This window comes from Lepidochelys kempii, chromosome 27 (genome assembly GCF_965140285.1).
Source record: "Lepidochelys kempii isolate rLepKem1 chromosome 27, rLepKem1.hap1, whole genome shotgun sequence".
Taxonomy (NCBI): Eukaryota; Metazoa; Chordata; order Testudines; family Cheloniidae; genus Lepidochelys; species Lepidochelys kempii.
The window spans coordinates 2,346,353-2,490,531 of NC_136406.1; the positions used below are offsets into that span (position 1 = coordinate 2,346,353).

A 144,179-nucleotide genomic window follows, 5' to 3' on the forward strand; every position below is an offset into this window, starting at 1 on the left:
TACAATATTTGCTGCAAATGTATAACAGTGGTTGCAATAATGATCTATACAGTCACAGTTTATGTCAAAAATATCACACCAGATCTAAGTGCTTCAGCTCTGTCTCCGCTTCTAAGTGCTTCACCTCCAAGCACTTTATCTCTCTCCTCTCCTCTGCCTCCAAGCGCTTCATCTCTAGGAAGAAATTCCTGTCTTCCGCAGTTAGAACTTGGTCTGGGTTAAGAGCATCCCTCCATCTTGGTACCTGGATCTCGGGTTCGGGAGGGGTAACCATTCCGTCCAGGAAAATCTCCGGTCCCCCATCCCCTCCCTGCATTTCTGTCATGGTGCTGGATGTCTGGGCTTGATCTGGGTTTGTCTTCTTGGCGTGCCGCTTTGGGAAGACTGGTTGGTCTAGGGTTTCAGTGCACGACCACAACCTCATGCACAGGGCTGCCCTACTCTAGCCTAGCTATTTTGTTGCCACAAAGCTACAAAAGAAAATGAATTGCTTGTTGGACTCCCTGGCTTTGCAGGCTGAACCCTTTGCGTCCCGGTTCCCCCTCAGGCAGCAAAGAAAAGATAAGAAAAGAAAAGAAAAATCCCTGGCTTTGCAGGCTGCCAAAAGGAAAAATGTGTCCTTTTAAAATCCTGAGGCCTGTACCTCTGGTTCAAAATGATCCTACTGCTCTGCCACCATGTCAAGGCTGATTCCTCACTCTGGCACTTTGAGTGCAGAAGGTGGGGGCCCACAAGGACTCTAAAAATTAATACTTGCCACTCCAGGCTTGTATTAAACTCCCAAGGTTACAGCTTTTCTCTGACCTTGGATTGGTAGATGCTGCCACCACCCAAGTGCAAAAACCCCTTTGGGCTCACTTGGGAATTCCTTCCTGTGGGGTACCCTCAAGCCCTTTCACCCCCGCTCTGGGGAAGAGCTGGGAAAGAAAAAAAAAGAAATCAGCTGTTGCCACCAGCTAGTTTAAAAAAAAACATGCACAGACCTCTTAAGACACAAAACTCCAATTCTGTTCTTAAAAAAGGTAAATTTTATTTTTTTTAAAAAAAGGAAGAAAATACATCTGGTAACTCAGGCTATTGCTAAATTTCAAAAGAGAAAATACACAGATTAAGAACCAAGAATAGCATTCTTAAAGTCCAGCTTAAAGGTTACAAGCAAAACAAAAGCATCTGGGGTTAGCAGAGAGGAATCCACAAGCCATACAGAAATAAAAGAGATAAACCTAATCACGTCGTCTTATACATTTCCTGATCTACTTACATATCTGGGGTTTCAAATTAGTAGTTTCTAGGTATGATACTGACGGTTTTTCATACTTGGCCCAAGATTCTTAAAGCATAGCTCTGCCCTGTCCACCTCTCCCCAGGAGAACAACAACAAACAGACAAAAGGGGAGTCGTTTCAATTTTAAAAAGTTCTAGCCTTCCCACTGGCTCTTTTGGCCAGGTGCCCACTCACTTCCTTTTACCTGTGCATAGCAGTGAGACTTTTTAACCCTTTACAGGTAGAGCAATTAGAGAATAGCTACTAAGAGGGATTTTATAGCTATTGGCTGGATGGGTGTCCATAAAAGGGAGCTACCCCTCCCCGCCTTCATTTATCACACCCACGTGTCATCGTTTTCCGGGAGAGGGTGAAATGGTTGGATTTGATGGCTGGCTCCCTGTGGGGCAGGTCAGTGGGGAAGCAGGCAAAGTGGCTTGCTGACACCATCTCCTGGGGAGTGTGGGGCACAGCCAGGAGCTGAAGCCAGATCTGCTGAGTCCCAGGACAAGGACTTGGCCCCAAGGCCAGCTCCTACTTCCTGTCCCTGCCTTACTGCCCTACCAGCCAGCCTTACACCCTTACACCATGCGGTACACACAGTCAGCGGGCTCCGGATGGAGGAAGATACCACTCAGAGGAAAGGTGTCAAAATCTGGCCCTAAACACCTATTCCCCATTTTATACCCTGCTGACTGTCCTGTCTGCTTCAGGGCTAGCACTGGCATATCTGCCCACCCCCCTCCTTTGTACCTACCCAGCTGTCACTAAATTCGCCACCCTAATCTGAACTTCTGATCTCTCTACTGGTTGGCAGCTCTGTAAGTTTGGGCTCCTCTGTGCTATTAATCCATGTGGCATTTATACTGCTTTCCAGATCATTAATTGAGACATACAGGTCCCAGCGTGATCCCTGTGAGCCCCCACTTACTGCCTCCCCCACATTTCAGAGCTGCACCATTAATAATTACTCATAGTTTGCTGCATGACAGCCCATTTCCTCCTCCTACTCCCCTCAGCACTCATTCGGGGATTTCTATTCAAACAGGTGACTCCTACTGCCTCAGAGCTTTGCATGAAGCCTGGCTTAGTGCCCTGGATCCATTGTGCTCTGCCTTTTGTTCACCAGGCCTGTAGGTATGCCAGGGCGTCCTGCACTGTGTGACACACTCACCATTGTAAGGGTCCCACATGTTACTCAGAACGCATGGTTCTTCCCTCTGGTGTTTGCCTCAATTCCTGTATTGTCCATTCTGAGATCTCATCTGGGCTTGGAGTCAGCCAGGCTGATTATCTGCTTAATAACATTCCCTTCAGAACCAGGAAAAGCACCTGAATGAGAAGTCGTGGCTAAAGGTATTTTAATAGAAATAAAAGGAGAGGACTTCATGTTTCTAAAATTAAACTGGCCACAGAGAGAACAGAGAGAATTGCCCCTGCCTGCTCCCTGACCCTAGGATGCTGCATCCCACGAGCCGGTGGCTGCTCCTTGACCCCAGGACACCACATCCCACAGTCCTATGGCCGCTCCCTGACCACCAGGACGCTGTATCCCATGGGCCCCTGGCTGCTCCCTGACCTGGGACGCCGCTTCCCACAGGCTGCTGGCCGCTGCCTGACCCTGGACGCTGTGTCCCATGGGCCCCAAATCTCTCCCCCACACAGGGACTAGGCACAGAGTTGGGGGTGCCCTGCTAGGGAGCCCAGAAGTTTCCCTGTGAAGATCCTGCTCTTTCAGCTCAGCCCTGATGAGTCTCACTTGCTAAATTTCTGGCTCCCTCCCCCAGCTGTTAAAGACTGCTCCCAGCTGGGCACCATGTGTCTGCATGATGGGCCATTGCAAATGAGGGAGGGGTGTGGCAGGTGCCTTGAGCACAGAGCTCATCTACCAGGCAGCAGCCCCAGTGAGCCACTTACTTTAAACCTGGAATCTGGGGGCAGGGTGCAATGGAACAGCCAGGGCTGACAGTCCGTGGGTAGATGGGTGGTAGGCAGGCAGTGGGGATGGGGAGGGCAGAGCCAGTGAATCATCAAAGGCTTTCTTACCTGGAAAGTGTTTCCATGGATCTGCCTCCCAGCCACCCTGGGGACGCAAAGAGCAGCTAAAAAGTCTCAGGAGTGACTAATAGCTAGAGGGGAGAGGAAGGGGGGCAGGGGAGGCATTTGGGTGCTGTTGCAGCATTATGCGGGCTCATGATTTTATTGTGAGTCTCACCGTTTTGGGTATTTTTCTGAAAGCCTCAGCTCCCAGAGTCCTGTGATCATGTGAGACTCTGAGCTTCATTTCAATTAGTTTGTAGCCATTGTGCTCATGGAGAAAAGCTTGGAGAGGCAGCCCCTCAGGGATCCAAACCACAAGACCCTGACAGAGGGGCAGAACAGTGTCTCTGGAGCCAGGAGAGGACAGGTGCTGGAGGCCCATGTGGGGAGTGACATAAGAAAGTAAGAGCGACCATACTGGGTCAGACCAAAGGTCCATCAAGCCCAGAATCCTGTCCTCTGACAGTGTCCAATGGCAGGTGCCCCAAAATGAACGAACAGACAGGTTATCATCAAATGATCCATGCCCTGTCACCCAATCCCAGCTTCTGGCAAACAGAGGCTAGGGACACCATTCCTGCCCATCCTGGCTAACAGTCATTGATGGATCTATCTTCCATGAACCTATCTAGCTCCCTTTTGAACCCCGTTATAATATCAGCCTTCACAACACCCTCTAGCAGGAATTCCAGAGGTTAACAGTGCGTTGCATGAAAAAATACTTTCTTGTGTTTGTTTTAAACCTGCTACCTATTAATCTCATTTTGTGGCCCCTTGTTCTTATATTATGAGGAGTAAATAATACTTCCTTATTTACTTTCTCTATGCCACTCATGATTTTATAGACTTCTATCATATTCCCCCTTAGTCGCCTCTTTTCCAAGCTGAAATGTCCCAGTTTTATTAATCTTTCCTCATACGGAAGCCATTCTATATCCCTAATCATTTTTGTTGCCCTTCTCTGAACCTTTTCCAATTCCAGTCTATCTTTTTTGAGATGGGGCAACCACATCTGCACACAGTATTCAAGGTGTGGGCGTACCATGGATTTATAAAGAGGCAATATGATATTTTCTGTCTTATTATCTATCCCTTTCTTGATTATTCCCAACATTCTGTTCAATTTTTTGACTGCTGCTGCACATTGAGTGGATGATTTCAGAGAACTATCCACAATGACTCCAAGATCTCTTTCTTGAGTGTTAACAGCTAATTTAGACCCCATCATTGTACATGTATAATTAGGATTATGTTTTCCAATGTGCATTACTTTGCATTTATCAACATTAAATTTCATCTGCCATTTTGTTGCCCAGTCACACAGTTTTGTGAGATACTTTTGTAGCTCTTCACAATCTGCCTGGGACTTAACTGTCTTGAGTAGTTTTGTATCATCTGCAAATTTTGCCACCTCACTATTTATCCCTTTTTCCAAATTGTTTATGAATATGTTAAATAGTTCTGGGCCTGGTTCAGATCCCTGGGGGACACCATTATTTACCTGTGAAGGCTCGAGAAGGAAGAAGGAAGCAGAAGCAAGTGCGGGGGGCGAGGGGGACCTTTCTGCTCCCAGCAGCACAGACACACCAGCTCTCATCCTGCATTACAGAACATTATCTCAATGCTATGGCAATTCGATGCACAGCTGCTCAGGTGGTGACAGAGCTCAGGCCTTCGCTGGCGAGAGCTGCTAATGAGCCATGTGAAGTCAGTGGAGAGCTGAGGGGAAGAAGGTACAGTGAAGACAATGGATGGCCTCCATTGCAATGCAAGGCCTGCACAGTCCTGGCAGACAGCTTCCCAGGGCAAAGCACAGACCATGGGGCAGAGGGGAGAGGCAGGCTTGGGAACAGTGCAAGTGACAAAGAAACACAGGGGTAATGCCACATAAGAACCCTGCACTGCAATAATGACAGCTGGCTTTTCTAGTCTTGTAGAGTATGCCGGGGTGCAGCCCCTCCCCAAGCCATTACTGCATTATTTGTGATAATTCTCCCTTTTTCATCTAGTAATGGCCCAGTACCATTGTTAGTGTTCTTTTTGTTCCTAGTATACTTTAAAAGCTTCTTATTGTCCTTAACTCTGCTGTCTATAGATTTCTCTTTGTGCCCCTTTGCTTCACTTATCAATTTTCTACAAGTCCTAGCTTCAGATTTATATTTATTACTATTAACTTCCCCTTTCTTCCATTTGTTATTATATTATATTTTCATAGATTCATAGATATCAAGGTCAGAAGGGACCATTATGATCATCTAGTTTGACCTCCTGCACAATGCAGGCCACAGAATCTCACCCATCTCCTCCTGCAATAAACCTCTCACCTATGTCAGAGCTATTGAAGTCCTCAAATCATGGTTTAAAGACGTCAAGGTGCAGAGAATCCTCCAGCAAGTGACCCGTGCCCCATGCTACAGAGGAAGGCAAAAAAACCCCAGGGCCTCTTCCAATCTGCCCTGGAGGAAAATTTCTTCCCGACCCCAAATATGGCGATCAGCTGAACCCTGAGCACATGGGCAAGATTCACCAGCCAGATACCCAGGAAAGAATTCTCAGTAGTAACTCAGATCCCACCCCATCTAACATCCCATCACAGACCATTGGGACTATTTACCATGAGTAGTTAAAGATCAATTAATTGCCAAAATCACGTTATCCCATCATACCATCTCCTTGATAAACTTATCGAGTTTAATCTTGAAGCCAGATAGGTCTTTTGCCCCCACTGCTTCCCTTGGAAGTCTATTCCAGAACTTCACTCCTCTGATGGTTAGAAACCTTTGTCTAATTTCAAGTCTAAACTTCCCGATGGTCAGTTTATATCCATTTGTTCTTGTGTCCACATTGGTACTGAGTTTAAATAATTCCTCTCCCTCTCCGGTATTTATCCCTCTGATATATTTATAGAGAGCAATCATATCTCCCCTCAACCTTCTTTTAGTTAGGCTAAACAAGCCAAGCTCCTTGAGTCTCCTTTCATAAGACAGGTTTTCCATTCCTCGGATCATCCTAGTAGCCCTTCTCTGTCTTTTCTTCCCCTCTAAGCTAGGTCAGTTTTTTAACCAATATGGACTTCTTCAGTTATGGGATTGTGGCTTTGTGCATCTAGCAAAGTGTTCTTCAACAATTCCCAATTATCATTCATATTTTTCTAATTAAATTCTTCCTCCCAGCTGATTTGGCTAATATGTATATATATAACAGGTCTGGACTTTATTCTGTTTGCACATTATAAATGTGATCAAGTTATGATCATTTGTACCTAAACTACCATTAATTTTTAGTTCTTTGATTAATTCGCCTTTATCTCTTGAGATTAGGTCTAATATAGAATGCCTCCATGTTTGATGCAATGCTTTCTGAGTTAGGAAATTGTCATCTATATTATTTCCAAGGATGTTTTAGTGCTGGAAGCATGAGACTGATGGGATTACTTTTCAAATTAGGTTCAAGTCTGTAACTGGCCTCAATCTTTTGACTCTGGGAAGCTCAAATCTGAATATAGCCATTTTCTTCCCATCTGAGAAACACATAAGGGAGTTTTGGGGCCACAGTCAATTCCACGTAAAGAAAACAAACAACCCAAGCAATGACCCAGCTGCTGGACACCCAGGTCCCTGGGCACACACTAGGTTAAAGCTAGCTCGGGTACGCCTACGTACTCTGCAACCTTCATTTGCAGTGTAGATGTAGCCTAATACACTTGGATTTGAATACGGGCTTTGCACCAACCTTCAGCAGAAGAACTGACCTGTCGATCAATCACCATCAGCTGTCAGGAGAGGCAGCTGAGCAGGGAAATGAGCCATGAAGCTAGCTAGCACGTTACCATTCCTGGAGTTGCATTTGTGGGGGAAGGTGCGGTTTTCAAGGGCAGATACTAACATGGAGAAAATGGTGCTGTTTCTTTCTTAGCCTTGGGGCTAAGATCAGATGGGGTGTCTTATCAGCTGCTTAATGCAGCGGCTTTGACTCTTTTCCCTGAAGGGACAGGGGACATGACTCTTTTTGAATGTGCCTCATTGAGCCTGATTATTGCACATATACCCGGAGCAGCAAGCACTGTTGTGGAGGCATTTTCCTTCCCTGATTCCCACAATGAGACTCTGGGCCTTCCTTGACATGTGTCCTAGCTAGGTTCTCCACACTCTGAGAGCAGTTTTATGGTTTTCAAGTGCTAGGTCTCCCCTCCTTCCTCTTACTTCACCTGCAAGTAGTTATTTTTGGGGGGATCAGTACAGAGGAGCTGAATGGCTATATGGGAGCTTGAATCCCCACTTACAGTCAGCTTCACTCAGGGAATCATGGAAATGTGGTGCTGGAAGGGATGTCGAGAGGTCAGCTAGTCCAGCCCCCTTTGCTGAGGCAGGACCACATAGACCTAGACCATCCTTGACAGAGGTTTGCTCAACCTGTTCTTAAACACCTCCAGTGAAGGGGATTCCAAACCACCCTAGGTAACCTGGTCCGGAGCTTAACTGTCCTTAGAGTGAGAAAGTGTTTCTTAATATCTAACCTAAGGCTCCCTGACTGCAAACTAAACTAATTGCTTCTTCTCCTACCCTTGGTGGACAGAGAACAATTGATCACCAGCCCCCTGCAGCCTTCTCTTCTCTAGACTAAACATGCCCATTTCTTTGCACCTTTTCTCATAGGTCATGTTTTCTAAACCTCTGTAACAAATGGATGGAGGCAGTGGTGTTTGTATCTGTCTGTACCACTTTGGAGCTGGGGATGATTTTATTATATTATATCATGAAATCACAGTTTCCTGGAATGCCTCTAGGTGTGGGGATCCCCCGTGAGTTAGCAGGTTTGTGTCACATCTCTGCCAGGCCAGAGACAACCTGGGAACAGCAGGTTTGCTCCATCTGGGAGAAGACACTTCCTCCTCTTCTCTGCGGGAAGTAATGGAAAATTACCAACAGGTGGGACAAAGGAGCTGGTGACCCCAGCAGGCCTCTGTACAGGAGCTCACAGGAGGGGACTGGGAGAAAGAGCCAGATGAAGGTGAGGGAGGCTGCTGCAGGGGCAGGGTAAGTAATGGGGTGGAGGGCCCCCCTACCTGCCTGAGAAAACACAGAGGATCCCCTAAGGACTCCCAAGGGAAGGGTGAGCTAACAAGGGACATGGTGTTTAGGGTATTCAGTGTGACCTGTATGCTCCTGGGCTTTACATGGAAAGTTCAAAGTATGTGTGTGCGCTGACGGCTTCACAGCTGGAGCTCTGGCAGAGGGGTGTGTTAAAGTACCAGGGAGTCTGAAGGGTCAGCACTGCACCCAGAGGGGCTAGGTGGCTGGACACTGGGTTCCAACATTTCCCTAAGAAGAGCATCATAGAGCAGGGAAGAGGGGAAAAACCAAGCACTGGGAAGTTAAACAAAATCCAGCTGTTGCATGAAGGATGATTAAGCGAAGAACCAGGCTCTAGACCCAGGGAGGCCCAGAGAGAGTCCAAGGTCAGTGGAGATAATAGCAGCTCTCGCCTGGAGCAGAGAGGGAGCCAGAGGTTAAATGGATTCTACAGCAGCTTGGCTGGGTAGATCCATGATGTTGGTGTGACAGTCTGTACTCCTATGTTCATCCTTTTTCCAAGACTTTGATACATTTTGTACAAAGTATGCCTTGTGAGGTATCATTTGAAAACTCATAATCCACTGAACATTATTGTCCTGGTAAAATATGTGTGGCAATATTGTATGCAAAGTTATCAGATTCTACTGCATGACTTTACTAGGACACGCTCTAAGTTTACAAAAACAGGCACAAACAAATCCCTCAGAGACAAAAGGCAAACTGACACCTCAGACAGGTTTCAACATAATCAAATGGACTATCACTTCGTTAAGCGACCATTCTTTGGAAAGAAAAAGGGTGTGAGAAATTTACATGCTGGCAAAGAAACAGCTTGAAATTCCCACCCCACAGACTTTCTGTCTGCTGGACCCCAGCTGGAGATGATTCTCAAAGAGGAGGAAAAGATATATAAAAATGGGGTATAAACTCTCCAGATGATCTGTCCATTCATTTCTACTCATGCCATAGACAACATTTGAACAAGAAAGGAAACAACTTTGGGCTGGGGAGAGATCTGGCTGAAAGATTCAGCCAGCAAGACTGCTAGAACATGTGGTGAGAGAGACTTTCGCTTGGAATTCACTTAGCTTGTTAAGTTAGGTATTAGCAGTAGCGGATTTACAATGGTGCTAATGGCACCATGGGCCCAGGCCCACATTCAGAAGGGGCCCCGGTGCCAAGACAGTGCCTGCCCTCCATCCGCCTGCTCTCCACCCCCAAGCCCCGCCCCTACTTGGCTTCTTCCCCCCAAGACCCTATGCCCTTCTCGCTCCTCTCCACCCCCACCATCCCTCTCCCCCAGCTCATTCCTCTCCACCCACTTCCCCCCTTGTGTAAGCAGCAGGCAGGGCCTCGGGGGGAAGAGGCCAAGCGGGGATAGGACCAAGGTCCAGGCACTGGGGCCCACAAAATATTAATCTAGCCCGGGGTATTAGTTTGCTTTTTACGTTTTATTTCTTTGTAACCAATTCTGACTTTTATGACTCATTACTTGTAATCACTTAAAATCTCTCTTTCTGTATTGTTTTATTGTTTTATCTAAGCCAGTGTGTTTGGATTGAAGTGTTTGGGAGCTTCCATTTGAGATAACAGGATTTGTGCATATCATTTTCTATTAATGAAATGACAGGCTTTCTATGAGCTCTCATTGTCAAGGAGGGTGCTGGGCAGTACAAGATGCACATTTCTGGGGGGAAGTCTGGGACTGGGGTTTACATTCTGGACGTTGTTTGTTAGCAGACCAGGAGTGGTAGCTTTCACAGCGAAGCGTGTGAAAAGCACCCCAGATTGGAGAATTGAGGAGGCACAGCCGCTCATCTATCCAGATTATACTGTGGGGAATGTCACAGTTGGCCTGTCTGAACTCAGTCTTCTTACCTTTGCTCCTCTCTGCTAATCCAAGGACCTCCCAAGGCTGCACTCCAGCTGGCTAATAAACCCTAGTCTGTTTGAAAAGGTGGCCTGGCATCACTGCAAATATTGGCTAAGGTGTACTGATCCCCGAAGGGGGCCCAAAGCCTCTAACCAGGGCTCTGTCTCAGCTGGACTTGTTGGGCAGAGCTCATTGTGAGAAACAGGAGGGCTGGAGCCTAGGGGCTCAGTCTCGGAGGTGCCGAGGCTGCGTGGCCCTCCCATCCGGAAGAGTGGCACTCCCAGGGGTTCTGGCACTCTGAAGGCAGTGGCAGATTAACACACGGGCCTACTGGGCCTGTGACCAGAGGCCCTGGCCAATTTGGGAGCCTCCACAGGAGCACCGGAACTGTGGCCCCACCCCCCGCTCCTCCTCCACAGATCCTTTGGTGCCGTGACAGCTGCTCATCTATATTGGAGACTCTCCCATGTGTTCACATCTTTCTTGAAGTGTGGTGAATAACTGGGTAGAATCACATCTCAGTAGATATATGGGGCCAGATTTTCCAAAGAGTTCAGCTCCCATTCAGGCACCTAAAGAAGGGCTAGCTGGAGTGTCCAAGGTGCCCAGCCCCCAGGAGCTCCCATGTGACACTAATGGGCCATTTTCAAAAGGGCTCATCAGCACCACATGCACACCCAGACTGTTGAGCCCTCTTGAAACCGTGGCCACTTGTTCTGGTATCGAAATGGGAGTTAAGCTCAGAGATTCATAGAGTTTAAGGCCAGCAGGGACCATTAGATCATCTAGTCTGACCTTTTGCCTAGCACAGACCGATCATTTTCACCCAGTTATCCCTGTATTAAATCCTGTCCCTTATGCTTGTGTCAAGCTAAAGCATCTTCCAGAAAGGCCTCCAATCTGTTTGTTACAGTAGTTACTCATCCACACTGGTAAATGTTTGTGCCTGATTGCTCATTGTAACTTGTCTTGCTTCTGCTTCTAGCCATTGGCTCTTTGCAGCAATCTCTGAACTCACCAGCAGTTTGCAGGGCAGGGATTCTACTGAAAATCACATAGCATACAAATTATCGGGACAAAGGAATGCTGGGATTTTCTGTGAAGTGTAACAGACTGTTCTAAAAACCTTGTGTTGATTATAGTTTTTATCATACTGAATCTCTTCATCACTTGGGCTCTCAGAAGTGTTTTGCACCAGACTTAAAAGAAAGAGCTGTTCACAAGGTCGGTCCCCATAACCTATTGAAAGAGGCAGCTTAAGGGGTGGGGGAATGAGCTATTGATTGCTGTGTGGTAATGAAGATTGTAGGGGTTGAGGTTTGTTAGTTAAGTGCAGTAAAAGCTGTGTGGTTTTTTTGTTACTGTTTAGTTACTATTACATCATATTTTGCTTCCTTATGTTATCCAAAGGAAAAGATATAATAATCTTCTCTTGGTTTCCTCAGGACTAGACTGATGATATTCCTAGGTATAAGCATCTAGTGTTCTCAGCGCCAGGGTCTGTGGGAAGGGATCTAGCAATCCTGCTGCACAAATAGACTTTAGAGAGGGGCTGCAGGTTGCTACAGGTCCTGCAGCTGAGAGCTGCAAGTAGGGCAGGGAGCCAGGATGGGAGACTGGGCTGGCACAAAGGAAATTCTCTGTCAAGTTCGCTGGCATAAATATTGCCCCTGGTGGCCTCTCTTCGTAAATTGAGGGAATCTTGCCAGACCATGGGAGACAGCTGGAGAAACTGCCCCCAGCCAAGGATTCAAGTGGCCGCCAGAGCCCACACAAGCATCTTATCTGCCCTTTGTGCCCTGCCGCCCCACAGAACAAGGAGCGGTGAACCCTCTGGGAAGGTGACAGGGCTGCTGGGGATGTTGCTGGAAGATTGTGGCTATGGAAGCACCTTGCTTTCACATCTTGTCCCAGACCCTTACATCCTGGCTGTAGGGCTGGTAAAATGAATTCAGGGGAATAAACTGCTGCTTTAAATGCATTGCTCGGTGCAGTAATTACAAAGTCACGGCCAGCACCTCCTTAATATAGGTGTCTTCCCTACATCCGATGAAGTGAGCTGTAGCTCACGAAAGCTTATGCTCAAATAAATTAGTTAGTCTCTAAGGTGCCACTAGTACTCCTTTTCTTTTTCCCTACCTCTGGAAACTCTAGGGCCAGTCAGCATGGGAAATCACCACTAAGGGGCACTAAATGCCCTGAAACTTGCAGAAAGCTGGTAGAGGCAGTTCTAAAGACAGTGTATTGCATATTTATTCCAGGGGGAATTCTGCACCAAAAAATTAAACATTCTGTGAATGATATTTTAAAATTCTGCATATTGTATTTGTCACAATAACACAACATAATCACACGACTTTCAATTAGTTTGGTAATTTATTTCAAAATACCTGTCAGCAAGTATGTCTATAACAATACAGACAACAAAAAAGATTCAGGAAATATTTTTTGACAAAGTTTCTTACTAGGCACATTGATACAGAATTCTGAGTAATAATTCATTTAAACCACAGTACAGAAATGTATTTTCCGCAGCCCTCAGAAGCAGTACAAAGGCTTGGAGGAGTCATGGGTAATGGAGGAGCTGAGGGAGAGAGAACTGATTGCTGGGAAGCAGCCTTGGTGTGAACTTGGAGGGTTGTTGGGTGTGAGTGCGAAAAGTATGGAACAAGGGTTTTTTTGGGGGGTGGGAGGGATTGTTAGGAAGCCTTCCCCATACAGACCCTGGCTGATCCCTAGCCTCTCTTATTCAGTCAGGCACATCTGCCCCTGTCCCCATGTGTCCCTGCATCCCCTATTCAGCCACCCCTCATCCCCCTGCCCCTATGTGTCCCTGCATTGCCACTCAACCACTCCCTCCCCTGTCCCCATATGGCTCAGCACCCCCATTCCCATTCAGACCCCACCCTAGTTTGTCCACAAGCTTTTCTGAACCCCAGTCTGTGACCCCTCAGCAGCTCCAAGTGCCCCACACTGTCTGTCCCCCTAAACCCCACGCCTCCAAGAGATGGTTGAGTTCAGGATCCTGACACAAGGAAGAAAGGAGAGCAGCAGAATACAGACCCTGGACTTCAGAAAAGCAGACTTTGACTCCCTCAGGGAACTGATGATCACGATCTCTTGGGAGACTAACATGAGGGGGAAAGGAGTCCAGGAGAGCTGGCGTATTTTAAAGAATCCTTATTGAGATTACAGGAACAAACCATCCCGATGTGGAGAAAGAATAGTAAATATGGCAGGCGACCAGCTTGACTTAACAATGAAATCCTTGCTGATCTTAAACACAAAAAAGAAGCTTACAAGAAGTGGAAGATTGGACAAATGACCAGGGAGGAGTATAAAAATATTGCTCAGGAATGCAGGAGTGAAATCAGGAAGGCCAAATCACACTTGGAGTTGCAGCTAGCAAGAGATGTTAAGAGTAACAAGAAGGGTTTCTTCAGGTATTTTAGCAACAAGAAGGTTTCAGAGTAGCAGCTGTGTTAGTCTGTATTTGCAAAAAGAAAAGGAGTACTTGTGGCACCTTAGAGACTAACCAATTTATTTCAGCATAATGCATCCGATGAAGTGAGCTGTAGCTCATGAAAGCTTATGCTCAAATAAATTGGTTAGTCTCTAAGGTGCCACAAGTACTCCTTTCCTTTTAGCAACAAGAAGAAAGTCAAGGAAAGTGTGAGCCTCTTACTGAATGAGGGAGGCAACCTAGTGACAGAGGATGTGGAAAAAGCTAATGTACTCAGTGCTTTTTTTGCCTCTGTCTTCACGAACAAGGTCAGTTCCCAGACTACTGCACTGGGCAGCACAGCATGGGGAGGAGGTGACCAGCCCTCTGTGGAGAAAGAAGTGGTTCAGGACTATTTAGAAAATCTGGACGAGCACAAGTCCATGGGGCCAGATGTGCTGCATCCGAGAGTGCTACAGGAGTTGACAGATGTGATTGCAGAGCCATTGGCCATTATCTTTGAAAACTCATGGCGATTGAGGGAGGTCCTGGACGACTGGAAAAAGGCTAATGTAGTGCCCAGTGATGAGCTGCCAAAATCTTAACAACCGGTTCCCTCCTCACCCCACGAGGGGGTCGTGGCCCACCCCTGCCCCTGGGACTCCTGCCCTATCCAACCCCTCACGTTCCTTGATGCCCCCCCGGGACCCCTGCCCCATCCACCCCCTCCCCTGTCTCCTGACTGCCCCCAGAACCGGGCAGGAGGGTCTCATGGACCACTGTAGTGGGTACCCACCCCGCCCCTAAGAGCCAGAGGGACCTGCTGGGGGGCGACGTGGGGAGTCCCGGCTGTGCTTACCTGGGGCAGCTCCCAGGAAGCATCCGGCAGGTCCCTCTGGCTCCCAGGGGCAGGGTAGTGTAGCTAGGGGGGGAGTGGCTGCTCCCCCCACTGATCACATCAAAAGCCACGCCTTAGGCACCGACTCCATGGGTGCTCCAGGGCTGGAGCACCCACAGGGAAAATTTGGTGGGTGCAGAGCACCCACCGACAGATCCCCACCCTGCCCCACGCTTGGCCCCAGCTCACCTCTGCTCCGCCTCCGCCTCCTTCCCTGAACGTGCTGCCCCGTTCTGCTTCTCCCCCCCAGCCCCGCTTCCCGCAAATCAGCTGTTCGCACGGGAAGCCGGGGAGGGCTGAGAAGCAGGCGGCGGCTTCGCGTTTAGGCCCAGGGAGGCGGAGGTGAGCTGGGGCAGGGAATGGTTCCCCTGCACCCCCCCCATTACCTGCTGCAGCACGTGCGGCCCTCCTCATGCCCCCCCGCCCCCACCCCAGCTCACCTCCACTTCGCCTCCGACTCCTTGGGCCTGAGCGCAAAGCTACCGCTTGCTTCTCAGCCCTCCCAGGCTTCCTGCGCGAACAGCTGATTTGCGGGAAACCGGGGGGCAGAGAAGCAGAGCGGGGTGGCGCGTTCAGGGGAGAAGGCGGAGGCGGAGCGGAGGTGAGCTGGGGCTGGGTACGGGGCAGGGAGCTGCCAGTGGGTGCTCTGCACCCACCAAATTTTCCCCATGGGTGCTCCAGCCCCGGAGCACCCATGGAGTCGGTACCTAAGGCAGCACTTTTGGCCAGTTGTTAAATTTAGAAGCCCTTTTAGTTCTAAATTTAACAACCGCCTCCAGCTCTCCACTGGTAGTGCCCATCTTTAATAAAGGGAAAAAGGAGGATCTGGGGAACTACAAGCCAGTCAGCCTCACCTCAGTCCCTGGAAAAATCATGGAGCAGGTCCTCAAGGAATCAATTCTGAAGCACTTAGAGGAGAGGAAAGTGATCAGGAACAGTCAGCATGGATTCATCAAGAACAAGTCATGCCTGACTAGTCTAATTGCCTTCTATGAGGAGATAACTGGCTCTGGATGTGTTATTTCTTGACTTTAGCAAAGCTTTTGATACTGTCTCCCACGGTATTCTTGCCAGCAAGTTAAGGAAGTATGGGCTGGATGAATGCACTATAAGGTGGATAAAAAGCTGGCTAGATCGTCGGGCTCAATGGGTAGTGATCAATGGCTCCATGTCTAGTTGGCAGCCGGTATCAAGTGGAGTACCCCAAGGGTCGGTCCTGGGGCTGTTTTTGTTCAATATCTTCATTAATGATCTGGAGGATGGCGTGGACTGCACCCTCAGCAAGTTTGCAGATGACACTAAACTGGGAGGAATGGTAGATACACTGGAGGGTAGGGATAGGATACAGAGGGACCTAGACAAATTAGAGGATTGGGCCAAAAGAAATCTGATGAGGTTCATCAAGGACAAGTGCAGAATCCTGCACTTAAGACGGAAGAATCCCATGCACCGCTCCAGACTAGGGACCGAATGGCTCGGCAGCAGTTCTGCAGAAAAGGACCTAGGGGTTACAGTGGACGAGAAGCTGGATATGAGTCAACAGTGTGCCCTTGTTGCCAAGAAGGCTAACGGCATTTTGGGATGTGTAAGTAGGGGCATTGCCAACAGATCGAGGGACGTGATCGTTCTCCTCTATTCAACATTGGTGAGGCCTCATCTGCAATACTGTGTCCAGTTTTGGGCCCCACACTACAAGAAGGACGTGGAAAAATTGGATAACGTCCAGCGGAGGGCAACAAAAATGATTAGGGGAGTGGAACACATGACTTATGAGGAGAGGCTGAGGGAGCTGGGATTGTTTAGCCTGCGGAAGAGAAGAATGAGGGGCGATTTGATAGCTGCTTTCAACTACCTGAAAGGGGGGTCCAAAGAATGGATTTAGACTGTTCTCAGTGGTAGCAGATGACAGAACAAGGAGTAATGGTCTCAAGTTGCAGTGGGGGAGGTTTAGGTTGGATATTAGGAAAAGCTTTTTCACTAGGAGGGTGGTGAAGCACTGGAATGCGTTACCTAGGGAGGTGGTGGAATCTCCTTCCTTTGAGGTTTTTAAGGTCCGGCTTGACAAAGCCCTGGCTGGGATGATTTAGTTGGGGATTGGCCCTGCTTTGAGCAGGGGGTTGGACTAGATGACCTCCTGAGGTCCCTTCCAATCCTGATATTCTATGATTCTATGATTCTCCTGACCTGACCCCATGGGCAGGGTGCTGTCCACAGCTTCTCTGTTCTGGCACCCCAGCGGCCCTTGGTGGGAGAAAGGCATAACTGAAGCACTTCTCTGCACCACACATGAATTCTGCACAAGTGCAGTGGTACAGAATTCCCCAGGAGTACATATTGCTTTGAACATGTTACTATGGTTACATTCCCAATATGGGGGGCTCTAGATTTTTTTCTGCACCACCTTGGGATGGGGAGGGGTGGGAAGAGGGAGAACTGAACTACAAGTCAGTCACCATAATTGTGGTCATAGGCACTTTAAGGGATCACTGAGCTACTGAGAGTCTAATTTAATCCAGGTGTGTTGTAATGTAGGTAGGTCTGAAGTGGTTGTTGTTTAACAAGGCTAAGGTCTCTATTCTGCTGGTTATAGTAACGCTACTCAATGGTGACACAAAAGTATGAGTGCCAACCTCAGGGCAGACTGCTAAAAACCAAGGTACAAACCCCTCACTGGTTGTGAGTTTTAACTTCTATTTCACCAACCAACTGCCCCAAGTGCCAACTCCTTAGGCACTATAACCGCCTTAAAACGGAGTCACAGACAGTCCCCTTGGGCACTCGGGACTCTCTGGCCACCCAGATGAGTGTAGCTCTGCGATAGATGGGTGCTTACAACAAGAGTTACAGCAATATTCAGGTTACTCCTGATCCTAAAGGACCAGTCACTTACCCCAGGTCAACTGTGCTTTAGGTCTCACAGCAGACACAACACTTTTAGCCAATCCTATTATAAATTATATGAAGATTTATTAAATAGGAAAAGAAAATTAGAGAGTTATTTACAAGGTTAAAGCAAACATAGAACCATGAATGAGTTACAGTCTCAGGTTTCAAAAGGTAATACAGGTTCTATAATCAGCAAACTCTATTTGACCTTTAGGGCTAAGCAGTGGGGAATCTCTTGCTTATACCTAGAAACAACTCCTCCCCACTGCCCTCCCCTCCCCCCAGATCCCAAGCAGCATAGAGATACCCAGTTCCTTTGGTTTGGAGGTTTTATCCTGTCAGGTTCTTTGAACTGCAAACTCAGCTGATAGACAGAGTCCATTGGCATAGCTCCTCTTCATGGGGAGGAGAGCAGAACAATAAGAGTCTTTAGTCCTTTCATTGGCAGTTTCTCAATCCAGATGTGGGGAGTTTCCAGTTGTAAGATCCACCCAGAACCCGTCTGGTATGAACGGGTCTCCTTTTTCGGGAGGGGCATAACAATTTCTGTAAAAGAGCAGCTCCTCACACTAGTTAATGTCCCTCTCCTGTATGGCGATTCCTTTCGTCCCAGAGGCTCATAATATAACCAGTCAAATATTACAGCACAACATGGAACCCAGGTATTAGAAGTGAGATTAACTCCTGGGAGTTGCAGGTAGCAACTCCCAGGCACAATAAAGGCTAAACACTAAACCTTTCTAATACCTGTTTTGTCAATATTAACCCACAAGTGAGCCAGACTGATTCCAGCTACATACCGGGTAGTGTTCAGTTGGGAAATGGGGACCTTGGTGTGAGCCGGCCCCTGGTCTGCCACCGTAACAGGTATTATTAACAGAGTATCGTAGAATCATAGAAATGTCGGGCTGGAAGTGACTTCAAGAAGTCATCAAGTCCAGCCCCCCGGCCGCGTTGAGGCAGGCCTATGTAAACCTATCCATTTCTGGCAGATATTTGTGTATCGATTGGTTTTTTGAACAGTGTCCGATACTATACACTACTGAACAGTATTTTTGGGAAATGAAAAGATTGAAGACCCTGATGCTGTACTTGCATTTGTGTAGGAAGACTCTGGAAATCAGTGGGTTTCTGCCTGGGCCAAAGAACTCCCGGGTGTAAATATAAGTGCAGGATCAGTATTTTGAATATTTAGGCAAATTAAAAGGATGTCAGAGATTTGTAATAATGTCATATGAAATGCTAGGAAACCATTTTGTATTTGAGTGATTGATTTACATAGTAATTTGTATTGAAGTAGCTGAATTACAAAGTAAAAGTAATGTTAAGTGATTCATTGACTTACTATTTAATCACCAGGATGAAATTTAATCACTGTTCCTGAAGAAACAGACAACATCATTTGCTACTTTATTAAGAAATTGTAATTAGTCAGATTAATGGCTTGGAGACATTATTTATTTTTAAGCCATGTCTGTACGTACAGCGTTGCAGTGCGTGGGGTGAAGACACTCTACGTGATGGGAGAGAGCTCTCCCAGCATAAAAAACCCACCTCTATGAGCGACAGAGGCTATGTTGGCGGGAGAAGCTCTCCTGCCAACATAGCGCTGTGCACACGAACGCTTATGTCGGTGTAACTTATGTCACTCAGGGGTGCGTGTGGAATATTTATACCCTGGAGTGACATACATTTTGCCGACATCATAGAAGATTAGGGTTGAAAGAGACCTCAAGTGGTCATCTAGTCCAACCCCCTGCTCAAAGCAGGACCAACCCCAACTAAATCATCCCAGACAGGGCATTCTCAAGCTGGGCCTTAAAAACCTCTAAGAATGGAGATTCCACCACCTCCCTAGTTAACCCATTCCAGTGCTTCACCACCCTCCCAGTGAAATAGTTTTTCCTAATATCCAATCTAGACCTCCCCCACTGTCATCTGCCACCACTGAGAACAGCCTAGCTCCATCCTCTTTGGAACCCCCCCTTCAGGTAGTTGAAGACTCCTATCAAATCCCTCCCGCACTCTTCTCTTCTGCAGACTAAATAAGCCCAGTTCCCTCAGCCTCTCCTCATCAGTCATGTGCCCCAGCCCCCTGATCATTTTCACTGCCCTCTGCTGGACTCTCTCCAATTTGTCCACATCCTTTCATAGAATCATAGAATCATAGAATATCAGGGTTGGAAGGGACCCCTGAAGGTCATCTAGTCCAACCCCCTGCTCGAAGCAGGACCAATTCCCAGTTAAATCATCCCAGCCAGGGCTTTGTCAAGCCTGACCTTAAAAACCTCTAAGGAAGGAGATTCTACCACCTCCCTAGGTAACGCATTCCAGTGTTTCACCACCCTCTTAGTGAAAAAGTTTTTCCTAATATCCAATCTAAACCTCCCCCACTGCAACTTGAGACCATTACTCCTCGTTCTGTCATCTGCTACCATTGAGAACGGTGTAGAGCCATCCTCTTTGGAACCCCTTTCAGGTAGTTGAAAGCAGCTATCAAATCCCCCCTCATTCTTCTCTTCTGCAGGCTAAACAATCCCAGCTCCCTCAGCCTCTCCTCATAAGTCATGTGTTCTAGACCCCTAATCATTTTTGTTGCCCTTCGCTGGACTCTCTCCAATTTATCCACATCCTTCTTGAAGTGTGGGGCCCAAAACTGGACACAGTACTCCAGATGAGGCCTCACCAATGTCGAATAGAGGGGAACGATCACGTCCCTCGATCTGCTCACTATGCCCCTACTTATACATCCCAAAATGCCATTGGCCTTCTTGGCAACAAGGGCACACTGCTGACTCATATCCAGCTTCTCGTCCACTGTCACCCCTAGGTCCTTTTCCGCAGAACTGCTGCCTAGCCATTCGGTCCCTAGTCTGTAGCGGTTCATTGGATTCTTCCATCCTAAGTGCAGGACCCTGCACTTATCCTTATTGAACCTCATCAGATTTCTTTTGGCCCAATCCTCCAATTTGTCTAGGTCCTTCTGTATCCTATCCCTCCCCTCCAGCGTATCTACCACTCCTCCTAGTTTAGTATCATCCGCAAATTTGCTGAGAGTGCAATCCACACCATCCTCCAGATCATTTATGAAGATCCGTAAATGAGAGTGCAATCCACATCATCCTCTAGATCATTTATGAAGATTCCATAGTGGGGGGCCCAAAACTGGACACAGTACTCCAGATATTGTCACACCCCAATGGCCCCCTCTCTCAGGGGGTCCCCTGGGAGAGGCAGATCAGCATTGTATATTGCTAATGCTGTTGCAAGCTTTGCAAGGCATTTTGGGAAGGGTCAAAGGTGTAAGTGTGGAGTGAAAAATTCCTTTGCAGGCTGTGAGAGGCTAAAGGGGGAAGGAGGAAGAGAGCAGAGAACGGGTTAACTCAACACTGCAGCTAGCAGGCTCAGTCCAAAGTTAAGATGCTGGCCCCAGTTCTAGGTCATGGAGCCCAAGAAAAGACTGCCTCTGTATTCATATCTTAGCCAACCCCAGCCAGCCGTAAGAAAAGGAGAACTAAGATGAGCAGGACTGCAAAAATTACAAAAATGAACAAGATGGTGAAGGCCAGTAGAAGGGGTTGGGGGGAAACAAAGTTTCACTTTCCTGGAGCCAATGTGTTTTGGGAAAGCTGAGGAGACCACAGAGACCCAGTTTGGACTGGTACAAGGAGCACAGGGAACAGAGGTTGCTGAACAAAACACCCGCAAAAGAATCCAGGACTTAAAAACTCTTCTAAGAGCCAAGGCAAATCGGAGATCAACAGCAGATCCTGGACGACCTGTGCACACAGAACAGAACTCCCATCCACTCCTCCCCCTCTTCTTCTTACATTACACCCAAGCCTGGCCAGCCTCGGGTAGTGCGGGTGTGAGTATGAAAGTAGGTTAGGGCTTGAGGCACTCACGCTTTCTTCCTTGCTCTGAGTGACGTGGGGAATGCCCCCACCAGCACTCTCCACTGTTATTTTATTATTTTATTAATAAAGCTTTAAAACTTAGACACTTGGTGTGTTCTGTCATCTCCTCCACCAACGATCCCGTGGCCTCAGCCTGATCACCTGACGCCTCAGGCAGATTAGTAACAGAAATCTGTCACAATATGTCCTCACCAGTGCCAAATAGAGGGAAATAATCACTTCTCTCGAACTTCTGGCAGTGGTCCTACTAATGAAGCCCAATATGCCATTAGCCTTCTCCCTCAGCACCCTCGGATGCATGGACTTGTGCATGTCCAGTTTTTCTAAATAGTCCTTAACCTGTTCTTTCACCACTAAGGGCTGCTCACCTCCTCCCCATACTGTGCTGCCCCGTGCAGCAGTCTGGAAACTGACCTTGTCTGTAAAAAGAAAAGGAGTACTTGTGGCACCTTAGAGACTAACCAATTTATTAGAGCATCAGCTTTCGTGAGCTACAGCTCACTTCATCAGATGCATATCGTGGAAACTGCAGCAGACTTTATATATACACAGAGAATATGAACCAATACCTTGTCTGTGAAGACTGAGGGAAAAAAAGCATTGAGTACTTCAACTTTTTCCACATCATCTGTCACTAGGTTGCCTCCCCCATTCAGTAAGGGTCCCACACTTTCCCTGACCTTCTTCTTGTTGCTAACATACCTGTAAAAATCCTTCTTGTTCCCCTCACATCCCGTGCTAGCTGCAACTCCAGTTGTGCTTTGGCCTTCCTGATTACACCCCTCCATGCTCGAGCAATATATTTATACTCCTCCCTAGTCATCTGTCCAAGTTTCCACTTCTTGTAAGCTTCCTTTTTGTGTTTAAGCTCACCGAAGATTTCGCTGTTAAGCCAAGCTGGTTGCCTGCCATATTTGCTATTCTTTCTGCACATTGGGATGGTTTGCATTCTCTGACATTGACTGTAGTGTAGACAAGGCCTTAGACAGATCTATAGAACCAGCTACCAAAGACAGCTTTACAATACGCTCTCATTTAGTAGCCAGCCTATATACTGTTAGGAGAACAGAAGTGGTTCTTCCGCTAATCCTGGTGCAAAACCCTTCTAGAATCCAACCCCCTCGATCTAACAATGTTAATAAAATGTTATTACAATCTCAAGCAAAGGAAGAGAGAGCTTTCCTGTCAGTGTAGTTAATCTACCTGCACGAGAGGCAGTAACTCTGTTGGTGGAAGAAGCCCTCCCACTGACATAGGGCTGTTTACATTGGCGCTTTGGTCGGTAGAACTGCGTTGCTTGTGGGTGTAGATTTCCCTGAGTGACATACTTATACTGAAATAATTCTGTAGTGTAGACCAGGGCCAAGTGTTCTTTGCTAACCTCTCAAAAGACACCCCTAATCTATCTGATTGGCTTAGCATTGATAGATTTTTTTTTAGTCTCACTTTTATAGTAAATGTAAGGGAGTTGTGAAAATCTAAGACTTCTAGTAAGGGGTCGCCCCCTTGACAAGGCTGAAAACCACTGGGCGAGAAGCACAGTTCAAACACGGAGTCTGAAGACCTGATCCATACAGGGATTTCTAAGAAGTGAGTCCAGACTGCGAGTAGTAGTAGAAGAGAGATCCACATTTCCACCTGCTTATCTAAGCATTGCCCTGTCATCCATTATGTGAGACAGACTTCAGGTAGAAGAGTCATTGCCATTTGATGCCAGCTGGTTCCCATGAATAGTTCTGCCAGTTACAGGCCGGTCTGTGCTACACAGTTAGGTTGGCTTAAGTGCATGGTGCAGGGATGAGAAACATTTCAAGTCCTGTGCAATGTAGTTAAACCAACCTAAGCCCTAGTGTAGATGCAGCTAGTGTTGGTAGAAGAAGTCTGTCATCCTAGCTATCCCCTCTCAGAGAGGTGGATTTACTCTGCTGATGGAAGAACCACTTCCATCACGGTAGTGTCCACACTAGTGCTGCAGCTGTGCTGCTGTAGCATTTCTAGTGTAGACACAGGCCAGGTCTACACTTTGATATAACTACGCCGCTCAGGGGTGTGAAAAATCCACGCTGCTGAGTGACCTAGCTATACCGAGCTTACCCCTCTGAGTTGACAGTGCCATGTTGGAGGGAGAGTTTCTCCCACCAATATACACACAGCCTCTCACGGAGGTGGAGTAACTAAGCCGATGGGAGAGCTCTCTCCCATCAGCTTAGAGCATCTTCATCAAAGCGCACAGCTGTATCAGCTGCCCATAGCCTCAGGCTCACTCAGCCTTGGTCATTTCACGGAATCAGAGACTTAAAGATCTGTTAGCTCATCTCACTCCCCACTGGGCCTGGGCAGAACTGGCCCTGGAGGACATTTGCTGGTGCTGTTCTTGGAGGATTGGATCATTTCATTCCAAGTGCATCTTTCTCCAGATTTGATATCGCCCCTCCAGATCCCTGTGCACTATTTCTCTGGACTCGCTGGCATTCTCAACACCTCCCAATTTAGTATTGTCTATGAATTTCATTAACGTGCTATTTATTTTCTTTTCCACATCATTTATGTAGATGCTAAATAAGACTGAACAGAACACCGGTCCCTACAAAGCCCTCCCACTACATCTAGACATGGACATACATCAGAACCCTTTGTTTGCGCTCCTTCAAATGGTTTTTCAATCCATATCCTCTTTGCCAAGCCAAACTGAATTATTTTTGTGAGTAAGATTTCATGCGAAACTGTTTCCCATGCTTTGCCGTAATCCAAATAGATTACCTCTCCAGCATTTCCTCCATTGAATTTTCAGCTCTGTGCAATCAAATCCATTTGGCAGAATGTGTTCTTTATTGCTCCACATTTGGATAAGGTTGCCTGACACTTTGCATAATAGGGCCCTGTTTTCAGTCACTTATAACTACCAAATTGTAACCATTTGGGCTGAAATTGTCCATACCAGGTGTCAGCCTTCAGCTGAATGTTTCTGGAAAGTTTCAGCTCAAGTGGTTTAGCCATTTCCAAACATGAGGTTAGGGAAAGAACACATTGTTTTGCCCATGGTAAAAAAAATACTCACAACTGTTGCCGGCACCCAGTGCTGAGAGGCTGAACAAGAGCTTGAGTGGTTCATTACCCGGTGTGCTACACCCAATAATCACAACGGGGTGGAGAAGCAGAAAAGTTTATTTGAAGCTTCAAATAGGTACAGGGAGATTTGAATCTCATATCCTGTACACAGAGCAGGAAGTTACACAGGCTTTTATACATCCTTTTTCCCAGCATACTTATCCAATAGCAAGCTGCCCCAAGTATCCTTATAGCCAGCCAATCCAGTTCCCAGCTAGTTCCCTGGTTCTCTGTATCATTTATTAAACTATACATAAAGCTGCTTTATTCAGCATTGTTCTTCCATATCTGTCCTGTGTGGCCTTGCTTAGTTTCAGGCAGTCTGACTCTGCAACATATTGTTGCAGATTCTCAGCATAACTGCTGTGTGTGCCTCCAGGCGGGGGGGGCCAAGGACACTTGGGCCTAGTACGCAGAGCTGCTGCGAGTGCATCCAGGCGGGAGGGGGGGCCAAGGACACCTGGGCCTAGTGCGAGGGGGCTTCTTCGACACTCGTGGTCTTCCATCCCCTCGAGTTACCTAGTGGCCATGCCCCAGTGTCCCCAACACAACTGTTTTATCGATAAGCTCTAGTGCCTCCATGTTTTAGAGCAAGAACTTGAAATTTGGCAGGAGGGGTCTGCATGGGCAACCTTAATTCTGGCATTTCCTAACTTTTGGGTGCCGGACTTTGCAGACTTAAGGTTATTTTCACACATGTTTTGTGGGTGTAAGAGATCCTTATGCTGTGTATTGTGGGGCACTGCAGAGACACAACTCTGGTTGAAGAGCTGGCTGTCTAATGTCCATGGTACCATCATCTTGGAGAGTTTTAGTGATTTGATTTTTACTGTTTATCCCACTATTTTACTAGGGATAGAAATTTGCCTTAAGTGATTGCTAGGATCACCATGTGTTCTCTTCTTGAGGAGCAGCTCCCTTTCTGCTTCTTTCCACGCTTCTAACACATCCCCACTTCTACAAGACTTTTCAGAAACCAGTCAGAAAGTCAGTAAATCAATTGTTTAATCGCTTTAATAGGCTCCAATACACTGAGGGGATCCAGTGGCTAATGAGCTGGTCTAGGATTCAGGTTCTAGTCCTGGCTGTGGGCAAGTCACTTTGCCTCTGGGTGTTTGTTTTCCCTTTGACTTGCGTCTGTTTAGACTGGAAGCTCTGTGGGGCAGGGACTGAACCTTTGCAGTATTCAGCACAATGGGCCTTGATCTGCATCAGGCTCTCTTGGTGCCAGCTAATAATGGTATGTATGTCAATTAGCCTGCGGCTGATTCACCTATGCCCAAAGGTTCCCTGCCCTTCATTAACAGCTGTTCTGACAAGGTCTCCATACCTCCGAATCCTCCAGCTCCGTTTTTAGCTGGCTCAGTGAGCTCGGGTAGCTAGACTCGCTCTAGTTCCGCTCAGGCTAGTGTGCTACATGTAGCAGGGTGGATGTTAGGGCACAGGTAGCAGCTCAGGCTAGTCATGCAAGTCCGAGCCCACCTGACACTCTGGTCAGACCTTGACTGGCTAGCCCAAGCCACCATCCCTGCTGCACCATCCACACTGTTATTTTTAGCAGGCTGGCTTGAGCGGAGCAAGTGTGTGTCCATGGGCAGCGGGTATAATAGGCCAGGGGAGGCTAAGCCTCAAACAGCTAGGCCATGGCCCTGCCCAGGCTCCGCCCCGAGGCCCTGCTCCCACATCCTGCTCTTCCCCCATGGCCCCGCCCACACTGCTTCTCTTCCCACCCTTGCTCCGCCTCTCCCCTGAAGCCAGCAGGGGCTCGGGGCTTGGGCTAGCCAGCAGGGTGGTGGCAGCCGGCAGACTGGGATTTGGAGATGCTGGGGCGGGTGGGCAGGCCGACGCTCAGGCCAACTGGTGGGCTGGGGCTTGGGCCGGCTGGCAGGCCAGGACTTGGGGCGTTTCAGGGGTGTGTGTGTGTGTGTGACCCAGGACTCGGAGGAGCCCTGGCTTTGCTGCCCTAACTGCAGTGGGGGGCTTGGGGCTCCTCTGGCTCCAGGAGGTGAAGGTGGGTGTGGAAGGGGTGGGGTAGAGGCAGGGCAGGGGGCTAGGTGGTTTCGGTGCCGCCCATGTGTGTATCTTTCTACCCAGGCTGGGAGGCATGCTCCCAGCTGCAGTGTAGGCATAAAAGCGGCAAAGAGTCCTGTGGCACCTTATAGACTAACAGACGTATTGGAGCATAAGCTTTTGTGGGTGAATACCCACTTCATCAGATGCATGTAGTGGAAATTTCCAGAGGCAGGTATAAATATGCAAGCAAGAATCAGGCTAGGGCAAACAGGAGGTTAGCTCAATCAGGGAGGATGAGGCCCTCTTCTAGCAGTTGAGGTGTGAACATCAAGGGAGGAGAAACTGCTTTTGTAGTGGGCTAGCCATTCACAGTCTTTGTTTAATCCTGATGTAAGTGGGGGAATAGTACCGTTATTGTGGGGAACTTTCCTGGCTTCTGCACTACCCCAGTGAAGTGGGCTAGCGAAAGGATCTGAGTCGTCACTCCCACTTCCTTTACCCAGTGGCCTCCCTGTCCTTGAGGACTCCCCTTCCACTCTCCTGTCTGGCAGAATTCTCGTAACCCCAACAAGGCTGGGCCCAGGATTCCTGGGGGGCTCGACCTCCAACCCTGCTGTGGTCACCTAGGACAGGGGCTCGGGTGTCCCCACTCTGGGGTACTCTCTCTGCCCTGGGCACTTCTCTGACCCCATGACCATTACATACAAGTTAAAGCAAATGTAAGTTATTTAATCAACAATTAATTTTAAAAAGAATAAGGGGAAATGGGAAAGGTTAAAGGAAACACATCAACCCACTCTGTGGCAGGGAACATCACAAACAGAGTCTCTGAAACGTCAGAGCAGTTCATAGTCTGTTCCTTGTAAGTCCCAGGCCCCTTCTCAGGCCCTGGCTGTACTGCAGGGATGCTGTGTGTTGGACACTTGCTCTGTTGGTGGCCACCCGCTCTCAGGCTCTAAGTGGTAGGACCCTTCTTCCCAGTGTTGCCCCCGCCCTGTCGGGGTTATGATCCAAACCTGGCCTGCAGAGCCTCTTGGCTGAGGCATCTCCCTGTGCTGGGCCCACTGCCCAGGGTCCCCCTCGCTCTCCCCAGCTGCTCACCGCACCCAGCTCTGGACTGCTCCGGCTCCACCACTCTGTCTCAGCGCTGCTGCTGCTCTGCCTCCAGCTCCCTGGGCTGCTTCTTTGGCCCCTCTGCCTCTGGTTGCTGCAGCTCTGCTCCCAGGACAGGTCTGCTTTGAAGGCTGCTTCTGTGACTCTGCTCCCAGCACTGACCTGCTTCCTGGGCTGCTTTTCTGGCCCCTCTGGCTCTGGTTGCTGCAGCTCTGCTCCTAGGACAAGTCTGCTCTCTCTGTGTCTTTGGCTTTGGGGCGGCAGCTCTGCTCCCAGGACAGGGTCTGCTCTCTCTGGGCTGCTTTTCTGGTCCCTCGGGATCTGGCACAGCTCTGCTCCCCAGCTCAGCTTGGGCCCCTGCTTTCTCCTTAGCTCGGCCCCACTCTGTCTGACCCAGGCAAAACCAGCTCACACGGAGGACAGGACCTCCCTGGCCTCCTGACTCCCTGATTAGCCTGCCCGCCCTGTCATTCAGGCTGACCTGGAGCATTGGCCTCTCCCCATTGTTCCTGGGGACTGTCAGTCTCAGGGTCCTGATTCCCCATCGACCCTTCCCCATTTTAATACTGGGAGCTAGCAACTAAAACACTCCCCCTGAATGTTAGTAAGGGGGCAACAGTCCCCTTACACGGAGCTGATGGGGTCAAATTTGCAAATGAACTGAAGCTCAACAGTTTCTCTTTGAAGTCTGGCCCTGAAGTTTTTTTGCTGCAGGATGGCTACCTTTAAATCTGCTATTGTGTGTCCAGCGAGGTTGAAGTGTTCTCCTACAGGTTTTTGTATATTGCCATTCCTAATATCTGAAGGTGGTGATTTGTGTCCATTTATCCTTTTATGTAGGGACTGTCCAGTTTGGCTGATGTACATAGCAGAGGGGCATTGCTGGCACATGATGGCATATATTACATTGGTGGACGTGCAGGTGAATGAACCGGTGATGGTGTGGCTGATCTGGTTAGGTCCTGTGATGGTGTTGCTTGTGTAGATATGTGGGCAGAGTTGGCACCGTGGTTTGTTGCATGGATTGATTCCTGAGTTAGAGTTACTATGGTGTAGTGTGTTGTTGCTGGTGAGAATATGTTTCAGGCTGGCGAATTGTCTGTGGGTGAGGACTGGCCTGCCTCCCAAGGCCTGTGAAAGTGAGGAATCATTGTCCAGGATGGGTTGTAGATCACTGATGATGTAAACATACTCAGAGTGCCCCATTGCCTCATCACCCACCCACAAACACACACACCTTCCAAACATTTGGGGGAGGCAGAGTGGCTGGAGTCTCTGCATCTCTGGTAGCTGGGCTGGAAGACTCTTGTGGTGGGGACTGGGAAGTTGAAAAATTCTCTTTTGAGCCCCCTGCAATGGGAACTTCTCTTGAATCCCTTTCCATAAAACATGTGGCACTTCTGAAGTTTCATCCTGGATTTGGATCTCAAAAATTTTTTAAAAAAAGAAGAAAAAGTTTTGCAGAAAAAGATTTTCATTTTCCAGCCAGGTCTAGTGCTATCGAAGCCATTAGCCCTTGGATTCTGGCTGGGAAACTGCACCTCTCAGTGGCTCTGCAGGTCCCCATCTTTCTCTGACTCCTTCTGCTTCTAGGCCTTAGGGTGGTGAAAAACCCCAGCACTGACCACCCCCCACTGCCCCAGCCTGGGAGAGGGGAAGATTTACTGCAAAACATACCGTGTCCTGGCATGGGGCCCCCCCAACGACAGGGGGCCCCAAGGCTGGGCACTCAGGCAGCCCGCTCTGCAGGGGGGGATTAGGGGGCAGAAGCTGTGGCGGCAGGAGAGCAGGGAGGGAAGCTCACCTGCAGCCTCAGGGGACCAGGCGGGAGGTATGGATGGCAGCGAGTGCTGTGAATGTGGGCCAGAAGATGCAGGAGGCACACAGGGTGGCTGCACAGCCGGCTGGAGAGAAGCAGTGCTTTGAAGGGGAAACTTTTGTGCCATGGCTGGGCACAGCCCATGGTGGGGCCGGCGGGCAGGGGGGGCCAGCTGGGGGATGGGACTGGCCACAGGAGCCTGCGCAAAGTCCGCAGGCGGAGGGGCTAGCCAGGGGAGGTGAGCAGAGACGAGCACACAGAGGCAGCAGGGCGCTAAGGTGACCACTGATGGAACCGTGCCCGCCTCTCACCTTCAGGTGGGTGTTCAGTACTGTTCTCATTCACCCCTGCCAGGGCAGCCCAAGAGAGCAGAATGCAATTCTTCATGCAGTCAAATGTCTGAACGTAAGAAAATACCTAATGTGGAAAGGACACAACAAAAGTAATTGATTCCATGCTTAGCAGTGCAGAACAGGGGCTGCTTGCCCCACAGCCTGACCTATGTGGAGTTTCTCCAGAGAACAGAGTGCATCCTTCCTATGAGTAAACTGATTGTCTTAGTGCTTGTCTACACGGGCACTTTACAGCGCTGCAACTTTCTCGCTCAGGGTGTGAAACCTCCCCTCCCCCGAGCACAGCAAGTTTCAGCGCTGTAAAGCGCCAGTCTAGACAGCACACCAGCACTGGTAGCTACGCCACTCGTGAAGGTGGTTTTTTCCGTGCACTGGGAGCTCTCCCAGCGCTCTGCCATGACTACACAAGCTGTGGATTCGCTAGATACAATTGAAAGTGCCTCTTTTCAAAATATTACTTATGATGACTTAACTGATGATTGTTGTAAGAAAAAGTATAAAAATAATTTTTTTTCAAATTGAATAAGTTTCTTCAGAGGAAGTTAACTTTTATTTTTCCATTCATGCATCATCTATACTTTTTATTTTTACACATTTTTCATGTTAGCATAATGCAAATACAAGCTTTAATCTAGACCAGAAGTTCTTAAACTGTGGTCTGAGAACTCCATTCAGGTGGACCGTGGAAAGGTCATGATGATTTTTTTATAAAGCGCTCTTATCTTTACAATAGTTAGCTAACGGTACAAACAATATTTGGAAAGATCATTAAGTGGTCTGCCAAGATCCTCAGCACTTTTCAAGTGGTCTGTGAAAAAAAAGACTACAAAAACAATCAAGGTGCCTCACTTTATTTTCATTACTTATAAAATAGGAGGAGGATGAAGAAAAAAAGAATGAAAAATAGGGGGTGGGGGAGATAAGAGAGAATGTTCTTTTTCTTGGCTGGGTCCCGGGGCGGGGGGGGGAATGAAGCTGAGCACAGGGCCCCACTAACTCTAAATTTGCTGCTGCCTGGGAAGGGGGTGAAGAGGTTCCCCTGGAGCTGCCCCCTGATGTAGGAGAGGCAGTTGAAAAAGGACAGGCAGAGCAGCAGGAGCAGAATTGGTCCTCTTGCATGGGGAAGATGATGGCTGTTGCAGGTGAAATACCAAAAGGACACCACCACAGCTAAGAGATTCCATCAGCCACGTCTCCTGGGCATAGTCAGGATTTGAGAAAAACAGGCTGGTACCCCAGATCTGACATGGGATACATAGGGCACTGGGGTGTGAGGCAGTGTTAAGGTTGTTGAGGGAATCTGCACTTTACATGACCAGCTTGTCTTTTCTCCTGGCTTCCAGGCATAGTGGGATCAGATGGGAACTCCTTGGGGGCAGGGATGGTCTTTTCGCTACATATAACCAGGAAACTGCCCCTGTCCCAAAGCACTTACAATGCAACCTCTGCCCCCTTGAAAGCCTGGGGATGGATAAGCATTAACGGACCTGGATGTGGTATGTCCTGGTCTGCCAAACAACTGGTGTGGGCAGGTGTTGGTTTGTGGGTGGGGCTTGGAAGAGTCCGCCTGCTCCCCCTACAGGTCAATTCCTGCATGTGTGTACAGCACCTGGCATAATGTGGTGGGGGGTCGATCTTGAGGGGAGCTATTGCAATACAATTAATAATGATCACACCCCAGTGTTCCTCCCCTGTGTTATTCCAGTTCTGGGCCAGTGTCAGTCAGGGAAACAGGTGAGGTTCTCCAAGGGTAACGCAGTGGAATCTGGCCCTGCATTTGCCCCTGGTGTTATTGAGATGCACTCTGAAGCATGAATTCCTTAACGGACTAAGGGTGTATCTCTACTGCCCTCAGCGGTGCGACTGCAGCTCAGAGAGACACACATGCACCAGAGTGGTGAGGCTGCAGATGCAGTGCTCTTAGGGTGACCACAGCTGTTAGATGGAAACAAGGGAAAAGCACACAAAACAGAAGAGACAAAGCTTTTATTTGAAGGGAAACTCCCTTTCCCATAGCATTTGACTCTCTAGCCTGGGGTTCTCCTGCCCTCTGCCATACAATGCAATTACCATGAGCTTCAATAAAAAGAACAGGAGGACTTGTGGCACCTTAGAGACTAACCAATTTATTTGAGCATGAGCTTTCGTGAGCTACAGCTCACTTCATCGGATGCATGCCGTGGAAACTGTAGCAGACTTTATATATACACAGAGAATATGAAACAATACCTCCTCCCACCCCACTGTCCTGCTGGTAATAGCTTATCTAAAGTGATCATCAGGTTGGGCCATTTCCAGCACAAATCCAGGTTTTCTCACCCTCCACCCCCCCCACACAAATTCACTCTCCTGCTGGTGATAGCCCATCCAAAGTGACAACTCTTTGCACAATGTGCATGATAATCAAGTTGGGCCATTTCCTGCACAAATCCAGGTTCTCTCACCCCCTCACCCCCCTCCCAAAAACCACACACACAAACTCACTATCCTGCTGGTAATAGCTCATCCAAAGTGACCATTCTCCCTACAATGTGCATGATAATCAAGGTGGGCCATTTCCAGCACAAATCCAGGTTTTCTCACACACACCCCCCCACCCCCATACACATACAAACTCACTCTCCTGCTGGTAATAGCTCATCCAAACTGACCACTCTCCAAGTTTAAATCCAAGTTAAACCAGAACATCTGGGGGGGGGGGGGGGGTAGGAAAAAACAAGGGGAAATAGGCTACCTTGCATAATGACTTAGCCACTCCCAGTCTCTATTTAAGCCTAAATTAATAGTATCCAATTTGCAAATGAATTCCAATTCAGCAGTTTCTCGCTGGAGTCTGGATTTGAAGTTTTTTTGTTTTAAGATAGGTCGAAACAGCAGACTGGACTTCTACATAGAGTGCTTCCGCTGACGTGCACGGGCTGAAATTGTGGAAAAGCAGCGTCACTTGCCCCATAACCTCAGCCATGCGGAACGCAATGCCATCCACAGCCTCAGAAACAACTCTGACATCATAATCAAAAAGGCTGACAAAGGAGGTGCTGTCGTCATCATGAATAGGTCGGAATATGAACAAGAGGCTGCTCGGCAGCTCTCCAACACGAGTTTCTACAAGCCATTACCCTGTGATCCCACTGAGAGTTACCAAAAGCAACTACAGCATTTGCTCAAGAAACTTCCTGAAAAAGCACAAGATTAAATCCGCACAGACACACCCCTGGAACCCCGACCTGGGATATTCTATCTACTACCCAAGATCCATAAACCTGGAAATCCTGGGCGCCCCATCATCTCAGGCATTGGCACCCTGACAGCAGGATTGTCTGGCTATGTAGACTCCCTCCTCAGGCCCTACGCTACCAGCACTCCCAGCTACCTTTGAGACACCACTGACTTCCTGAGGAAACTTCAATCCATCGGTGATCTTCCTGATAACACCATCCTGGCCACTATGGATGTAGAAGCCCTCTACACCAACATTCCACACAAAGATGGACTACAAGCCGTCAGGAACACTATCCCCGATAATGTCACGGCTAACCTGGTGGCTGAACTTTGTGACTTTGTCCTTACCCATAACTATTTCACATTTGGGAACAATGTATACCTTCAGATCAGCGGCACTGCTATGGGTACCCGCATGGCCCCACAGTATGCCAACATTTTTATGGCTGATTTAGAACAACGCTTCCTCAGCTCTCGTCCCCTAAAGCCCCTACTCTACTTGCGCTATATTGATGACATCTTCATCATCTGGACCCATGGAAAAGAAGCCCTTGAGGAATTCCACCATGATTTCAACAATTTCCATCCCACCACCAACCTCAGCCTGGTCCAGTCCACACAAGAGATCCACTTCCTGGACACTACAGTGCTAATAAACAATGGTCACATAAACACCACCCTATACCGGAAACCTACTGACCGCTATTCCTACCTGCATGCCTCCAGCTTTCACCCTGACCACACCACATGATCCATCGTCTACAGCCAAGCTCTGCGATACAACCGCATTTGCTCCAACCCCTCAGACAGAGACAAACACCTACAAGATCTCTGTCAAGCTTTCTTACAACTACAGTACCCACCTGCAGAAGTAAAGAAACAGATTGATAGAGCCAGAAGAGTTCCCAGAAGTTACCTACTACAGGACAGGCCTAACAAAGAAAATAACAGAACACCACTAGCCGTCACCTTCAGCCCCCAACTAAAACCCCTCCAACGCATTATTAAGGATCTACAACCTATCCTAAAGGATGACCCAACACTCTCACAAATCTTGGGAGACAGGCCAGTCCTTGCCTACAGACAGCCCCGCAACCTGAAGCAAATACTCACCAACAACCACATACCACACAACAGAACCACTAACCCAGGAACTTATCCTTGCAACAAAGCCCATTGCCAATTGTGCCCACATATCTATTCAGGGGACACCATCACAGGGCCTAATAACATCAGCCACACTATCAGAGGCTCGTTCACCTGCACATCCACCAATGTGATATATGCCATCATGTGCCAGCAATGCCCCTCTGCCATGTACATTGGTCAAACTGGACAGTCTCTACGTAAAAGAATAAATGGACACAAATCAGATGTCAAGAATTATAACATTCATAAACCAGTCGGAGAACACTTCAATCTCTCTGATCACGCAATCACAGACATGAAGGTCGCTATCTTAAAACAAAAAAACTTCAAATCCAGACTCCAGCGAGAAACTGCTGAATTGGAATTCATTTGCTCAGTGGTTTGAGCATTGGCCTGCTAAACCCAGGGTTGTGAGTTCAATCCTTGAGGGGGCCATTTAGGGATCTGGGGCAAAAATTGGGGATTGGTCCTGCTTTAAGCAGGGGGTTGGACTAGATGACCTCCTGAGGTCCCTTCCAACCCTGATATTCTGTGATTTGCAAATTGGATACTATTAATTTAGGCTTAAATAGAGACTGGGAGTGGCTAAGTCATTATGCAAGGTAGCCTATTTCCCCTTGTTTTTTCCTACCCCCCCCCCCAGATGTTCTGGTTTAACTTGGATTTAAACTTGGAGAGTGGTCAGTTTGGATGAGCTATTACCAGCAGGAGAGTGAGTTTGTGTGTGTATGGGGGTGGGGGTGTGTGTGAGAAAACCTGGATTTGTGCTGGAAATGGCCCACCTTGATTATCATGCACATTGTAGGGAGAGTGGTCACTTTGGATGAGCTATTACCAGCAGGAGAGTGAGTTTGTGTGTGTGGTTTTTGGGAGGGGGGTGAGGGGGTGAGAGAACCTGGATTTGTGCAGGAAATGGCCCAACTTGATTATCATGCACATTGTGCAAAGAGTTGTCACTTTGGATGGGCTATCACCAGCAGGAGAGTGAATTTGTGTGGGGGGGTGGAGGGTGAGAAAACCTGGATTTGTGCTGGAAATGGCCCAACCTGATGATCACTTTAGATAAGCTATTACCAGCAGGACAGTGGGGTGGGAGGAGGTATTGTTTCATATTCTCTGTGTGTATATAAAGTCTGCTGCAGTTTCCACGGTATGCATCCGATGAAGTGAGCTGTAGCTCTCGAAAGCTCATGCTCAAATAAATTGGTTAGTCTCTAAGGTGCCACAAGTCCTCCTTTTCTTATTGCGAAGACAGACTAACACGGCTGTTACTCTGAAACCTGTAATGAGCTTCAATGTAATCTTTAAACTGGCACTTAGTATCAGTTGTAATCCATTTCAATGCACCTTGACATAAGGGACGGGTGGTCACCCTAAGTGCTCTTCTCCTCCTGCTCCCATCAGCAATCCACCCCATCCTTACAGGAGGGGAGGAGGAGCAGAAAGAGCCTGGTAACTCAGGGCAACCCGGCCCCCTCCTCCCCTCCTGTGTGCTGAGGATGACTCCTTTGCTCCCCCCCCCCCCGCAACAGCTTGGCTGGGGGGGAGGGTGAAGAGCCTGTGTAGCTGGCCCCCCTTGCCTGGAGGGGGCAAAGGGGACCCCGCTGCATCCCTTCAGGTCTGGGAATGGGGGGTGAAGAGCCCCTGGAGGAGCAGAGTTGGGGTTGGGGGCAGTGAGCTGATTGTGGTGGGGGCTGGGTGGAGGCAGGGTTAATTGCTGGGCAGGGGCCAGGCAGATGTGGGGGGGGGGTGAGAGCTCCTGCAGCAGGGGCCATAACCCCCCCACCCAGTATGTTTGGGAACAAGGGCAGCACTAGTCGTCGGGCCAGGGTGTTCAGTGAGCAAAAGACACACAAAACCCCATGAGACAGTCTTACCCCTCCGCCCCTCAGTCTCATGATGTTTTTTGCCAATCTCCTGATTCTTTTGCTCTGATTCATGATTTTTGCTCATTTGAGGCTGGCAATGCTGTATGTTCCTCGGTGCCCCAGGCAGCCCCCTCACCAGGGCTGTACGGCTTCCAAGCTGCACTAGCGGCTGGCTGGGGTCCCCCTCCCTATGGCTTCTGACCAATGAGGCGCACAAGAAAGCCCCACGCCTGGTGATGCAGAGGGGCTCCCTGTCCCTGTGTGGGCCTGGGGTAGCTCAGCTTGGAACCCCTAGATCACCAGGGAAAGCTTAGAGTGCCGGGGAAGGACTCATGCCTTGTGGGGGGCAGCAGTGGGGGCAGGCCCTGGATTGCACTGGGTAGCGCCCAGCTTGGGAATCCCCCAATCCCTGCACTTTCCATCTAGCCTCCTGCGTGGGGAGGAGGGTGGAGCCTGTCATTCTACCAGATACAGGAGCTGTCACATGCAGTTTCTGGGAGAGAGACCGGCTGGAGCTGGGCAGGGAAGGGGAGCCGGGGCCAGGGCCCAGGGAAGGAGCAAAGGGGCAGGTGGGAGCTGGGTGAACAGCCGGAGCCAGGTGTGTGGGGCAGGCACGGGGGCTCGGCTGGAGCAGAGTACAGAGGAAGGAACTGGCAGAAGACTGTGGGGCGAGAAGGGAGGAAGTGGGAGACAGTGTCAGGGCTCAACAGGACCTGAGGGACTAGGCTGATCTGGTGCACAGGGAGGGCGCAGGGGGAGCTGGGCGTGCAGGGGGAGCTGGGAGCGCAGAGGGAGCTGAGCGTGCAGAGGGATCTGCGTGCCAGGGCCATCACTGAGGCCAGGTGCCTTGATTACACTTGGTGGATCCCATCAGAGAAGGAGCAGAGGCAGGGACATAAAAGAGGAGCTGGACTGATCCCCTGTCCTCCGTGGACTGACCCCCAGAAGCAGGGGGAGAAGCAGCTCCCTGCTCCAGAGATGCGGAGAACATGGCAGCCCTTTGGGGTCTGGCGGCTGCTGCTCCTGCTGGTAGCGATCCCACTCACACCGGTAAGTGCAGTGCCAAGGCCGCAAAATCTCCCTCCTGCTCCCACCCCAGGCCAGTGCTCCCGGCCGAGGATCCTGGCCGCAGGAGGCAGGGGAGGGCCTGTGATGGGTGGGAGGGGCAGCACCTACGCTGGCAGACGGAGTTGCGTTAGCCACCCACTCTCAGCACTGAGTGGTGTGGTGCCACAGGGCAGCCAGTGCCAGATTGGCTTCCATTTCTGTGCCTACCAGTCCCCAGGGCTTAATTTGTGCCAGGGCCTGGCAGTTCATAGCCCCAGCACCTCTGGGCCTGGCAGTTCAGAGCCCTGGCACCCCTTTCAGTCCCTCTTGCTGTCCCACAGGGGTTCTTCAGGCTGTTTCCTCCCCAGAGCAGCACTTAAAAGTGGATGAGCAAGGAGAGCAGGGCTCGCCCTGGGGCTCCCCAGTGGGATGGGAGAGGTCTGCATGCCCTGGGGCAGTTCCCCAAGAGCCCTCTGCCAGGCGGGGCCTGCCCCGCTCTCTGATTCAGTTGCCCACTGTCCCCTCCCTGGGCATTCTGGAGCAGGTTGCAGTGATGGGCTAGCTGGGAAGTCTCTGAAATACCAGCTCAGCAGCAGGTTTGGAGCCGGACAGGCAAAGAGACACTTTCAGTTTCGCCCTGCAGTGCGCAGAGAGTCTTCTCTTTCAAGGAACAAAAGACTTCCCCCTCCCCTGCCCCACCCCACTAGAGAGGTGATGAGCCCGGAGCTGGGCTTGCCAGGGCTAGGTGCGCGCCGGGGGCTCTGAGCCAAGGCTGCCCCTTTGTGCGCTGGCTAATGTGATGATGGTGAAGTGAGGCGGAATTCACTGGATGGAAACAAACCTACCGCTAACGTCTCAGGCAGGGGCTGCCAGCAACGTCCCAGTGAGCTCGGGAGCCGCTGGCCCCTGGGCCCAAGGGAGGGGGTGGAAGGAGTGGGGCAGTGAGTAGCAGCTGGCACTGCCAGGCTCCTACAGAAAGCCTGTACTGGCAGCTGCTTCTGCCCTCTCTGGAGGCAAGCCCTCTGCTCCTGCCTGAATTACTCCTGACCCTCCCCAGGGACTTCGGGAGTCATAACTTGAGACTCCTTTGACCCCATCTCTCATCTGATCCCCATCCTGGAAGTACCTGGGCATCTTGTAGACTGTAATGTATTTAGCCTCACCCTCCCATCCCCACCCCGGGGGCCAGCAAGGGTGTTCTCCCCATTGCATAGATGGGAACTAAGGCCCAGAGACACCAAAGCAGGTAGGCTCTGAACTCCCACCTAATTAGGCACCTAATTACCTTTGGCTCTGGGCCAGAGTGACTTGGCCAAGGTCATGCAGGGAGTCTGTTGCAGAGTGGGAAACTGAACACGGGTCTCCTGAGCCCTAGGCTAGCAGCGAAATCCCAGCTTCTTCTGTCCTGTCTGTCCCTGCCTCCCTCCCAGGCAGAGGTACTTGAGTTCACCTGAGCAAAGGACAGCCTCTCCTGTCTCACCCCCCAACCCCGTCAACCTCCATAGCCCTGCCTGGAGGAGGAGCAAACTGGGAGGAGAAGGTTCAGCACAGGCATCCTGCACACCAGAGGGGCGCTGGATGACCGGCTCCACATCAGCCCAGCTCTGCCTGCCAACCCTCCCCACTTCGCCCTTTGGGATGGCCCCCAGGCAGCACCTGCCCGCCCTCCCCCATAGGGGCACAGGATGGGGAAGCACCATGGACCCCCATCCTGCTGGCAGCATCCACCCAGGTCCAGCGCAAAGGACACTACGATTCCAGGGCTGGCCAGGAGAGGGGGATGCTGCAGCAACGGGCATGACTAGCTCTCTATTCTCAGCTTGGTTTGGGCTCCTCAGGCCTTGGGCAGACTCCCCTGGGAGCCAGGACCTGCTTTACTTTTCACACAGTCCCCCTGCTCCTGGGGCCAAGTCCCCCTTGGCCTAAAGCCCCTGCAAGCTGCTGTGGTGGTGGAGAGAGGAACGCCCCTGGGCGAGGGGGGTCCCCCACCTTCCTGTCCCCACCTACTCCCAGGCCCCAGCGCAGGGGGCTGTCAGAGTGGATGGAGCAGGGTAGGAAGAGGGCGTGGGGAGACACACTGCAATCCGGAGAGTCTCTGCTCCTCAGTGTCCATTGGGGCCCTGGGAAGCAGCACATCAGCAAGAGCTGCCCTGACATGCTCTAATGGCACCAGAGCCCGCGTTAGACCCCAAAGGGGCGGCATGAAGGTGCCCCCTTAGCCTCCTCCCCAGACGCCCTGTGAACTGGGGCCCCTGCGTGTGTCAGCACCACAGCTGCCTGCTTTAGGCACAGCCTCACGGTAACCGTGCTGAGCCGAACCATGCTGTAGCCCAGCCCAGCCAGTGCTAATGGGCAGGGTTGTTACCTGCAGGGCCAGGTCTGGAGACCATGGGCCACCTGGAATCTCTGTTACAGGGGCCAACGTGTGGAGCAGGAAGGGCCTTTCTTGGCTCCTGGCTCTGCCTGGCTATTGCTGCTGCTTCATTCCTCAGCGCTGACCCCGACTCTCACGGTGTCCCCATCCCGGAGCCCATAAGGGAGGGCAGGGTCCCAGGCTGGGAACACAGTCAGGTGGTGTGTTGAACGTCTGAACCCTAACCCTGAACCTAGTGCCCCTGGCAACCAGGGACTCCCCTGCCCCCAATTCCCTGGTGCTTCGCCTGCACATTCATCCCCCCAGGGAGCAGACCCTGCCCATCACACTGTAGTGAAGCTGTCTGTGGGGTGCAGATGGGCTCCAGGGGCAGACTGCACCCCCACCCCTTGCCTAGAGATACAGGCACTGCCAAGGGGGGGCCTGGAGTGGAATGGAAGAGGGGGAGAGGAGAGCACTGAATGGAGCCTGCTGTCTCCAAATGGGGCAGATTCTGCAGTGGGGTCAGTGTCTGAATGTGGGGCTCAGGTGTCCTATCTGGGTGCCTGGCGCAGCAGCTAGGAGACCAAACAGCCTGATGGGGCTGTCCCATGTGCCGCTGCAGAGGTGCTCCCTGGCAACCCCATGTGCCTGCTGTGCCCCTTTAGAGCAGGTGGGGAGGAGTGCGGGGGCAGAATCATGGCTCCCCCCCAGCTATGCCAGTCAGCACAGCTGTGGTGTTCTGCTTCGCTGCAACTCTATGTCCCCAGCACACAACTAACACCAGAAGGAAGGCACAGGGAGGGAGCCATGCCATGGAGGCCTGTCTCTGAGGTGCAGTGTCTTACCCATCATGCTTTGCTCAGGGCTGTGACTAAAGGCCCAAGCTAGCTCTTGGGTACCCAAGGCCACTAGACCTGAAAGCAGTCTCTGAGTTCAGGAAAGTCCAATGTGAAGTGCTGTCAGGTCCTCTTAACCCTAACCGTGAAACCTAAGGTCTCTTTGACTCCAACACTAATCCAGCTGGAGTTACTTTAAAATGACCCGAACCCGAACTTTCTCAGTAACCGTAACTCTGCCTCCAGCCAATAACTCTGCTGCCATCCTCACCCTGACCTTTATGTTTTAGTAACAGAGCTGCAGAGGTGACTCACAGTTATGCATGGCTGATGCTGAGAGCTGGGATCACCTCTCTTAGGGTGATTCCCCTGCTCTCCTTTGGCGAGAGAGAATTCAGCCCCTATGCCAAACTATCGCTGTCAGGATGAGGAACCCCAGGAGCAATCACAACAGCGGTTGCTGCCAGCCCTGAGAAATGTGTGCTTGCAACAGCCGCATGTCTAGACTGCACAGCAGAACACGGAGAGCACTAACACATTCCTGGAGGGAGGGCAGTTGTATTGCATTTGCAAATTCCAGCTTGGTTTCCGCACCTGACAATCCCAGCATTAGAGACAGAGAATGTCGCCCCCCCCCCCCCCCACCGCAAAGGGACACTTGCTGAATTACCCCAGGGCAAACTCAGCAGCAGCTCCTTCCCGGAAATGACAGTTGAGAGCAATTGCTAATAGAAAGAGAGAACAATCTTCCGAAGCAAGGCCACTGGGTGCTCGCTGCCTCTAAGACTTGGAGCAGTCGCAGCAGGACGTGTGCATGTAGGTCAAGCAGATGCCATGGTGCTGTACAATGTGGGGAGTCCTTCTAGGGCTGGATCCCACGGGGTGCTCAGCAGCCCCTGGCGGTGCTGAGAAGTCTCAGCTCCCATTGGTTTAGGTGCAAACTGCGGGAGCTCAGCACTGTGCAGGATCAGGCCCGCGATAAGGAAGACCCCCACCTGACTTTCCCCCTCTCTGGAGTCTCTGCACAGCTGGGTTGAGATGAGATCAGAGTGACAGCTCAGCCCAAGCCCCATAGGTCACGTTGTGAGAGCCTGTCGGCTGTCTGCTCAACGTGCTGACACAGGGCTCTGAGCAGGCTCTGAAGCTCTGGAGACAACTTCCATCCCCATGAACAGAGATGGAAAATGCTGAGCTAGTGAAGGATCCAGCCACATATTTTGAACACACCCATCACCATGATGTCTGGGAGCAAACAATTTCACCTGTGCAAACCTCCCAGAAGTCCACAGGGCTTAACTTAATTCTTTATAAGCAAGGCTGGGTTACCTTCCTGATCACTGTAGTCTAATCCCAAAGGACACGTTGCAAGGTGTGGTTCAGCATGATTCAGAGGATCATTGAACTCAACCATTTCCCCTGCCCCCCAAACATTAAACCATGGTTGAGGTTCCATGAACCAGTCCAGCCTCCCGTTCACACATGCAGACCACTGAACCTGAGCATTCACCCACTAGCATACAAAGACCCTGTGACCAAAAGATAGCTATCCACTGCGACTAAACTGTAGCTTCCTCTCAGAACCATGCGCAAGCACTTTATGCCAGCCTCTCAGTCACGCGGAGTTGTGAGAATCTGGTTTTTCACACAGCTGTGCACAAAATTCACCAGTTCCTTCCAGACTACTGGGATCTAGCAAGAGACTCGGAATCTGCCCTGACATGCACACAAAGCACGATACTACCCGCTGCTTCCAGCAGGCAAACAGAAAGGCAGGTTGAGAGCACAGCTGCACCCAGAATATGCAGCACCTGCCTAGTGGGTTTGAACTCCTCGTCCTTGAGTCCTAGGGAGACTGTGTGCTCCCAGAAGCCACCAAGGGAGTACATGAGAGTTCCTGAGAGTGCCCAGCTTTGTACCATAGAAACATGTCCAAACTACAGTATTTTCCTACTGAGCAAAATAATTCCAGGCACTGATAATTAGACAAATATAATGAACATTGACTTAAACAGACCTCTCACACCAGATCATAAAATGACAGCTTTTCTATAAAAGCAGGAATTGTATGTGCCATAATGAACGAGGCAACTGGATGCCACAGAACAAATAATGTACTCAGACTGTAAGCTCTATGCAGAAGGACTGTCTCTTGGTTTGTATTTGGACAGCACCTCACACAATGGCATCCTAGTCCATGGTGATACAACTAATCATGTAGTCAGCTATCCATATTTGCCATGCTAAAAAGGCACATAGTATAAATGCCTGGTCCAACTCCCATTAAAGTCAGCAGAAAGAGGCTTATTATTGATTTAGGTGGAAGCTGGATCTGCCCATAAAATACTAGAGCAGGGGCAGAGTTAAGGTTGTTTGGACGCTGCTCAGAGAGATGGTGTCTCTGTGTGAACTGGAGGCTAGACTGGTGTCAAAACTGTTGATGGAACCTTATGATATCCTTAGTCTTTAATGTTTGAGGGAGTTCATGGCTGTGCTCAGTGGCCCCATATGTCTGCTCCAGAACTGCACACAGCAACCATAACTGTAGCTAAGTTTTTGCATGAGAATTGCCTTTGTTGTTTGTAAAGTAGCATGCCAGGTGCCTCTTGTTTTGAGTGTGTGTGTCTGCAGGAAGCTTGAGCACTGGCTAATGCTTTCTGCGTCGGGGTGCAGAGGTTTTCCTAGAGCAGCTATGATGGTTTAACCCAGGGGTTCCCAAGCCTTTTCTTTCTGAGCCACCCCCACCTCCCAACCATGCTATAAAAACTCCACGGCCCAGCTGTGCCATAACAACTGTTTCTCTGCATATGAAAGCCAGGGATGGCATTAGGGGGTAGAAAGCAGGGCAGTTGCCCAGGGCCTCATGCCACAGGGGGCACTGTGAAACTAAGTTGCTCAGGCTTTGGCTTCAGCCCCAGGTGGTGGGGCTTGGTGCCCCAGGCAGCAGTCCCATGCAGCTGGACTTCAGCTTCCTGCCCTGGGCCCTAGTGAGTCTAACACTGGCCATGCTTGGTGAACCCCCTGAAATCTGCTCACCGCCTCCTAGGGGGCCCCAGACCCTTGGTTGAGAACCATTGGTTTAACCAACTCCTCAGCTCCTCAGTCTCCAGTCCTGGCTCCTTAGCTCTGTCTGCCTCCAGGCCCCAGCCAGTCTCCTTTTTCACTGGCTGCAGCCCACCATAGCTGTACACTCCATTCTCCTCCCTTTGCGAAGGTCTATGGGAGGGAGTCCTGCGCAGCCCGGCTTTCTAAAGTCCCCAAGCAGGTTTCCCTTGTGATGGACCTTAGCCATTCCATGTGGTCAAAAGTGCCTCCACATCAGAACTTCACTGTCTCTGGCTCTGTCCAAACCCCCAGTTCAGCAGCCCCCTTGTCCCAATGACCTCAGCTCCCAGCTCCTGGAATGCTGAGATAGTGATTCAGTGTCCCTGGATACCGCCTGCTGGGAAACGTTTGGAATGTCTGAAATGCTGTACGAAAACCTGCTTAGCAGGATTCAAAGAGGGATTGGACATGTCTATGGATCCCTGAGCTCTCCTGTGTTATCGCAGTTAGTGCTAGCACAGAGCATCCGCAGGGAGCTAAAGACTCCTGCTCTAAGATCTCATAGAATCATAGAAATGTCAGGCTGGAAGGCACTTTGAGAGGTCAAGTCCAGCCCCCAGTGCTGTGGCAGAACCAGCTAAACCTCAACCATCCCTGACAGGGATTTGCCCAGCTTGCTTCCAATAGTTGGGAGTACACTATCTCCCTTGGTGGTCCTAGTTACAACGTTTTCCCTAATAGCTAACCTACACCTCCCTTTCTGCATTATGTCTTGTCCTACCTTCAGTGGAGATGGAGAACAATTGATCACCATCCTACTTATAACAGCCCTTAACACATTGGCAGACTGTTATCAGGTCCCTCCTCAGTCTTCTTTTCTCAGGACAAAACATGCCCAGTTTTCTCAACCTTTCCTCAGAGGTCAGGTTTGCTAAACCTTTGATCATTTTTGTTGCTCTCCTCTGAACTCTCTCCAATTTGTCCACATCTTTCCTAAAGCGTAGTGCCCAGAACTGGATGCAGTACTCCAGCTGGGGCCTCACCAGTGCCGAGTAGAGTGGCAGAATTACCTTCTGTGTCTTACATACAACACTCCTGTTAATACATCTCAGAATTGTATTCGTCTTTTTTGCAGCTGTATCACTTTGACGACTTGCATTCAGTTTGTGGTCCACCACAAGCCCCTGACCCTCTCCAGCACTACTACCACCTACTCAGTTATTCCCCAGTTTGCTGTTGTGCATGTGGTTTTTCCTTACTAAGTCAAGTACTTTCCCCTTGTCTTTATTGAATTTCATCTGGCTGAATTCAGACCAATTCTCCAATTTGTCAAGGTCATTTTGAATTCTAAACCTGTCCTCCAAAGTGCTTGCGACCCCTCCCAGCTTGGTGTCATCTGCAGATTTTATAAGCATATTCTCCACTCCATTATCCAAGTCATTAATGAAAATATTAAATAGTACCGGACTGACCTGTCAGGGACTGACACCCCCACCCCGGGACCCCATTAGATACACCCTCCCAATTTGACAGCAAACCATTGGTAACTACTCTTTGAGTACTTGTGGCACCTTAGAGACGAACCAATTTATTTGAGCATAAGCTTTCGTGAGCTACAGCTCACTTCATCGGATGCATACTGTGGAAACTGCAGAAGACGTTATATACACAGAGACCATGAAACAATACCTCCTCCCACCCCACTCTCCTGCTGGTAATAGCTTATCTAAAGTGATCACTCTCCTTAATTACCAGCAGGAGAGTGGGGTGGGAGGAGGTATTGTTTCATGGTCTCTGTGTATATAATGTCTTCTGCAGTTTCCATGGTATGCATCCGATGAAGTGAGCTGTAGCTCATGAAAACTTATGCTCAAATAAATTGGTTCATCTCTAAGGTGCCACAAGTACTCCTTTTCTTTTTGCAAATACAGACTAACACGGCTGTTACTCTGAAAACTACTCTTTGAGTATGTTCTTTCAACCAGTTGGGCACCCACCTTATAGTAATTTCATCGAGAGCACATCTCCCTAGTTTACTTATGAGACCGTCATGCGGAACTGTGTCAAAAGCGGCACTAAAATCAAGGTATATCACGGCTACTGCTTCCCCCCCACACACTAGGTCATTGATCCTATCAAAGAAGGAAATTAAGTTGGTTTGACAAATCTATGCTGGGTGTTCCTTATAACTGTATTATCCTCCAGGTTCTTACAAATTGATTGTTTAATAATTTGCTCCATGTTTGCGCTTCTCTAGTCTTCTGAGACCTCTCCCATCCTCCAGGACTTCTCAAAGATAATTGCTAAAGGCTCCGAGATTTGCTTTGGCTAGTTTCTGAAGTAACCTAGGATTAATTTCATCAGGTCCTGCTGACTTGAATACATCCCACTTATCCAAATATTCTTTAACCTGTTCTTTATGTATTTTGGCTTGCATTCCTTCCCCTTGGTTGTCAATATTAATTTTTAATAAATATATTTGTGAGTCTCTAAGGTGCCACAAATACTCCTGTTCTTTTTGCGGATACAGACTAACACAGCTGCTACTCTGAAACCTGTCAATATTAATTGTGTTGAGTATCTGGTCACAATTAACTTTTTAGTGAAGCCTGAAGCAGAATAGGCATTAAGCACCTCAGCCTTCTTGATGTCAATTATTAGTTTTCCTAAGTAGAGGACCTACATTTTCCTTTGTCTTTCTCTTGCTCCTAATGTATTTAAAGAACCTCTTCTTGTTGCCTTTTATGTTCCTGGCTGGGTGTAATTCATTTTGTGCCTTAGCCTGTCTGATTTTGTCCCTACATACTGGTGCTGTTCTTTTATACCCCTCCTTATCAATTTGGCCATGTTTCCACTTTTTGCACAGTTTCCTTTTTCATTTTAAAAGTCATTAATGAAATTTCTAATTGTTTCTAATTGTTAGGGATTATGATGAGATCTTCCTGGGGGCAGATTATCCCACATGTGCTAGGGAGGGATCTCCAACGCCTTTCTCTGAACCATCTGCTGCTGGTGCTGTCAAGAGACAGCATACTGGACTGGGTGGACTTCGGCTCAGATCCAGTCTTGCAATGCACATGTTCCTGTGTAAAACTCAAAAGAAATGAATACTACTTGAAGAGGTGAAATAATTGACCTTATTGACCGCCTGTCCTGCCGTGTGAGTGGCTAATGGCTAGGCCAACACACTAGCTATAGAAACAGAACAGGAGAAAGTCAAATGGAGTCACACTGCAGAACCAATTAGCAGATGTCCATATGGCCTTAGACCATCTTCCTTTCAGTTTCTGCTGAGTGCAAGGGCTAATTCACTATCTATCTATCTATCTATCTATCTATCTATCTATCTATCTATCTATCTATCTATCTATCTATCTATCTATCTATCTATCATCTCAAGTACTTCTATTATTACTGTTACCATAGTATCTGAGTGCCTCATGCTCTGTACCATATTGACCCTCAATTTGAGGCATGGCAGGGCTAATCTGGGCACTCAGTTTGAGACACCTAAGGACTGATTTCCGAAGCACTGAACCCTGGCCTCTCTGACATCATGGGAGCTGTGGATGCTTTAGTGCCTCTGAAACACTGGGCCTGAGGTGTCTTGGTTGAGGGGGCAGAATTCTTGGACATTTTTCAAACATTGGCCTTACTCTTTTTGAACCTCAGTTCTCCCACTGTAAAAATAGATGGGGAAAAATCAGGGCAATCATATTAATAAAGATGCAAGTGCCCAAGGAGGTTGAATGGGCATTTCCTATCTTCTGCGTGCTTAACTTCGCAACCTGCCTACTGTTCTCTCCTTTGGCGCAGAGCAGATTTTGTGAATTGCTTTGGGAGGCTTAGGGATGTGGGAGGCTATGTAACTGTACAATCTCATTAAAGGTTTATAACCTTCCTGTCCTTTAAAAATATGTACCAGCAATGGACTTTCCTGGAATGATCCTGAAATCCAAATGTGTCTGAGCGTTCTCTCCCAGATGTCTCGCTATCCTGTACATTCAGCACTTGTCCAGATGACAGAGGCTGAAACTTTAATGAATCCCCTGTGCCTGCACTGCAGAGACACTTTCCCACTGGTTTGTCTTGGAATAAGAGAAAGGTTTTGCCTTCCTACAACCACGCAGGTGTCTCCTCTTCAAATCTGTTAAAATGGACAGGACCAAGAACTAGGAAATCTATTGCAGGGAACAACCCTGTCCTGGCTGACAGAGGAGTGCAAGAGACATGTCCTAATAGTTTTTTCTGTCTCTAATACATTTTGTTCTCTTGTTCTGTTTCAAATACTTTGCTGTCTGTCCATCCCCCGCACCCCCGTCCCCCCGGTAAGGGGCTCAAATGGCTCCATATTGAAAGCACAGTTCGTCTGTATGGCACCATGGATCTCAGAGGAGACTTCTTAAACACAGTGCTGATAATAGCTCACCTTAATTGATCACTCTCGTTATAGTGTGCATGGCAACACCCATTTTTTCATGTTCTCTGTGTATATATATATCTTCCTACTGTATTTTCCACTGCATGTATTCAGTGAAGTGGGTTTTAGCCCACGAAAGCTTATGCTCAAATAAATTTGTTAGTCTCAAGGTGCCACAAGGACTCCTCGTTCTTTTTGCTGATACAGACTAACACGGCTACCACTCTGAAACCTGTCAGAGAGGATTGTAAATGATGATTGCCATTTTTGCCATGTTTGTTAACAGTATTCACCAGGCAAAAACCGTAAAGCGTATGACAAAATCAGGGCTAACAGGTGCACCGCGAGGACTGCCTGGGGCTGGGGCTAGCGGAAATATGACACACAGGAATATTTTGTCCTTGAACAGAAGGCACAGGTGTGTTAAGAGTGAAAGCCCTTTAACACCCTGTGTTCTGGTGTCTGTGCATTTCCTCTTGAAGGTGCAGACGACCCACCCGGAGTGCTCCATCATTCTGCATTTACAGGAACGAGAGGCTGAGTGTCTGGAAACAATCAGGAGTGAAAACCAAAGCAACGAGTCTCCAGAGCCTTCCAGCTGGAAAGGTGAGTGAGTTCCAGCACCACTGGGCATTCCTGAAGCCTCTCTGACAGGGGCGAGGTCTCTAGTGGAGAAGGGAGGGACTTGATTCCAATGCTTAACAAATGCTTGGGGAAAAGAAAGCCTCAGTGAAAGTTTCACCAACACTGGCCCCTGGGTGAAGATTTGCAGTATACGTTGGAAACTCCAACAAAGCCTCCAGAAAAGCAGGGTGAAACAGACTTGACATTCCAGATATTTTAAAGTAAAAGAACCAAGGATCTTATAGTGCTGATTTTTAACTCCTTAAACTTCAACAAGGACAAGTGCAGAGTCCTGCACTTAGGACAGAAGAATCCAATGCACCGCTACAGACTAGGGACCAAATGGCTCGGCAGCAGTTCTGTAGAAAAGGGCCTAGGGGTTACAGTGGACGAGAAGCTGAATATGAGTCAACGGTGTGCCCTTGTTGCCAAGAAGGCCAATGGCATTTTGGGATGTATAAGTAGGGGCATTGCCAGCAGATCGAGGGACGTGATCGTTTTCCTCTATTCCCCACATTGGTGAGGCCTCATCTGGAGTACTGTGTCCAGTTTTGGGCACCACAGTACAAGAAGGATGTGGAAAAATTGGAAAGAGTCCAGCGGAGGGCAACAAAAATGATTAGGGGACTGGAACACGAGTTATGAGGAGAGGCTGAGGGAACTGGGGATGTTTAGTCTGCAAAAGAGAAGAGTGAGGGGCGATTTGATAGCTGCTTTCAACGACCTGAAAGGGGGTTCCAAAGAGGATGGCTCTAGACTGTTCTCAGTGGTAGCAGATGACAGAACAAGGACTAATGGTCTCAAGTTGCAGTGGGGGAGATTTAGGTTGGATATTAGGAAAAAAGGGTGGTGAAACACTGGAATGCGTTACTTAGGGAGCTGGTGGAATCTCCTTCCTTTGAAGTTTTTAAGGTCAGGCTTGACAAAGCCCTGGCTGGGATGATTTAATTGGCGATCGGTCCTGCTTTGAGCAGGGGGTTGGACTAGATGACCTCCTGAGGTCCCTTCCAACCTTGATATTCTGTGATTCTATGATTCTTAGGAGAAAGAAAGCATTTATTTGCTCTTGGATTTGGGTTCAAGTGTTCATGTTCTGCTTTTTAAACAAACACTGCAAACCAGGCGGTAGGAGGCAGTAAAAGCATCTGTCTGTCTACTGCAGAGAGGGTAGGGTGCATAGACAGGTGCCCTTTAACCTCCAGACCATGGGCGGCAGGTGAAGCTTCCACTCCGGGAGGCTAGCTTCCCATCCCACCTCTTCCACCCATGGCCCCGCCCCACCCCAGGCTCCACCCCTTTCCCCACTTGGCCCCCTCTCCGCTCACTGTGTGCGTCCCTCCTCTCCGCCCAGGGCTGATTGTTCCAGCATTTGTTTGCTAGCAAGGATTAAAACATGAACAGCTGTACTAGTATATTGGGCTGGTTACATTATTTATAGTTTTCAGAGTAGCAGCCTGTTAGTCTGTATCCTCAAAAAGAAAAGGAGGACTTATGGCACCTTAGAGACTAACAAATTTATTTGAGCATAAGCTTTCGTGAGCTACAGCTCACTTCATCGGATGCATGCCGTGGAAAATACAGGGGGGAGATTTTATATACACAGAGAACATGAAACAATGGGTGTTACCATACACACTGTAATGAGAGTGATCAGGTAAGGTAAAAAGAAAAGGAGGACTAGTGGCACCTTAGAGGCTAACCAATTTATTTGAGCATAAGCTTTCGTGAGCTACAGTTTCATCGGATGAAGTGAGCTGTAGCTCACGAAAGCTCATGCTCATATAAATTGGTTCATCTCTAAGGTGCCACAAGTCCTCCTGTTCTTTTTGCGAATACAGACTAACACGGCTGCTACTCTGAAACAGGTAAGGTAAGCTATTACCAGCAGGAGAGAAAAAAAGCCAACACCTTTTGGAGTGATAATCAAGGTGGGCCATTTCCAGCAGTTGAAAAGAACGTGTGAGGAACAGTAGGAGGGGGGGAATAAACATGGGGAAATAGTTTTACTTTGTGTACCCATCCACTCCCAGTCTCTATTCAAGCCTAAGTTAATGGTGTCCAGTTTGCAAATTAATGGTAATGTGTGCATTGCAAACCTGCCTGGTGTGTGCTACTATGTTCACCTTCATCCCCAATGGGCAGCCAGGCCAGTGACCCTCAGGGCAGCGGGGCCCCACTCCCTCCCCGCCCCGCTCACCCAGGCAACCCAAACACAACAGTCCCAACCTGCGCTCTGGCTGGATGCCTGCACGCACGCACCACCTGCCCCTTCAGTGCTCACACTCGCCATTGCCTCGGGCGAGCCCTTCCCGGAAGGGAGCTGCTGCCTTGGGGCAGATGGGAGGTGAGTGGGGCCCAAAGCCGGGGCATGCATTGACCCTGGGGCGGGGATGTCCAGAGCCATTATGGGGGGTTAGGGATAGTACCACGCAGGGATCTGTCCACTCCATGTGTGTGAGAGTGGGGAGCTGTGTCTCCTCCTGCTGGGTGTTTGGGGGAGCTTTGGTTCCCCTCTGGTCTGTGGGGTGTGCTCTGCTCCTAACCTGTCACTCTAGCTGCCCCCCCCCACTGTTTTTGTGTAGGGGGCTCTGTCCCTGGCCATCCCCCCATCAGTGTGTCTGTTCAGAGAGGGCTCTATCCCAGCCCCTCAGTGGATGTGTAGATTGGAGGAAGGATTTTCTCTGTGACTGCTCCCTCCAGTGTGGTTTTTATGGGGGTGGAGTGCTGGAGAGGAGCAGCCAGGCAGTGGCGGGCTGAGAACGCTGAGCTTTTATATGCGCCATACAGGTTCCAGGGCGGCTGAGGAGGTGGTGTCTGCTACTCAGCTTCCCAGGATCATCAGCAATCTCCCTGGGGAATCCAAGGGACCCGGGAAGCTGAGTAGCAGATACTGCCTCTTCAGCAGCCCGGGAACCTGCATGGCGCATGATAAATAAGCAAAATCTTCCGGCAGAAGCCCACTCCCAGGAGGGAGGGGAAGAGGCGGGGCCACCATGGCCCAGGGGTCTGGCGGCAGGGTCAGTGGTGGCTGCACCAGGGCAGGCTTAGCCCCTCCTGGCCTATTATACCCACCGCCCATGCCCCGGACCCCAGCTCTGTTCCTTGCTCTGGGGACAAGATCTGGCATGTCTGCAGTCCCTTCTCACCAATCCTTCCTCGCACTGGAGCACGGATGCTCACACTTTCTTGGCCTGGGGCGCTAGTCACGGTGACAGTGTCTCAGGGTGGTGCTAACCCAGAGGGGATTTTACTCACGTCAAGGCATATTCTCATCCCACCCCATCCCTGTGGTTCCGAGCGCCTTGCAGTTGTGCACTACGTGACATGACTAACCTCTGTCCCATGTAGTTCGTCCCCTCCCCATGTGGATAGCAGGAGGGAGGTGGAGTGGGTCGTTCTGGTAGGCCTTTGTTTCAATGTGTCCATGCTGCTGTACGTGTGTCAGAGAAGGCCGGTCAGAGAGGCGTGGCTGGTGTTCAGACCAGGAGGTGGGGAGGTTTCTCTCCTCTGGGAGTTCATTCCAGAGTCTTGGGCTGGCCCCCGAGAGCATTCAAGCTTCCCCCTTGGGGCAGAAAGTTCTGTGGGACCAAAGTAGCAGAGCTATCCTGTGCTGTCTTCATCCCAGAGCTCTCAGCTCTTGTGGATATGCTGGTCCCAGGCCCTGTAGCGCCTTGAAGGTAGGGACTGAGACCTTGAACTTGACTTGCTGTTCTGTGGGAAGCTGATGTAAGAAGCACAGGATTGAGATAGCCCATGTGGCTGAGGAGACGCACTGCAGGACTCTGTGCTAGCTGGAGGATGGCATGGGGACCAAGGGGGAGAAAATACATTTGGGAGGAGGACAATCAAGAGGAACATTGGACTGTGAACAAGCCGATATGAGCAAGAGCCTCACAATCTACTCTGTTACTAGTATTACAACAGCTGCAGCTGAGCCCAGGGCCCTATTGTGCCAGGCGCTGCATGGGGTGAGACGCAGGCCCTGCTCCGGCGAGCTCACGGTCTGAACCAACAAAGAGCGGGAGGAGAGCCAGAGACAAAGCAACTTGCAGCAGGTCACCCAGCAGCAAAGCCAGGCTGAGAACGCGAGTCTCTGCAGTACTGCCCCGTGCACCAGATCACACGGCCCCTAGCGAGCAGTGTGAACTCAACCAGCAGAAGCCCCAGCCCTGCAAACTAACCCAGGCCAAAGGCTGCAGAACATTTTAGGCTCAGAAATGGGGAAGTGGGGGGTCTGTCCTGGGGTTGCACAGAGAATAAGGGTGAGATCTGAAAGAGAAATTCCTAAAATGACCTCACTGGCTTCTCCAGAAAGGGCCCTGAAGTTCCTCTATTATGAGCTGGATAAAAATTAGATACATTCCTCAGTGTCAGCAAGAGCTCTGGCCTTTTTCCTCTGGGTTTCCACATGGCGGATTCTCTACCCCCAGACAGAGCCTCATTTGGCTCCGACCTCCCCCGCCTTCCTTTGTCATCAGTGGGGTGGTTGAGCTCCTCCAGTTCCTGCCCTCAGGGAGGGAGAGTCACGCGGGTGACGGCCTTGTACAATGGGTGTACAGAAGAGGAAAATCGTGGTCTGGTGTGAATGTCAGAAAGTTGCCTGCTGAGCCAGAAACGGCCAGACTGCTTGGGGCCTCTCTGAGTGAGCCCAGCCTATGCCTAGAGCGAAGAAGGTGAAAGGCCAAAAGGAAATGCAGCCTCCTGAATCCATCTGGAGCTGACAAGAATCCAAAATATGATCCACTGTTTAGGCAGATTTATTCCTAACCTGTCAGCAGCGCTGCGGCCTGTGAATGACCTCCTGGGGCCGTGTACTCCAGCACAGCTCATTGCAGGGAGACAGCTGAGGACACAGATTCCCAGCTCAGACCACAAGCGCTTCCCTGTGGGTCATATTAAAACCATGTCCTGCAGCCTGGCACAGCCCTACACCACATCCCACAGCCTGACATTGATCGACACTACGTCCTGCTGGCTGACTGACCCTTACGCCATATCCCGCAGGTCAACACAGCCTCATGCCATGTCCCAAAGCTTGACACAGCCCTACGCCACGCTATGCAGCCTGACACCGACCGACGCCACGTCCTGCAGGCCGACTCAGCCTTATGCCGTGTCCCAGAGGCCTACTCAGCCTTACGCCATGTCCCAAAGCCTGACACAGCCCTACGCCATGTCCCGCAGGCTGACACTGACTGATTGACGCCACATCCCGCAGGTCACCACAGCCCTACGTCACGTCCCGCAGGCTGACACAACCCTGCACCACGTCCCGCAGCCTGACTCCGATCGACACCATGTGCTGCTGACTGACTGAGCCTTATGCCACATTCCGCAGGCCGACACAGCCCTACGCCATGTTCCATGGGCTGACACAACCCTGCACTATGTCCCGCAGCCTGACATAGCCCTACGCCACATCCTGCGGGCCGACTCAGCCCTATGACACGTCCTGAAGGCTAACACAGCCCTACGACACGTCCTGCAGCCTGACACAGCCTTACACCATGTCCTGCAGCCTGACACAGCCCTACGCCACGTCCTGCAGGCCAACTCAGCCCTATGCCACGTCCTGCAGGCCAACTCAGCCTTACACCATGTCCCGCAGCCTGACACAGCCCTACGCCACGTCCTGCAGGCCAACTCAGCCCTATGCCACATCCTGCAGGCCAACTCAGCCTTACGCCATGTCCCACAGGCCGACACAGCCCCATGCCACATCCCACAAGCTGACCAAAGAGGGAATGTTGTCTCCAAAGGGCACTTCCCTGAAAGCAGTGAGACCAGGGCACTGTCCTGAGCTGCATACTGGTGAGAGATGGTGGATGATGCTTCCCCTCATACAGAGCTATTTAAGGTTGCCAGGGTCCGGTTTTCAACCAGAATGCCTGGTTGAAAAGGGACCCTGGCAGCTCTGGTCAGCACTGGACCAGTCCAGTCAGTGGCGCAGCACGGCTAAGGCAGGCTCCCTGCCTGCCGTGACTCCACACAGCTCCTAGAAGCAGCGGCATGTTCCCTTGCACTCCGAAGGGGCAGCCAGGGGGCTCTGCACCATGGCTAATGGGAGTTGCTGGGGTGGTGCCTATGGACAGGGCAGTGTGCAGAACCACCTGGCTGCGCCTCGCGTAGGAGCCAGAGAAGGGACATGCTTCTGCTTCCAGGAGCTGCTTGAGGTAAACGCCACCCGGAGCCTGCACCCCTCACCCCCTCCCGTGCCCCAGCCCCCTGCCCAAGCCTTGATCCCCCTCCCACCCTCTGAATCCCTCAATCCCACCCTTCAGCACCCCAAAACCCTCATCCCCAGCCCCACCCCAGAGCCCACACCCCCAGCCAGCGTCCTCACCCCCTCCCATACCCAAAGCCCCTGAGCCAGCCCAGTGAGAATGAGCAAGTGAGTGAGGATGGAGAGAGCGAGCGACAGAGAGGTGGGGAGAGGAGTAAGCAGGGGGTGGGGCCTCAGATAAGGGACAGGGCAGGGGCCGGGCCTTGGAGGAGGGGTGTGGCAAGGGTGTTCAGTTTTGTGCGAGTAGACAGTTGGCAACTCTAGAGCTAATTCCAGATGTCAGAGATGAGAACCATTGAGACCGAGCCACAGGAACATTCAGGAAAGAGAGGAGACACCTGCCCTTCATCCTGGGCTTAGGAGATGGTGCTGGGCAGCTCTCTGTTCCTGGTTCAACATCACCCAGAGGCTTGAATGGTTCACAGGGGCTAGTGGCGCCCAGCTCAGCCTGTCCATGTACCCTGCTAGGCCTGCTGCAGGGGCTGAGGGGGGTTGCCTCCTTGGTTCTAGCTTTGACCCCCCCAGCACAGACCAGTGTAGCCTCAGGCCTGTGACCCAGATGCCATGGTCTCTGGGCCTTGCTGCAGCCAGGAAATAGCTGAGGTGCAGAGTTGCCCCAGCCATGCCTCCTCCTGCCTCCAAGCTGCCCCCGCCTTCCTCTGGCCAAGCTGCCATCTGCCCCAGGATGCCCCCGTTGTGTGTGGGGTTTCTGCAGGGCCTGCACAGAGCTGGAGGGGCATTTACTGGGGGGCTGAGTGGCTGCTTTGTGTCCCCTTGGCCCTGGCGGAAGGGGGCTGCAGCGCAGCCGTGGGTGGAGAGCAGCAGCAGCTGTGCAGGCAGCATCTGGGGAGACAGGGTGCCTTTGTTTGTCACTAGGTGAGTGAAGCCGAGTTAACTCCACTCGGATAAGCCTGCTGTAATTGATGCTCCGGTGCCTGTTTTTGTGTCGAGGGAGAGGGGGCTCCCAGAGTCTGCTCTGCAAATGGCAAAGAGGGGGAATCTAGAAACACAAAGAGTGCCTAGTATAAATAGCTCATGCTAGTCCCCTCCCCCACTGCACCCCCAAGGGCTCACCCTGGGATCACCCTGGATGGAAAGGGGAGAATAGCCCAGCTGGGGGTGGCTTCCTTGGGGGCTCCGCTCCCTAACAAAGCTCCAGGGGTGCTGTGTCCTGGGTTAGTTCCTCTGTCATGGATGCTTGGCACTGCCGCGGCCAATCCCGTTTGGCTCAGTGAGGGGTCCATCCCCTGATTGCCTCACCAGGCTGACAGATGAGGGCAGCGCCTTGGGGGAGTATTGCCAGGCTCTGCTCAGCAGTGTCTGGGTGCCTGCCATGACTGGCCTATGCAGCTCACCCACAAGCTTCGTGCTCAGCACTGTGCCTTGCCTCGCGGACACAATCTGTCTATGTAATGGGGCCGGCTGGGTGGGAGCGTGTGGTGCTGATGCAGGCACTGGGATCTTAGTGATTTCTGACCCCTGCTAATGGAGTGGGCATTAGTGAGGGGCCCCCAGAGTGGAGAGGGCTAACCGGGCAAAGGGCCCACCCTTCCCCGAGTCTCGTATCACTGAATGACACATGCTCACACATGCATGCATGTATGCTTACACACAAGTGCACACGCATGCATATACAGAAACACGTGAACATAAGTGCATGCACACATGACACACAGACACAGACACACAGTGTTTGTCTGAGTTCATTGTCTCCTCTCCTTCCTTAACCATCCTCCCATCACTCACAGAACAAAGACCAGGCTTATTACGGCAACAAACCTGTCAGCCTTCGCTTACTTGCCCACTGCCTTCATTGCTCCCTGGTGCTCTCCCCTCCCAGCTGTGCAGGCTCTTGGTGGCCGAAGGAAGTGCTGCAGCCGCTTGAAGGGCAGTGATGTCATGGAGAAGGGTCCTAGACAGATGGAGGGGAATTCCTAGGCTCTGTCAGAGCTGCCCCCCTCCCCACCGGATCCTGCTGAACCCTCCCTGCCCAGATTGCCAGTTGCAGGGCTTATGACCCTTCCGAGAAGCAGTGTATCTGCCTTTGGCACAGACCGGATTGCATCCAATGGCAGGAGCTCAGAAATCACCATCCCTGGCCAGAGCCAAGGCCCAGCCACTCAGGCTCCTGTGCCCAACAGCGCCCACAGCTGGATGTGATGGGATCCCCAGGGTGCAGCCTAGGATGGTGGGACTGTTGTGCCCCCTAAACTCTCCAGCCTGGCTGTCTCTCACAGTGCCTTGCTAGTGACCAGCAGCAAACCCCTCCAGGCACTGTGATCAGTCAGCACATCTGCATGTGGAGCCCCACACCCAGCTACATTGCATGAATGCTCCCAGAGCCACTCATGAATCACACAGAGAAAGGTACCAGCCAAATCCCCGCAGCTCCCAGCACTGTACCTCAGGAATACACCATCTTGCACTGCTCAAGACAAGCAATGCAGATTTATTAAGTGGTTCATCACTTCATCAAAGGAAAGTGGATATGCACCAGCCTTTGCAAACCTGAGCAGATTTACCGCACACTTCAGGCAAACTCACTGGTAAAGATAAACAGTTAAACAAATGTATTGACTACAAAAGATAGATTTTAAGTGATTATAAGTGATAGGCAAAAAGTCAGAATGGTTACCAAAATAAAATAAAGTAAAATATATACCTTTATTCCATGTGCTTGGAGAACACAAATCTAGGCATATCTGGTGGGCATTGCTGAGTCCCCAGGCAAGGTTGAGCAATTCCCTGGGTGTGACCCTATGCAGGTGAGTCATTGAATTGTAGCTCCCTTGCTGGACAATGGCTGTTAATGGTTGTTCAACACCTGCCTGGACGTTGGTTATTCCCCTGGCTATTGTCTTTGGGGAGCTAGTATCTGGGTGCTTCCCAAACCCACAGCATATTTTAGTGACAACCATATAACACAATCTCATAACTTCATATGCATGAATGATACACATATTTAGATGGAACAGTGGGTTTCAGTAGATCATAACCTGTTCTGTGATACCTTACAAGGCATGCTTTGTATGCAATATCACAGTCATATGCAAATGATGAAGATGGAGGTCAAAGGGTGCTTCCCTGGGATGTAGAGTGTCACACAGGGTACAACAGAGGAGGGTGCAAAGACCAAATGGCCCTGGGTGAGCAGACTCTTTCCCCCTCTCCAAATGCCATGGGGCACCCATGATGCTCTGCTCTCCACACACAGCTCAAAGTGTGGCCACTGCCAGCTGGGGAGTCTCTTTGCCAAGTTGTGCTGCCTCCTTCTGGGGTTATGCAGACACTGGTTGGAATAGGGAAAGGAATGCACAGATTGCCCTGTTACTCCCCATTCCCTGCTGCTGCACGGCAAGTCACCCCCCACCATCACAGGCCAAGGAAGGATTTTGGTGGGAGGGTAACCCTTGTAGCAAATTTCTGGTGCAAACCCTCTGCCTGCCATTAACAAGCTGCTGATCCATGCTGCAGAGCTCAGTGTACAACACATGTCTGGCCCTTCATTTTCACTTTTTATTTTCTTTAAAATTTCCTGGGAATTTATCAGTGTTTACTACAAAAATTAAAATACAGGTGAAAATTGGCGCAAACAATTAACTGAGCAGTTTTCTGGGTAAATAGCATTCGCTTTTTCCCAAACTTAAAAAAACCCGCTTATATTCTGAAATATAGTCAGATCCACATTTTCATTTTTGACCCATGTTAGCATGAAAATCAGTTCACTGACTTTTATTTGCTTAACTGTGGATCACCATCCGTGATCTCTGGAGCCAGTATGTGGTGGGCATGTATTGACAACTGTACCTAGACCAGCCTCGAGTCATTCCAGTATGTCTGACTTGAATCTCTGCTCAGGAAGGAGAGGTTCCTGAGCTGCCATCTCTCCTTCCAGAGCTGGGAGCTGGGTCTGAGGAGTTCTGGCATGTCGAACATTTGGGTGAAAATTGAATGAATAATGGCTTTTGTAAAACCTGGGACTTTTTTTGGTAAAAATCAGTAAAAACCGAAAATGAAGCACCTTAAAGAGATGTTACCAACCTCCTCCTGCTTGCCAAGGTCCCAGTGTTGTTAGGAAGAGCTCTGTGCAAAGGGGGCCTTTGTTGAGGCCGCTGGATGCAGAGAGACACCGTGGCTCTCTCTAGCCCCTAGGTGGACTGACAGCCTGCACTTCCCAGTCTCACAACACTGGGCTCCCTAAATCCTGGCCTGAGGGGGTGGGCTGCTGACAGTACAGCAGCAGGTCACCTCTGGATGCCCCTTTAGGTTGATTTAACTGTGCCCGTCTCTCCACTCCCAAATTCCAGAGCTTTCATGGCATGTGCTGAACCGTGAACTCACTGGAGGAATCAGACAGGGGGTGGATCTGACTGATTAAGAAGGGAAAAGCATCCCAACAAAACAGCTCAGGCTGGCTTGGTGGGAAAGGGGGTCAGGAACACAGCCAGTTTAGCCCTGAGCCAGGTGAGCAAGGGGCTAGGAAAGGCCCTTGCCAGCTGCCTGGAACAGGTGTGATGGGGGAGTGCAGGCAGGGCAGAGCTGGTGGGAAGCACTCCAGCGAGGGTAGGAGGTGAAAGCATGTCTGTGGCAGGGACTCTCATAATCAAGGCCATGTCATAGTCGAGAGATGGTATCGTGCACACTGTCCATTCAAAATCATGCAGGTCTTCTCGCCCCACTTGCTTACTGTCATGTGGCCCCATGCCCTTTCCCATAACATGCTGCCATGAACCAACAGTCTCAAGTGAGGATGCCACGTACTTGCACTGTTTTGCAGCTGGAAACAAGGAGAAGCCAGCACCAGGTGGCCAGCCACATAACACTAACACTGATAGAGAGAGTTGCACAGCTGTTTGCTCCCCAGGTATTAATCACTTACTTTGGGATAATTGATAAACAAAAGTGATTTTTATTAAGTATAAAAAGTAGGATTTAAGTAGTTCGAAGTAATAACAGACAGAACAAAGTAAGTCACCAAGTGAAATAAAACAAAACACACAAATCTAAGCCTAATACATTAAGAAACTGAATACAGGTAAATATCACCCTCAGAAATGTTCCAATAAGCTTCTTTCACAGACTAGACTCCTTGGTAGTCTGGGCCCAATACTTTCCCCTGGTACAATCCTTGTTAGTTCCAGCAGGCACCTTAGGTGAAAAGCAAGGGATTCCACATGACTGGGCCTTCTAAAGCCTCATCCACCTCATCCCCCTGGTCCGGTGGTCTATAGCAGACACCCACAGGAGTGATGTAGTGGTGGGAGTCTGCTATAGACCACCGGACCAGGGGGATGAGGTGGATGAGGCTTTCTTCCGGCAGCTCGCGGAAGCTACTAGATCGCATGCCCTGGTTCTCATGGGTGACTTTAATTTTCCTGATATCTGCTGGGAGAGCAATACAGCGGTGCATAGACAATCCAGGAAGTTTTTGGAAAGCGTAGGGGACAATTTCCTGGTGCAAGTGCTAGAGGAGCCAACTAGGGGGGGAGCTTTTCTTGACCTGCTGCTCACAAACCGGGAAGAATTAGTAGGGGAAGCAAAAGTGGATGGGAATCTGGGAGGCAGTGACCATGAGTTGGTTGAGTTCAGGATCCTGACACAGGGAAGAAAGGTAAGCAGCAGGATACGGACCCTGGATTTCAGGAAAGCAGACTTCGACTCCCTCAGGGAATGGATGGGTAGGATCCCCTGGGGGACTAACATGAAGGTGAAAGGAGGCCAGGAGAGCTGGCTGTATTTCAAGGAATCCCTGTTGAGGTTACAAGGACAAACCATCCCGATGTGTCGAAAGAATAGTAAATATGGCAGGCGACCAGCTTGGCTTAATGGTGAAATCCTAGCGGATCTTAAGCATAAAAAAGAAGCTTACAAGAAGTGGAAGGTTGGACATATGACCAGGGAAGAGTATAAAAATATTGCTCGGGCATGTAGGAATGAAATTAGGAGGGCCAAATCGCACCTGGAGCTGCAGCTAGCGAGAGATGTTAAGAGTAACAAGAAGGGTTTCTTCAGGTATGTTGGCAACAAGAAGAAAGCCAAGGAAAGTGTGGGCCCCTTAATGAATGAGGGAGGCAACCTAGTGACAGAGGATGTGGAAAAAGCTAATGTACTCCTTGCTTTTTTTGCCTCTGTCTTCACGAACAAGGTCAGCTCCCAGACTGCTGCGCTGGGCATCACAACATGGGGAATAGATGGCCAGCCCCCTGTGGAGAAAGAGGTGGTTAGGGACTATTTAGAAAAGCTGGACGTGCACAAGTCCATGGGGCCGGACGAGTTGCATCCGAGAGTGCTAAAGGAACTGGCGGCTGTGATTGCAGAGCCATTGGCCATTATCTTTGAAAACTCGTGGCGAACGGGAGAAGTCCCGGATGACTGGAAAAAGGCTAATGTAGTGCCAATCTTTAAAAAAGGGAAGAAGGAGGATCCTGGGAACTACAGGCCAGTCAGCCTCACTTCAGTCCCTGGAAAAATCATGGAGCAGGTCCTCAAAGAATCAATCCTGAAGCACTTACATGAGAGGAAAGTGATCAGGAACAGTCAGCATGGATTCACCAAGGGAAGGTCATGCCTGACTAATCTAATCGCCTTCTATGATGAGATTACTGGTTCTGTGGATGAAGGGAAAGCAGTGGATGTATTGTATCTTGACTTTAGCAAAGCTTTTGACACGGTCTCCCACAGTATTCTTGTCAGCAAGTTAAGGAAGTATGGGCTGGATGAATGCACTATAAGGTGGGTAGAAAGTTGGCTAGATTGTCGGGCTCAACGGGTAGTGATCAATGGCTCCATGTCTAGTTGGCAGCCGGTATCAAGTGGAGTGCCCCAGAGGTCGGTCCTCAGGCTGGTTTTGTTCAATATCTTCTTAAATGATCTGGAGGATGGTGTGGATTGCACTCTCAGCAAATTTCCGGATGATACTAAACTGGGAGGAGTGGTTGATACGCTGGAGGGCAGGGATAGGATACAGAGGGACCTAGACAAATTGGAGGATTGGGCCAAAAGAAATCTGATGAGATTCAATAAGGATAAGTGCAGGGTCCTGCACTTAGGACGGAAGAACCCAATGCACAGCTACAGACTAGGGACCGAATGGCTAGGCAGCAGTTCTGCGGAAAAGGACCTAGGGGTGACAGTGGACGAGAAGCTGGATATGAGTCAGCAGTGTGCCCTTGTTGCCAAGAAGGCCAATGGCATTTTGGGATGTATAAGTAGGGGCATAGTGAGCAGATCGAGGGATGTGATCGTCCCCCTCTATTCGACATTGGTGAGGCCTCATCTGGAGTACTGTGTCCAGTTTTGGGCCCCACACTACAAGAAGGATGTGGATAAATTGGAAAGAGTCCAGCGAAGGGCAACAAAAATGATTAGGGGTCTGGAACACATGACATATGAGGAGAGGCTGAGAGAACTGGGATTGTTTAGTCTGCGGAAGAGAAGAATGAGGGGGGTTTTGATAGCTGCTTTCAACTACCTGAGAGGTGGTTCCAGAGAGGATGGTTCTAGGCTATTCTCAGTGGTAGAAGAGGACAGGACAAGGAGTAATAGTCTCAAGTTGCAGTGGGGGAGGTTTAGGTTGGATATTAGGAAAAACTTTTTCACTAGGAGGGTGGTGAAACACTGGAATGCGTTGCCTAGGGAGGTGGTGGAATCTCCTTCCTTAGAAGTTTTTAAGGTCAGGCTTGACAAAGCCCTGGCTGGGATGATTTAATTGGGGGTGGGTCCTGCTTTTGAGCAGGGGGTTGGACTAGATGACCTACTGAGGTCCCTTCCAACCCTGATATTCTATGATTCTATGATTCTTTGTTTTGTTCTATCCCCTTTGATAGCTTTGGCACAAGGCAGGAATCCTTTGTGTCTCTCTCTGCGTCCCGTCCCCCCCCTTCTAAATGAAAAGACACCAGATTTAAGATGGATTCCAGTATCAGGTGACATGGTCACATGTCACTGTAAGACCTCATTCAGGTAAACAGCCATTTACAGTCAATTGTCCTAGTCAATGGGAGTCATCAAGATTCTACACCACCGTTAATGGCCCACACTTTGCATAATTACAATAGGACTTCAGAGTTATATTTTATATTTCTAGTTTCAGATACAAGAACGATACATTCATACAAATAGGATGAATATATTCAGTAGATTATAAGATTTGTAATGATACCTTACAAGAGACCTTACAAGGCCTACATGGCCTACCAAACCATTTCATAAGGCTCACAGCCTGCTTCAACACAATATACTAACAGCTGATTCATTAGCATTTTTTCATCATGTTTACATTTTAGTTTACACAAGTGTGTTAATAGGTTGTTTCTCTGTACAGTATTGTCTATCTAAATACAGATGAAATAAGCGGAACTTAAAATAGATATCAATACAGGTGACTTTAAGTATTAAAGTATGTAGAATCTGTTTGCTACATGTATGCATAACACAAGGTTATGCTTAGATTTATGAGGCTTTCCTGTGTAATAAGGTTGGGCAACACACATGTATAGGAATAGGGTAATATCACTTTAAATAGATTGTGAGCCCTCTTGTGGTGCTCACAGTGTTCTGTGGATTTTAGAAGCCTCCGGAAACCAGTTGCATCCTGCTGCTCTAGGTAGCTAGGCCTGCCATGTTTGCGTAGGGTTAGTAAACACGAGAGTTGGCTTAGGATAATGATACCTCCTTTATGAAGCACTTTGAGGGCTACTAATGAAATGTGCTAGATAAGTGCTAGGTTTTATTATTATTGTTATGATTATTGTTATTATTTTTGATGGAAAATACAGTTTTCACAAAATCAAAATTTTCTTCAGAAAAATTTCAGTTTTGCTGAACTTTTTTGATTTTCCTTTGGCAAAATCCAAATATACCATTTTGGTTTAGGTTGGCCCAAATTGAAACATTTCAGTTTGTTGAACTAAATCAAACCATTTAGTTTCGAGCCAGTTTGATATTAATCTGTCTGCATGAGCTATCACGGTACCTCATGGGAGTAGTAGTTTGGGCTTCCTGTCTGGACTACATCTCCCATGATGCACCAAAGTCTCCCCTCTGATAAAGTGACAGAAGTGCATCATGGGAGTCCCATAACTTTGGTGCATCATGGGGGATGTAGTCTGGCCAGGGAGCGGGGCCCATATGACTAACTGCAATATATCAAACAGATGCAGTTTAATGTTGAACTGACTTGTAACAAAAAATTTTAGACAGACAAGGTGGGTGAGGAGTATCTTGTATTGGACCAACCAGTTGGTGAGAGAGACAAACTTTTGAGCCACACAGAGTCCTTCTTCAAGTCTGGGAAAGGTACTCAGAGTGTTACAGCTAAATGCAAGGTGGAACAGATTGTTTAGCATAAGTAGTTAGCAGACATTGTAAGGGCCCATTCAAGGTAGAGTGGTCCATTAACACCTCTGCAGACCTAGGACAAAAAGAGGGGGTTAGTGGGTTACAGATTGTTGTAATAAGCCATAAACTGTAATGCTGGGATGCTGTAATGCTTTTCCAGCCCCAAACCCCAAGAAGAGCTCTGTATGGCTGAAAGCTTGTCCCTCTCACCAATGGAAGTTGGTCCAATAAAAGATGTGACCTCACCCACCTTATATCTCCCTAATATCTGGGGACTGACACAACTACAACTATACTGCGTACAACAATTTTTTTGTCATTTATGAATTTAAATTTTTCTGAGCAATTTGTTCCATGGAAAGTTTTACTGTTTCATTTTTGCCCTGATCTGGGACCAAAAAACTGTTTAAATATCAGAGTTTCTCCCAGGACAGAGACTTTGCTTTTCACAGAGCTCTGGTACATATGGTTATGTGGAACCCAGCTGTACACTGTGATTTCTTCGCATTATTTATCTGGTGTAAAGAGCATGAGACACAACACATTGTCAGTGGGAACCATGGTATCAAACAAATAGGACAGAATTATTCTTAGCGCCAATCAAATGGGACCAAACCCAACCAACACAGAGGACCTATAGGAAAGTGAATGTGATCTTGGAGGAATCTTGTAGCTTAGCTGTTGGGAGGGAACCCTATTTGACTGTATGACTTGCCTTCCCTTTGCAAACAGGAAGCTGTTTTCCACTCCAGAGCTATGGTCTAGCAGAATACACGTAACAGTGGCAGGTACAAACTCCTCAGTTCTAGTCCTGGCTCTGCCACTGAGTTGTTGTGTGGTGTTAGGACAGTCACTTAACTGCTGGGTCTCAGTGCCTCCATCGGCATGATGCGGGATAACAATACTTGTCTATTGCACTGGGTGGGCTATGGGGTGATTGCCAAGGGCTGCATGACCCTGACTTAGCCGATCCAGCTGTTGTCAGACTTCAAGAAAAGAAATGACTGATCCTTTGAGCAGAATGTATTCACGTTGGCTTTAGGGGATCTGTATTTTGTCTGGCTTCCTATGGAGCTAGTAATCCTCATTGCATAGGTGAATGACCCAGTCTGCTGCACACCCCCTGCGCTGCGTGCATCCTAATTCCCACAGGGGGTTGCACAGACGAGGAAGGAGCCAGGGGGATCAAATCTTTAAAGACTAGCTTGCTTCAGTGCAGCTGCTCTCTTCTTATAGAGCAACTGCACCCCCGCTCGCAGAGATGGGCAGGCACCATGCAGATTCTGAGGCTGCTGCAGCCTCACCTGCCTTTGGCTTTCACTTTGAACGACAGCATGTTGACGCAGTAATGTTTTTATTTCTAACACCTAACTGAGGATCTGGTGTGAAATTTCTCCTTTACTGACTGCAGTGAGTCGACCCAGGACTGGGGAGAAGGGAGGTGTGGTTGGGTAACCTCTCTGCAGGTGGGGGTCCTGAGTTCTGATGAGGGAGGCCATGGGGTGTCAACTGATGAGGAGACCCCTTTCTCTTTTGGGGATGACTTGCCCTGGTGCCCACCAAATGATGGCTACACTCTCCAGATGCCACCTGATGACTTGCTCATTTCCACCCCCAACGCTAACGTTGTTCTTGGTTTTCCCAGGCTGCCTGAGGGAGTGGGATGGCGTCAGCTGCTGGCCGGCGGTGTCAGTTGGCCAGTCCCAAGCAGTGACCTGTCAAGAGATCCTTCAAGTATTCAAGAAATCTCAAGGTGTAGTGCTGGCACCCCACAGCCCTCTAGTAAAGGGGCCGGTATCCCTCAAAGCCACCGCGCTGGGGGCTCTGTGCTCGGGTAGCTGGTTCCTCACTCCCACCTCTTGCTGGGAATGGAGACTAGAGCTGGGGGGTGAATCGTTTTCAGCAAATAGTAAATTTGCACAAAAATGCATTTCACGGGACTCTGAAACTTTTCCCAAATTCGGGAGGAATTCGGTGAATAGAAAAAAAAGGAAGAATATTTTTGAAAAGCCGAAAAGCTTCGCTTTGGCCATTTCAGTTTCTGATTGAATGAAACATTTCAATCAGTGATTTGCTCAGTTCTAGCGGAGGCTGCTCCTATGGCCCTTGGGGAGGGCAGCGTCTCAGGAATCACCCCACCCCTTATTCAACAGAGACACAGCCTGAGTGCCCCTTCAGCATCTGTCACCCATCCAACAGTCAGGTGCCTCCTCCCCTTTAGGCTCTGGCAGATTCTGGCTTGCGGCGCCATGTAGAGCAGGCCCACAGGCTGCTTCTGGCACCAGTCCCCCAGCCCTGAGCCTCTGCAGCTGCACATGCACCCCTGTCTTTTTCTCCAGCACCCCTCTTTTCCTGGGCTGGAAGAAGAAGTGGGATCTCTAATCCTGCCAGCTCCCTAACTAGCCAGGCCTTTCCCACTGCTGATACCTGGAAAGGGGTTGTCTAGCCACCCAGCAGCCTACTCACAGGGGCTGCCCTAGAGAAGGAGAGGGCTTCTCCCATGGGTAGTCCCTCTGTCTGCCTGCAGGTGGAGTGACCCTTCTGGACAGAGTCAGAGAGAGAGAGAGGGCACCAGGCTTATAACAGGGTCAGCAGAGGCTGTCATGGGATTCAGAGTAACAGCCGTGTTAGTCTGTCTTCACAAAAAGAAAAGGAGTACTTGTGGCACCTTAGAGACTAACCAATTTATTTGAGCATGAGCTTTCATGAGCTACAGCTCACTTCATCGGATGCATACCGTGGAAACTGCAGAAGACATTATATACACACAGAGACCATGAAACAATACCTCCTCCCACCCCACTGTCCTGCTGGTAATAGCTTATCTAAAGTGATCATCAAGTTGAGCCATTTCCAGCACAAATCCAGGTTTTCTCACCCTCCGCCCCCCCCCCCCCCCCCCCCACACACACACAAACTCACTCTCCTGCTGGTAATAGCTCATCCAAAGTGACAACTCTCTTCACAATGTGTATGATAATCAAGGTGGGCCATTTCGAGCAACAAATCCAGGTTTTCTCACCCCCCCCCCCCCCAGACGTTCTGGTTAAACTTGGATTTAAACTTAGAGAGTGGTCAGTTTGGATGAGCTATTGCCAGCAGGAGAGTGAGTTTGTGTGTGTGTTTCCGGGGGGGGAGGGTGAGAAAGCCTGGATTTGTGCTGGAAATGGCCCACCTTGATTATCATGCACATTGTAGGGAGAGTGGTCACTTTGGATAAGCTATTACCAGCAGGAGAGTGAGTTTGTGTGTGTGGTTTTTGGAGGGGGGTGAGGGGGTGAGAGAACCTGGATTTGTGCAGGAAATGGCCCACCTTGATTATCATACACATTGTGAAGAGAGTGGTCACTTTGGATGGGTTATTACCAGCAGGAGAGTGAGTTTGTGTGTGGGGGGGTGGAGGGTGAGAAAACCTGGATTTGTGCTGGAAATGGCCCAACTTGATGATCACTTTAGATAAGCTATTACCAGCAGGACAGTGGGGTGGGAGGAGGTATTGTTTCATGGTCTCTGTGTGTATATAATGTCTTCTGCAGTTTCCACGATATGCATCCGATGAAGTGAGCTGTAGCTCACGAAAGCTCATGCTCAAATAAATTGGTTAGTCTTTAAGGTGCCACAAGTACTCCTTTTCTTTTTGTCATGGGATTGAGTCACCCCTTGGAGTAAATTCATGCACACTCTAGCCCTGAACACGCTAGGGTGCTGTGCACCGTTAGTAGCTGGACACTTGCAGTGGACAGTGGAGAGGCTGCCAGTTGCGCTGGGCCCTGGCAGTGCCAGCCTAGTTCCCCACACCTTTCTGGGCAGCCCTCTCAAATTCCAGCCCGCCTTAAAGGGGCAGGGGCCAGGGCAGAAGGAGGTCATTCCAAATACCATCATCACAGTGAGTTGGGGGCAGGAAGGTCTGATGTAAAGGCCACCAGAGAGCAGTGCAATGCTCTCAGCCTGGTGCAATGCACATATCTCCTGACATGTGCAGTGTGGCTTTCTGGCTCTGGGCAGCTGCACTGATGGGCAGTAGTGCCCTGGGCATGCACCTTAAAATAGTTACCTGTAGGCAGCAGTGGGGCGTAGTGGAGGGAATGTTGGCCTGGGACACAGCAAGCTTGAGTTCTATTCCTGGCTCTGCTGCTAGGTGAATCATGTCCCTGCTCTGTGCCTCAGTTTCCCCGTCTGTAAAATGAGGATAATGATGGTGACCTCCTTGGCAAAGTGCTGTGAGATCTACTGCTGACAAGTGCTAGATATGAACCGGATATTATTATTATTTCGAAGCTGTTCTTTCCTGGTAGCAAAGCAGGAGTCCCTTATTGGGCTTTGACTGCAGCCAAGCTAGGTTCTGAGTGCACTCATTTCAGCATTGTCAGAGCACAAAGAAAACTGACCAGCCACAGGGGCAAATAAGTATAATTTACTAATGCTCTGGGGCTTTGATAAACATTTGCCTTGGGTCATAGTGTAGGCCTGGGACAGGTCAGCTGAGACGGAGACTTGCTGAGAATCTTACCAGCAACTGAGGCTGTGATGACATGATCTTTGGGATGTATATATGTGATATGATGTATGTTGGGGCTAATCCATAGACAGTACACGGAGGGCTGTGTGATGACCTCCAATCTAGTTCTTTGTGCTGGGTGGGATTCCCAAAAGCTCTCGGCACTGGCTTTACTGCTCCCAGTGCCACCAGCTGGAGCAGGGTTAGGCCAGTGCTGAGTGGTCTGGGACCTGGCATGAGTGGCGTCGAGTCCCCTCCACATCCCTCTTCTCCAGTTACAGCAGGGTTGTCAGTGCCAGGCATCCAGGATGGGGCCCCCAGCTTCAAGCCTCAGGGCATGGCTGAGAACCAGAAACTGACATCGGAGCCCCTTAGAACAGAAACACTACAGTGCAGCCTGGGAGCTGGGGCAGAGGGTTGGGGGCTGGGGCAGGATCTGGGGTGCTGGCAAGGAGGTTGGGGGTTGAGGTCCTTGTAAGAGCTTCACTTTGTTGATGCAGTGTTGATACGCAAGAACTGCACAGAGTCTGGCTGGAGCAGCCCCAGCCCTCCGTACTACGCCTGTGAGCTGGATGGCAGCAATAAGGACACAGAAGCCAAGGCAAGTGCAGCAAGACTGTGCCAGGGAATGGGGCAGGGGCTGGTCTCCCCATTGCAAGGCTCTGCTGGGGAGTGGGGCGGGGGCTGGTATCCCCATTGCAAGGCTCTGCTGGGGAGTGGAACGGGGGCTGGTATCCCCATTGCAAGGCACTGCTTGAGAGTGGGAGGGTGTCTGGTATCCCCATTGCAAGGCTCTGCTGGGGAGTGGAATGGGGGCTGGTATCCCCATTGCAAGGCACTGCTTGAGAGTGGGAGGGGGGCTGGTATCCCCATTGCAAGGCTCTGCTGGGGAGTGGGGCAGGGGCTGGTCTCCCCATTGCAAGGCTCTGCTGAGGAGTGGAACGGGGGCTGGTATCCCCATTGCAAGGCACTGCTTGAGAGTGGGAGGGGGGCTGGTATCCACATTTCAAGGCATTGCTGGGGAGTCAGGTGGGGACTGGTATCCCCATTGCAAGGCTGCGCAGGGGACTCTGGGGTTTGCCACTTAATGGAAGAGTTGTTTAAAAATGAACCAGCCTAGATTTAATTAAACACTGATGAGGGCCCACATCTGCACCAAACTGAACTCCACTAACTGGGGCAGGCTGGGTCCCCTGGGGCTGGTGGGCAGGTTGTCGGGGGCTCTAGGGAGTAGGCTGGGTCCCCTGGGGCCAGTGGGTGGTTAGCCGGGGTCTCTCTGGGGCAGGCCGGGTCCCCTGGGGCTGGTGGGCAGGTTGTCAGGGGCTCTAAGGAGCAGGCTGGGTCCCCTGGGGCTCATGGGCGGTTTCTGGGGGCTCTAGGGGGCAGGCCTGGTCCCCTAGGGCTGGTGGGCAGTATGCCGAGGTGTCTAGGGGGCAGGTCGGTCCCTTGGGGCCCTCATGGATGGTGGCATGAACACCACAGGACCCAAAGTCTGTCAGCAGCATGTCCTCCCCCACCCCACATTTCCACCCCACTGAGGGTCCAGAGGGTCGGTGGTGCTCCCAGCTGTGCGGCCATACTCTAGTGCCCGCACAGCTTCCTGGCACTGCCGTGCTGACCTGCTAGCTCAGCTGTGCCTTTCTCTTCCAGGGGGCCTACTTTGCCACCGTGAAGGTGCTTTATACCTGCGGCTACTCCACCTCCCTGGCTGCTCTGCTCCTGGCCATCGGCATCTTCTCCTGCTTCAGGTAGGGCTGTGGCCCCGACAGCTCCGTGCGCTGCGGGAGGGCAGGAGGTAGCTGAGCCCCTTGCCTGCTGCCAGGCCAGATCTAGGTCCCAATTGCTCACAGCCACTGGCGTCCAGGGGTTTGCCATGAAGTGACGGAAGCCAACTAGAGCAGGGGATACAGCAGGCGGATTTGAGCCAGTGGGAGCGTGGGGAGAATGTGGGAGGTGGAGGAGACCCTTACTAATGGGAGGAAACAGGAGTGCTTACTGGCAAAGTGGAATCTGCCCCCCCATTCGACCCACCAACACACAGATACAGAGTGGGGACATTGAGTCTGCAGGCTGCTGATTCCAGGTGTCAGTGGCTTGGTTGCAGTCATAGGTTGCTCCCAGTAGCAGGGGAAGCTTCCTAAACGTGGGGGGGGGGCTACTGTTGCCCGAACTGTGGCCCCACCCCTGCACTGCCCCTTCCTCCCTGCTCACTCCTCTCTGCCCCCTTACAGCCGGTAAAAAAAGGTTTTAAAAGTGGTGGGGCCATGGCCTCCTGCCCCCGCTCTGTTCCGATGCCCTGGTTGCTCCCGTCTGCTGCAGGCTCAGGGACCATCTACACTGGAGCTGGGGGGATAATCTCTACCTTGGGGAGACATACACATGCTAGCTTTGACTGAGTTAGCATGTTACAAATAGCAGCATGGCCACGGCGGTGTAAACAATGCCCTGGGCTAACTGCTCCAGTCCATGCTCCTCCAAGACCCTAGGTATGATCAGCCCTTCCTCTCTATACAAAGTCCAAGATGCATTTGCTACAAAGGGCCCCATTCTCCACTGATCTGCCCTTGGAGCTGTCATTCACCCCAGTGTGAAGTGCAGGTGAACTCCAGCGTTCTGATCTGGCAGCTTTTCTCACTTGTCTCCATGATGGCAGGAGGTGCAGGTAGGGTAGACAGGGACACATTTCACTTAAATGCTATTTGAACAACAATAAATCCCCAAATAACACTGCCCAGCTTAGACAGGCCAGTCTACAGAAGTGGAATCTGGAACATTTGTTTCTTCTTCAGTGTCATGTGAGTAGCTCCTGTTGCCACCTCCTGCAAACCCAGCTGATGTTACCCTGACACTGCCAAGCGTCAGTCACTCACATCACGTCAGAGATGAAAGAAATTCATGTTTTTCTTCTCAGTTCTAGCTGAAGAAGTGAAGCCCCTCTGCAAAATGGCCTCTAGGGGAACAGGTGTGACCTGAATTCTGCAATCTTTATGGGCAATGTTTCATAGAATCATAGACTATCAGGGTTGGAAGGGACCTCAGGAGGTCATCTAGTCCAACCCACTGCTCAAAGCAGGACCAGTCCCCAATTTTTGCCCCAGATCCCTAATGGCCCCCTTAAGGATTGAACTCACAACTCTGGGTTTAACAAGCCAATGCTCAAACCACTGAGCTATCCTCCCCCCCACCAATGTTTGAATGATTCTGTACTCACAGTGCTCTGTCTGTTGTAGTTGTGGGCTAACAGACATTGCCCTGGCAATGAGGGGCGATCAACAGGTTATCTCAAGTGCTTATATACAAATGCACAAAGCCTTGGAAACAAGCAGGGAGAACTGGAGGTCCTGGTGATGTCAAGGAACTATGACGTGATCGGAATAACAGAGACTTGGTGGGATAACTCACATGACTGGAGTACTGTCATGGATGGTTATAAACTGTTCAGGAAGGACAGGCAGGGCAGAAAAGGTGGGGGAGTAGCACTGTATGTAAGGGAGCAGTATGACTGCTCAGAGCTCCGGTACGAAACTGCAGAAAAACCTGAGTGTCTCTGGATTAAGTTTAGAAGTGTGTGCAACAAGAGTGATGTAGTGGTGGGAGTCTGCTATAGACCACCGGACCAGGAGGATGAGGTGGATGAGGCTTTCTTCCGGCAGCTCACGGAAGCTACTAGATCGCATGCCCTGATTCTCATGGGTGACTTTAATTTTCCTGATATCTGCTGGGAGAGCAATACAGCGGTGCATAGACAATCCAGGAAGTTTTTGGAAAGCGTAGGGGACAATTTCCTGGCGCAAGTGCTAGAGGAGCCAACTAGGGGGGGCGCTTTTCTTGACCTGCTGCTCACAAACCGGGTAGAATTAGTGGGGGAAGCAAAAGTGGATGGGAATCTGGGAGGCAGTGACCATGAGTTGGTTGAGTTCAGGATCCTGACGCAGGGAAGAAAGGTAAGCAGCAGGATACGGACCCTGGACTTCAGGAAAGCAGACTTCGACTCCCTCAGGGAACGGATGGCCAGGATCCCCTGGGGGACTAACTTGAAGGGGAAAGGAGTCCAGGAGAGCTGGCTGTATTTCAAGGAATCCCTGTTGAGGTTACAGGGACAAACCATCCCGATGAGTAGAAAGAATAGTAAATATGGCAGGCGACCAGCTTGGCTTAATGGTGAAATCCTAGCGGATCTTAAACATAAAAAAGAAGCTTACAAGAAGTGGAAGGTTGGACATATGACCAGGGAAGAGTATAAAAATATTGCTCGGGCATGTAGGAATGTTATCAGGAGGGCCAAATCGCACCTGGAGCTGCAGCTAGCCAGAGATGTCAAGAGTAACAAGAAGGGTTTCTTCAGGTATGTTGGCAACAAGAAGAAAGCCAAGGAATGTGTGGGCCCCTTACTGAATGAGGGAGGCAACCTAGTGACAGAGGATGTGGAAAAAGCTAATGTACTCAATGCTTTTTTTGCCTCTGTTTTCACTAACAAGGTCAGCTCCCAGACTGCTGCGCTGGGCATCACAAAATGCGGAAGAGATGGCCAGCCCTCTGTGGAGATAGAGGCGGTTAGGGACTATTTAGAAAAGCTGGACGTGCACAAGTCCATGGGGCCGGACGAGTTGCATCCGAGAGTGCTGAAGGAATTGGCGGCTGTGATTGCAGAGCCACTGGCCATTATCTTTGAAAACTCGTGGCGAACCGGGGAAGTCCCGGATGACTGGAAAAAGGCTAATGTAGTGCCAATCTTTAAAAAAGGGAGGAAGGAAGATCCTGGGAACTACAGGCCAGTCAGCCTCACCTCAGTCCCTGGAAAAATCATGGAGCAGGTCCTTAAAGAATCAATCCTGAAGCACTTGCATGAGAGGAAAGTGATCAGGAACAGCCAGCATGGATTCACCAAGGGAAGGTCATGCCTGACTAATCTAATCGCCTTTTATGATGAGATTACTGGTTCTGTGGATGAAGGGAAAGCAGTGGATGTATTGTTTCTTGACTTTAGCAAAGCTTTTGACACGGTCTCCCATAGTATTCTTGTCAGCAAGTTAAGGAAGTATGGGCTGGATGAATGCACTATAAGGTGGGTAGAAAGCTGGCTAGATTGTCGGGCTCAACGGGTAGTGATCAATGGCTCCATGTCTAGTTGGCAGCTGGTATCAAGTGGAGTGCCCCAAGGGTCGGTCCTGGGGCCGGTTTTATTCAATATCTTCATAAATGATCTGGAGGATGGTGTGGATTGCACTCTCAGCAAATTTGCGGATGATACTAAACTGGGAGGAGTGGTAGATACGCTGGAGGGGAGGGATAGGATACAGAAGGACCTAGACCAATTGGAAGATTGGGCCAAAAGGAATCTGATGAGGTTCAATAAGGATAAGTGCAGGGTCCTGCACTTAGGATGGAAGAACCCAATGCACAGCTACAGACTAGGGACCGAATGGCTAGGCAGCAGTTCTGCGGAAAAGGACCTAGGGGTGACAGTGGACGAGAAGCTGGATATGAGTCAGCAGTGTGCCCTTGTTGCCAAGAAGGCCAATGACATTTTGGGATGTATAAGTAGGGGCATAGCGAGCAGATCGAGGGACGTGATCGTTCCCCTCTATTCGACATTGATGAGGCCTCATCTGGAGTACTGTGTCCAGTTTTGGGCCCCACACTTCAAGAAGGGTGTGGATAAATTGGAGAGAGTCCAGCGAAGGGCAACAAAAATGATTAGGGGACTGGAACACATGAGTTATGAGGAGAGGCTGAGGGAGCTGGGATTGTTTAGCCTGCAGAAGAGAAGAATGAGGGGGGATTTGATAGCTGCTTTCAACTACCTGAAAGGGGGTTCCAAAGAGGATGGCTCTACACTGTTCTCAATGGTAGCAGATGACAGAACGAGGAGTAATGGTCTCAAGTTGCAGTGGGGGAGGTTTAGATTGGATATTAGGAAAAACTTTTTCACTAAGAGGGTGGTGAAACACTGGAATGCGTTACCTAGGGAGGTGGTAGAATCTCCTTCCTTAGAGGTTTTTAAGGTCAGGCTTGACAAAGCCCTGGCTGGGATGATTTAACTGGGAATTGGTCCTGCTTTGAGCAGGGGGTTGGACTAGATGACCTTCTGGGGTCCCTTCCAACCCTGATATTCTATGATTCTATGATTCTATGATTCCTGTAGCTAATTAGCAACCAGAGCTATTCAGTGTTGGGGCCTTGCCCGGATACAGCTGCCCTCTTGCTATAAAGGCTGAGAGTTCAAGCCCCCTGGGTATAGATCTAAAAATTAACTTAGCAATTTTCCCCCTCTCAACTTGCTTATACGGTGGAATCATTAATGGCATCTAGCACTTATGCCCCAAGTATTCCCCAGGTGAAAAAGCTAAAGGAGGAGAAGGCTGGGTGATTTCTGAGAAGCAACCTTGACAGACAAGGGCAAGCCAGGGAAACAGGATACAGTTTGAGGGACTGCCTAGGAATCTGGGGTGTGGCAGGTTGAATCAGACCAGTGTCCATCTAGGCCAAGGTCCTGTCTTTAACAGGGCTAGAAGCGGCTGCTTGAGAGGAAGGTAAAAGGTGGGATAACCTGCCCCTAGGAAAAGTCTCCTCCTCACCCCTTGTAAGGAGCAGCAGGTCAAGAAAATGGGATTGCAGAGTCCTTGGCAGCAGCCATCTCCACGCCAGCACCTAACGGCTGTGGCAGTGGACGCACTTGGCAGGGGGCTGACTAACATGACATTCCTGGTTGCTGATTGGCCTGGACATACTATTTAAGCCTGGGGAGGGTACAGGAAGTTTGTCTGTGCAACTAGGTGGATCCCCAGCTAGTTGCTGCTACAGACCTAGCTTCCTCACTCTGGTTCCTGACCCTGGCTTTTCCCTCCTGGCTCTGATACCTAGTTTCTGATTCGGCTTTGTGTCCTGCTTCTGACTTCTGGTTAGTGACCTCGCCTTTACCACCTGGCCCTGACTCTTGGCTCCTGACTTGGCCTCAACTCCAGATTCTGTTCCTGATCCCACAGAGACCCACAATTCTGATTACTGATGTCTGACTCTGGCTCTCGCTGTGAGGCCGGCGGCCCATGACCTGGCTCTGACAGCTTGCACAGACCATCTAAACGCAGCCCATGCAATGCCCTGGTGAGGGAAGAAGGCGTTTCGGTGCCCAGACGAGCCGAAGGGTCTCTGGATATGCCGGAGTGGATTGTTGAAATATAGGCAGAAAATCAGGCTCCACGTGCTCGTGCAGATGTTGTCAGAAAATCAAATCTGGCGTGACCAGGTAACCTATGTGCAGGAGGGAAATGCTTCATTCCAAACTTGGGGCACGAGCCTGTTCCCGGAACAAGGCCCCACCATGCCTTTGCCTGAACGGTTTGACAGGGACCAGCGGAAGTTCAGAGGTGTCATGAACCAGTGCCGCTTCCTCTTCATCTTTTGCCCTCAGGCCTTCCCCGCTGAACAGGCCAAGGTGGGAATGGTGATAAGACTGCTGTTGGGATAGGCCTTAGACTGGGCCTCTCCCTTTCTGGAGCAGGGCAGCAAAGCAATTGTCTTCCTAAGAGCCTTCTCTACCATCCTTAACAAGCTCCATCTCACCCATTCAGAAACTCCATTCAGAAACTCCAGCAAGGGTCAGAGCCGGCCGCCACATATGCCATTTGATTCCCTCAGCTTACTGAATGTACAGAGTTGTATGAGGCAGCCCAGCTGTGCCAGTTCAGGGCAGGGCTGAGCGAAGAGATCAAACACGTGTTGGCTCAGGTGAAGGCTGCCATGGACTTAACTGCGTTCATGGACTTGATTCTTCACATTGATAACTGTCTGCATGAGTGAAGAGAGAAGAGCGGTCCCACTCCAACACCTCCAGACCAGAATCCTGAGGCTACGCAAGTGGGCCTGACCCAAAGGTGGCTGACTGTCACATCGGAACCGTTCTCAACAATCTATTCTGTTACTATGGTAAGGTGCGCCGCACACTTGCTTCAAGTCCCTTAAGAACCCTTACTCAGCAGGGGTCAGGAACAAATGAGCCCAGGCCCCGTAGGCGGGCTAGACCTAGGCAAAACCTCAGAGCTACCCCTTGGAATGCCCCCCAAACCCTGCCTGGGACCTGTCCCAGGTTACTAAGACTCTCACCACACCACTAGCTGCCAGTTCAGCTGTACATCCCAGACAAGGCCCAGAGAATTCTCCCACAGTGGGCCATCATTGACTTCGGTGCTCCTCACAGCTTCATGAATGCAGAGATGGCCTGGGCTCTGCGAATTCTTGTCCCAACAGAAACCACACCTGGTTTTGCGGTGACAATAGATGGGACCCTCCTGTCCTCAGGACCAGTGACTCAGGAGACCATGTCACTGTGACTAGAGGCTGTGTGTGATACAGAGGATCCAAGAAGTATTGCAGTTCAGTATAATTCATTCCCCTCATTTCCCTTTGATCTTTGGCATAACCTGGCTGGCACGTCACAATCCACGCATCCATTGGTGAGACCAAAAGGTTATCTTCTCTTCCACGTACTGCAGGCAGGTCTGTCTGTGCACTGTGGACCACAAATCCCTGGACCCTGGGTCTCACTGCCAGACAACAGCAACTCAAGCATTGTCTGGACCCCATGCCGCAGCCATCAGCCAGAGTATATGCTCCTCAGAGATGACCCTCCATGTTCCCAAAAAATATCAAGACTATGCCAACATCTTTGAAAAAAGAAATGCAGATGCACAGCCCCCATATTGAGACTGTAACTGTCCTATAGACTTGCAGCCCAGAGCCAAAGTTCCATATGGCTGGATCTCTGCGATGTTAGAGCTGGAACTCATAGTCCTCTGTTGGTATATCCAGGAGAACCTTGTTAAGGGATTCAACTGTCACTCAACATCTCCTGCCAGAGCTCCTGTTCTTTCTGTAAAGAAGAGAGATGGGTCCCTTTCCCAGGTATCTGGCTCGTAGGTCTTGCCCACATGCTTAAGGTCTAACTGATTGCCATATTTGGGATCAGGAAGGAATTTTTCCCTGGGTCAGATTGGCAGAGAGCCTGAGAGTTTTTCACTTTCCTCCACAAAATGGGGCATGGGTCACTTGCAGGTTTAAACTAGTGTAAATGGTGGATTCTCTGTAACTTGTAGTCTTTAAACTATGATTTGAGGACTTTGGTAACTCATCCAGAGGTTAGGGGTTTATTACAGCAGTGGGTAGGTGAGGTTCTTTGGCCTGCAAAGTGCAGGAGGTCAGACTACATAATCATGATCATCTCTTCTGACCTTAAGGTCTATGAGTCTCTGTTTAGACTACCAAGCGCTAAACCAAGTGATGGTTTGGGACTGATAACCTCTGCCACTAATCCTGGAACTGTTGGACCACGTCTGATCTGCTCAGGTGTTCACCAAACAGAATTTTTGAGGGGCCTACAATTTAGTACACATCCAAGCAAGGGACAAGTGGAAGACAACCTTCCAAACATGCCATGGACACTTTGAATATTCAGTCATGCCATTTGGCCTCCCTAATGCCCCAGCTACATTTCAGCACTTCATTAACAACATATTCAAGGATATTCTAGACCAGAGGTAGACAAACTATGGCCCGCAGGCCACATCCTGCCTGTGGGACCCTCCTGCCCAGCCCCGGAGCTCCTAGCCTGGGAGGCTAGTCCCCGGCCCCTCCCCTGCTGTTCCCCCTCCACTGCAGCCTCAGCTCACAGCACCGCCGGCACAATGCTCTGGTGGCGGTGCTGCGAGCTCTTGCCAGGCTGCGGCTCTGCAGCTGCACGGTGGCATGGCTGGCTCCAGCTGGGTGGCACGGCTGCCTGTCCTGGTGCTCTGGGCGGTGCGGCTGTAGCGGTGCCAGCCTCTGGTGCTCCAGGCAGCATGGTAAGGGGGCAGGGAGCAGGGGTAGTTGGATAGAGGGCAGGGGAGTTTGGGGTGGTGGTCAGGGCTGTGGATAGGGGTTGGGCCGGTCAGAGGGTGGGGAACAGTCAGGAAGGAGGGGGGGTTGGATGGGGCAATGAGGGGCAGGGGTTCTGGGGGCGGTCAGGGAGAAAGGGTGGTTGGATGGGGCAAGGGTCCCAGGGGGGCAGTCAGGAGTGAGAGGAGGGGTTGGATGGGGTTGCGGTGGGCAGACAGGGGTGGGGGGTCTAGGGGCTGTCTGGGGACAGGGAGGGATGGATAGGGCAGGGGTCCCGGGGGGACTGTCAGGGGGCAAGAAGCAGGGGGGGTCAGATAGGGGGCGGGGGCCGGGCCATGCCTGGTTATTTGGGGAGGCACAGACTCCCCTACCTGGCCCTCAACAATTTTGGAAACCCGATTTGGTCCTCAGGCCAAAAAGTTTGCCCACCCCTGTTCTAGACCAAGAGCCTAGTGGTAGCCTACCTGGATGATATCCTCATCTTTTCAGAGGACTAAAACAGACTGACCAGCACATCTGTGGCTTTGTGGATATGGGGGAAGCAGTGGATGTGATATATCTTGACTTCAGCAAAGCTTTTGACACGGTTTTCCACAGTATTCCTGCCAGAAAGTTAAAGAAGTATGGGTCGGATGAATGGACTATAACTGGGATCGGCAGCCTTTCAGAAGTGGTGTACCAAGTCTTCACTTATTCACCCTAATTTAAGGTTTCACGTGCCAGTCATACATTTTAACATTTTTAGGGGGTCTCTCTCTATAAGTCTATAATATACAACTAAACTATTGATGTATGTAAAGTCAATAAGCTTTTTAAAATATTTAAGAAGCTTCATTTAAAATTAAATTAAAATGCAGATCTTATCAGTTTAATGTGATCCTTGCCCTTGCTTTTCCTTGCTGAGTTTTCCAATGTCTGGCACGTATTTGGATACTTTAAGCTCGGCACACAGGCTTCTGAGTGATCAATTGTTAACTGGCTCTGAGAGGGACGGAGGACAGATTTCATGTGTGAAAATACGGTATGTGGATCCAAATGCTGAAAGCATTTCAAACCAATTTTCTTCAAACAGTTAAATTTCACTGGCAGGGATGTCCAGCAGGTCAGAATAGAGGCCTCATGATCTCTCTCGGTAGGTTCAAGTGCACTCCACAGATCTCCAAACTTTGATGCCCACAATTCTGAGCTTTTTAACTGAATGAGCTGCATTTCGAAATCTTCAACACCCATCCACTGATATACAGACAAATCCAAGTCGCTTTCATTGAACTTTTCAGGTTTAATTAGAAAAGAAAGCACTGGGCCAAATCGCTGGAAATCTTGAAATCTGTCAGAAAATTCTGATTCCAGTTCTTGCGTGTACATTCCAATCTCATTGACACTGACAGTGCAACGTGTTGATAGCTCTTTTATGTGTTGGATGTAGTGGAAAGTCGAAGTTCGAATATCCCGAGAAAAAACTGCTAAACAACAAATGCCTTCCAGGCTTCATAAAGATCCAGAACCGTTTGCCCTGCACCCTGGAGACAGAGGTTGAGTTCGGTTAGGTGAGTGGTGATGTCAGTTAGAAACATGAGCTTACACAGCCATTTGTCATCATCCAGTTCGGTGTAGTTTTGTCCTTTTTCCAACAAAAAGGCCTTGATTGTATCAAAACAGTTTACAAAGCGCATCAAAACCTTGCCATGACTTAGCCACCGAATGTTGTTGTAAAGTGGAATGAAGTGAGTTTTTTACCCATGAAAGCTTACACCCAGATAAATCTGTTAGTCTTTAAGGTGCCACCAGACTCCTTGTTGTTATAAGCACTGCCCATCTCTTCTAGCTGTGCTTGAAACTGTCTGAGTCAAAGCAGACCGAGCAACAAGGAAATTCACAATTCACACCACTATATTCATCACATTATTAAGCTCTGAATTAGAAATTTTAGCACACAGGTTTTCTTGATGGATGATACAGTGAAATTTGACCATCAGGCGGCCAATTTGATCTTCAAGTAATGTTACAAATCCCTTCTGTTTTCCAGCCATGGAACACAAAATATTTTTCTGTTGTCAACTCCTTGTTCTTCAAAATGGTTTACAAAAGTTTCCGCTATATCTTCCCCCTTTGTTGTGCCATGCACGGGTTTTAGGCAACAAAGTTCCTCTTAGATTTCATCGGAAGCACAATATCTTGCATCAACTGCCAAACATGGAATGTTGTTTATATCCATGCTCTCATAAACTGCAATGCTAAACACTGCTGTATCTTTGAATGCAGTCGTCTGCTTTTCATTAATGTTTTCTGCCATTTCGCTTATGCGTCTCTCAACTCTTCTGGCAGAGACAGGAAGTTCTTTTATTCTAGATACGATCGTATCTTTATTTGGCAAATCATTGAACAAAACCTCCAAACTGCTGAGAAAAATTTCTTTTATATATTCCCCATCTGTAAACTGCTTTCTGTTTTTTGCAATGCACTGTGCAATCTTGCAACTTCCTTCTGTAGCTTGATTTTTACTTACACTTAAACATTTAAAAACACTGCTTTGCTTCGCATATCCTGCTACTGCCTTTTTGATCGATTCAGTCTTGTCTGCTTCATCAAGAAAGGTTTTCTCATGCTTCGTTTGAAAATGTTGTCGAACACTTGATGTGCAACAAACAACACTTTCACAACAGAAAGCACAAACAGCACAGTCCTTCTCTTGGATAAATCCAAATGTGTCTGTCCAAGAAGGCTGAAATGAACGGACATCTAACTTTGCTTTCTTAGGAACTGAGATTTTGTCAATTGTTTCCCTCAACTCTCAGTGGGGAAAAAAAAGGGCGACAGAGGGCATGCACAAGGTCAAAAGCAGTGCGCTGTTCCACGTGGCCTGATATAAGCATCAAATCAGGATTTAAAAATATCCTAGTGGCGCTGAAACAATTTTTAAGGGGGAGGTGTTGCTGAGCTGCACCCCCTCTTGACCCTGTCTGCACCCCTCACTGCCCCAGACCGGGGCCAGTGGGCCACAGCTGGGGGAAGCTGCAGAGTGCCAGGCCGAGGCCAGGAGCAGAGCCCCGAGCCAGCGACTGGGACCCTAGGCCGGCAGTGGAGCCCCCGGGACCAGTGGCTGGGACCGGCAGCGGGCTAAGCGGGGCCGGCGGATGGAACCCCGGCTGGCAGGGGGTTGGTGGCCAGTGCCCCAGGCCAGCAGCAGAGCTGGCTGGTGGCCAGGACCAGGGCAGTGTGAGTGCCACTGAAAATCAGCTCACATGCCACCTTTGGCACGCGTGCCATAGGTTGCTGACCCCTGGACTATAAGGTAGATAGAAAGCTGGCTAGATTGTCAGACTTAATGGGTAGTGATCAATGGCTTAATGTCTAGTTGGCAGCCAGTATCAAGCAGAGTGCCCCAGGGGTTGGTCCTGGGGACGGTTTGGTCAACTTCTTTATCAATGATCTGGATGATGGGATGAATTCCACCCTCAGCAAGTTCGCAGTTGACACTAAGTTGGTGGGAGAGGTAGATATGATGGAGGGTAGGGATAGGGTCCAGAGCGACCTAGACAAATTGGAGGATTGGGCCAAAAGAAATCTGACGAGGTTCAACAAGGACAAGTGCAGAGTCCTGCACTTAGGATGGAAGAATCCCATGCACCGCTACAGACTGGGGACTGACTGGCTAAGCAGCAGTTCACAGAAAAGGACCTGGTGATTACAGTAGATGAGAAGCTGGATATGAGTCAGGAGTGTGCCCTTCTTGCCAAGAAGGCTAACGGCATATTGGGCTGTATTAGTAGGAGCATTGCCAGCAGATCGAGGGAAGTGATTATTCCCCTCTATTTGGCACTGGTGAGGCTACACCTGGAGTATTGCGTCCAGTTTTGGTCCCACCACTACAGAAGGGATGTGGACAAATTGGAGAGAGTCCAGCGGAGGGCAACAAAAATGATCAGGGGGCTGGGGAACATGACTTAAGAGGAGACACTGAGGGACCTGGGGTTATTTAGGCTACAGAAGAGAAGAGTAAGGGGGGATTTGATAGCAGCCTTCAACTACCTAAAGGGGCGGTTCCAAAGAGGATGGAGCTCGGCTGTTCTCAGTGGTGGCAGAGGACAGAACAAGAATAAGAATGGTCTTAAATTGCAGTGGGGGAAGTCTCGGTTGGATATTAGGAAACTATTTCACTAGGAGGGTGGTGAAGCACTGGAATGGGCTACCTAGGGAGGTTGTGGAATCTCCATTCTTAGAGGTTTTTAAGGCCTGGCTTGATAAAGCCTGGCTGGGACGATTTTGTTGGTGTTGGTCCTGCTTTGAGCAGGGGATTGGACTAGATGACCTCCTGAGGCCCCTTCTAACCCTAATATTCTATTATTCTAGGATTCTATGATCTGGGCCATACCAGAGAGGCTCCAGCAACATGTCCTGTACACCAAAGCTGAAACGTACTCAAAAATCATGGAGCAGATCCTCAAGGAATCAATTCTGAAGCACTTAGAGGAGAGGAAAGGGATCAGGAACAGTCAGCATGGATTCACCAAGGGCAAGTCATGCCTGACTAATCTAATTGCCTTCTATGACGAGATAACTGGCTCTGTGGATGAGGGGAAAGCAGTGGACGTATTGTATCTTGACTTTAGCAAAGCTTTTGACACGGTCTCCCACAGTATTCTTGCCAGTAAGATAAAGAAGTATGGATCGGGTGAATGGACGATAAGGTGGATAGAAAGTTGGCTAGATTGTCGGGCTCAACGGGTAGTGATCAATGGCTCGATGTCTAGTTGGCAGCCGGTATCAAGTGGAGTGCCCCAAGGGTCGGTCCTCAGGCTGGTTTTGTTCAATAACTTCATTAATCATCTGGAGGATGGTGTGGATTGCACCCTCAGCAAGTTTGCAGAGGACACTAAACTGGGAGGAGAGGTAGGTACGCTGGAGGGTAGGCATAGGATACAGAGGGCCCTAGACAAATTAGAGGATTGGGCCAAAAGAAATCTGATGAGGTTCAACAAGGACAAGTGCAGAGTCCTGCATTTAGGACGGAAGAATCCCATGCACCGCTACAGACTAGGGACCGAATGGCTCGGCAGCAGTTCTGCAGAAAAGGACCTAGGGGCTACAGTGGACAAGAAGCTGGATATGAGTCAACAGTGTGCCCTTGTTGCCAAGAAGGCCAATGGCATTTTGGGATGTATAAGTAGGGGTATTGCCAGCAGATTGAGGGACGTGATCGTTCCCCTCTATTCGACATTGGTGAGGCCTCATCTGGAGTACTGTGTCCAGTTTTGGGCCCCACACTACAAGAAGAATGTGGAAAAATTAGAAAGAGTCCGGCGAAGGGCAACAAAAATGATTAGGGGACTGGAACACATGAGTTATGAGGAGAGGCTGAGGGAACTGGGGATGTTTAGTCTGCAGAAGAGAAGAATGAGGGGGCATTTGATAGCTGCTTTCAACTACCTGAAAGGGGGTTCCAAAGAGAATGGATCTAGACTGTTCTCAGTGGTAGCAGATGACAGAATGAGGAGTAATGGTCTCAAGTTGCAGTGGGGAAGGTTTGGGTTGGATATTAGGAAAAACTTTTTCACTAGGAGGGTGGTGAAACACTGGAATGGGTTACCTAGGGAGGTGGTGGAATCTCCTTCCTTTGAGGTTTTTAAGGTCAGGCTTGACAAAGCCCTGGCTGGGATGATTTAGTTGGGGATTGGTCCTGCTTTGAGCAGGGGGTTGGACTAGATGACCTTCTGAGGTCCCTTCTAACCCTGATATTCTATGATTCTATGATTTGACTAGACCTCCCTGGTGTTCCTAGGTACATCCTCTCCACAGAGGGTATCCAATAGATCCCCAAAACAGAGAGATTGTCCATGACTGGGTGCCCCCATGGAGTGTCAGAGGTATGATGATTCACAGGCTTCACAACCTTCTATCGGTGCTTTCTCAGACTTCTTGAGGCACATACCACCCCTTATAGCCCTCTTCTAAATGCCCACCAAGTTCACCTGGACATCTGAGGCTCAGCTCTCTTTCTAGTGATTCAAAGCTCCTTTCATTGAGGGTCCCACAGTGGTACACCTAGAACTACCCTGCTCATTTGTAGTACAAGCTGATGCATCCAATGTGGCTTCTGAGGCAGCACTCTCCCAGAGCCACAGGCCCCAACACCTACTGCATCCATTTGCCTACTATTCTCTGAATCATAGAATTATAGAATATCAGGGTTGGAAGGGACCACAGGAGGTCATCTAGTCCAACCCCCTGCTCAAAGCAGGACCGATCCCCAATTAAAACATCCCAGCCAGGGCTTTGTCAAGCCTGACCTTAAAAACTTCAAAGGAAGGAGATTCCACCAGCTCCCTAGGTAACGCATTCCAGTGTTTCACCACCCTTTTTTCCTAATATCCAACCTAAATCTCCCCCACTGCAACTTGAGACCATTAGTCCTTGTTCTGTCATCTGCTACCACTGAGAACAGTCTAGAGCCATCCTCTTTGGAACCCCCTTTCAGGTAGTTGAAAGCAGCTATCAAATGCCCCCTCATTCTTCTCTTCCGCAGACTAAACATCCCCAGTTCCCTCAGCCTCTCCTCATAACTCATGTGTTCCAGTCCCCTAATCATTTTTGTTGCCCTCCGCTGGACTCTTTCTAATTTTTCCACATCCTTCTTGTAGTGTGGAGCCCAAAACTGGACACAGGACTCCAGATGAGGCCTCACCAGTGTTGAATAGAGGGGAACGATCACGTCCCTCAATCTGCTGGCAATACCCCTACTTATACATCCCAAAATGCCATTGGCCTTCTTGGCAACAAGGGCACACTGTTGACTCATATCCAGCTTCTCGTCCACTGTAACCCCTAGGTCCTTTTCTGCAGAACTGCTGCCGAGCCATTCGGTCCCTAGTCTGTAGCGGTGCATTGGATTCTTCTGTCCTAAATGCAGGACTCTGCACTTGTCCTTTTTGAACCTCATCAGATTTCTTTTGGCCCAATCCTCTAATTTGTCTAGGGCCCTCTGTATCCTATGCCTACCCTCCAGCGTACCTACCTCTCCTCCCAGTTTAGTGTCCTCTGCAAACTTGCTGAGGGTGCAATCCCCACCATCCTCCAGATGATTAATGAAGTTATTGAACAAAACCAGCCTGAGGACCGACCCTTGGGGCACTCCACTTGATACCGGCTGCCAACTAGACATCGAGCCATTGATCACTACCCGTTGAGCCTGACAATCTAGCCAACTTTCTATCCACCTTATCGTCCATTCATCCGATCCATACTTCTTTAACTTACTGGCAAGAATACTGTGGGAGACAGTGTCAAAAGCTTTGCTAAAGTCAAGGAACAACATGTCCACTGCTTTCCCCTCATCCACAGAGCCAGTTATCTCGTCATAGAAGGCAATTAGATTAGTCAGGCATGACTTGCCCTTGGTGAATCCATGCTGACTGTTCCTGATCCCTTTCCTCTCCTCTAAGTGCTTCAGAATTGATTCCTTGAGGACCTGCTCCATGATTTTTCCAGGGACTAATGTGAGGCTGAGTGGCCTGTAGTTCCCAGGATCCTCCTTCTTCCCTTTTTTAAAGATGGGCACTACATTAGCCTTTTTCCAGTCGTCTGGGACTTCCCCCAATGGCCATGAGTTTTCTAAGATAATGAAGCTGTCCTCCCGGAAAAAAATACAAGATTCTCAACAAAGAACTACTCACAATCAGGTTCAGGTTTGAGGAGTGGTGCCACTACCTTGAGGGGGATGGGAGAGGGGGGCAGTATCCAATACAGGTATACACAGACCACAAGAACCTTGAATATTTATACAAGACCAAAGCCCTGAACCAAAGACAGCTCTGTTGGGCACTATTCTTTTCCCATTTTGATTTCACCACCACGTATCAATTAGAAACCAAGAATGGCAAAGTGGGTGTCCTATTGCGCAAGGGGGAGTACTGCAAGGAGGAAGAAATCCCTACCTGGGGAAAAGTCCCTCCTCCTGAAACCCCGTAACTTCCTCAGTGCTGCAATGCAACAGCATCTCCTTACTCTGATCTGGCTGGCTTCTGAAAGTGACCTGCTGGCTCAGAAGGTTGCAGCATCCCCAGAGCAACCCGGAAGTAATACCAAGAGACTGCATACCATGATAGATGGAATAAGATATGTTAGCTGCTGCATCTACATCCTGTAAAGGTGCCCCTGGTTAGAAGTGTTCCAGATATGCCATGATGCCCCCAGTGTGCCATTCCAGTCTCTCTAAAACCTTATGTCTAACCTCTCGCCTCTTTTGCTGGCCCAGGAGGTAGACGAATATTTGGACCAATGTCAACTCCTGCGATATACATGTTCATGCCAAAGTTCTGTGCATAAAACCTTTCAGCACCCTTATGCTCCTAGAAACCCCCTTTCAACCCTAGAGAACAACCACCATGGACTTTATCAAAGAACTCCCTGAATTGAATGGATATATCACTATGCTCATGGAAATAGACCTGTTGACACTTCATCCCTTGCACCCAACTGCCCAGAGCCACAGCTCAACTTTTGTTTGCACATGTCTTTCATCCCTGACCACATAACATCTGACAGAGGTTCCCAGTTCATCTCCAGGTTTTGGTGTGAGATTCTCCAACTATTAAACATCCGTATCTGCATGTCATCTGTGTACCACACCCAGCCAAACAGAGTAAACCAAGTGCTGGAGTGTTGTTTCAGTCCACTATCTTCCCGTATGCCAAGTTCGCATATAACAATACTGACCATGTTTCCACAAGTCAAAGCCCCTTTTTCACCAGTTAGGGATTTCATCCCATACTCCCAACTGCCTCCCACACCTCAGCAGCCTGTGATATGGTCCAGCAAATCCACCGTCTCCAGGAAGAACTCAAGGAATACCTGGCAGAGGCAAAGGAAGCCTACAAGTGATAGGAAGATCACCAGAGACAGGCAGACACAGAACTCAAGGTAGGCCAGGAGATTTGATTATCCACCAAACATCTTCACACCGACCATTTCATAAAGGAGATCACTGATATCTCAGACTGTTTCAGATTTGCCAACTAATTTACTCCATCACTGTTAAACTCCGCTTGCTGAGTCTGCTCAAAATACACCCTGTTTTCCATATCTCCCTTTTGAAACCATTCAACAAAAACCTGCTTCCCAGCCAAACACATCCCCCCTCTCCCTGGGCCATAAGGAATACCTAGCCTGGGTCATTCAGCGCTCCAAGATGAAGTGGGGTAAATCATGGTATCTTGTGGACTGGGATGGGTACAGTCCTGAGGAGCAGTCCTGGGAACTGGCTCAACATGTACATGTCATAGAAGCATTTCACAAAAGTCCAGCAATTCCCCAGGGCAGCCATGATGTAAGGAGCAGCAAACCTGGGTCTGCAGATTCTCCAGGGAACAACCACTTCCATGCTAGCATCAACAGCTGTGGTAGTGGAAGCACTTGGCAGGTCATGAGCCTTAGTGGCCCACACCCTAGGACATGCCACCCATGGTGGGCCTAACTGACAGGCCATTCCTGATTGGCCCATACATACTACTTAAGCCTGGGGTGGCTACAGGAAATTTGTCTGTGCAAATAGGTGGTTCCCCAACTAGCTGCTGGTACAGACCCTGCTTCCGTGCACTGCTTCTGGTTCCTGACCTGGCCTTTTCCCTCCTGGCTCTGCCGCCTGCTTTCTGACCCAGCTTTGTCTCCTGCTTCTGACTGTGACCTCAGCCTTATCTCCCGGCCCCGACTCTCGACTCCTGACTTGGCCTTGGCTCCTGAGACTGGCCACTGGTTCCTAACCTCAGATTGACCACTACTCCAATTCCTGAAGTCTGGCTCTGGCTCTATAGAATCATAGAATCATAGAATATCAGGGTTGGAAGGGACCCCAGAAGGTCATCTAGTCCAACCCCCTGCTCAAAGCAGGACCAATTCCCAGTTAAATCATCCCAGCCAGGGCTTTGTCAAGCCTGACCTTAAAAACCTCTAAGGAAGGAGATTCTACCACCTCCCTAGGTAACGCATTCCAGTGTTTCACCACCCTCTTAGTGAAAAAGTTTTTCCTAATATCCAATCTAAACCTCCCCCACTGCAACTTGAGACCATTACTCCTCGTTCTGTCATCTGCTACCATTGAGAACAGTCTAGAGCCATCCTCTTTGGAACCCCCTTTCAGGTAGTTGAAAGCAGCTATCAAATCCCCCCTCATTCTTCTCTTCTGCAGGCTAAACAATCCCAGCTCCCTCAGCCTCTCCTCATAACTCATGTGTTCCAGTCCCCTAATCATTTTTGTTGCCCTTCGCTGGACTCTCTCCAATTTATCCACATCCTTCTTGAAGTGTGGGGCCCAAAACTGGACACAGTACTCCAGATGAGGCCTCACCAATGTCGAATGGCTCTAGCTACTAGGCTGGCCGCCTACGACCCAGCTCTGACGTCCCTTCAGTCAGAGGCTGGACAGTGCTCTGGAGAAGGAAGGTTTACATCCCTCCCCAAGCTTCTAGGTGCTCCGTCCTCGCTGACAGAGCGGTGGGAGTTCTCCCTATCTCTGACCGTCCAGTGCTCTTGGAACCCTACTAAAGCTCTTGTCCTCAGAAAACGCACTTGTGCTCTGTCCCCCCGCCATCCCCAAACTATGCGCTCCACATGCACAGGACACCAAGAGCAGGGCTGCAGGGGAAGTGAGTGGAGACAGGGTATGGCCATCAGAGCACAGGACCAAGATGGAGTATCACGCGAAACAGCCCCAGGCAGCATCATGGTGCCAAGAACCAGGGGCCGGCATGCAGTCGATGCTCCAATGGTGACATTCCTATGGACCATCACTTGGTTCCACTGTATTGGCTGGGTACTCCGCCATCAGCCACTTGAGCCTGGTTGTAGCCCAGCACTGCTCAGCCTGGGAAGAGCATGGCACAGAGCTCTGTTGTGTGCACTGAGGAGCTGATTGGGTCTAATTCGCCTCAGGGAGTGGAACAGAGATTGTTCACTGTGCCCCGGGCTCAGCAATAACAACCATCTCCTTTGCTCTCACTGGATCCAATTCCACCCTGCGGTAAGTGGGGCGACAACTTTTGCAGTCAGTAGAGATGCACTTGCTTAGACAAGGTCTGCAGGCTTCAGCTGGGCACCTGCAAGGATCAGGAAGGATTCCTCCCTCCCCATCCCATGCACAATGGGCCAGATACGTTTGGGTTCTTTTGGCCTTCCTCTGGAGAATTGGGGATTGGCCACAGCTGGCGACAGGACACCAGACGGGGTGGGCCAGTACTCTGAGATGGTTCAGAAAATCCTTTGCCTAGATGCCTAGCTGGGTCGTGCTCACATGATCAGGGGCAAACTGAGCTGCTAGATCTGAAGTCAGGAGGAATTTTCCCCAGAGCAGAATGGAGGGATATTCGGGGAGAGAGGGGAAAGGGTACCTTCCTCTGGAGCCTGGGGCATGGATTGACTGCAGGGATCATCAGATATATCTCACCTAGTCCATTCCCAGGTCTCTGCTGGTGCTGCACAACTGCTCACTGTTGTGAGGACTGAAATGCTTTAGTCTAGCTAATGTCATTGAGCTCAGAACATGGGGAACAAAGTGAAATGTAACGGCCTGTGCTATGCAGGGGGTCGCACTGGATGATCTAATGGTCCCCTCTGGCCTTAAACTCTATGAAGTAATGGCCCTCGGTGTTGTATCCATCTCAATCACATTTCATGTCAAATTCATCCCTGGGGCAGCTTCACAAGCTGCTGTGGGCTGTGTTGAATTGGGCCCTTAGGGTTGAAGGCTGTGGCAAGCCTGCCACCTGTTTGCCACAAAGAATGCAGAGCCAGCCCCAAATCACTGGGATCCTCTTCTTTCTGTAGGAAGCTTCACTGCACCAGGAATTCCATCCACATCCACTTCTTCACCTCCTTCATAATGCGGGGAGCTGCCGTGTTCATCAAAGACTCCGTGCTCTTCGCGGATGAGTCCATCAATCACTGCACCATGTCAACGGTAAGAGGGTGCTCAGCAGATGGGGTTGGCTCCTTCCAGGGCCAGAGCTGGCATGGTGCTCCCACATCAACCTGCTGGTAAACAGGTGCAGAGAAGAGCCCATGTGAACCTTTTCCTCTCTCCCTCGCTAGGTGAACTGCAAAGCGGCCATTGCCTTCTTCCAGTACTCAGTGCTGGCCAACTTCTACTGGCTCCTCGTGGAGGGGATGTACCTGCAAACACTGCTGCTGTTCACCTTCACCTCTGACAAGAGGTATTTCTGGTGGTACACCCTCATCGGCTGGGGTGAGTAAAGCGAATGCTCATGAAATGCACTAAACCCGGGATGTCCATAGCGAGGACCATTAAAGAAGGACCAAAGGTTCTAGGAATCTTCCCAGAGCAGCCCATTAGCTGACAATTGTACACCAAAGCAGAGCTGAAACTTTTTTGTACAAAACTTTTATTCAGGGGAGAGAAAAAAATGCAGATTTGGCAATGCCAAAATGTCTTGTGAATTTGAGTCATTTTTGGTTCAGCCTGAAATGTTTTCCCTGACTTTTTTTTTTAATTTCCCATGAGCCAAAAAAAATCTGTTGTTTGCCTGCTTCTCTACCAAAGGTGGCTCCTGCCACTGAATCTTTGTCACATGCCTTGTTAGACTGGTTCCACTGAAGGAAGCAGAGCAAGGGATGGGCCAGTGACTAGGGGGCTAGTCTGAGACTCCAGAGAGCTGGGTTCAACTCCTTGCTGTGTCTCTGCATTGTGTGGTCTCTTTGGGTCTTAGTTCCCCACCTGTGTATAAGGATAATAGCCTTGCCTCATAGGGGACTTGTGAGGTGTATGTATAAAAACTCTGTTAATTAGGGGGGCATGTAATTATCTAAATAGAACAACTGGTGTTATGTCATTGGTTTCCATCGAGCCAGGGTTTCTCCCTGGATCTTTGGAGCAAAGATATTTGTAAACCGTCTAGCAACTGGGACCCCTGGATGCTGCCATAATGTATGAGTTCTCTTCTGGAGACAGCCCACCTTTCTTTAGGTTGACTGTTTTTTCACAGGGTGGGCTAGGTGTGGGCCAAACCCACTGGCTGGAGCTGGTGGGGGAAAATGGCGGGGGGAAACAGTTTCACAAAAATATTTGAAATGCTGAAGTTGGTTTTGCTGCAGGGAGTCTAAAATGGGCCCACTTTTTGTTTTTCATGACATTTTTGTATTGACATTTTGATAGAAATTGTTATTGAAATATTTCGCTTGTTAAAGAATTGATAAATGAAAAATGTCCATGATGATTTTGAAAAAAGCGTAGACAAAGAAGTCACTAAAATTGTCATGCAAACCAGACAGCATTGCTAATGGTGACAATCTATCACAAAGAATTTGGTAAAAGGCTGTTTTTTCAATGAAAAAAACCTTTTGTTCTAAAACCTTCAAGCCCCACTCCTGACCCAGCACAACAAAGGACCCAGGTGCTGCTGGAGGGGATGTAGTACATCAAGGGCCTGTGTATAGGGCAGGGTCACAGCGGGGGTCAGGACAGATGAAAATACTGCAGATTTTTCAGCCACCAACCATCTGAAGATCTCAACATGCTTCACAAAAGAAGATCAGAGTAGATGGATGGGTGTGTGTGGGGATGGATGGGGCAGGCGAGCGTATGGGGATAGGTAGATGAATCCCATGTTCAGCATCATGGACAGAGGAGCATGCAACTGCTAACAGGAGAAGATGCAGCTGCTGGGATCAGAGCCAGGAGCTGTGTGCAGGGCCAGGGTTAGGTGCCTCATACTGGATCAGGTGGAAGGACAAGCACAGAATGGTTCAGCAATGAGTCACAGGACAAGTCAGTGGGACAACCCCTCCGCTCCTAAGTCCCAGCTTCTTGCTCTAACCACTGGACCATGCTGTCATGTCTGAGTCCTTTCATGTATCGCTGCCTTTTTTGATTGGGTGGTGGCTGCCTGGCATCGTGAACCTCTTCTGCCAGCTCCCCAGTGGTCGGCACAGCCATCAGCAGGAAGAGTGTACCTCCACGTCATCCTGCCCACGCATGCCCCACCATGTCCCATGCCTCCACACCAAGAGGCTCAAGCTTTGAGCAGTGTGGGAAGCATTCCCTGAGCAACAAGTTCCCTGACACCAGGTCTGCGGTGGGCAGAGGGGGGCGGGAGAGCCTCTCTCCCAATGGAGATGGAAGTGCTGTGAATTTGTCAGGATCTGTTATCCGTGCTGGGTTGGGGGGCGTGTGGCATGGCAGCTCCCTGCTCAGTCATGGTAGGACTCCGCCACCTGTGGGAGAACAACTGGCCTCTTTCCTTGCAGGCGTACCTCTGCTCTTTGTGAGCTTGTGGATCTTCGCCCGGCTACAATACGACAACCATGGGTAAGAACCGCCCAGCGCCCAGCCCCTTTATCTAGGGGCATCATTGAAACCTGTGCGTCCCAAATGAGCTCAGGTCCCGTGGGGCATGACTGGAGCCAGATGAGCGACATGGAGCCTCCAGGTCTAGAGAGCAGCCATTACACACCCCAGGGGTGGGGGTGCACTGCTCCAACAGCTAATCCAGGGGGGTTTCCTGCTCTGACAGCTAAAAACTGATTTCTGTTGTCAAGAGGAATGTCCCCCAAGACCCCCCCCCCCCAGCCTGATCCAGCATTTCAGAGACCATGCCAAGGCTTCTAAGTCCTGTGCATGAGATCCTGGTCTCGCTGGGCAACCTACCAGCCTAGATCCAAGATCTGGGGCTAGTCCAAGTACTCTAATGTAGGCATTGCTTGGACATAGCTCAGGCTAGAGCTTGGGCTCCGACACCTCCCCGCACCTCCAAGGCTTTGGAGCCTGAGCCACAGCATCTAGACAACTGTTTTTAGAGCACTAATGTGAACCTGTGGGCCCGGGCTGGGACGCTTGCTGCTAGGTGCATTGTAGACCACTGAAGCCAATGAGGGCTTTGTTAACAGACTTCAATGGGGCCAGCATTTCACCCTGGGCTCCTGCCACCCCAGCGCGACCATGGATCCTGGGGGCTGCCCAAACTGACCAGCAGAATGAAGGAAGGGAGGAGAGAGGGACAACGCTTTATTAGTCTCTATTTTCTGTTCTGGTGGTGCCCACAGGCCCCAGTCAGGATCAGGCCCCATCATGATGCGCACTGTACACACAGGCATACTAGGGACAGCGTCCCAGCCTCGAAGCGTTGCAAAGCTTTGTAGTTAGAACATGGGCACTCATTTAAACTTGCTGGGCTGGTTTTTCATGTAATCTCAGCCCCTTTATGCCGTGCTGGCCATGTGAGAATGAATTAAAGTACCAGCGCAGTGTCAAGGGGCTTCCCTGAAAAGAAGACCCTGGCCTGTACAGCAGGGATAACGCTGGTCTACCTCGCGGGGTGATTGTGGGGATCCACTAATGACTTTTGAGAAGAAGGGCGCTTGAGATGGACTAATAGCTATTCCGCTATAGCAGTGCCCGTCAGATTCCCTGTGTAGACAAGCCCTAAGCAGTACTGCTAATGGACTGGCCCCATATTACTTTCCCAGGGGGCTGGGCTGCCTTTTCACACCTGAACCTTTGGTTTTATGGTGAAAAAATTGGCAACGTGAAAATGACGTGACTCTCCCGGCAGTTTAGCTAGATGGTCATGCCCACTCCTCAGCCCATTGCCAGTGGTGGCCATGCCTACCTCCCTGACCCTTCCCCCACTCATTTCAGACCCAGCCCCTCCCTTTCTACCACTTTGTGACAGCTCATCTCGCCATGTTTCATGTTTCTTGCCTCTCTAACATTCCTAGTTGTCCTGGGTCGGGCTTGGAGGGACTTTCCCAAGTGTTGACAGTGTCATCATGAGTGGAGCCCTCTCTTCCTCCTCCCACCTCCGCCAAATCATGAAATTGGCTAAAAAATAGTGAGGTTTTTAAAAAAGATTCACTTGTGTGTTTTGTTCTGTCTGAGTTTTGAACTCCCCCCTCCCCTCCCGTGTGTGTGACAATTACTCCACCACCAACTCACAAACGGATAGCGTGCAAGGCAATTGTGGCTCCCACTGCAGGAGGTCTCACTGTAGGGCCCAACACAGATCTCACTGTGCCGGCACTACATGCGGGCACATGCGCACACACAGACACAGACAGTCCCTGCCCTGAAGAGCTTACAGACTTGTGCAAAACATGGCGGCGACTTTGCAGCATGATGGATAAGGCTGAGAGTTGTCAGACTCATACAGGGGCCACCAAACAGCCATTAGCTGGGAACGGCTGCTAACCATTACTGAGCTGGACTGGATTCGGGCTGGCGACTGACAGCTGAAAGGCTCTGTAGCTCGTTAGCAGCACCCCGAGGCATCCAGAACAGCGTGAGTGTCAATATTAGCTCCAAAATCACATGGAGGCTGGAGCTGTTCGCGTGAACCCCTGCCGCAGGGAGCAAAAGCACAATGAGTTGGTAATGCTTCTGTGCTTTCCCTGCTCTCTCCTAGGTGTTGGGATGACTATGCCAGTCTGTACTGGTGGGTGATCAAGGCCCCCATTCTCTTTGCCATCTTCGTGAGTATGCCGCAGGGTGTTTCGCTTTGTAAACGCGCAGGTTGCCAGGCGAGTGCCGTGAGAAGGGATGGGCAGCCTGCCTGGGAGGCTGGGATACCTGCAGGGAGATGGAGGAGTCCAGCCTGTGGGTTTTGGGAATGTTGTCGGGTGGTCAGTTCTATTTCGAGGCTGAGACAAACCTTCTCTTCCTTTTGCAAGATGAACTTCCTCATATTCCTGAATGTGATCCGAATGTTAGTGCAGAAGATTCGATCCCCTGACGTTGGCAAAAACTACAAGCAGCAGTATATGTAAGCAAAGCGTTAACACTCTCTGCTCCAGTAGTCTGGGCCCCTTTCCCAGGCCGGATAAACCACTTGACTCAGTGACCATGTCAATGGTCTGGTCCCAGGAAATTTGATCCTTTCTCCTGCATAGCACTTAGGCCTGGCTTGGCCAGCCAGGGTCCTTCCCAAGGATTCACATTTCACCAGGCCAGTGGCTGTTATGCTTGGGTGCTATACAGGGTGTGATTGATGTGGGGTTGGGGTGTCATATGGGGTGTGATTGTATGACACCCCAACCCCATGTCAGAGCTTTCCAAAGCTTGCAGAGTAGAGCCAGATCCCTAGTTTGTATCAGTATTGACTACAGTGGAGAGGCACCAATTTATATATCTGTCCCCAATCATTTACTGTCATGGATTCAGGACCAGAATAGAAAATGCCAAGTGAGAGTAACCACAGTAGGTGCTATCCAAAGAGGGAGGCTTTGTGATGGGGTCTGTCATCAGCTCATAAAACCAGGTGCTTTGTCAGGACCCCCATAGATCCCCAGTGCTGCCTGGAAACTTTGGGCCACAAGGTCTTAAAAAACCTGCCCTAATGCCACATGAAGATTAGATAGTTAAATCACCAACTCTCATAGACTCATAAGACTGGAAGTGACCTCGAGAGGTCAACTAGTCCAGTCCCCTGCACTCATGGCAGGACTAAGGATTATCTAGACCATCCCTGACAGGTGTTTGTCTAACCTGCTCTTAAAAATCTCCAATGATGGAGATTCCACAACCTCCCTTGGCAATTTATTCAAGTGCTTAACCACCCTGACAGTCAGGAAGGTTTTCCTAATGTCGAACCTAAACCTCCCTTTCTGCAATTTAAGCCCATTCCTTCTTGTCCTATCCTCAGAGGTTAAGAAGAACAATTCTTCTTCCTCCTCCTTGTAACAACCTTTTATGTACTTGAAAATGGTTATCATGTGCCCTCTCCACCTTCTCTTTTCCAGAATAAACAAACCCAATTTTTTCAATCTTCCTGCAAAGGTCATGTTTTCTAGACCTTTAATCATTTTAGTCACCTTCTCTGGACTCTCTCCAATTTGTCCACATCCTTCCTGAAATGTGGTGCCCAGAACTAGACACAACACTCCAGTTGAGGCCTAATCAGCCTGAAAGGGCCCGATCCTGCATCCTTTACTCATGCAAGTAAAACGTGAAATGAGACTGCTCACATGAGAGAGTTGTAGGCCCCAAGTGGCCCCTGTAGCTGTAACATTTTCTACACTGTATTCAATACAGAATTTCCCAGAATTGTAAGCTATAATTTTGCTAAATCAAACCCAAACAAGGAAAGGCCCCATGGAGGACTGCAAATAGCTTATGTCCATGCCAGGTGTCATGCTCGAGCTCTCTGCTGGAGCTGTGTCAAGAAGCTGTAGTTAGAATATTGATACGGTACATTTTCCCCTCACTGTCTTTCTCCAAGTGTCTCCTTAAAACATCTCCCTTGGGAACCCATTTGACCCTCCTCATCCCTTGACATAAATGGTGTCAAACCCATTTAGAAAATGCAGAACCACCATGAGCTGAGTTAAGCAAGTGCACACCCTGATGGCAGTTACTATCGCCCTTCCTTCAGCCTCAGACCCTACTGTCCGTATGGGTCCATTTACACAGAGTTTTGGAGTAAGCCTCCTGATCTGGGTCAACAGACTTGGGCTAGTGGGGCTCATACTAGCACTCTGAAAACAGCTTTAGAGACGTGCTTTGAAGTTGTGGCTGGGGCTGGAGCTCGGGCGCTGAAGCTTAGGGAGAGGGGTGGCTAAGTTGTTCCAATGTTTAATTATCCTCCTGTTAAGAAAATTGCACCATATGTCCAGTCTGGAATTGTCTAGCTTCAGCTTCCAGCCCCTGGAGCTTGCTCTGCCTTTGTCTCCTAGATTCAAGGACTTTTGACTTTCAGAAACTCACTATAGACCATCATCAAGTCACCTCTTAAGCTTCTCTTGGGTAAATGAAACAGACTGGGTGCTTCAGTCTTTTCCAGACCTAGAATCATCCTTGAAACTTTTGTTTGAACCTTTTCCCATTTACTAACAACCCCAGGTATGGGCATGGGCTTAAGTGCCTTTCTGAATTGGGGCCCAAAAGCCAGTCAGATTTGTAAAAGAATTGTGTGTTTTTGATAAAAGCGTGAAATTTGCCATAACCTTAGCGCATGACCTAATAAAGATCATAGAATATCAGGGTTGGAAGAGACCTCAGGAGGTCATCCAGTCCAACCCCTGCTCAAAGCAGGATCAATCCCCAATTTTTGCCTCATATCCCTAAATAGCACCCTCAAGGATTGAGCTCACAAGCCTGGGTTTAGCAGGCCAAAGCTCAAACCACTGAGCTATCCCTCCCAGATAGCAAGTCATCACCAACTCATGCCATGCCATGTTGGCTGTGGCAGCCATTTTAAATTCAGAATTCATTTTTTTCCCTACTGCTGTTTTTTTCTGATAGTGATCGTTTATTGAATTAAACCATTCCAGTGGGGTTTTATTTTTGGACATTTATACTCCTGTTGTCTTAGGTATCCTGAAAATGAAAGCAATGAATTGCAATGGCTTGAGATTATTAGTTCTTGATATTTTAGTACATACCCTGTAGCACATCACCAGGGAATATTTACTAAAATATTAATCATATAGAAAAATAACACAGAACATTTACGAGTTTCTGTTCACAAACTGAAAGTTACATTTCTCCTTGCCAATAACAATATTCTCTATTGATCTCGGTCTATCAGGATATTGCTGTGTCTCAAAGGTTGAAAAGGCAGTGTACGTAAACAGGCAGCCTAAAACAAAATAAGAAACAAGAAAGTCTCTTTCACAGTCTTCCGTATGTTCAAACATCACACTCCCCACCACAAGGGCACAGGGCAGCCAGCTCAGTGCTGCCTTGCCATGCTTGCACCTTGCTTGGCACCCCATTTTGCAGCCCCATTTTAGGAGTTCACGACAATAATCATGTGCTTCTGGGAGGGTTGTCCACAGTGGGCTCCATCCCTCAGTGCCCCCAGGCCATCTCCATTCCTTGGGGGAGGGGAGTTCAGGAGTCTGACCCCAGCAGCGTCCTGCTTGGTATGCAGCTCTCTCACTGCTGAACCAGAGCAGGTTTGGTCAGTGGAGGGATTCCATAGCTCTGCCCTTGTCTCAGCAGCGTTTGTGCCACTTGTCCTGTCATGCAGAGGCACCACAGGGCACTGCAGCAGAGACATTGTTCCGTCCGCTGTGGATTGTGGTGCAGCAGACAAACCCATGAAAGCAGGGGACAGACGCCTGCCAGGGTTCCTATGGAGATTTCTTTCCTCTTCCAGCAAAAGCAGATGCTGTGTCACAACCGGTATCATCATGAAACACTGGGAATGCCTTTGACTTGCTTAGGCCGAGTGAAGAAGCTGTCTCATGGGCAGGTACAAGTCCAATCCACAGTGCAGGGATCTGAGGTCTTTGCACATATGTGACAGCAAGGACTATGCCATCGGTGTCAACTGTGCATATGAGAACTGGAATACCTCTTTGACTGAATACAGGAGCAGCATTCTGCTTTTTGCTCCCTCGTGGTTGCCTGGGGAAAGGCTGGTCTTGTCACAGGCAGGGCTGCGGTGTACATAGAATCATAGAATATCAGGGTTGGAAGGGACCTCAGGTCATCTAGTCCAACCCCCTGCTCAAAGCAGGCCCAATCCCCAATTAAATCATCCCAGCCAGGGCTTTGTCAAGCCTGACCTTAAAAACTTCTAAGGAAGGAGATTCTACCACCTCCCTAGGTAACGCATTCCAGTGTTTCACCACCCTCTTAGTGAAAAAGTTTTTCCTAATATCCAACCTAAACCTCCCCCACTGCAACTTGAGACCATTACTCCCTGTCCTGTCCTCTTCTACCACTCAGAATAGTCTAGAACCATCCTCTCTGGAACCACCTCTCAGGTAGTTGAAAGCAGCTATCAAATCCCCATCTTGACCATCCGTGGCGATTAGCTCTTTACCTTCTACTGCTAACTGTGTAATAGACTATGCAAGGAAGCAGCAGATTCATTTTTATTTTCATCAATGCGCAGAAACTCTTGCCAGTTTTAGTGGTAGAGGGATGCAAGGCTTGGTGCTCCTCTTGACTCCCTTCTGATCTTGCTTCTGATCTGGACCTTGAGACTATGTGGAATGCAAACATCCCACCCTCCTGCAACACTGCAGTTGTGTCTTGAAGTAGGGAATAAAAATGTTCATAGCATCGTCATCAAATGTGTTGCTAGCAATGGGCTTCAACATCTTCACAAGAGCTGCCCCATCAAAAACTATGGCATCTACTGCCGGAGGCGTACCTTGCAGCTGAACTTAGCCCTTCCAGAATAGCCATCAGGTCAGACTGCTTGCCAATGTGTAGTTTGCCCATCTAAGACAATGAAAGGGAGCATGCCTGATTCTCACACTGAGAAATATCCCGGTGACCATCATGTGTTTGGCAAGGTATGTACAGGTCAGAAAAGGGGAGCAGTCATTTGTCAAGGAGGAAAACTGCAATTTGGTCTTGAGGTCTCCCTTGCTGGGGGCTGCCGAACAAGGGCAGTTTGTTTCGCTTGCTAGCCTCTGATGACGGCTTTGTTTTGTCTTGCGATCTCTGTTACAAACATGGTGTTCCGCTGCGGCCTGATTTTCCAACCTTCATAACACAATCACAACAGGGTCTGCAATATCTCTGGTGGCCAGTTTAACTAAGTCTACACTCTCTTCTGAGAAAGGGTTGCCCATGTCCTCTGTGACCTCAACAAGTGCCTTGACATGTCATGCAAGAGAAACCGAGGCACCTTTCACCTTCTCATGCTGCTTTGTGTTAGACTTTTTCAGGGGGCTCCTTTCTCCACTGTGGCTTCAAATTCTCCTCTCAACCTGGCCACCTCTGGTCCTGCTATTGTCCAGCACCAAAGGGCTTCTGGACTTTGTGTTAGACCAACAGCTCCATCAACCTCTTTGATTGTGGCATTATTTGCTCATGAGCCTGGTCAAGTGCGATTGCAGAGAAAACATGCTGTGTCTTGGGAACCTGACAGGCTCCTTCTTAGCTGTGTCAGGATATCTCGGAGGTGAACAGGCGCCCAACGAGCATAATTGGTACGATCTAATGCAAAGACCCAAGGTGAGAGTCCCTTGTCCCTCACAGTACTCCAGATGAGGCCTCACCAATGTCGAATAGAGGGGAACGATCACGTCCCTCGATCTGCTCGCTATGCCCCTACTTATACATCCCAAAATGCCATTGGCCTTCTTGGCAACAAGGGCACACTGCTGACTCATATCCAGCTTCTCGTCCACTGTCACCCCTAGGTCCTTTTCCGCAGAACTGCTGCCGAGCCATTCGGTCCCTAGTCTGTAGCTGTGCATGGGATTCTTCCATCCTAAGTGCAGGACCCTGCACTTATCCTTATTGAACCTCATCAGATTTCTTTTGGCCCAATCCTCCAATTTGTCTAGGTCCTTCTGTATCCTATCCCTCCCCTCCAGCGTATCTACCACTCCTCCCAGTTTAGTATCATCCGCAAATTTGCTGAGAGTGCAATCCACACCATTTTCCAGATCATTTATGAAGATATTGAACAAAACCGGCCCCAGGACCGACCCTTGGGGCACTCCACTTGATACCGGCTGCCAACTAGACATCGAGCCATTGATCACTACCCGTTGAGCCCGACAATCTAGCCAGCTTTCTACCCACCTTATAGTGCATTCATCCAGCCCATACTTCCTTAAATTGCTGACAAGAATACTGTGGGAGACCGTGTCAAAAGCTTTGCTAAAGTCAAGATACAATACATCCACTGCTTTCCCTTCATCCACAGAACCAGTAATCTCATCATAGAAGGCGATTAGATTAGTCAGGCATGACCTTCCCTTGGTGAATCCATGCTGACTGTTCCTGATCACTTTCCTCTCATGCAAGTGCTTCAGGATTGATTCTTTGAGGACCTGCTCCATGATTTTTCCAGGGACTGAGGTGAGGCTGACTGGCCTGTAGTTCCCTGGATCCTCCTTCTTTCCTTTTTTAAAGATTGGCACTACATTAGCCTTTTTCCAGTCATCCGGGACTTCCCCCCTTCATATAATAATCTCATATACACACATTTTTCATTAATTATATGTATTGAATTTATTATTATTATTATTATTATTAGCCAGGTTACTGGGGGGGGTTTCAGTGTGAAAAATTGTGTGCTATTTTATGGGTTGAATGACTGAATAACATAATACCCTCCCCCACCCCACACCAATGTCCATCACTAAGTCCGGTAATTTTGTTACGTGTCTGTCATGCAACATGGTGGTTGTTAGGGGGCTTATTCCTTCACCCACTTACTTCCCTGGTCCTTCTCGCATGAACAGAGAGCAACAATACCCGAAGTCCAAAGGTGCAAACAATTCGATGTTTATTGGGGTGAACTTCCAGCAAGCATGATTCCAGTTTCCTTCCTTAGTGTCCCCCTTCCCAGCTCTTACACCACAGAGCCTTACACCTGTGTCCCTGTTCCCATTCCTGCCCTTAGCCAAACATGATTCCAATTTCCCCAGCCCCATTACCTGTTCCCATTTCCCCCTTTAGCAAAACATGATTCCAATTTCCCCACCCCCATTCCCTGTTCCCATTTCCCCTCCCCACACCCACCCCCTCACTTCCTGATTGACTGCAGACTATATAGTAAAACTTGAATTCTGCTTTGCTATACCAATCATTTTCCTGAAATTTAACTAACCAATCCTAACATATTGTAACATGATTATGTAACCAATTATATCCCAACACCTTAATTAGTTTACACCCAGCAAAATTAATTATACAGCGGACAGGAACAATCACAGAACCAGACAGAGATTATACAGACAAACAATAGCAAAGTGGGAACTATAATGACAAAACAGTACAGAAGTGAGGTTTTCACATCCCAGCTATTAATAAGTGAGTTCTTGCCAGACAGGATGCTATTAAATTAAGTTTCCTTTTACATTTTCTAGGCACTTCCCTTTCTCTGGAGGCGATAGGCATTATCAGGACAGGAGTGTATTCCTAACAGCCCAATAGCACCTTATTTCAGTGTGACTAGTTTGAAATGTGAGGAGGTGACCATTCACTTCCCAGCTTATGGCTGCCTCTGCAGCTTAGCCAAAGGCCTTAGCCTAAGCACAGGGCCTCAGACTGTCACAGTGAGAGAAGGCCCTTACACCGGCAGACAGTGATTTTGATTCTTTCTTTTATACCTCTAGAACTAGCCAAGTGATAAGAATACACCTAAATTCTTCGAGTACAGGCCTTTACCAACAGGCCTGAATATCTATATTCTAACAGTGGTGCCCTGTTCTTCACGGGGATATGGGGTCCAGGGCGGCCTGGGGGGTTAGCGGGGGGCCTGACACTGGCAGCAGCAAGTGACCCAGCCCCAGCCCACTCCGCTCCACCCTGCCGGCTCCCGGCATTGCTCAGGGGCTGGGGCTTGGAGGATGAGATGGAGTGGGGGGGTGGGGGGTGGGAAGAGGCGGGGCATGGTGTGGCCAGATTGCTTGCTGCTGCCAGCACCAGGCCCCCCGCTAGCACCCCAGGCCACCCTGGACTCTCTGTCCCCCTGAAGCGCGGGGCCGCCCAAAGCGCAGGGCCCGGAGCAGTGCCCCAATCCGTCCTATGGATGGGACGGCTCTGCTTGGGCATCACCAGAAATTATACAAACCTGCCGCCCATGGCTACGACGATGATCAAAGTCCTCCCCCAAACACACCTTCCAAGATCCATGGGTCCTACACATGCCCATCACATGTGGTGTACCTCATCCAGTGCACTAAATGTCCCAGCAACAACACTGTGGTGAAATCAGACAATCACTACGCTCTCAAACAAACTCACAGAGGAAAATGATTGACAAAAACATCCTTTCACATGTGGGTGAGCACTTCACAGAAAGCGATCACTTTGTGTTTGACCTCTCAGGCCTCATCCTCAAAGGAGACCTGCACAACCTTCAGAAGACAAGTGTGGGAGCTTAAATTCATAACTGTGCTAGACACTAAAAATCATGGACTAAATAGAGACACTGGATTTATGGCTTATTACAACACTAACCCACTAACACGACCTCCCCTCAACATTTCATTTTTTCTCTCTCCTTTTCCCCCTATGACTGGAGGTGTGTTAACAGGCCACTTCACCTTGAATGGGCCCTTGAAATGTGTTAACTACTTATGCTAAACAATCTGTTCCACCTTGTATTTAACTGTGACACTCGGAGAGTCTTTTCCAGACCTGAAGAAGAGCTCTGTTTGGCTTGAAAGCTTGTCTCTCTCGCCAACTGAAGTTGGTGGAATAAAAGATATCACCTCCCCCACCTTGTCTCTCTAATATCCTGGGACCAACATGGCTCCAACTAGTGGGTCACTTTTCCTGATCCCTCCCCAAGTGACACTTGTTCTGCAACAGACCTAGTGCGGTGTCATTTAAACGGATGTAGAAAGGCCAGATGCACTATTCAGTTTTAATACTTTCCCAGTAGCTCCATTTCCTGGGAGGGGAGAGCATTTTTAATTCACTAACAGTGCGAACCCAGTGATTCTTGTATAACCAGAACCTGTCACTTTGATTCTTCCCAGGAGACTGGCAAAATCCACACTGCTTCTCATCCCCCTCTTTGGGGTTCACTACGTGGTGTTCGCCCTCTTCCCGGAGCATATTGGCGTTGAAGCAAGACTCTATTTTGAACTGGTTCTTGGCTCCTATCAGGTATGAGAGTGAGGGAGCAGCTGGCGCAGAGAGGAGTAATAACAGAAGCCCCAGCTGTGAACCTGGGCCCAGATTCTCTCTCCCTGTACCACCCAGGTGCAGCCCTTGCACCCTGTGCCCTGCCCACACATCAAAACAGGGCACGGAGGGGGTTGCCACAGGCTGACAGAGGCAGAAAATGGGCTCTTATTTTTTTATTTTAAAAAAGAGAACAACTACAAAATAAGGGGGGGAAATACAGTCGAAGGAGACGTCTGACTGTCCATGAACGCAAACGGAGCGTCACCCTTTCGCAGCATGTCAAACTAACAGCCAGGGTGTGATTGTAACCAGCTCAGTACTACCCTGATTCCCTCCCCCGATGCAATTACCCAGAATCCCCAGGCGCAGTCCCTATCTTACCAAGGAACAGAATGTATCATTGCTGTGAGGGCTGCAAACCAGCCAGATAAACTCCATGTGGCTCCTATGAATAGCTAGGCCCCAACAGCAGCAACCACCTTCTTTAGATAAACATCCACAGAGTATTTGTAACAGCATAAATAAAATGGGAGGAGTCTAGCCCTTGGGCTTTCCAGGAGGGTGGAGAAATGCAGCAACATGTTTGTTTTGTGAAACTTCTTCCCCTGCTGTTGTATTTCAGGGGTTCCTGGTGGCTCTGCTGTACTGCTTCCTGAATGGGGAGGTGAGTGATTTCCCTTCAGCACACGTGTGCACACATGCATGCACAAACACGTGCACGTGTGCACACAAATTCACTTGTGAACACATGCATGTGCACACAGATACATGCAGTGCACACACGTATACCCATACACACAAGGATGTGCATACGCACCGCATTGGCTCAGGGTTCCTTTTCTAATTAACTTCCCCAGTGCGGTGTCTAGCACTGGGATTGTGTCCTTATTACCACATCCCTCCTCGGCTCCAGCCTAGCCAGCTGGTGCCATCTGTAGCTGTTAAAGGGGGCTCCCTGAGTGCTGAGGGAGGGGGTTTCTGACACTGGGAGGCTAAATCAGTTGAACTGATGATGTAAAAAGCCACCTTTCATTGGCCTGTAGATATGAGACCCTGCATCCCTGTGGACCCTTCCCTGTGAGGCTCTCAAAGCCCTTTGCCAAACCTGAATGAGTCCTAGGGGGAGGGGTCTGGGTGCTGGCCTCCATTTCCTATGGGTTGAAGTGAAGCTCAAAGTGGGGAAGGCCCAGCTTCTCCCAGCGCTGTTCCAAGGTGATTCTCTGCTGGGCTGTTCCAGGTGCAGGCTGAGATCCGGAGGAACTGGGGCAAATGGCAGTCGTCCATGGAGAGCAACGTCTTCAACCTGGTGACCCAAGACTTTACAGCCTGAGAAGGGAAAGGGCTGGTGATAAACAGCTTCCCAAAGCCTGACCGCTATTCCACGCCCCGCAGCAGCAGCCCCAGTGGGGAGTAGGGCAGCGCCTTGCATTCCACTTTGCCACCCAGTTTGTTTCTGCTTCCTTGGCCAAACATACAGAGGTGGGGACTGAGGGAAAAGACCTTGTAGATCGACTCTAGCCCCTCCCCAGAGATTTTTGCAGGGTCGTACTCTGCATTCGATTCTTCAGGGCTTGTCCAGCTTTGTGTTCAATGTCCCAAGAAACAGACCTTCCTCCCCTTCCCTCTGGGAAATGACCCCACAGCAAAGATTTTGCACTTGGGAAAAGTTTCCAGAGATTCAGGCTGTATTCTCCATTCATTGCCTTCCTCCTAGTTATAAGCCATGCACTGCTCTAACTCACTCCTCTTCCTCCCTGCCATGGGCCCCCACCCTGCTCTCAGCTGTTGTGACTCACGTCCCCCACACACATCCAATCCACCAGTCTCCTTCGCAGGTGGGTTGCCCTTCTTGTAAATACTTAGGGGTTTTCTCCATCTTTCTGGTCCTGAGCTGCATGGGATGCAGCAACACCTGGCACAGCCTGCCCAGGGCCAGATGTCGGCATCACCTGGCATGGCCTGCCCAGGCCATATAGAGAAGGCAATTGTATTCCTGCACCGTGATGTGCTACCTGCCCTGAAGGCTTCTCTTTTGCTGCCATCGTGTGTTTGTTCTTTACACTCGCTCCCAGGGCATTTCAGCCTGGTTACCTGGCAGGTTTTTCTCCTCCCCCCAAGATGCTTTTTTTAGGGTGGCTTTGCATGTTTCCAAGCTGAATCTTATTTTCTGTGATTCCTGTTCCTCTCCCTGGTGCTCACAGCTCCTCCTGGCCTAGTGCCATCTGCAGAGTTCGTCAGCATGTGGCTTTCTCCCACTGCCCAGCTCAGTAATGAAGATGTTGGATGAGGCCAGTCCTTGCACAACACACATTCCCAGCTCCATGCCTTGCTGTTTACCCCTGGCCAACACTTCATTTGATACTTCCCCCTTTGGCTTTGGTTCTTTTAGCCCTGTCCCCACCCACAGAACAGGATACCCACACCCAGCAGTTGGAATCAGAGTGGACAGGGTTCGCTCCTGTGTGAGAAGCCAGCATTAGGGCGAGGACCAGCTTCAGTCCCACTTTTTTAGGCTTTTAATGATGTCTTGGCTTCATACAGGCCCTGTGCACGGGGTGAATTTCACATTATAGCAGGATTTGGTGAGACACTGACCTGGGCTCTCCCCACCACAGAAAATCTGACCCTGTGTCAAGCCATCATCATCACCAGTCTTCCTACACCATTGGGGTGTAGGTAGCCTTTATTTTTATTTAAAGGTAACTTTAGTGCTGTTCTATTACACCATCGAGGGCTTGGCTCTGGCAGCTACAGTTCAACAGACTAACAAATTAGAGACTAATTTGAGCCACTAAGGGGCCTCTAAGGGGCCACAAGGACTCCTTGTTGTTTTTACAGTTCAGCAGAGCTCTCTCTGCCTGTTTTAGCTCTAGAGCTCATAGGAACACATGAAGCCATAAGCAAGTAACAGACAATCATAAGAAGGTCTATTATCTTGTATCCATTTTATTAATGTTACCAACACAGTTATGAGTATCACAGCATATACAATGCCTAGATCTATCCAGGCACCAGTTCTAACTGCAGCCAGACTCGCATCCTCCTAGACAGCATTAGGGTCAGGTGGGTCTCTCATGGATTGATCATCAGTACAGGGATGCTTCCTGCTGGAGTTTGCCCATAGGAAGCTCAATTTTCCTGCTCTGAGCATCCCCTTTTTATAATGTGATTCTCCCTATACTTACATTCTGCACATGTACATGCAAGTGTCACCCCTCTTTTTCCTTATTGGTCTGATGTTCTCTAGAAACAGACAGGACCGCAATTTCTATAGTACATGTAGGTTCTCTTTATTCTCATTGGCATTGACACATGTGGGCCTCTACCACATTTTTATGATTTAAAATTAATCTTCCAGCTAATTTTTTGCAATGTTACCCCTTGGTGCCTCTTTTCCCATCATCTCAGTGCATCGGGTTATTCTTCAGTCACTTAATTTTGTCAGCATTTCTTAGCTCCAGGGCCTAAAATAGCTAAGCTAAAATCTTGCAGGCCTCAGCCTACAGGTCTTACATTTCAGCCTTTCTTCCTTAGCTATCTAATCCCTGATTCCCTCTAACTACTGTTCAAGCTTATACTTCTACCACCCTACAACTTAACTCAATTTACCATACAATGCTTATATGTAACATGACATGGTAATTAATCATAACATCACCCAATAACTGGATGATAAACTAAAATCATTGGCTGCAAGGGGCATCAAGCAGGAGTTAAACTGTGCCAGTTGTTCCTATTCTGAGCTCATTTTATATGCCGATGTAATAAAGCTGCTTCAGACATTACTGTGTTACGGCGTGTGCCTCTAGCATCAACCGCTCTTGTCTCTTGCTCTAGGGGTGCCAAAGAAATGCCTGTTTAGGTAACCTGGACTACTGGGCATTCTGAAAAGATGTCCCAGATATGTCCTGTGTCAAGGGCTGCACTAAAATCCAGAGCCCTTCACCTACCAACACTCTGACTGTCTCTCACTTTGGCTCTCTAATATCCTGGGACCAACACGGCTACAACAACATTGCAAAGCCCCGGTCAGGTTTATCCAGCAAGACTTGTCCTTTGTGAGACCACTCCGCTGGCTTCCCTAATCCCTGAGCTGTTTACTGATTTCTTCTCTCCTGGGTTATGAAACTGTTTAATTTTATGGCCCACTCAGAAGAGCCCCCACAGCCCAGGCATTCAGAGCGCTGTCCTGGAGGGAGCCAAAAGCAACAACAAAGTCTGGCCTTTGAGCAACACAGTGAAGTGGCCACTAGCCAGTGATTTTCAGTTCCTCTGGTTTTTTTCCTGTTGCTGCCCAGACTGTGATAAAATCAGTGCTTGCCAACATACCACTTCCCAAGGGTCCCCAGCCTGCTGGAGAATTGCATCCTCCCCACACACACATGCACTCTCTCTCCCCTCACATTTGTTTAATGGGGATAACAGCCCTGTCCTGTCTTGCTGGGGTATGGAAGAGGGGCAAGTAAATATCTAACATAGGGTATGTCTACACTACGAAATTAGGTCGAATTTATAGAAGTCGGTTTTGTAGAAAGCGTTTTTATACAGTCGATTGTGTGTGTCCCCACACAAATGCTCTAAGTGCATGTAGTCGGCGGAGTGTGTCCACAGTACTGAGGCAACCGTCGACTTCCAGAGCGTTGCACTGTGGGTAGCTATCCCACAGTTCCCACAGTCTCCGCTGCCCATTGGAATTGTGGGTTAAGATCCCAGTGCCTGACGGGGCTAAAACATTGTTGCGGGTGGTTCTGGGTAAATATCGTCAGGCCCCCGTTCCCTCCCTCCCCCCATTAAAGCAAGGGCAGACAATCATTTTGCGTCTTTTTTCTTGAGTTACTTGTGCAGACGCCATACCACGGCAAGCATGGAGCCCACTCAGATCACTTTGGCAATTAGGAGCACATTAAACACCACACACATTATCCAGCAGTATATGCAGCACCAGAACCTGGCAAAGCGAAACCGGGCGAGTAGGCGACGTCAGTGTGGTGACGAGAGTGATGAGGACATGGACACAGACTTCTCTCAAAGCACGGGCCCTGGCAATGTGGGCATCATGGTGCTAATGGGGAAGGTTCATGGTGTGGAACGCCGATTCTGGGCCCAGGAAACAAGCACAGACTGGTGGGACCGCATAGTGTTGCAGGTCTGGGACGATTCCCAGTGGCTGCGAAACTTTCGCATGCATAAGGGCACTTTCATGGAACTTTGTGACTTGCTTTCCCCTGCCCTGAGGCACAAGAATACCAAGATGAGAGCAGCTCTCACAGTTGAGAAGCAAGTGGCAATAGCTGTGTGGAAGCTTGCAACGCCAGACAGCTACCCGTTAGTCGGGAATCAATTTGGAGTGGGCAAATCTACTGTGGGGGCTGCTGTGATGCAAGTAGCCAACGCAATCAAAGATCTGTTGATATCAAGGGTAATGACCCTGGGAAATGTGCAGGTCATAGTGGATGGCTTTGTTGCAATGGGATTCCCTAACTGTGGTGGGGCCATAGACGGAACCCATATCCCTATCTTGGCACCGGAGCACCAAGCCGGCGAGTACATAAACAGCAAGGGGTACTTTTCAATAGTGCTGCAAGCACTGGTGGCTCACAAGGGACGTTTCACCAACATCAACGTGGGATGGCCGGGAAAGGTACATGACACTCACATCTTCAGGAACTCTGGTCTGTTTCAAAAGCTGCAGGAAGGGACTTTATTCCCAGACCAGAAAATAACCGTTGGGGATGTTGAAATGCCTATAGTTCATAGAATCATAGAATCATAGAATATCAGGGTTGGAAGGGACCTCAGGAGGTCATCTAGTCCAACCCCCTGCTCAAAAGCAGGACCCATACCCAATTAAATCATCCCAGCCAGGGCTTTGTCAAGCCTGACCTTAAAAACTTCTAAGGAAGGAGATTCCACCACCTCCCTAGGCAACGCATTCCAGTGTTTCACCACCCTCCTAGTGAAAAAGTTTTTCCTAATATCCAACCTAAACCTCCCCCACTGCAACTTGAGACCATTACTCCTTGTCCTGTCCTCTTCCACCACTGAGAATAGTCTAGAACCATCCTCTCTGGAACTACCTCTCAGGTAGTTGAAAGCAGCTATCAAATCCCCCCTCATTCTTCTCTTCTGCAGACTAAACAATCCCAGTTCCCTCAGCCTCTCCTCATAAGTCATGTGTTCCAGACCCCTAATCATTTTTGTTGCCCTTCGCTGGACTCTCTCCAATTTATCCACATCCTTCTTGTAGTGTGGGGCCCAAAACTCGACACAGTACTCCAGATGAGGCCTCACCAATGTCGAATAGAGGGGGACGATCACGTTCCTCGATCTGCTCGCTATGCCCCTTCTTATACATCCCAAAATGCCATTGGCCTTCTTGGCAACAAGGGCACACTGCTGGCTCATATCCAGCTTCTCGTCCACTGTCACCCCTAGGTCCTTTTCCGCAGAACTGCTGCCTAGCCATTCGGTCCCTAGTCTGTAGCTGTGCATTGGGTTCTTCCGTCCTAAGTGCAGGACCCTGCACTTATCCTTATTGAACCTCATCAGATTTCTTTTGGCCCAATCCTCCAATTTGTCTAGGTCCCTCTGTATCCTATCCCTGCCCTCCAGCGTATCTACCACTCCTCCCAGTTTAGTATCATCCGCAAATTTGCTGAGAGTGCAATCCACACCATCCTCCAGATCATTTATGAAGATATTGAACAAAACCGGCCCCAGGACCGACCCCTGGGGCACTCCACTTGACACCAGCTGCCAACTAGACATGGAGCCATTGATCACTACCCGTGAGCCTGACAATCTAGCCAACTTTCTACACACCTTATAGTGCATTCCTCCAGCCCATACTTCCTTAACTTGCTGACAAGAATACTGTGGGAGACCGTGTCAAAAGCTTTGCTAAAGTCAAGAAACAATACATCCACTGCTTTCCCTTCATCCACAGAACCAGTAATCTCATCATAGAAGGCGATTAGATTAGTCAGGCATGACCTTCCCTTGGTGAATCCATGCTGACTGTTCCTGATCACTTTCCTCTCATGTAAGTGCTTCAGGATTGATTCTTTGAGGACCTGCTCCATGATTTTTCCGGGGACTAAAGTGAGGCTTACTGGCCTGTAGTTCCCAGGATCCTCCTTCTTCCCTTTTTTAAAGATTGGCACTACATTAGCCTTTTTCCAGTCATCCGGGACTTCCCCCGTTCGCCACGAGTTTTCAAAGATAATGGCCAATGGCTCTGCAATCACAGCCACCAGTTCCTTTAGCACTCTCGGATGCAACTCATCCGGCCCCATGGACTTGTGCACGTCCGGTTTTTCTAAATAGTCCCTAACCACCTCTTTCTCCACAGAGGGCTGGCCATCTATTCCCCATGTTTTGATGCCCAGCGCAGCAGTCTGGGAGCTGACCTTGTTCGTGAAGACAGAGGCAAAAAAAGCATTGAGTACATTAGCTTTTTCCACATCCTCTGCCACTAGGTTGCCTCCCTCATTCATTAAGGGGCCCACACATTCCTTGGCTTTCTTCTTGTTGCCAACATACCTGAAGAAACCCTTCTTGTTACTCTTAACAGCTCTCGCTAGCTGCAGCTCCAGGTGCGATTTGGCCCTCCTAATTTCATTCCTACATGCCCGAGCAATATTTTTATACTCTTCCCTGGTCATATGTCCAACCTTCCACTTCTTGTAAGCTTCTTTTTTATGCTTAAGATCTGCTAGGATTTCACCGTTAAGTTATCCTTGGGGTCCTAGCCTACCCCTTAATGCCATGGCTCATGAAGCCAGACACAAGCAGCCTGGACAGTAGTCAGGAGCTGTTCAACTACAGGCTCAGCAAGTGCAGAATGGTGGTAGAATGTGCATTTGGATGTTTAAAAGCGCACTGCCGCAGTTTACTGACTCGGTTAGACCTCAGCGAAACCAGTATTCCCACTGTTATTACTGCTTGCTGTGCGCTCCACAATATGTGTGAGACTAAGGGGAGACATTTATGGCGGGGTGGGAAGTTGAGGCAAATCGCCTGGCTACTGGTTATGCATAGCCAGACACCAGGGCAGTTAGAAGAGCACAGGAGGGTGCGGTGCACATCAGAGAAGCTGTGAAAACCAGTTTCATGACTGGCCAGGCTATGGAGTGAAAGTTGCACTACAAGGTGGGTAGAAAGCTGGCTAGATTGTCGGGCTCAACGGGTAGTGATCAATGGCTCCATATCTAGTTGGCAGCCGGTATCAAGTGGAGTACCCCAAGGGTCGGTCCTGGGGCCGGTTTTGTTCAATATCTTCATAAATGATCTGGAGGACGGTGTGGATTGCACTCTCAGCAAATTTGCGGATGATACTAAACTGGGAGGAGTGGTAGATACGTTGGAGGGGAGGGATAGGATACAGAAAGACCTAGACAAATTGGAGGATTGGGCCAAAAGAAATCTGATGAAGTTCAATAAGGATAAGTGCAGGGTCCTGCACTTAGGACGGAAGAACCCAATGCACAGCTACAGACTAGGGACCGAATGGCTAGGCAGCAGTTCTGCGGAAAAGGACCTAGGGGTGACAGTGGACGAGAAGCTGGATATGAGCCAGCAGTGTGCCCTTGTTGCCAAGAAGGCCAATGGCATTTTGGGATGTATAAGTAGGGGCATAGCGAGCAGATCGAGGGACGTGATCGTTCCCCTCTATTCGACATTGGTGAGGCCTCATCTGGAGTACTGTGTCCAGTTTTGGGCCCCACACTACAAGAAGGATGTGGATAAATTGGAGAGAGTCCAGCGAAGGGCAACAAAAATGATTAGGGGACTGGAACACATGAGTTATGAGGAGAGGCTGAGGGAGCTGGGATTGTTTAGCCTGCAGAAGAGAAGAATGAGGGGGAACTTGATAGCTGCTTTCAACTACCTGAAAGGGGGTTCCAAAGAGGATGGCTCTAGACTGTTCTCAATGGTAGCAGATGACAGAACGAGGAGTAATGGTCTCAAGTTGCAGTGGGGAAGGTTTAGACTGGATATTAGGAAAAACTTTTTCACTAAGAGGGTGGTGAAACACTGGAATGCGTTGCCTAGGGAGGTGGTAGAATCTCCTTCCTTAGAGGTTTTTAAGGTCAGGCTTGACAAAGCCCTGGCTGGGATGATTTAACTGGGAATTGGTCCTGCTTTGAGCAGGGGGTTGGACTAGATGACCTTCTGGGGTCCCTTCCAACCCTGATATTCTATGATTCTATGATTCTGTTTGTTTCTCCTTGATGAAACCCCCCGCCCCTTGGTTCACTCTACTTCCCTGTAAGCTAAACACCCTCCCCTCCTCCCTTCGATCACTGCTTGCAGAGGCAATAAAGTCATTGTTGCTTCACATTCATGCATTCTTTATTAATTCATCACACAAATAGGGGGATAACTACCAAGGTAGCCCAGGAGGGGTGGTGGAGGAGAGAAGCACCAGGAGGGGTGGTGGAGGAGGGAAGGACAGGGCCACACAGCACTTTAAAAGTTTAAAACTTTAAAACTTATTGAATGCTAGCCTTCTGTTGCTTGGGCAATCCTCTGGGGTAGAGTAGCTGGGTGGCCGGAGGCCCCCCTCACCGCGTTCTTGGGCGTCTGGGTGAGGAGGCTATGGAACTTGGGGAGGAGGGCGGTTGGTTACACAGGGGCTGTAGTGGCGGTCTGTGCTCCTACTGCCTTTCCTGCAGCTCAACCATACGCTGGAGCATATTAGTTTGATCCTCCAGCACCCTCAGCATTGAATCCTGCCTCCTCTCATCACACTGCCGCCATCTTTCAGCTTCAGCCCTCTCTTCAGCCCGCCACTTATTCTTTTCAGCCTGCCACCTCTCCTCCCAGTCATTTTGTGCTTTCCTGCACTCTGACATTGTCTGCCTCCACGCATTCGTCAGTGTGGGAGGACAGCATGAGCTCAGAGAACATTTCATCGCGAGTGTGTTTTTTTCGCCTTCTAACCTTCGCTAGCCTCTGGGAAGGAGAAGATCCTGTGATCCTTGAAACACATGCAGCTGGTGGAGGAAAAAAAAGGGACAGTGGTATTTAAAAAGACACATTTTTAAATACCACCGGGAAATACTGACCGGGAAAACCGAGAAGTCTGCTGCTTGCCAGGGGCTAAGATTCGCGATGTGACGGAGAGACTGCCGAGACTCATCAAGCCCTCGGATCGCTACCCCTTCCTGCTTCTCCACGTGGGCACCAATGATACTGCCAAGAATGACCTTGAGCGGATCACTGCGGACTATGTGGCTCTAGGAAGAAGAATAAAGGAGTTGGAGGCGCAAGTGGTGTTCTCGTCCATCCTCCCCGTGGAAGGAAAAGGCCTAGGTAGGGAGCATCGAATCGTGGAAGTCAACGAATGGCTACGCAGGTGGTGTCGGAGAGAAGGCTTTGGTTTCTTTGACCATGGGATGGTGTTCCATGAAGGAGGAGTGCTGGGCAGAGACGGGCTCCATCTTACAAAGAGAGGGAAGAGCATCTTTGCCAGCAGGCTGGCTAACCTAGTGAGGAGGGCTTTAAACTAGGTTCACCGGGGGAAGGAGACCAAAGCCCAGAGGTAAGTCGGAAAGCAGGATACCGGGAGGAAGCACAGGCAGGAATGTCTGTGAGGGGAGGGCTCCTGCCTCATACTGGCAATGAGGGGCGATCAACAGGTTATCTCAAGTGCTTATATACAAATGCACAAAGCCTTGGAAACAAGCAGGGAGAACTGGAGGTCCTGGTGATGTCAAGGAACTATGACGTGATCGGAATAACAGAGACTTGGTGGGATAACTCACATGACTGGAGTACTGTCATGGATGGTTATAAACTGTTCAGGAAGGACAGGCAGGGCAGAAAAGGTGGGGGAGTAGCACTGTATGTAAGGGAGCAGTATGACTGCTCAGAGCTCCGGTACGAAACTGCAGAAAAACCTGAGTGTCTCTGGATTAAGTTTAGAAGTGTGTGCAACAAGAGTGATGTAGTGGTGGGAGTCTGCTATAGACCACCGGACCAGGGGGATGAGGTGGATGAGGCTTTCTTCTGGCAGCTCACGGAAGCTACTAGATCGCATGCCCTGATTCTCATGGGTGACTTTAATTTTCCTGATATCTGCTGGGAGAGCAATACAGCGGTGCATAGACAATCCAGGAAGTTTTTGGAAAGCGTAGGGGACAATTTCCTGGCGCAAGTGCTAGAGGAGCCAACTAGGGGGGGCGCTTTTCTTGACCTGCTGCTCACAAACCGGGTAGAATTAGTGGGGGAAGCAAAAGTGGATGGGAATCTGGGAGGCAGTGACCATGAGTTGGTTGAGTTCAGGATCCTGACGCAGGGAAGAAAGGTAAGCAGCAGGATACGGACCCTGGACTTCAGGAAAGCAGACTTCGACTCCCTCAGGGAACGGATGGCCAGGATCCCCTGGGGGACTAACTTGAAGGGGAAAGGAGTCCAGGAGAGCTGGCTGTATTTCAAGGAATCCCTGTTGAGGTTACAGGGACAAACCATCCCGATGAGTAGAAAGAATAGTAAATATGGCAGGCGACCAGCTTGGCTTAATGGTGAAATCCTAGCGGATCTTAAACATAAAAAAGAAGCTTACAAGAAGTGGAAGGTTGGACATATGACCAGGGAAGAGTATAAAAATATTGCTCGGGCATGTAGGAATGTTATCAGGAGGGCCAAATCGCACCTGGAGCTGCAGCTAGCCAGAGATGTCAAGAGTAACAAGAAGGGTTTCTTCAGGTATGTTGGCAACAAGAAGAAAGCCAAGGAATGTGTGGGCCCCTTACTGAATGAGGGAGGCAACCTAGTGACAGAGGATGTGGAAAAAGCTAATGTACTCAATGCTTTTTTTGCCTCTGTTTTCACTAACAAGGTCAGCTCCCAGACTGCTGCACTGGGCATCACAAAATGCGGAACAGATGGCCAGCCCTCTGTGGAGATAGAGGCGGTTAGGGACTATTTAGAAAAGCTGGACGTGCACAAGTCCATGGGGCCGGACGAGTTGCATCCGAGAGTGCTGAAGGAATTGGCGGCTGTGATTGCAGAGCCACTGGCCATTATCTTTGAAAACTCGTGGCGAACCGGGGAAGTCCCGGATGACTGGAAAAAGGCTAATGTAGTGCCAATCTTTAAAAAAGGGAAGAAGGAAGATCCTGGGAACTACAGGCCAGTCAGCCTCACCTCAGTCCCTGGAAAAATCATGGAGCAGGTCCTCAAAGAATCAATCCTGAAGCACTTGCATGAGAGGAAAGTGATCAGGAACAGCCAGCATGGATTCACCAAGGGAAGGTCATGCCTGACTAATCTAATCGCCTTCTATGATGAGATTACTGGTTCTGTGGATGAAGGGAAAGCAGTGGATGTATTGTTTCTTGACTTTAGCAAAGCTTTTGACACGGTTTCCCACAGTATTCTTGTCAGCAAGTTAAGGAAGTATGGGCTGGAGGAATGCACTATAAGGTGGGTAGAAAGCTGGCTAGATTGTCGGGCTCAACGGGTAGTGATCAATGGCTCCATGTCTAGTTGGCAGCCGGTATCAAGTGGAGTGCCCCAAGGGTCGGTCCTGGGGCCGGTTTTATTCAATATCTTCATAAATGATCTGGAGGATGGTGTGGATTGCACTCTCAGCAAATTTGCGGATGATACTAAACTGGGAGGAGTGGTAGATACGCTGGAGGGGAGGGATAGGATACAGAAGGACCTAGACCAATTGGAAGATTGGGCCAAAAGGAATCTGATGAGGTTCAATGAGGATAAGTGCAGGGTCCTGCACTTAGGACGGAAGAACCCAATGCACAGCTACAGACTAGGGACCGAATGGCTAGGCAGCAGTTCTGCGGAAAAGGACCTAGGGGTGACAGTGGACGAGAAGCTGGATATGAGCCAGCAGTGTGCCCTTGTTGCCAAGAAGGCCAATGGCATTTTGGGATGTATAAGTAGGGGCATAGCGAGCAGATCGAGGGACGTGATCGTTCCCCTCTATTCGACATTGGTGAGGCCTCATCTGGAGTACTGTGTCCAGTTTTGGGCCCCACACTTCAAGAAGGATGTGGATAAATTGGAGAGAGTCCAGCGAAGGGCAACAAAAATGATTAGGGGACTGGAACACATGAGTTATGAGGAGAGGCTGAGGGAGCTGGGATTGTTTAGCCTGCAGAAGAGAAGAATGAGGGGGGATTTGATAGCTGCTTTCAACTACCTGAAAGGGGGTTCCAAAGAGGATGGCTCTAGACTGTTCTCAATGGTAGCAGATGACAGAACGAGGAGTAATGGTCTCAAGTTGCAGTGGGGGAGGTTTAGATTGGATATTAGGAAAAACTTTTTCACTCAGAGGGTGGTGAAACACTGGAATGCGTTACCTAGGGAGGTGGTAGAATCTCCTTCCTTAGAGGTTTTTAAGGTCAGGCTTGACAAAGCCCTGGCTGGGATGATTTAACTGGGAATTGGTCCTGCTTTGAGCAGGGGGTTGGACTAGATGACCTTCTGGGGTCCCTTCCAACCCTGATATTCTATGATTCTATGATTCTATGATTTTATAGAACAATGGGTACACTCTTTCACAGGGGGTACAATGGGTACACTCACACGGTGGGTACATGGTGGGTACACAATGGGTACACTCTTTTCACGAGCTTGCTGTTAACATTACATACATAGCACATGTCTTTCGTTCCAAGGTCACATTTTGCCTCCCCCCAGTGCTTGGCTAGCCCCTCCCCCCTCTCCCCCTTCCCATGGCTAACAGTGGGGAACATTTCTGTTCAGCAAACACAGGAAAACAGCCCAGCAGGAAAGGGCACCTCTGAATGTCCCCTTAAGAAAAGCACCCTATTTCAACCAGGTGACCATGAATGATATCACTCTCCTAAGGATAACACAGAGAGATAAAGAACGGATGTTGTTTGAACGCCAGAAAACATGCACTGCAATGCTTTATTCTACAATGATTCCCAAGTACGTGCTACTGGCCTGGAGTGGTAAAGTGTCCTACCATGGTGGATGGATTAAGGCTGCCATCCCCAGAAACCTTTTGCAAAGGCTTTGGGAATATATCCAGGAGAGCCACGAATGCCAGGGCAAATTAATCATTAAACATGCTTGCCTTTAAACCATGTGTAGTATTTTAAAAGGTACACTCAGCAGAGGTCCCTTCTACGCCTGGCGGGTCCGGGAGGCAGCCTTGGGTGGGTTCGGGGGGTACTGGCTCCAGGTCCAGGGTGAGAAACAGTTCCTAGCTGTCGGGAAAACCAGTTTCTCCGCTTGCTTGCTGTGAGCTACCTACAACCTCATCATCATCATCTTCCTCATCCCCAAAACCTGCTTCCGTGTTGCCTCCATCTCCATTGAAGGAGTCAAACAAGACGGTTGGGGTAGTGGTGGCTGAACCCCCTAAAATGGCATGCAGCTCATCATAGAAGCGGCATGTTTTGGGCTCTGACCCAGAGCGGCCGTTCGCCTCTCTGGTTTTCTGGTAGGCTTGCCTCAGCTCCTTAAGTTTCATGTGGCATTGCTTCGGGTCCCTGTTATGGCCTCTGTCCTTCATGCCCTGGAAGATTTTGACAAATGTTTTGGCATTTCGAAAACTGGAACGTAGTTCTGATAGCATGGATTCCTCTCCCCATACAGCGATCAGATCCCGTACCTCCTGTTCGGTCCATGCTGGAGCTCTTTTGCGATTCTGGGACTCCATCATGGTCACCTCTGCTGATGAGCTCTGCATGGTCACCTACAGCTTGCCACACTGGCCAAACAGTAAATTGAAATTCAAAAGTTCACGGGCCTTTTCCTGTCTACCTGGCCAGTGCATTTGAGTTGAGAGTGCTGTCCAGAGCGGTCACAATGGAGCACTCTGGGATAGCTCCCGGAGGCCAATACCGTCTAATTGCGTCCACAGTACCCCAAATTCAACCGGGCAAGGCCGATTTCAGAGCTAATCCCCTTGTCGGGGGTGGAGTAAGGAAATCAATTTTAAGAGCCCTTTAAGTCGAAAAAAGGGCTTCGTCATGTGGACAGGTGCAGGGTTAAATCAATTTAACGCTGTAAATTCGACCTCAACTCCTAGTGTAGACCAGGGCATAGATAGAGTATCAGAACCAGCTCCTGTGGCCCCTTGTAAGGGCATAGCCTGCCCCTTTTTAAGGCCTGGGGCTAGGCCAGCCCTGATCAATCAGCTTTCCACCAGTAGATCTCAAAGTGTTTTGCTGAAGATATCAGTTTCATTATCCCAAGTTTATAGCCAGGGAAACTGAGGCACACAGAGGGGAAGTGTCTTGCTAAAGGTCACCCAACAGGCCCATGGCAGAGCCAGGAACAGGACCCAGGTGTCCTGACTCCCAGTGCTGTGTGCTATACACTAGGCCACACTGCCTCCCTAGACAGATTAGCGCACTCCTGTGCACTCAGCAGGCCAGTGGCAGAGCTGGGATTAGAACCCAGGTCTCTGTACTTCAGCCCACTGCTCTCCCCACTAGGCAATACTGCCACACTCTGTAATCGTGGTCATAGCCCAGGTGACTAAAAGCTCTTCTCCTTCTGTAATTATTTGTGCACATAGGAGTGATTTCAATAAAAAGACCTACGTCCGTGCTGTGCTATGCCGGGGAATTTAGGGGCAGGGTGTCGGGAATGTCGGCTTCCATGCAGCCGTGTTAACTCGGCCACACTGCACAGACGTCGGCAGGTGTCAGCGTACGTTCCCCGACAATGGAACCACGTCACAAGGATGCAAAGGGGCCTGGCAGCAGCTGTTCTCATGCTCTTGGCAGGTGACCAAGCCCAGGTTCTGCAACACTGAGAGCACAGCCCTCTGCAGCTTGAGCTAACCCATGGAGCACCTGCCCAAGGATGGGGTGCACTCCCCATCTCTCGCCATCTTTAAGTCAAGGTGGGGTGTCATTCTTAGAGATACTCTGCAGCTCACAGGGAAGGTAAAGGCTGATGAGGAAGCTATTGGGGAAGGGTCTCTGGCCTGTGCTCTTTATAGGAACTCAGACTTGATGACCTAACAGTCCTTTCTGGCCTTAATGTGTCTGGCTAACGGGCTAAGTGCCATTCCTAGGAGCTGTGGACAGTTCTAGCCCCCTTGGCCTGGGCACAGAGGAAGGACACAACACACACAGGCAAGTGGGTGGTTAATCCCTTGTGGGAGGCCCTAATGGAATGTGTGCACTGGAGCAAGGAGGGTAATTTTCAGACACAAGCAGTGGGACAGGCTAGTCTCTCAGGTGCAGACCCAAGGAGTGTACATGGGGTGGCAACACTGCTACTTTTCACAGACTAGGGCCCGCAGAGCTAGCGTGAGTTCATCCACCCCTCCCGATCCAGTGCAGACAGACCCTTACTCCGCATTGCTTGGCCTGCTGTGTGCTTCTAGTCCCAGTGGTGTCCTGGTTCTTGCAGCGACAGAGGGTTGGGGCCCCAGGGCCCTGCAGGTTACTTTGGGTGGCCCGGCCTCTCCTTGATGCACATTGGGCCCAATCCACAGATGAACGGGAAGGAGTCTGGGCCATGGTCCTGCCTCAGTTAATCTTCTGTGGAGCTCTTTGCCCTGACCAGTCTGGCCTGACTCCCTGAGTTCTCGCCTACGCCAGGCTGCTTCTGGGCTGTTCTCCCTGCGGGGGGGCAGCTCCCAGGGTGGTGTTGTTCAAGGCCCTGGTACAGACAAGGCTCAGGCATCAGCATTAGATGATTTGGTGGTACAAGCACCTGAGCCACCTCCTGGTGCTGCCTCATTGGCAAGTATATGCTGTAGCCTCCTGGCTACACGAGGCCCTTCCACCGCTTGGGCTGCGTCTCTAGTGCGGGGAGCGGCGCAGGGCTTTGCTGAGAGCCTGCGGGTGGCACTGTGAGCCTGTAGCAGTCCAGCCAGTGCTGACACTGGATACAGCGGCATGGGCTGTGGAATGAGCAGCAGCCCCAGAGCAGCGGGCATTGGAGACAGGCTCAGCTGAAGTGGAGGGCCCTGTCTGATCCCACAGTAGCGCTGGCTGCTGCCCTCTTCTTGCTGTCCTGAGCAGTCAATGAGTGTTTCTTCTGGGGACTTGAGAGCACCTGTGGAGGAAGGGGGGAGGGCTCTGCTGCTCTCAGCAGCGCCTGGCACCCGGGCCCACCTGGCATTGAGGGAGAGCTCGGGGACCCAGGGTTTCCCCACTTGTCACCCCAGAGACCTGACTGCTAGGGGGTTAATGAGCAGACTGGGATGGGGGATAAGCCAAAGGTCCTGCTCACAGGCCAGCTTTTATATGAGCCAGAAAAGTCCAGTGCTTTCCCTGCTGCTTCTTCCACCCCTCCCCCTTGTTTGCTCCCATCTCCAGTCACCTGCTGCTGACTGGTGATGTGCCACTAGCCATTTCAGCACCCAGCTGCCCCGTGGAGCTCACAGCTGGGACACAGGGAGCCAGCAAGTCTGTTCTGCGTGCCCAGACGTCCCGCTACGGAGCCTGCGCAGGGCACTCACTGGGCCTGGTGCTGTGTGTGCCCAGCTGCTAAGAGTCTGCCGTGCGACGAGCAATGACACGGGAGTTGGGGAGAGTTGTGCAAACGCCTCACTCCCAGATCCTGGCATGGGATGATCCTGCCCGCTGTGTCCGTGGGATCCAGCAGGGCTAGCATCATTCAGCATAGCCTCCTTTCGCTGGGTCCTAGCCTGGCTCACAGCAATGCATGCAGGACTACGGCAGCATTTGGAGCACAAAGGAGGGATCTCTTCCGAATTGCCTTTGCTAGACCCTTCACCAGGGCTCATCAATGTCCCTGTGGTGCAGCTGATACTCTCTGCAGGACGTGTATACTCAGGGAACCCAGCCAGGCCTCCATTCCTAGTTCTAGACCAAGCAGGTTGGTAAGGCAAAGTTAAGGCTGGGAATAGGCAGGAACGCCAAGGTCCAGCCAGTCCAGTGGCCTGTCTCTGAAGTGGCCAACACCAGCTGCTGCAAGGACAAAGCAGAAAATCTGCAGTAGCCAATGTGGGATAATCCGCCCCCCAGAATAAGTCTCGTCTTGGTCCCTAATACTTAGACACTGATTTAAAGCCTGAACCACAGCGTTTTCCCTCCTTTCCAATGCTTCTTGTTAGCATCAACTGTTGCCCTCTGGCTAGTCCTGTGAGCCATATAAAGGTCCAGTCCCACTTTGGCTCTTGTGATGCTTTTTTGTCATCCTGTGGCAGGGAGTTCCACAGTCTAAGTATACAGGGAAAAAGCCTTCCACAAACATTATCAACAAAATAACGGTTAGAAAGCCAGGCAATTCTAAGGTCGGGGTGAGGCCAAAGCTGTGGATTTCATTGCAGCAAGGAGGCTCCCGGCAGGGTAAGGCAGGGTGGAAGAAGCAAGTTCAGACATACCCAGGCAGGGGCTAATGGGAGGCCAGACACCAGTAGCACAGGGTGCCTTTGGAAAGGACAAGGAGCTTTGTGTCTCCACTATATATAAGGGCCAGTCTCTTCCAGGGGTTCTTTGGGAAGACAGTACAGACCAGCTGTAAGCTGCAAGGCACAGTTTGGGGGAGACAGCCTGAAATCTGTCATCCTGGAATCTTCTTAATTCAACACCTCGGTCAATGCAGCTATAATGTGAGTGACTGATGCTCCAGAGAGGAGCGTGTGCTGCTCTGAGGGACAAGACAGGGCCTGCCTTTGGGAGAAGTAGGAGAGCAAACAAGGTTCACTGCCCTTAGGAGATGGGAAGGGAAAGACGGCTGTTCTCCTCGGAGGGGTATTTGGGACCTATCTTCTCCCTCTCTGCTCCACCCCCCTCTGTCCCTCGGCTGCACCCCCACCTGTCTTGGTGGAGATGTGAGCCCTCCTTGCCGCATGGTGCTCAGGCCTGGGGGCAAAGAATTGCCTGGAGTGGACATGACTACTCTAATGGATCAGAGTGACGCGTCTGCACCATAGAATCATAGAATATCAGGGTTGGAAGGGACCTCAGGAGGTCATCTAGTCCAACCCCCTGCTCAAAGCAGGACCAATCCCCAATTTTTGCCCCAGATCCCTAAATGGCCCCCTCAAGGATTGAACTCACAACCCTGGGTTTAGCAGGCCAATGCTCAAACCACTGAGCTATCCCTCCCCCCAAGGGATAGTTTATTGACAGAAACTAAACTCAAAATAAACCTGCAATTTCCTGAGCACAATACAACCAGTTACCCTCTGATCAGAGCACCACCAGGTGTTTCCTGCCTGGAGTGAGTCTCATAGCCCCCTTGCAGGTTTCTCTGCGGGTGCTTATGTGCTGACTCTGCTCTGGCCCCCTCAATCCCCACTTCCACGTAGTCCCCTGTTGCTGTTTGTAGGGGAAGCACCTGACCCCTCTCAGGTATGCCTCTTCAACAGTCAGGCCAGGCTGGCCCCAGGCTCAGGAAAGGGCAAGTCAAGTTACACTGAGGTACCTGGGGAAGCCCCTATCAGGTGCATTCACAGCCTGTAGCCTGGGCCTGCTGTATCCTCCCATTGGCCCCTCTCATTGTGGCTGGTTGGGCAGCGTACTCACAGCAGCTCTCGCCAGCAGCTAGTCAGGATCCCAGTCAAGTCCTGAAGCCAGCCCTCACCCCCACAGGCAGTCAGCTCCGTGGGCAGCTAGAGAGACACCTGGAGGCCAGGCAGCGCTGGGAGCAGCCACCCCACAAGAACCTCACCTGTGCTGCGGGAAGATCCGGGTGACCTAGTGTCTGGGCTTCTCCTGAGTGAGAGCCCTGCTGTCCCCTCTGCATCCTGTTAGAGTTAGACACCCCAGCATATCCAGGGAAGGTTTTCCAGTCATAGAATCATAGAATATCAGGGTTGGAAGGGACCTCAGGAGGTCATCTAGTCCAACCCCCAGCTCAAAGCAGGACCAATCCCCAATTTTTGCCCCAATCCCTAAATGGCCCTCTCAAGGATTGAACTCACAACCCTGGGTTTAGCAAGCCAATGCTCAAACCACTGAGCTATCCCTCCCCTCAAAAAAAGGGCGATCGGCTGGAGCCCCCTGTGAGTGCGGGGCGTCTGGTGGCCCTGGCTGCCGGCTCGGGCTGGGGGTCGGGGCGGATGGTGGGTGCCTGGACGCAGTGAAGGCGGGAGATTCCCCCAGCCCGCGGGCTCATGGACGCCCCAAACTTTCTGCCTTTAACACCGCTCAGCCCCTGTGTCCCTGGAACTGCAGAGGCTGCCCCGCTGCACCCAGCCCAAGAGCTGCAGGCGGCGGCGCTGCTCCCCAGAAACCTGGGCGCGTGGATTGCTGGCTTTCTACAGACTCATCCTGCTGCAGTTCTCCGCCGGGACTCTGCCCCCGGGAGGAGCTGTCAGGGCCACCCGGCCTTGCTCCCAGTCCTGTGTTCTCGGGACCTTTCCCCACTGACAAGGATGGGAGCCATATAACTGGATCCCTGCTCGTTGTACTGAGAGTAGAACTTAGCCCTTCATTTTTCAGGAGATGCGTGCAGGTCTTTGCAATGGGAATATTCTCTGCCTGGCAGAGGGGAGGGGAGTGCAGGGCTAAGGTGGAGCTCGCTGTGTGCCAAGGGACCCTGGGGGCTGTACTAAATAACTTGCTTTGCGTTGGGAAGCTGTGTATTCCTATCCCAGTCTGAGTCACAGGAGCTGTCACCAGACCAGTCACAAAGCTGCAATTGGTACTGTAACCCACACACCTTCTGGGTGTGGTGTTGTGTCCCACCTAGTAGTGCCAAGACCACTTAGAGAGAGAGAGATTAATGAGTCTGCTCTACAGCCTTAGCTAACAGCTGGTTGGCTTTAGGCTCATATGGTAGAGGCACATGCACTAAGCTCCAGAGGACCCAGGTTTGATCCCAAAGACCGGGGTCTGTCAGTGTTACAGTAGCACCCCGCTCTCAGATTGCATAGGCCTGTAACACATGCGCATGTGTAGCATGGGGCAGCAAAGATCAAACCTGGGCTCAGCACAGCCCCTAATCTGAGCCAGGGGAAGTGCCGTGGGGAAGTGGAAACCGCTTCAAAGACTGAAAGGTGAGATCCATGTGGCTTCCTTTGCTCTGGTTCAGATTGGCCATTCCAGCCAAAGTAGCCTTGGTCTACGCAGAGCTATCCTGAGCCCCCAGTGAGGACCCTGGAGACACCCTGTGCTCTTGGGGAGGAAAGCAAGCAGGCCATGAGGGAAGGAGGAACCCAATATTCCCCATTCACATTTCAGCCTGTGTGGTGCTGAGCTTGTCCTGTTGTGGCATGGGCCTCTCTTCAATCCAGCGCACGCTAGTGGCCTGCACCTCTTGGTGGTGAGCATGAGGAGGAGCCGGGCACTGGTGAGTAGAGCTGCCTAGTGAGTGACAGTCCCACTTCACAGCAACTTTTGAGGTTCTGACATTTGTTTTTGGTTTGCTGTGGAACAAGCCCCAAACCTTCTGTGACAACCAAATTGTGTCCGAATGTTACTTTTCAGCTCAAATCCTGAGCTTGAGGAGTCTGTGTGTTCACAGTCTGGCTATAGCTCACTGGACTGTGGGAAAACCATGTTCGGGTCCTAGCCCAGCTTGATTCAAACCACAGTGTTTCATTCCAGATTCCTCTGAGTCAGGAAGAGCAGGGAGTGCTACCCAGGCCTCTCTAAACAGTCCTGATTTTTAAAATTTCTAGCAAAAAATTAGGAACGGCCATACTGGGTCAGACCAATGGTCCATCTAGCTCAGTATCCTGCCTTCCGAGAGTGGCCAATGCCAGGTGCTGCAGAGCGAATGAACAGAACATGGATATCCCAGTCCTGGGAAGGAGGCAGTCACAAACAGCACACAGGCAATACCCACTTGGTGGAACTCAGCTCAGCACCAGTGCTTAGATCCCAGAGAGCCACTCTGCATCAAGAATTGACTTTGTGAAAGACCAAGGCAGAGGGCTGCTCCCACAGCTCCCTATACTCGAACCTCATGTAACAAAGCTAATGGTAACACAGCATGTCTTCCCAAAACTGAACATTTGCTCACATGTGAAGAAGAATATGCAGAAAGCTGTGTAACAGTGCTGCCTGGTGCCACCTGCCCTAACTACAGATAAGAGAAGGTGGTTTGTGTCTTTGAAAAGCTGGGATACGTGGATGAGGTGCTCAGCTTTGTATTCTTTTTCTTTCTGGTGTGTGGCAAAACCTGTTTTGCCCCAACAAGCTACACGAGTGTCTCTGTAGGGAAACCAAGGGTGGGAAGCTGGAGCCCCACTGGCAAGTTTTAAATCAAATTTTGAAAAGATCTGATCCAATTCAAACAGGAGTCACTTTGGGGGTGTTCAGCCGCCTGTGTTATACAGGAGATCGGACTAGGGGGTCACAGTGCTCCCTTCTGGCTTTATGCGCCTCCATACCAGGTGGATACATCCGCAAGCAGGTGCCTGGGGTGGAGTTTCCTTCCAGTGTGCGGGGTTGTCTCACACATTTACCATTCGACTGGCATTGCCGTCTTCACTGTCCCTCCCCTGGGCTTACACCCAGTTTTAATTTGTGGCTTTTGATGATTTCTGCTGTTCTGAGGCAGTGTCTTTCTCCCTTGGCCAGGAGAGTCAAGAGCGTCTCTGGGTTTCTGTCTCCCTGGATTGGATACACTGACCATCCCTCTCCAGTTGCACTCCGAGGCTCTGCCCTTGCTTTGCACACTTAACCCTGGAGTGGTAACTGCCCAGCCAACAGTTCTGCTTGAGGACCTGTAGCCATCCAGGCTGGCATAGTTTGTGACTTGTTCTTCAGAGGATTTCATCCTGTGGTGGGGGAGGGGTGGGCTGCTTGCACTCTTGTTCAGGGGGGTTGTGGGTGGCTGGAGGCTGCTGGGAGGCGAGGAGGTCTGTGCTTTGGGCAGAGTTCAGCTTGTGCGGCTCTCCAGCAGTCTAGTGCCTTCCCCTTCCACTGTAGGGTTTTCATTGCTTCCGGGGGCACTTACTGAGGCACATCCATTTATGGGGCTTGCAACATAGGACCTGAGTTTGTTCTGGGCCAGGATGCTCATGCTTTCCTGGTTTCCCCAGAGGGCTGGGTGCTGCGGCATGACTGTCCTTGACAACAGACAGCTTCTTTCAGGAGCAATGAGAGGAGAATTGGCCCCTGGGAGCCATTCAGTGCTAGACCTGGATCCGAGCAGAGCTGGTACATTCTCAATCTACAGCCTGACCCTCCAGCCACGAGTAGGTATTATTTCTATACAGGTAGCAGCTAGGAACCCATGTTCCAGCCCCACATTGTGCCAGGCGCTGTCCAAACACACAACGAAAAGTTGGTTCCTGCCCCAAAGAGCTGACAATTGGCGTGTACAACAAGAGAGGGCAGACGGACACACATGGACAGATGGGGCAGGACAAGGAGGCAATGAGACAGTATTGGTCGGCATAAAGGGCAGTGGTTTCAGAACACCCCCTACCTAACAGTTGTCTCGTCTTACTGCCCTGCCTGTTTGCATGTCATTTCTCTTCAGGTTAGAACAGCTGGAGTGTGATGGCCTTGGTTTGCCCCACTCCTGTTTGGTAGCAATTTGTGGGATCCCTGATGTGCCAGACTCAGTCAGGAGGGCAACTAGGCCATCCTTTTTGGGAAAAAAAACTTTCTCCCCCTGAAAAGCACATATTTAGGTCAACTGTAATAGTTTATGCCACATTCATTTTTTGCCCCCCCAAAAAGAAAGAAGAAACAATCAAAATGAAACATTTTTGTCTTCGATTTGAAACTACCCTTCGCTTCAAAATTTGACTTCCATTTTATTTAATTTTTAAAAAGAAGACGGTATCAAACTGAAACTCAGAACAAGCCTTTTGGTTTGGGCTGAAGTGAATTTTGTTGTTTCGTTTAACTGAAAAATGAAAAGAAAATGTCATTTTGGCACAGCTGGAACTGGATTATTTTCTATGGTTTGGCAACTCCTGCACCAAAAAACCAGCTGCTGCCCAGCTCGAGTCTGAAGCGCCCTCGCCGGCCAGCAGATCCTGCCCCTTGTTCTGCCCTGAGCTCAGGAGCTGCCTGGCTGGATCAGCCTTTCGCTGGGACTCAATTAGTGAGCTGCTCCCAATTCTGCTCCCCATGGATCACTTGGGAGCCGCTGGGCATTGTGTGTGTGTCCCAGGGAGCCTGTCCCCGCTGTCCAGCACCCTGCAGTGGGGCTGCAGAGCCAGAGGAACTGCCTCCCACTTGATTGGCTGCCCGGAGGACGAATGCCGAAGCCGAGAGAGACCGATGTTACCTGAAGAACCCCTCAGGTCCTCAGGTTTCACTCGTGACCATCTGACAGCAGCAGCAGCTGTCCTGCCAGCAAGCACCAGCTGAGCCAAAGCCACTCACACTCTCGGAGTCGAAGGAGAGTGAAAATCTGACCCTAAAAGCTCTTTCCTTGGGACACTGCTTTTTCCATCAAAAAGTAAGTATCTGATTAAGACCTGGGCTGCTGCCAGGCAGCCGGTCAGTGTCTCGGAGCTTTTTCTCCCTAGAGTAGCACAGATCGGTGTTTGGTACAAACTAACAAGCCCCCACTCTCCCTGTGCTTTGCCTAAATGACAGCGCAGCCTGAGTGCTCTCGCTACCCTGCTCTTGGTAACTTAGCACTGCGACGTCCCCGGGGTCTCGTAAGGAGCCGACAGTGTCTGAAGAAAGACCGCTCGGTTGTGCTTCTCCTGACGTCAGGTGACCCTCACTCCAGACTTGGTCAGTCATGTTAGGAAAAGGGGAGAAAGTCCCCGTGGAGAGTGGCAATAAACAGAAAGTAAATACTGAGTTACGTGGACTAACCAATCCCAGTTGTCCCAGTAGGACACAGACCCTAGTGACTGCAAATTGGCTGTTCCAATGAAGGAACTGTATTGCTGGCAGGGGAGACTGCGGGTGGGGGCAGAAATTACACTTCTATTCCATCTTCCTTCTGCTGAAGCACACAGCTTAAAACACAGCTTTAAAGTCAGAAATCCCCTGGCTCCTGGCTTCTCCTCCTCAGGTTCTAAATATAAACTTTGGCCGGTCCAAGCCGGAGGTTGCATGAAAGGTCTTCAGGCTGCCCTGGGTAGAGAGCATTTGCTGCGTCTCCTTTTGTGGAAGAGATCCCTTGGCCCTCTTCTGTGCTGAAGTTGGGCCCCGTGGAAAAGTGCAGGGGGAAGGTAGCGAGGAGGGAACAATTTCTGCGCTGTTGCGAAATGGCATAAGGTGACGTGCAAGGAGAAGACGCCATTTGAAGCCATTGCGAATCCTCTCCTATTTCCCAGCAAAAGATTTCCTGAGACTGCACTGTGTGGTGTGTACACAGGCAGCTGATCCTTCCCTGGGCCATGGGTCCTGGCCAATGTTCCCTCTAATTTTTGACAAGCCGTGTGTGCAAAAAATTTCTTCTGTGCAAATTGTTGTGCTTCTGTGCAAATTTTTGTGCGCGTGGTGTTTCGCCGTGTGCGTGGGGTTTAGGATCTGTGTGCGCACGCACATGCGCACAGCTTAGAGGGAATAGTGGTCCTGGTGCAGGAGACGGGGAGAAGGGAAATGAAGAACTGGAGTGAGGAGGGGGAAGGGGGAAAAAGAGAGAGGATGACTGAGAAAGGCAAGATGGAAGGGGATGAAAGAGGGAAACCCAGAGGGGAGGGGGACCGGGAACAAACCACAGATTGGTTAGATTCTGCATAGGACTCACTCACACCTGATGACAATTTTCACGTGCCTGCTGCATACACAAGGGGCCATGCAGCTACCGACTACGCAAGCAGTAATGCACATACTGTATATGTAGGGGGCTATGAATCCACCTCAGGTGCAAGGTTTGATGCACCTGTTGTATACATAAGAGGCCCAACGCCTGTTGTGCATGCAAAGGGCTGGGCACCTGTTTTATGCAGAAGGGGCCATGCACCTGCTGTGTATGTAAGGGGTATGCACTGGCTTTATACACAACGGGCCGTGCACCTGCTGTATATGCAAGCGGTATGCACTGGCTTTATACACAACGGGCCGTGCACCTGCTGTGTATGCAAGTGGTGATGCACCGGCTTTATACACAACGGGCCATGTACCTGCTGCATATGCAAGGGGCCAGGAACCTGCTGCATCCCTTTGGGATGCCGTTGCCTTGTTCCATAAGACCTTTCTCCACTCTCCTTTGGAAGCCAGCCTTTAACTTCAGTTGTGGCCTTGCGGTCAATTCCCCCAATGGCAGTTGTTTTAACTCCCACCCGGTGGGGCTGAGGACCAGAAAAAGGTCTGCAAATAAATACACTAAATGCATGAACGAAGTGCAGTCCTGTCTTTGCCCGGGGCCCGACCCTGATGGAGAAGGAGTCAGTTCAGGAATAGATCAGACCCTCAGTGTACAAGATGTTTAAAACCTGGCTGGAGAAATCCCTGGAGGGGACAACCCTGCACTGATGCCCAGAGAATGAACTGGATCATCTTAGTTGGGGATTGGTCCTGCTTTGAGCAGGGGGTTGGACTAGATGACCTCCTGAGGTCCCTTCCAACCCTGATATTCTATGATTCTATGATCTTCTCCATCTCTGATGTATACTGTGACCGGGGAGAGGGTGCAGTGAAACCAGTAGGAGTTAGGCGTCTAAATACTTGTGTGGATCTGGGACTGGGTGCCTCAGGTGGCCCATTGGGACTGTGCAGGGCATGGACCAGCCTCTGGGGGGATTCCCCGAGCAGGAGCAGCAGCTTTTATACTGCTCCCTGGCCGGTAGCCCTGGGGAAGGGGTGTGCTGCGGATGTGGCTGAGGATACGAGGTGTGAATTGGGCGTGCGAGGAAGAGAGGCTGGAGCAAGCCATGCCCTGGCAGTTCTAAGCTATCCTGCAGCCCATGAGGGGCAGCTGCGGTATGTTAGAGCAGCTGAGGGGGCTGCTCTGCCTTATGCCAGGGGTTGCACTGCAGCAGGAGCAGCTCAGAACAGCGGGTGATTTGTTGTAGGAAGATCCTACCTGCCCTCACCCTTCTGAGCTAGCTAATACAGAGTGGACCTCGAGCCCATTGGTGAGAGTGGGGGGGTTAGCGGGCTGGGCAGATGCTGAGCTGAGGTCAGCCATGGAGCAACGTGTTGTCTAGCCAGGGCCTGGGGCAGCCTGCTGCATGGGCAATATTTGGAAGACAGATGGGGGCAGTGTGGGGTACCGATGCCCTGTGCAGTGGATGGGGAGGGCGCTGTGGGCATAGGCTCCCATCTCAAGTTGGCCAGTGGCTTCCCAGCCTCTAGGGCAGTGTGCAGAGCATTTTTCAGGGTGGATCTGTGGCGCCTCATTGAAAATTAGGTGGAGAGAGTGGCCAGGTGGAGGGACTCAGGCTCCCCTTAAGTGATGGGAGATTAACTGATGAGCACTTCCTGACATGAGCATTGAACCCAGGTCACTGGAGATCCCAGGAGTGTGCTAGCAAAAGCAGGGCACTGCAGGCAAGGGCAGCGGAGCCTTCCCAAAAGTGGGAGGGCAGGCCCCCCACCCCTGGTGCCCCGCCCCACTCCTCCTCTTTCCCCTAGGCCCCACCCCTTTCCCCAAGACCATGACCCTTCCCTGAGGCCCCAGTCACAGCCAAGCCAGAGCAGAGCTGGGGAGCCTGCACGCCCCACCTGGAGTGGGGGGGGGGTTTGAAAGCACTCGGCCAGTGTCCCTGTCCCCAGGATCTCCCACCAGGGCAGGTGAAGGGACCCACGCTCCCCACAGCTGCCTGTGCGGCTCTTACTCTGACGCGGCTCCAGCCGGGGGCAGCATCTTGGAGCCGCAGCCCAGCCATGGTAAGAGCCGCACAGACAGCTGTGGGGAGCCGGCGCAGACCCTCCACCTGCCCTGGGGGGTGGGGGAGGCTGGGACATGGGCTGGGAGCTGCTCACGGGCCCTCCGCACCCTGGGCAGCTGAAGGGTCCGCAGAGCTCCTCACAACTGCCCAGGCTCCCTGACCGGGAGTCCACCAGCTGTTGGCCTGGCTGGAAGGTGGATCTTGGGGGGGAAGAGAAGGGGAAGGAAGCGGGATCCTGTGGCAAAAAGTCGATGGGCCAGGCCCCCTGGTCTCCACTGTTACAGCGTCCCTGGCTGCGGGCCATACCCCAGTGCGGTTGGTGATTGCACACCATCCTCCACCTCCCTCCTGCAGTTTCAGCTGGGTGTGGCACTCGGTGCTTTCTCAGAGTGTTGCCAGGTCATTGGGTCACCCAAAGGCGGCTGCATTTTCAGGTGGAGTGGTTTCTGCCTATGAAGTTTGCAAAGCACTTGGGGACCGTGTGGGTGGAAGGGGCTGGATCCTCGGGCAATATTAGCACTGCAAAGAGGCAACTGATGCCTGGGAAACAAAAGGCTGATGGAATTACGACTTCCCCCTTCAATGCACAGCCACTTATGTCATCCTAATTATGGAGGTGTGCATTTAGATTTCAATCCTACCAACATAACTGCCCTGCAACACCAACTTAATAACTCCACCTCCATGGGCGGCGTAGAGTCACAGTCGATGTAGATAGGCCAACACAGTCTCAGTTTAGTCACTGCCTTGCTTATGTCGACTGTTACTGGCTTCCATGAGCCTTCCCACAATGGCCCACGCTGTCAGTGCAATTGATAAAATGGCTCCTGGTGAGGACCCACACTGCTGAAACGGGAAGCAAAGTGTAGACATGCACAACTGTTGTAATTACTGCAGCAGCAGCATGCCAGTGTAAGGTCGACTTCATTTTGTAGTGTAGACATGACCTCGGTCTGAGCTGATCCGATCCCAACTGGGATGAAAACCAACCAGAGACACGAACCATTACTGCTGCAAAACAAAGAACTGTGGCCTCTATCTGGAGAGCTGGTGACAAGAGCTAATGAGGTCAGGGAGGCTGAGATGCCCTCAAGGCTTGGTCTGGAATTACACCATTGCCAGAACAGTGAAAAGGTACCTGAGTGTAACCCAGGATTCAGGAGGCACGGAAGGTGTGCAGAGGTCTGTAGGTGCCGTTCTGGTGCCTGGGGGAGACTCAACATGCTGAGCTCTACTGTGCACCTTGAGGTGGATGCTTTCATGGTCCCCCAGAATCTTATCTCTGGAGCTTCCTGGCTTGGGGAAAAATTGTTAGAGAACCTTCAGGAACCTCCCCCAAAAGTGCCAGCTCCTGCAAAGAACAATGGGGCTGGCTCTCTCCATCCCAACAGCTGGGGGGCAAAAATTGTCCTAAATCAATTGCAGCTTGGTGCCCGTTTGGATGGAGTGGAGGGTGTCTCTTCATCTGCTGGTGGGTACGAAACCATCAAACCTGAATAAAGTGTTGGACGTGATATACCTTGATTTTAGTCAGACTTTTGACACCATCCCACATGACATTCTCATAAGCAAACCAGGGAGATGTGATCTAGATGAAATTTCTATAAGGTGGGTGCACAACTGGTTGAAAGACCATACTCAAAGAGTAGTTATCAGTGGTTTGCTGTCAAACTGGGAGGGCGTATCTAGTGAGGTCAGTTCTGGGTCCAGTGCTGCTCAATATTTTCATTAATAACTTCAATGGAGTGGAGAGTATGCTTATAAAAGGAAAGGGTTGCAAGCACTTTGGAGGACAGGATTAGAATTCAGGACAACTGTGATACAATGGAGAATTGGTCTGAAATCAAGAAGATGAAATTCAATAAAGAGAAGTGCAAAGTACTGCACTTAGGAAGGAAACATCAGATGCACAACTACAAACTGGGGAATAACTGGCTACATGGTTGTACCATTGAAAAGGATCTGGGGGTTATAGTGGATCACAGAGTAAATATGAGTCAACAGTGTGATGCAGTTGCAAAAAAGGCTAATATCATTCTGGGGTGTATTAACAGGAATGTTATATGTATAAGACATAGGAGCTAATTGTTCTGCTTTACTCAGCCCTGGTGAGGCCTCAGCTGGATACTGCATCCAGTGCTGGGTGCCACGCTTTAGGAAAGATGTGGACAAATTGGAGAGAGAGTCCAGAGAAGAGCAACAGAAATGTTAAAGGTGTTAGAGGGATAACCGTGTTAGTCTGTATCAGCAAAAACAATAAGGAGTCCTTGTGGCACTTTAGAGACTAACAAATTTATTTGGGCATAAGCTTTGGTGGGCTATAACCCACTTCATCAGTTTAGAAAACCTGCCCTATGAGGAAATATTAAAACCACTGGGCATGTTTAGTCTTGAGAAAAGATAACAAAAGGGGGACCTGAGAACTGTCCTCAGTTAAGGGTTGTTACAAAGATGACATTGATCAATTGTTCTGCATTGCCACTGAAGGTAGGACAAGGAGTAATGGGCCTAATCTGCTGCAAGGGAGATTTAGATATTAGGAGAAACTTTGTGACTCTCAGGGTAGTTAAGTTCTGGAACAGACTTCCAAGGGAGGCTGTGCAATCCCCACTCCTGAAGGCGTTTAAGAACAGGTTGGACAAAAATCTGTCAGGGATGGTCTAGATTTACTTGGCCCTGCCTCAGCGCAGGGGGTTGGACTCACTGACCTCCCGAGATCCCTTCCAGCCCGACACTTCTGTGATTCTATAGAAACAAGCAAGAAAACTGAAAGCTGTCTGAAAGCCCAGCTCAATGCGCGGTCCAGAAATAATCCTGAGCCGGTATCTAATAGCGGCACTCAGAAATGGGCCTGCCAAACCAAACAAACAGCAACTCTGAGAGCGTAACCCAACCCTGAAGAGCAGCAAAATGGCCGCCCCCACCTCTGTCCTCTGCCCGGCTAACCCCGCGAGGCTGCTCTCCCTGTCAGACCTAGATCTCTCTGCCGTCGGTCCAACATGGAGGCAGGCAGTTTAATAGAGGGCATACCACACCTACATCCCCCAGCTTCCCACCTCTTATGTGAGGCCGCAGTACTGAGCAGCCCAGAGGGGACCCTGAGGCACAGGGGGAGTCACCCGATTGCTGCCCAGAGGGAAGCTGGCTCTGCACATGGAGGAGCAGCCCAAGGGGAGCCCTGCAGTTTTGGGGTGCGGGAGGGTAGTTCACCCTGTCCCTATGACCTGCCATTCAGTGACCCGGGTAGGGGTCTGGCACTGGTGAGGAAGGCGCTTGAGCTGCAGCACAAAAATTGAGGTTTTATCTAAGGCAAATCTTCAGAGCTCAGACTTGGAGGGAGCCCCATGGAAAAGAAAGAAGGAAAAGACCTGTCAGGCCTCTTGATCACCATCGAACACCTGGTAGGCCATCCCTCTGCAGCGTGTTTCCTAGTGCATTGGTTGGTCAGACTCAGCGCCCCACCTCCTAGGACTCCTACGACACTCCCCACACCAGGCCGCTGGCTCCCGGGAAGCCTTTCCTGCTTTTCTGGTTAAATCCTCCTGTACTGGGGCAGCTGCCCCACGCCCGCAGAACGGGATAAAATCAGCCCTGGAGAGGGCTGTGGCTAGGGAAAGGGAGTGAAAGAAGGAAACCTAGGCTGATTGGGGAAGCAGCCACAGCTGGAGCCAGCTCAGTTAGGGCCCAGCTGGCCCTGATAAGAGGGCTGTGGGCCAGAAGCTGAAGGAGTCTCACCCTAGCCCTGGAGTGGGAAGGGCTAGCTGCTTGGGAGCAAGGTACTGGGGGCAGTGCAGTGGCAAAGGGAGCTCCAGCCTGGAAAACCCCCAGTCTGCAGGCTTTGGTAAAGGCCTACAAAGGTACTGGGGCTACAGAGGTGCAGCCAGGAGATAGGCAAAGGCAGCAGGTCCAAACCCCCCTTGCCAGTGATGAGTGATTTACAGACTGGAGCCTGCCCCAGTGGGGATAGAGGGTTGGGGGTTCCCCTGGGAGGGGAGAGACAGAGTGGGCAGCATCCCAAGGTAAAGGGACACCAGGGTCCAGGAGGGACATGGGGGCCAGCGGCAGGCGAGACACCAGCCAGGAAGAGATGCTCCATATGCTGGAGAGCTAATTCCCGAGATAACCAGCAGGAGGCGCCACACCAGCGAGTTGTCACTTCATGACACCTCCCTTTTCAGGCTCATCCCATTTGTCTGAGGTATTTCCCCTGCAGCATCCTAAGTAATTCCTCTCCTCCTGGGGGTGAGCATCTGCCCAGTAGAGGGGGGTGCCAGCAGGGGTCTTTTCCTCCCCACCCAAGTAGCCCCTTAGTCAAGCTAGACATAGTCACCCTCCAGAGCTCATTCCCTTTGTCCTGAGGAGTCTGGCTGGTGTAGGGGGTATGTTGGGGGTGGAGAAAGGATGTGGCCAGAGCACTACTGTGCACCAGGTAGGCTCTGCTGGCAGATGGTCCCATAGGGTTAGTGTTACTACCTTGCTGTATTTGACCAGCCTGGCCAGGTTTTTATGGATTTGCCAGTTAAGAACATAAGAATGGCCATACTGGGTCAGACCAAAGGTCCACCTAGCCCAGGATCCTGTCTTCAGACAGTGGCCAATGCCAGGTGTCCCAGAGGGAATGAACAGAACAGGTAATCATCAAGTGATCCATCCCCTGTCACCCATTCCCAGCTTCTGGCAAACACAGGCTAGGGTCTCTTCCCATCCTGGCTAATAGCCATTGATGGACCTATCCTCCATGAACTTATCTAGTTCTTTTTTCAACCCTGTTATAGTCTTGGCCTTCAAAACATCCTCTGACAAGGAGTTCCACAGGTTGACTGTGCATTATATGAAGAAATACTTCCTTTTGTTTGTCTTAAACCTGCTGCCTGTACGTGTCATTTGGTGACCCCTAGTTCTCCTGTTATGAGAAGGAGTAAATAACACTTCCTTATTTATAAAATCATGACTGGTGTGGAGAAAGTAGACTTCTATCATATCCCCCCCCTTAGTGGGACTCTTCAGCTTGGAAAAGAGATGAGTTTTATTAATCTCTCCTCCTATGGTAGCCGTTCCATACCCCTAATAATTTTTGTTGCCCTTTTCTGGACCTATTCCAATTTTTGGAGATGGGGCGATCACGTCTGCACACAGTATCCAAGGTGTGGGCGTACCATGGATTTATATAGTGGCAATATATTTTCTGTCTTATTATCTCTCCCTTTTTTAACATTCTGGTTGCTTTTAGACAGCCGCTGTGTATTGAGTGGATGTTTTCAGAGAACTTTCCACAATGAAGCCAAGGTCTCTTTCTTGAGTGGTAACAGCTAATTTAGACCCATCATTGTATATTTATAGTTAGGATTGTTTTCCAATGTGCATTACTTTGCATTTATCAACATTGAATTTCATGTGCCATTTTGCTGCCCAGTCACCCAGTTTTGTGAGATCCCTTTGTAACTTTTTGCATTCTGCTTTGGATTTAACTATCTTGAGTATCATAGAATCATAGAATTCTATGACAGGTTTCAGAGTAGCAGCCGTGTTAGTCTGTATTCGCAAAAAGAAAAGGAGTACTTGTGGCACCTTAGAGACTAACCAATTTATTTGAGCATGAGCTTTCGTGAGCTACAGCTCACTTCATCGGATGCTATGATACTCAAGAGTAGTTGCCAGACAAATTTAATCTGCCAGGTTTTTTTTTTTACGTGGGTCTAAAGATTTGAATTATTGTCACACTGCACTAGGCTAGCTAATGTTCAAAGTGTCTGTGTCCAGCCAGAGATGCTTCAGTGTTCCTATTTCCTCAGGTTACATGATAACAGATCAAAACTGTTCAAATACTGCACCTGTGTGCCCACCAACATGCAAGCATGCTGCGCGGGCATGTGAGAGAGGGTTTGTGTCACACAAGAGTAAGGAGACTGGGATGTCCTCAATTTTATCTATATGTGTTATATCTCTAGATACTATACGTGACTGTTGGGGGGAGGTTGCGGAATTGCCTTGTTGTTGGGGGTTGGGGTTGCAGCGGGCTTGTCTTGTGGGGTGGGGGGCTGCTGCTTGGGTTTTTTGCATTTCAAAGGTGATAATCCTACATAGGGGCCGTAGCCAGCTGCTATGCTTTAGAGTAGTCCAGGGAGTTGCTCGCAGTGGACAATGGGCACAGCTTCAAATCAGGCCTGCAATGTCCTTTCCTTTTAACAGAGAGGGTCTGACCCACACCCAGCAGTGAGCTCTCTTCAAAGTCTGAGCTAATAAACAAGCTGAATGGTCTTGTTCCTGGAGCCCCCAGCCCAACCACGGAGGCCTTGTGTTGATTGTCGATCAACAGACCGATTTGGGCTGGTGCATTTCTGAGTCCAAGATATTAGTTGTTGTTACTGAGTCTGGAGCAAACAGCGCCATGTTGTGGGCAACAATTGGCTGCATCTGGAATCCTGTCTGCACACAGTGTCTTATGCTGCTTGGGAAGGCGTTCTGGACTAAATAGGGTGATAGGGAACCACGGATTAAAGGACCTCACCCTGGGACTCCTGCAGCCCTGCTGTAGGACCCAGCCACTATTTTTAGCTACAGTCAAGACCCCTGGGGGCTGTGACATTTGTGCTTTGGGCCACTTAAAGGAGAAGGGGAAATTCTGATGAGAACTCGTGCTAAATTCTATGTTTGTAAGGGGCTTGGGGCAGAGACCATCTTTCTGGTCTGTGTTTATGTGGCACAGTGGGGTCCTGGGTGCTATGGCAACACAAATAAATAATAATAGTCTTTTTTTAAGAAGCTAACTCAGGCCTCAACACACATCTTGGTGGATTTGGGGTCACCTGTCTACTGTCACAACTGTCCCCTTTGCTGGCAGGCACTGGGTGCTCAGAGTTAGAATTCGCTCAGAAGATCAAGGTGGCAATGAATGACCTCAGAGGAGAAGAGGGGCTGGCTTAACTGGCTTTAAGCTACCTTTCTAAAAAGGAATGCAGAAGCTAAGCGAATACAAAAAGGAGCTGGAGATTTTACAAACATCAGTCAGGGAATTCAGAGTTACATGCCCCATAACAACCAGAACTCTGCCCCCTTATGTGTATGCACCACAACTGGGGCTTTCTTGACATGATCACACACCACTGCATGCTGAGACAGACCTCTTGGCAAATAACACACCAGAACATAATGCAAAGGAACTGCACTGTTTTCTGTAACCTGGGATGCTCAGATTCTACCGAGCACTTAACTTGTGTGTAAAGTTAAGTGTGCACATCCATGTTTCCCTGCCTTGGGAACATGAAGCCTCTTGTAATATGTACAATGTCATGCTCTTGGCCATGATGACACCTAATAAGAGTGACCCCATACAATCTGGATTTTTTCCCCACACCATAATGACACCTGATGAGAGTAAACCCATAACGGAGCCTGTATCTATCTGTTCTGGCTGTGGAAAGGGATTTGCTGGCTCAGAAGCACAGGCTCTACTGCTCTCAAGGGCAGGAGGAAGCAGACCAGGTTTTTTGCTGGGAAGCAGGAAAGTGCATGCAACACCGTTTAACTCAGCTCCACAGCATGACTGATGCTGCCTGGAAGCATCCTGCATCCACAGAATATCAGGGCTGGAGGGGACCTCAGGAGGTCATCTAGTCCAACCCCCTGCTCAAAGCAGGACCAATCCCCAACTAAATCATCCCAGCCAGGGCTTTGTCAAGCCTGACTTTAAAAACTTCTAAGGAAGGAGATTCCACCACCTCCCTAGGTTCCTCACTGCGCAGCTTGGTCTCAGCCAGCCTTCAGACAAAGAACCAAAATATTCCGATGGGAGCTACAAGATAAAAATCATCGTGGTGGCAGAATCTGAATTCTGCGTTCAGTGTCATTGCAGGGTAAATAATAACAAATGTTGAGTTCTTTCCCTTTAACTTCAGGTCTCTGAGCCTCTAGGTCATTCGGGGGTCACAATTTCAAGCTTTTCTACATGGCCACCAGAGCTAGAAACTTACGTTTTTTTAAAAAAAAAGAGAAAGCTGAGATTCACATGATTCCAGGAGGTGGGGCTTTAAGTAAAACCCCAAATATCACAAGACTAATTATAAAATCATGAGAGATGGCAACGCTGCTGTCACTTTAGTTTCATGGTGATTTTTGATCTTGTCCCATGTTAATCGGCTTTCTTTTGCGGCTTTTGAAATGAGAATTATTTCTATTTGCAACCTAGACACTGAAAGCATTTGGGGCTCTTTTAGCTTGCGTAGGAGTTTCAGAATGCATTGGTGATGAATCCAAGGGTTTGGAGTTACACCAATGCAGACAGTTGGGAGGGCATCAGGAGACACTGCTTTGAAGGGTGAAGAGGTCTCAGATGTGATGTAGCAGGAAGTGCTGCCTGCATGGCATCTGCTCCTCTTTCCCTGACCATCCACAAGGGTTTGCAGGATGCTGATACACGTTGTCAGGATCTGCACTCTTATCATTCGCAAAAAGAAAAGGAGTACTTGTGGCACCTTAGAGACTAACCAATTTATTTGAGCATAAGCTTTCGTGAGCTACAGCTCACTTTGTCGTGGAAATGCATTCACTGAATGCATCCGATGAAGTGAGCTGTAGCTCACAATAAAGCTTATGCTCTAACAAATTTGTTAGTCTCTAAGGTGCCACAAGTACTCCTTTTCTTTTTATGTCCTACAAGTGTGAGACATGGGCAATGATTGTCTTTGCCCGTGTGCTCTTTTACCCTGCGTTCTGGATGAGCACTAGACATGATCCTTTTTTTATCTCCCAGGATAAAATTCCCAGTGGCCAGCAATAAGGTCATCTCCTTTCTCATCCTCTGGTAATCCTAGGAATCTTAGGTTCTTAGAACAGATTTTAGGACAGGAAGTGAAGAAGAATACTGTACCCAATTGAAATGGCAGGGGGAATTTAGTGTTGTTAGCCAGCTGGAATGTGGCCAGAGTTATGGGGCCAATTTTAGCCCTGGTGCAAGCAGCAGCAACCGCAGTGATGTTTTAGTTATGCCCAGGGCATATTGGCCAATATGGCAGAGACAGACCATAAACCACTGGAAGCTGTGTTACAGGAAGCATTGTGCAAAGCATCACTCAGACATCAGAGAATGATCTATAAATTGCACAAGTACTTGTTAAATGGGAAATGCAGGCCCAGCATGGAGTTTCTGGTAGCTGTCAGGAGTATCTATAAATAGCGAAGCGCCAGGCCAGCAGGAAGAGGAGTTTGACAAAACCACGGTTCAAGTACTAACCATTCCTGAAACAAAATCTGATGGCACTCTCCAACGTGAAACAGGGTGTTTACACCAGCTTGAGATGCTTACTCAAGATAAAAGGCCCTAGGAAGAGGCCAAACACCACGGTTGTCGAGCTGAAATTGCTGCATGTGCTGGGTTGTGTGCAGAGGATATTGTATCATAATATTGCACAGCATCAGGTTAGAGATGCTAAGCGTGATCTGCAGGGCCCCAACAGGCATGGTGAAGGCTAAAAACAGAGCCCGGGGGACCTGGCCTGGCCAGACAGAAACACTACAGATTTCACACATGGGTAGAAGGCAGTTGGTGTAGGAAACAGAATGCAAAGGAACCACTGAGACCACATGAGGGTCCTGCTCGCCCATCAACCTTGGCTGGCTTGGCACTATTAGAATTCTAAAAGGATTGTCTTTTACTTCCACAGGAGCGGTAGTGGGGTGTAGCGACCAGGGTGCTAGACTACCGCACAGGAGACATGGGTTCTAATCCTGCCTCTGATCTTCTATAAGTTGTCTTCCCTCCTCCTCTTTGCTTGTGTTATCTATTTAACAGTTAGCTCTTTGGGGCAGCAGCTATTTCTTGCTATTGCACCTGGCACAGTGGGGCCCTGATCTCTGTTGGAGCTAGGGGTACCAGACATCTGGGGTTTCCCAGACACTTCCTCTTTTTTGGTCTGCTGATCTCTGTCTGGGCGGATTTTTTCAAATACAACGAAATGTCCGGGATTTTTCCTTGTGGAGCAGACGCTGCAGATTGGAAAGAGCTGTCTCCGAGCTCCGACTGGTCCCTCCCCTGCATCCGCAGATGCCAGATCCAGCCCACCCCGCCAGGTAAGCGGAGCCACCAAGCACCTCTCAGCCGGGACACCTGCCCCACCGTGGGGTCTCAGAGCTCAGCAGGGTGGGGTGGCAGGGCCAGGCCCCAGCTCCCCACCCTGGAGGGTGGAGAGCTCCCTGGGAGGCATTAACTGATGGGCCTGTGCATCCTGGGACTGCACCACCCACTGTGACAAGGAGCGCGCCACTGTCCCCTACCTCAAGTGTGAGGCCGCAGGTACCCCCTCCTGCACCCCACAACTGTACCCCCTCCCAGTACTAACACACTCCCCCAGTACCCCCAAATACCCCCTCCCAGAACACACACACACACACCCATCCCCCTGACCGTGTCTTCTATTTGGGAACTTGAACTATGGTAACCCTACTTGGAGCCAATAACAGTCTACGTCCTGAATAATTCCTGGCCCTTGCTTAGCTCATCAGCTTCCAGTTTGGTACTGGGGCTAGTTCCTGTTCTTCCTGTTGGTTGGAGGAGCTGATCTCTGTCCCATGGCTCAGAGTTTAGCCGTTATATTGAGCAGTGCATGGTACCATTCTGGGGTGAGTGTGCTCTAGGGTTACCAACTTTGTACTTGCACAAAATTGAACATCCTTCCCCCACCCTTTCTCTGATGCCCTGCATCCCCCCACTTGTTGCTCACTTACCCCATCCTCACTCACTCTCTCATTTTCACCAGGCTGGCTCATGGGACTGGGATGAGGTAGGAGGTGAGGGCTCTGGCTAGGGGTGCGGGGTCAGGGTGGGGCCAGAAATGAGGAGTTCAGAGTGTGGGAGGGGGCTCTAGGCTGAGCGAGGTGGTTGGGATGCAAGAGGGGATGAGGGCTCTGACTGGGGATGGGACCAGGGATGAGGGGTTTGGGGTGCAGGAGGCAGCTCCGGGCTGTGGGGTGGAGCCGAGGGGTTTGGAGTATGGGAGGGGGCTCTGGGCTGAAGCAGGGGGTGAGTGCGGGGAGGTGAGGACTCGCTGGGAGTGTGGACTGTGGTGTGGGTCTGGGGATGAGGGATTTGGGATGCAGGAGGATGCTCTGGGCTGGCACTGAGGGGTTTGGAGGGTGGGGTGGATTAGGGCTGGGGCAGGGGGTTAGGGCCCAGGAGGGGGTCAGGGCCCAAGGCTCCGGGTGGTGCTTACCCGGAAGCAGCAGCATGTCCCCCTTCCAGCTCCTACGTGGAGGTGTGGCCAGGTGGCTCTGTGCACTGCCCTGTCTGCAGGCACCGCCCCTTCAGCTCCCATTGGCTGAGAATCATGGCCAATGGGAGCTGCGGGGGTGGCACTTGGGGCGGGGGCAGTGTGCAGAGCAGCCCAGCAGGTGCGTGAGGAGGTGCAGTAACTGTGTGTATCATAGAGAAGCCCGGTGGGTGTTCAAGGAGCTGCAGTGTGTGTATTGTAGGGCCATGCAGTGGGTGTGTAAAGAGGATACAGCGTGCGTATGTGCATCACAGGGCATCTGGGAGGATGTGCAGGCAGGCTGCAGAATGTGCGTACGATAGAACAGGGTTTCTGTTTTGCACACAATTGGCTTTTGCTGACCTTTTCTCCAGCTGCTGCCATGTCTCCGTTTCTAGGGTACCTGGCCTTTCAAATTAGCCCTCTGATTATATCCCTGAGAGGCACTAATTCACCCCGGAGGAGCTGTAAGTAATCTGGCAGTATCTCAGCAGATACAACGTGCAGGGAATGTGACCCATTCAACTTCAGGCCTGGCTGTGCTGGTTGTGGGCTGCTGTCTCCTCCATCCAGCCCGGGCTCACACCGCAGCTACAGGCTGTGGCTGACAGAGGAATAAGAAACAGCCTAGACCGTGATATGATGTGAACCATGCCTCCCTGCCTGGACCCGGCACTCACTATTAGCTGCAGCCCTGTTACTAGGGGGGCTGAGTTAGCTTAGATTGAATCATGGTACAAGTAGTACAAAAGTACTTGGGTAGAAAGAAGCGTATGGGCCAGATTCTGAGCTCCTTTACACCAGGGTCACTCCATTGACTTCAGTAGAGTTATTTCTGCTTTACACCAGCATATGTGTGCAGGATCAGAGGCTGCATTCATTCCCACTGACGGGACCTCACTGTGCATTCACTGATGCACCTATGCTCAAATACTTCGCTGTGTCCCATCTGGCATCCATTGGCCCCGCCACATTAATTCCAGTCAAGCTCTGCTGATTTACTCCTTTTCTAGTATATCATTTCCCCTCAGTCTGGTCTGTGCCTGCAGGTGCTAGGCCATTGCAAAGGTTCCTCTTTTGTCTTGTATGAAGAACGGTGCAAAGGACGGAGGGAGGTGGTTCTGGTTTGATGGCCATTCCAAAAAATGAGAACAACAGTTTCATTTTGGGTAGACCTGAAATGAACATTTTTCAGCTAACCAAAAGTTGAGAAAAACATTCATTTGGAGTTGAACTAAATGTTCAATCTTCAGTCTTATTTTAAAAATATATTAAGAAGGTTAAAAGACTTTGAAGTAAATTTCAAAATAAAAAGGCATTTTGAACTGAAAAATCAAAACATTTCAAAAGTGTCAAAATGAAAATTATGATTTTTTTTTTTTAAGAAAA

At 50.0% G+C, this 144,179-nt stretch overlaps 1 pseudogene; it reads left to right on the forward strand.

Moving 5' to 3' along the window:
- Window positions 1-37,018: 37,018 nt before the first annotated feature.
- LOC140903742 (vasoactive intestinal polypeptide receptor 1-like) lies at window positions 37,019-105,237 on the forward strand (annotated as a pseudogene).
- Window positions 105,238-144,179: the final 38,942 nt, after the last annotated feature.